The sequence below is a fragment of the Tinamus guttatus genome, unplaced genomic scaffold (genome assembly GCF_059628265.1).
Source record: "Tinamus guttatus ecotype Peru unplaced genomic scaffold, ASM5962826v1 Tinamus_guttatus_pri_ptg000308l, whole genome shotgun sequence".
NCBI lineage: Eukaryota > Metazoa > Chordata > Aves > Tinamiformes > Tinamidae > Tinamus > Tinamus guttatus.
Window position 1 is genome coordinate 5,728,702 of NW_028288842.1, and position 144,179 is coordinate 5,872,880.

Here is a 144,179-nt window from a genome sequence, read left to right on the forward strand (position 1 = left end):
CAGTCTTGCTCCTGTTGAATTTACCTAGTCCAGTGAAGCCGCTGATGCAAGACAAAACACAGGCTAGCCTAAATGATGATTGCAACTTATTCCACACTAGATCCATGCACCACTTCTTAAATTATAGGGCCACGCCAGCAAACAGAACCAAAAGGCGCTGCCTTTGGGGAGCGGCTGAGTACGCCCTGCTCGGAGTGTAGGAGTCTTCCTGCTTTTCCACTCGTCCTTTCCACAACGCACTTGCTCCACCTGTTGTCTACTTGCATTTCTGCAAGTCTGTGACCACAGTCTTTGTCAAGAGTATCTGCTTTGACCTTAAAGACACTTGGAGGGTATGGGGATACTGCCCGCTCCTACTTCAGCTGTTACCTGCTACTTTCTGCACAGTCCCTGGGACCCATAAGCGGTGGCATTCAGGAGCAGCTGCAGAACCGCGGAGCTGCACTGGGGCAGCAGCTCAGCTTTGTCTGCAGCGTCGCACAAACTGCTGCAGCAGCTTGGAGAGCCTCTCCAGCACCTGCCAGGCAAGGGGAATTTACTATGTAACGCCCCAGCAAGGCAGCCCTGATTTGGAGGATGGCATTAATAGCAAATGTACCCCCCCCTTCCCTCCTGCTGCTTCTGTGAGGTAAGCCACCAGAGCAGAAAGGGGAAACATTTTTAATCTTCAACTGAAAAAAAAGCCCAAGACTTCCACTTACAGCTCTGGGAGTTATCAGGGCCCTCAGGAGATTACATTGTGCTGCTTGCCCCAAATGCCTCAAAATGGCTGACTAGGAAGGTGGCAGCAAAACTCTGCTGGCTCCGCAACTGGCAACTGCCTCACTGGACTTCTGAGGCCCAAAACAACCCAAAGCGTCCACTTAAGCTATTGCTCTCACTGGGGTTTTCAGGTTTTCACAGCTTCTCTAGGAAAAGAAAAGAATTTCTCTTGCCCAGTCGCTATGCAGTACTTTTAAGCAAGAGGCAGGCAGATTGCAGAGAAATAACCTGAGTTTATAGTGAGAAAGAGAAGCTGAAGCAGGTTGAGAGAAAACACTGGTATGTTAAGGAAACATATTCTGGCAGACACAGCATTTCTAAGGCTAGTGACCAGTCCATGGGTCCCATTAGGGACACTAATGCTATGCAGAGCCTGACATTGTGGTTGCACTATCTGTGCCACCATGCCCAAACTGTTATTCCAACTCTCCTTACAAAAAAAAGTCAGCATTCAAACATGGTTCTGGGCCCACTTTATCGCCCTGAGCTCGACTTTACAGCAATGTTTACAGCCTGATACTCCCTGCCCTCCTCCATTTTGCCAGCATAATTTAAGAGCAAGATTCCATGCTCCCTTCCACCTCTCCCTTCTTACTATATAGTAGTGGCAACACCTCTGCTAAAACATGCTGCAACAGCCCCAAGAAGGCTTGGGAGGTTACTTGTAAGCTACAAGCTAGGAGACACATTTCCGTAGCTTCCATATAGAAGAATGAAGTTCTCTCCTCTACCTGGTGATAGAAGTCAAGCTCTTCCTCATACTGGCCAACACCAGAACCTTTGGTCACCATAACAGAAGGAAAAGGCAGCAATACCTGGTTGAGCAGGTTTCAAGTGGGAGGTTTCCTTCTCTCCAAGCCTTTTCGTAGTAGACTTGAATCTCTGCAATCTGTCCATACCCTAGCGTAGCTCAGAGCTTTCCTGAGCAGGAATGCTATCCTCATACCAGCTTTGCTACTCAGGGGAGAGGTGGTGGCTTGCACAGAAGACAAGCAAGGCACTTACCAAGTGTCATTTATGACTCGTCAGGCTGTGCAGCCTCTGAGCTGATTGCAACAACACCCCCCCTTGCAGCTGAACCTTTCCTGCACAAAGAATAAGCAGGGCTCAGCCAAGCCACCATTTATATGATCTTTTCCTGGCACAGGGAATATTGGACATGACTCAGGAAGAGCCAGAGACACTTACACAACTAAGAATTTAGCTAAGACACAGCAAAGTATATGAGGTGACTTGTGGTCAGAATGGCTCCTTAGAACCACCACCCCGCCAGCACCCAAATGTGCAGTACCAGTGTGCAAATGGCCATCAAACAGCTGCCTTGCGAAAAACGTCAAGTTTCCACAGGGTGTTTTTCTTCTGAGCCACATTTTGCTTCCTCCTTTGTTGACATGAACGTCCTGCCTTTTTCGGGTCTATGTTCTGCCTCTCTTCATTCTACCATCCAATACCTGCTGCATTAAGGTCAAAAGCAGAGTGCCCAGCAGACTGGGGAAAATACTTATCACTGGAACCAGAACTCTTCTTGACACCAGAGTATATTGTGGAGTGGAGGGGTAACCTTGAGCTATATACGAGTTTTAAGACAGACCATCATACAATAACATCTCTTATTTGGTAGGTGGAAACAACACCAAACACAGTGAGCATTTATTTAGTTCTACAGTTCTGGATCTAAACACAGAACATGTTCAATGTGTTGTTCCTGACTACATGCCCTTGGAGTTTTGGACAGGACAGGTTATGTGTTTCCTTCCAGTCCAGCTTCTTCGCGTGAGTGGGACAGTGTTTGCTCTGACATCTGAACAAGGACAGCTTGATAGTAGCTCTGGGACCCCAAACGTCAGTTTTATTTACCAGTCAGTCATGGAAAGGAAATACAAGGCGGAAGGGAGTAGAAGGAAGACAGACTGACACCAAATGAAATTCTATTTCAAGTGACTTTATTGATTTGAAAAGAACCTGCAGCTCCACCATATTTACAAAGGGTTTTCAAAAGGATTGCAGAACTATTATTGCTAATACAACTTACAAATACAAAAACAAACCAAATCAACCGCATCCATGACGTCAACCGTAGAGATGCTGTTAGCTTATAAGACTTTGAGGCAAACTTGCAACCATGAAGAAAAGTGTTTTCCAACTGCTGATTTACAAAGCCACTCACAAGCTTCTCATTTGCCCCCCCACCTGCAATGCAACTTACCCTGAAGATCAGGTCCTTATGCCACCACTGATGAACCCTGGCTGCTATTCTCCAGGACAGATCCATCTTTTAATTGTAGTGCTGTTTAGAAGCCAGTATTAAAGTAACCCTATTAAAGGGCACAGTGAAATCCCTAGCTGGTTCCAACTGATACTTGTGAGGTGATACTGCTGTCAGACACAGGTATAAAATCCTGTACAAACTCTTCTGTCATCACTTTGGAGTTACAACCAAAGCAATCGAAGTCTGGCTTACCGGGACACTATCAGCACTCCTACCTCAAGAAAAACTGCAGGAACAGTGCCACCTGAGAATGTCACACTGCTATTCTTTCCTTCCCTCCTGTCTCTGCTCCTGTTGAAAGGCTATTTCCAATCAATGCTATCTATCCAGTTGCAGGAAGATATATTAACAGGTTTTTACACTTGCTCACCTTTCCATTTTCCCTGAAGGGCTCAGGCATCAAGGTTCTCGCCTCCCTTTCTGTTTGGAAGTATCTCTCAGCTCCGCTATGTTTGTTTCCAAGTATTCTCCAGCTGCATCTTAAGCCCTTAGCCATGAAGCTGTCCTACACTGCAATACCATAATGGCAAAGAGATATGAACACTGATAGCCAATGCCTGTAAAAGCTTATAAGCCAACACATTCTGATACACACCATTCCCACTGATTTTTCTACAAATTTTTACTTAGTACTAAATGTCACACATTATTCAATGATGGGGTGGGAAAGAAACTAACCACCTGAGTAACAGTGGTCCTCCTTATGGCCCAGGCAGGTAGACATTTGCTAATAAGAAAACTAACTCTGAGGTATAGAATATCAACTAAGATTCAAAGTTACTCTATGCACAGAAAATAGTGGAAAAAGAACAGAAAGCAGTAAGCTGATCAGTGTCACATTACAGTAGCTGGGATGGGAATGCTGACAATTTCTTTAGAAATAAAAATTTGATTTATCCTTGCTTGTACAAGGCAAGGGGAAACCTATCAGCTTTTATGTTTTAAAAGAGAAACATATCTTTGTTCCTACTAGAGAGGCTACAAAAACCATACCAAGAAAAGCCCAGGCATTGCTCATGCAAGGGAAACTACCAAGCAGCAAAAGGTCTGTTAGGGAGTATATATTACTCTAATGTGAGCTGGCATCAGACCTAGAAAGGATCCCTCCACATAGCAGGGAGATTGTTGGACACACAACATGCTGTCAAAACAGAAGCCATCCTGTTGTACTCTGAGAGCTACAGAGCTGCTCCCTGCAAAGATGTAGGGGAGAGGAAAAAAAAGAAAAAAAAGAAAAAAAAAAAACACACTCTGCTATACTAATGGAATTCTCATTAACTTCTCATGGGATCTGTAGCTGGGCCATGCTGAGAGCACATTCAGCTCTGAAATACTGCATAAGCAAGTGCCAGCCATGCTTGCGACTGAGGTCAGAATTCTGATGCTCCCATGTTTGGGTACTGGGTCAGATTCCACATTTAGGTTACAATAGCTATACATTTGCAAGTGAAATTAGACCAAGTCTTCAAAAGTGGGAAGTGCCTGATGTTTGTGCATGTAAACAAAGAGGAAAGCAAGCCACAATACACACTACATTCCACAACAGTGCACGCTGCTCAAGCTTAGTGCCTAAGTTGCAAGTAAGGCTGCCCTTGGCTGGAATCTGCTGCAGTGGCAAGGAGACCTTCATAGGACAACACTTTTGAGTGGAATATTCTTTGCTGCCAGCATGATGGCTGTCGGAGCTGCAGCCAGTAACACCTTACAGGCATTACATATGTCTACTACTGCCCTCCAAAGAAACTGATACAGAGACCACCATAGTAGTGCTACTCAGGAACAGATTCCTCTGTTCTGAACAGATTTCAGTGAACTCTTGTTCATTGTAACAGGAATTGTGTGTGTGTGTGTATGTGTGTGTGTTGGGAGTTTGTATGTCCAGTTTTAGTGAGGTTAATGGGAATGCTTTCAACAGCTTTATTAAGAGATGATCAAGCCTGTAGCACATGTTATTTTACCATCTGAAAGCTATTTAGGTCAGTCATTAAAGGCTAAGTGATAGTTTACACATTGAGCAGGAAGCCTCTTTGTTCTCAGTCTGTGAAGTCTGAGTGAAATCCCATTATCACAAGCCAGCAAAATGCAGTCATGCTATGTTTCACAGAGACAGCAAAGAAAGAAGAGTACCTTCTAGAAAACTAGAGTAGGAGCACAGCATATTAAAAGACAACTAAGTTGTCTTTGACCACCACAGACAGCTACAATGGTCTGAATATCTCTTCAAAGTTCTCAGGTGAACCATGAGCAAGCCTTGAAAGATTGAAAAATAAAGTGGAGAGGGGAAGTTTTACAGCTGAAAGTATTCTGAAAGGCAGAAAACACTGTCAATAACACAAACTGTCATGGCCAATACAAGAATCATTGCAGTAACTCCTACCTGATGTCACATTGTCAGTGAAAAAGTTTAGTGCCTTTAACATTAGGACTGAATTAGTCCAGTGAGCTGGTGTTGTGCAGTACAAGCATTTCCCCTCAACAGGTCAGGACTGATTATGGGTAGACGCCTTGAACACATCCCTTTATTCCTTTCGCGCCTCCCTCCAGCCTAGGTTTGGGACAAACTTCCCTGCAAGCTTCCATTACCTGAACTGCTCTCTTTTTACCCCCCCATCCCCTCAACATTCATATCTCACACTGAGATTTGAATTCCGGTTCTGAAAGGAAGGGGGTTTATCTACCAATCAAGACTCAACAACTGTCCCTTCCACTTATTTAGTGCTTGAAATTTAGACTTCTGCACAGTGCAACCTAGCACTCACACACAAAGCATCACTTAACTACCACACACTTTAGAGAGGAGGACTTTGTCAGTCAGTGGGATTTTACTTCTCAGTTGATTTAACTTTCCCTTGATCTTCCACTTTTTTGATGGCAGCTTGGATAGCCTCTTGATCACCAAGAAAGCGATGAGGGCCCAGAGGGTGTAGATTCTCATCAAATTCAAGAAGTACGGGCACTCCAGTGGGGAGAGTAACATTCATGATGTCCTCATCAGATATACCTGCCAAAGACAAAAGCCCACAGAGTTACACCTAGTGCAAGGTCTCTTCTCATTGCCCATCTGGCTCAGCGTTATTTCTGAGGTTATCCCGTTTTCATACCGACAAGAACCTGCTGACAGAGGCTGCAGCAACAGCAACTACTCCCAATGGTCCATTCCTGTCAATACCACAGCTTTGGAAGAATGGTTTAGTAAAAGCTACAGGAAGAAGTTCCCAGCAAAGTGAAAATTCTCTTCCTTCTTCACTTCACATGTATGGACCAAAAAGTGAAGAAACACTCTGCCCTAGAGAGTATATATTTTCTTCATTAGAAGATTTAGGACCGTAAGGTATCTTCTACATCTTCATATTCATGCTGTTCATGCTCACATAACACAAAGCTCTGGGGGTTCAGGCCTAGAGATGCTATTCCAACTTGAAAAGAACCTCTGCTAAGTAACCAATACAAACAAATTCTTTGAGGACTCAAGATACCAGGGTTAATCTTCTAGTCAAGTTTTCTCTGCATCTGGGTTTCATACAAACTGCATCTTAAAAGCAGCATTTAAGTGCTTAGTATGAGAATCAGTGTCTGCTCACATTTGTTTAGAGGTAAGTTTTAGTACATCTATGTCACTACTCCAGAATTACTGGCTACAAGACTACTTATTTCTGCTTTTAAATGGCGGGGCGAGAGGGGGGAGAAGAAAGGGAGGAAGAAGCTTCAGTTTCCTCAACTTGTATCAGTTTCCTGTATTTTTCCATTTCACCAAATAAGATGCACCCAAGGATGAAAATTAACTATTTAATCAACATTCCAGAGAAACTACTGGTCATGCTTACATCTAAAAACACAAGCTTCCAAGCATCTAAGCAACTTTCAAGATGGTCTCTAAGTAAGGTTTTCACACAAGGCCTGAAGAGATGCATTAAGAGGCAAAGTAACTACTCCCTCAGAAGTCTGGGCTAATGTCATGGGAATAGTTTACCCCTCTGCTTCCTCTTTGGGAGCACTGAGGTCTGATGACAGCCTCTTGTTTTCTAGCAGGACAACTTCAAGTAATCCAAATTGAAAAAAAAAGGCAATCAAGCTTCCAAACAGATAAGCTAGACCAAGGGGCAAGAGAAAAAGCATCTTCTGGAGCAGCTGACAAAACAGAGGGATCTGAACAGGTGTAAATTTTCCAGCTATTTTGACATTAGGTAGAACAGCAGAGCCAATACATGAACAGGAAAAAAAGAAAACCACCCCTCTGCCTAATCATGACTCATTATCAGGACTTAGCTTGTAAGCATCAAAACCTTTAAGCTAACTCTGTGGTCTGAAACTGGGAAGACTCCATTCCCCTGCTCCAGGACCACACAAGTGAGCAATTTCTGCAGAGACTTATTTGTGTCTTGGTATAAGCCAAGTATTTATTTTGAGATTAGCCCTAAGTTTCAGAAGGCCACAGAGCAGGAAAGACAGACAAATTCTTGCAGGAGGTTTATACCTCATCTTACATTAAGCCTGTCCATCTAAAACAAAAACAAACAAGCTTAAAAAAAAAAAAAAAAAAGGTAAAAGCCATCTCTTCTTACAAGGGATACATAATTCAGCTCCTCTAGTCGGGAAGATTAAAGACCCACAGAAAAGCTTTCAAGAAGTTCCTGAAATATTAAAATCACATAGATGTCAACAGGAAAGATACCAAGCCAGAAAAAAATACCAGAAAAAGCACTGTGCGCAAGCACTTCGGTTTGCAAAATTAATAGGAAAGCTGACTGAACTCTTATTTCAAGAATTCTTAAAATTTTATTTTATAACAGCAATTCATATCTGTGTCCTCATGCAACACCACTAGTAACTTGGCCATCTCAGAATGACCACACCAATGTCAGTAATCAGTACTAGAGTACAGATTTATAAGGCTAGAGCAGCCGGTATGCTTGCTGCAACTTGCTTTTCCTCCTTAGGATTTTTTGTGCATTGCCTCACAGCCAGAAGGCTGGAACTGCAAGTTGAAGACAGAAGAAAATCCCGAGGAGACACATTAATGTCCTGTTGGTTTATTTCAGCGCTGTTGCAGCATTTGCATAGGGAAATCTATTTTTCAGCAAGATGCTTATCAGGCTTGACACACAAGCTCTTCATCTGCAAGCTAAATGCACAGGGAACGCTCCCAGCAGTGCTAGAAGGGAACTACAGAGAGCACATCTTCCACTCTGACCACTGCAAGAGTGAGCAAAACCTGCTATCCAATTACTTCACATGCTGTAACTAGAGCCAAATGACCTTTTCTTGCACTTCAGCACCAAAGCTGACCTGTCTCAATCTCATCCTGTCTCTTAAGAGAAGAAAGGTGAAACCAGGGCAACAATTCAATGTTGGAGTGCAAGGTGCAATGAGAAATAGGAAGGACTGTTGCAGAAGCGACTCTTCCCTCCAAGCAAGGGTCTCAGAACTGCTGTACTGTGCTGTTGGGTAGTAGCTTTTCCCCAAGGAGGTTTAAAATTAAGATCTTGCCTACTTATAACCATGATATCTCATAGCATTTAGTGAGGCACTGGATGTCTTCCTCAGGACCTGAGATAAAAGGTTGACCGGGCAACTGCATTTCACCTCGTTAAAATTCCTTCCCGCAAAAATCTCAGTTGCTCATTTTATCTCATGAACACTTATTAAACATTGATCCTCAACAGCAGCTGTATGAATGGATCAGGCTTTTAAAGTGGTCATGACCAAAGACCTGTATAGCACAGTACTAAATGAAAAAATATATATATATATATATTTCAGAGTCACAGTCAGTATTCCTTCCCACTTAACCTATGCTTCTATTAACTGAACTGGATGCAGCTAAAACAATGCAACTTGGTACTTCTTTATGGCACAGACTTTTGGTTTGTTTAATGGTTATGGTGTAGTCTTTGCAGATATATTGCATAAAGAATACATCTCTGTGGATGCATAAGCATTCACCTTTATCTGAAGGGCTGTGAAATGCTTTGAAACATTTCTATTCTAGAAAGCCCTATGAATGCAAAACCCATTGCACTTGATTTTGACCATCTAAAGCCTACTTCTAAAAGCTGGTTAAGCTTCTTCCTCTCTCCTATCTATTCGTAACAGGCTCTTTCCATGTATCCTTACAAACAAGACAATCTCAAAACATTTAAGAAAAAAAACCACACACAACAATTATTGAAACTAACTACACTCCACCTCCCTTGGACATCAACTACGCCTGAGGCCAGGTGATTCATCTAACAAAACATAAGATCACATGCATAAATCTAAGTATGATGGGCTTGTTCTGTAATTGTTGCTTTGTAATAGAGATCTAGATAGCACCTTGCATCTTTCTTGCAAGGGTAGTGAAAACACTGACGTTTAGTTGAATATGCTAAACACTCAGGGCCAAATTCTTTCTTCCTTAATGGGGTCGTAGCTGCATGCAGGCTGGCAGGGGGCCTAGCTTCAATAGGGAAGACAAAAGAGGGAAATGGGCACAGCACTGGAATCTGGCTATTAATCTTTACTGCATCTAATCTCACTGTGCTGATTCTAAGGGGGAGAGCAGGGATTACAGGCTACTACCATGGCTGCAGCAGATTATCTACATCTGTTCCACCCTTCAGTGCCTGCCAAGATTTTCTCCCTTCTACATCATTATGTCAGCAGCTTCTGATTGTTGCCCGAATTTGACAATGAACATTACTGAGGCCCTCCCATCATGGGCTAGTTTAAGAAAACATTAAATCATTGTGTCTCTCCTACTCCCACGCAACAGGGAATTGCAGTCTATCTTGAACTCCTCTGCAAGTCCAAGAGTAAACACGCCAAAGGACACAAAGTGTGCTGCTGCCTTTAGGCATTAGCTAGGGCATTGGGTGAAAAAGGCCCAGGACAATCTGGAGCAGAGACCACGCTGTAATTACCATAGCGAGGAATTCAGTGACAATTCAGGACAAATGAGGAGTTCTCTGATCATGCAGCCACAGGAGCTACCAACATACACCTCACCTGGGCTCTGAGCTCTGGCACAGCACCTCTCACAGGCTCAAGTCTTCAGCATGGGGCCAGAGGTGCTTACTCTGTTATTTTCTCTCAGGTAGGGCACCATGACACACTTACCTCTATGTTAGCCTTCCTAGGGATAGAGAGGGTGGAGGGGGAAGAAAAACCATTAAAACTTTTTCATGCAAGTATGCCTGAAATCAGCCTGCCTTAAAGTTATTGGGAGGGGACTCTAACAAACATCACCTTCAGTGAAACCTTGGAAGTACCCAACAGCTTGTCCCTGAAGCCTTGCTGTTGCAGCTCCAACCCTTTTGCACTGCCTCACAACCTGCCACCTCCTTCCCCAAGTTCCACAATTCCACTATCCAACCTGATGGATGGAAAGCAACCCACTTTCTTGCTGTTTACTATCAGTTTCAAGACCAAGCACATTTGTAGAAGGTTCAGCAAGCTTAAGAAAAGTAAGGACAGAGCAGGAAGGGGGCAGATGTTGGTCAAGGGAGAGTGCAAAGCCATTTCAATCCAAAAGCAGTAAGATGTTAGATCATGAAGCCAAATTCCGCAACTACCATTAGACAACACGATTACCTAAGTGGCATTTTCTTAAGGAGGCCAAGCTACAAACGTCAGCAAAATAAACTCATTAGGCAGTCATCAAAACACAGCTCCCACCAGGCCTTGTTATGTGTGGAGCCAGCCTGCAGACTATGGGGCACCATGACTGTACCAACATCATACAAGGCAAAGAAACAGAAGTCATGAGGGCAACTGCTCTCCTTGCTCACCAGCTAGAGAGAACAGTATCAAATCCTCCCCAGGCACCACCTTCTCCCTGGGAGAGCAGCTCAGGGGCTCTGGCCCAGCTCTGTGACCACAGGCAGCCAAGTCCCATAGATAGCAAGCCTGCATCTTTCTTCAGAGACCAATTCCTCCACTCCCAGTTTTACTGGGCCTTGTTATCCAATTGCTCAGAAACCACCACTCATGCTCGTAAGGCAGCATTTCAGGAAGGAAACATACAGGGAGGAAGGAATAAAATCAGGTCTCTGCAAAGGTCAGGGATGCTGCTCCTGAGGCATTTAATGGCAGTCCCCAGGAAGAAATGGTAGGGAAGGAAGAAATATGCTGGGCCAGATGGCAACACAGGATTCCTTCAGCCACTCACATGGGAAAAAAGGTGTGTACTAGATCACTAGAAGGAATCCAGTAACTCCTTTCAAGAGAAGGAAGACAAGCTAGTCACAGCTCTTATGCTAATGGTATCAGACAATAAACTGTTCCTACTTTCAAGGATTTGAGATAATCGCCTGTAAAGAGACCCTATGCGTTTAGGATGATTATTTAGCAGATTTTAAGAACTGATGTTTCCATAATTGGTTAAGTTTCATTCTGGATGCTAACAGATTTCAATTGTTTTGATGCCTTCCTCATCTTTTGATGTCACTGCTCCTTCCGTGCAAAGACACACAATATCATAAAAGAAAAAAAATGTCCTGTGTGAAGACCTGAGTTACATGACATACTCCATTCCAGTTGGTGTGGCACAGCACAGAACAGTTGCCAAGTCATGACAAGAAGCATCCTTCAGCAAATAAAACTACTGCCATAGGAGGAAGAGTCTCATACTTTCAAAGAGCCTTCCCATCCCTACCAACACTGAATGAAAACTCTTGCTTTACCAGTTTCAGTGGCGCCAGTGATTCCTAGCATCACCACATGTATTCTTTGCATCACCTTCAGGTGATAAAAACCTTGGCAAGCCTAGTCGCTAAACTTAAATTTGATGCCAGAGTTGCATCTTACTTGCACTGAATGCACTTTTTGTGCAGCCTGCTGTCATGCTTGTCATTCCCTCAGCTCCTAAGAAGTCGGCCAGGCATGCCCACTGGAAGCCCAAAGCTTGCAGTTTCAAGATCTTCAACAGCATACTCCGAGGAAGGGTTATTCAAATCCACAAGGACAGAAGAGCAAGCTCTCAGAGCAGCTACGGTTTCTGATCTTTAAGTCCATAGACAAGGATGGCCAGGACTGTGTTAAACTCTTTTGAGCAAAATTACTGGGGTGTTGCCTTTTTTCATAATAAAGTCATCTCTCATGGAAATTGTGATAATTCTTGGAGACGTTTTCATAGACCCTAGTGAGGTCTGAGCACTGAAAAAACAAAAACAAAATCCAAACCCACAATCAAAGCCTTGTTAGCCTGACATTATGCTGCCCTGATGATTTTTTTTGTGTGCAAGTGGAAAATAAGGCCACAGCATTTCAAATTCTTTACCAATTAATCCTAACAAGGAAAACATTCAGAGAACTGCAAGCCCATTTTCAAAAAACTACCTCTTTGAAATAGCAGCTTTAAGGGTAACTTGTGAAGGCTCTCAGAAAAGACATTCTTTGAGCTAAGTTTCACCCTGGAATGTCTGCTGAATGGAAATTGATCTGCCATTTAAAATTTCCCAGCAATACCCTCAAAGATTACAAGTTACAACTAGAAGGTATGAGAACAATCACATATGCTTACATTTCTTAAGGCTCACAACCTTTCAGGAGAGAAAGGGAGACATGATCAGTAATACAGACAAAGAACCTTTTATATCCTAATAGATGGAAGTGGGCTTTCTGAGGAAAAAAAAAATGCAGGTTGCAGTATCAAGTCTTAAAGCTTTCTGGTCGTGCAACCTTCCAGGTCAATTCTGCAGCAATTCAGATGATCTACACCACTTCGGAGGCAAAAAGAGCCATCATCTACCTGGCAAGTGCTCCCATGTGGGAGCTGGGGCAGCTGGTAGATAATCCTTGTTCAATAGAACTAGACCTTCTGCCAGGCCCTTCCTCAGATTTTGTTATATGCACTATGAGGGATGAGGTCTAGTGTAGTACAGACACATGATACAGCTATAGGCCACCTTGCTTTATGATTAACAGTTGTAGTGCAAGCAATCCCTGAAGAGTCACACCTAGCTAGCAGCTTGTCTCAAAGAGCTTTGCAGCTCCTCTAACTCACACTGTGGATGAAGTTACTGCAGCTTGAGCCTCAGCTGTAATTAATCCCAAATTGCACCAATGCAAGAGGGAATCTGGCCATACTATCTTTAAAATAACCTTTACCAGTTGCTGATGCTGTCACCTTTGCCTTGGCTTCTTCCTGCACGCAACATGGCTCAGGGTTTCATATAGAAACCCTGGTCAGCTCACAGTGTACCACCCCAGGAGGTTTTGTTAGCATGGCTTTCTATATTAGTTCAGCACTTCTGGCAGGAAGGGGAAGGTGTTGGGGCTTCTCCACACCTTTTTCCCCCCCCCCTTTAATTTTTAATCATCTCATATAACTTGGAAAAGCCACCCTGCCTACATTGGGTTAACTGGCTCAAACCAGTCTTCCTCCTGCACCTAAGCAGTGACCTGTAGCCCAGAACTCACTGCCTTTGTAGTTCTGGAGGCCATTTGTATGTGCTTATGCCCAGGGCATTTGACTCCTGTGAGAGAATCAGCTGTCCTGAGAGTTCCAGCATGTCCTGATGAAAAAAAGTGGGCAAAATACAGTCTGCGCATACTTGCAATTATAGCTGTAGCGGTCTGCATTCAAGTATAGTCACTAATACTACCCACAGACACAAGGAAATTAGTATAGTTTGTCTTCCAGCTCTGGAGGGCTGAAACTAGAAGCCCTGCCATTAATACAGGCGGAGGGAACAGCAATGACTTAAGGCACACTTGCTTCCTTTTTAGGTCTCAAATGAATTAACAACCCTATGCTAAGCTACAACATTTAACTGTTCACTGACAGGCATTTTCTATATTGTAAAATGACAGTGCACATGAATAAACTTCAGCAAGTACTCTCTACAAAGGCTTCCCATCACATCATCTTTTATAAAGAAAGAATGATCAAAAATAGTCTCAAAAGAAATAATCCACCACAGTACCAGTCACTTTCTTCATAACTTCAAGACAAGCACTATATTTTGTTGGAGCTATGCTTGTTTAATGAACAGATTATGTCTTCAACCCTCCTGACAAAACAACTGAACAAGTGAAGGGGAAGCAGAAAGAGTCAGAGTCAAAACTGTCCATTGAGAATAACTCTGGAGTTAGTTTGGATACACTAGTTTAAAACAGGTATATAAAGAAATAAGAGGAGAAAATATATATATATATATATATATATGGTTCTTCAACGGAGGAACTATATTAATCCATTTAACGCTTCCTTATCTCTCACATTACCCAGTTAGATTCTTCTTTCAGTAGGTCAGCCTTTCTCTTTGGAAAGAGCAAAAGCATTGCATGCTAGAGTGCAAACAACATTTAACACACTTCAGTTAGAAAGGTGTAAAGCTGCAAGCGGGTAAGGAGAACAGGGAAAGCTAAGAGGACCCTTACCTTCCACGTGTTTGAGTAGTGCCCTGCTGCTGTTGCCATGGGCAGATATGAGGATCATTTTGCCACTTTTCAGCTCGGGCACTATCTTTTCATTCCAGTAGGGAAGAAGTCTATCAAGCACATCTTTTAAGCTTTCAGCCTTTGGAAGATGATCCTGAGGGACGTCACTGCATTTATACCTGCGATCATTGCAAATCTCATCATAGTATGGATGAGATTCAGTTATGGGAGGTGGGGTAACATCGTAGCTTCTCCTCCATATTTTCACTTGCTCTTCTCCATGATTCAGAGCCATTTCTGCTCTGTTGAGACCTATCAATGCACCATAGTGACGTTCATTCAGTCGCCAGGAACTCTGCATGGGGACCCACTCTTGGCCCATCTCTTCCAGGATCAGCCATGCAGTCTGGATGGAACGGCTCAGGACAGAGGTAAAGACAAGGTCAAACTCAAAACCTAATGCTTTAAGGTGTTTGCCACAGTTCTTAGCTTCCTTTATCCCATCGCTACTCAACTTCTGGTCCACCCAGCTGCAGAAGCGATTCTCCTTGTTCCAGGCTCCTTCTCCATGTCTTAAGAGAACAAGCTTGTACTTTGCCATTTTGGTTGCAGCTTAACCCAGATGACTGTTGGTATGGCATCTAGTAATGATGCATCTGAAGAGAGACAGGAGACAGCTACATCTATGACATCCCATATAAAATGGGTTACAAGTAGTAATAAGGCAGTAAGAAAGCACACAATTACCAGGATTAATACAATCATAGAAACAGGTGTTTACAGAGTAAGATTTTACCTTTGAGGTCTCCCAGCTTCTCACCCTCAAAGGAGAAGGAAAAGCACTTACTACAGATTTCCCTCAAGTCTTTACACAGGGCTCATAAGTCAATATCAGTGGTGTCCAGCAAAGCAGACCCCAACAGTGACTCATAGCCTCCTTAGAGGCGAGATGCAGAACCCAGGCTTCTAACATCTGCCAGACCTACATGGGCTCTGCAGGAGTGCCAGCATAGAGAACAGCAGTGATCCTGGGCCACAGCAATGGGAGAGAAGGACCACAGAATCCAAGGTGGTGCTATACAGAACTTCATTAGTTCTCAAATAGTATTTCACCACAGCTATGCTCTGCATAACTTGTTTCCTCACATTCCCCCACCCTAACCTGCTAATTACGCCAATCTCTCTGTTTCATTTTTCCCCCAGGCTTCTTCCTCCTCCGCTAGATACCTCTCCCCTCCCCACACTCATGGCAAATTCTACTGCTATATCACAATTACTAGTTGTGTGTTGCCTCCTAGATTAAGTCCCCTTTTCATACAATCCAGAAGTGATCTTATGGAGTACTCCATTCTCTTCCTGACTTTCAAGTACATTTTCTCTGTCTCTCCAAATTGCAATGTCAGATTCTGACATACGGGATTAATGTTTTTGCTTTTTGCTGTAGACACAAACAGCGTATTTTCTGTCCTTAGCAAGTAATGGACAGCTACACATTCTAAAGATCAAAAAGCACTGTGTTTCCTCTGCTCCTGTTGTCTAAGTAACAGGAGCCTCCAATTTTTCTTTAGTGGAAGTTGGACTGTGTCCTCCCACCCATGTTTATCTAGTGCGGCCAAAAATATTCTAGCTATTAGCAGGAGGCCTGAAGAGTTAATCGAACAGAGCGCTATGACTCTCTCTCGAGACACCCGATGACTCCAAACTGATGGAGACGGGGATGGAGTGAGCAAGAAGGAAGCTGTAACACTGCCCAGCACCAAAGGTGTTGCCATATGCACAGAGGAGCATTAGCAAGCAACACCACTCCACCTCAGCTTAGCATAGAAAACTTTTTTCTCGACTCAGGACAAACCATCAACTGGCCCTTCCTTCCGCATATGGCCCCAAAAAATCACAGGCACCAGAAGGCTGAAGAATCTGAGGACCAATTTCTGCACATCCACTTTAAAAATGAATTTCCAGAAGAGATGTGCTTATGAGAGCTCCCATCACCTCAAATCAGTTGGAGCTGCTTGGAATCACACTCACAAATCATGCCCAAAATCATGGTCCACTGTGACCTTAAATTACATCAGTAGCATGAATGAGGCATGAAACTGGTTCCAGGAAGCAGCAAGGACAACATCAGCATTCATTTTTACCAAACAAGCTTTTAACAGCTATATATGGAAGCTTAAATAGTTTACAATTTCAGTAGTTTGATGTTCTTTGATTGAACAGTAACTTAATTTTACTTTAGTGCCACGGAAGACAGCCTGCATCACACACAGATGCAATTCGACTCTGTAGTGCTAGGATGGTCCCCAGCTCTGTAACTTCTTCTGATTATTGGTACAGCTTACATCACCTGCTGATATCCTGTAAAATCCGTCACTCCTTAAAAGCTCTATTTTCTAACATACAGCAGACGATCAGCAAATAGAAATGATAGCAGCAAGTCTTTGGTCATGTCATTAAATAAATAAAAGTAGGACAGAGAGGTTTGGACCAGAAATTCCTCTCTCTGTGCTCTTTTTTTTTTCATGAAGATCATTTATATTCATGAAGATCAGCCACATGTTACAGAAAGACTTCAGTTCTGTTAGGACACAAGTTTGTGTTCCTACTAGTCACATCAGATGTATAACTAAACTGTACCCTTTAAGACCTCATTCTTACAACAAAAGAATATCAGGTGGCTTTCAGCCTGATGCCGAACTACGCTCTCCCCCTCCCTCCCTCATGTTCCATGGAGACCATTAAAAATTGCATAGTGTATTCACAGCATGAACAGCTACACAAGATTCTTAACTCTATAAAAAGCTCCATCTCTTCAGATATTTCAATATTCAGACTAATAATCTGTTCTTGCGGATAATACAGTCTAAGTGATTTACTTACCAAATTAAGGTATCCCCCACCCAAATCCAAATATAAAAACACAGAAGATGCACCTGCTCACATCTACTCTTATTTGGGTACTCTCAGCCTGAAACAATAGGTAGCTAAAGGAATACACCAGAAGAGACTTATACAATTCATCTGAGGTTCATAAAACTTCAGTTCATATCAGATTAGGCAAAAGTTACCATTTTCAAACAAATCCCTAGAAAGGGTTAGAAATGAGAGGATTCTTTAAATATCACTCCATTTATGAAAGCCAAATGCTACAAAGTCTCAGAGAAACACATGAATATAATCCTACTCACCTCTCCTAAGACAACGAACAGCCTACGGAAATCCCAGCATAGACTCAAGAGTTGGTGTATACAGAGGCCGCTGCAAGCTCTTGGCTAGTTACCTGCAGAAAGGAAATAAACACCCAGTGCTCTCACAGAAAGAAACCACGGGTGCAATTGAGTATGTCTACTATCATATGGTCTCATGGCTGGGAGAGAAAGCAAGCATAAGCACTCTCCTGTACAGACTTGGAAAGCCAGGAGTTTCCTCCACACAAAAAGATGCAAAAATACAGCTCCCAAATTTCCAGTAAGGGAAAGTTTCTTGTCTCCCAGATGCCCCAGGCCTTTATTTGCTTTTCACATCTTTAGACTGCAATTATCTTGGTCCTTATGCAGAGAAGTCTCCCTGAAGCCTTTAGAACTTCACAGAGGCTACAGATCTGGACAGCTCAACATAAGGCAGCAACACTAGAGAGCCCTGGCTCGATGCAGCACAGCAAAGGCAGCTGCTCACAGCCACCTCTCATACTGACAAACTTCTCAGTCAGCGCTTTAAGGCCCGACTCCAGAAGATGGTAATTCCCTACTCCACCTGCCCAGCCCTTTCCCAAGCAGCCTTGTGCATCCGTTTCTCTCGGCCTTCCTGGAGCAGGCAGAGAGCCATGGAGAAGCCCGGCAGCACCGCGGCGCTCCCCGACAGCCGGGGGATGCCCTCCCTCACAACCACACAGTCTCTCTCCGGGAAACCCCTGCCCCTTTAAGGGAGCCTCTCCTCTGCCCCTCTCCCCTCGGCATCTTCCCCCGTCCTCTCGGGGAGCCCCCTGCGGCCTCCCTCTCCCCCAGCACGACCGTTAACCGCCCGCCGCCCCCCGGGGTGAACCCCCCCGGCTCACGAAAGCGGCGGATTAAAGCAAAGCCGCCTTACCCGGGGAGGGCGGCGCGCTGCAGCCGGCCTAGGAGGCGCTGGAGCGGCAGCCGCGCTGCGCGGAGCCCGGCGCGGACGAGCCCCCCGCGCCGCTGCCCTCGCCCGGGACGCGCTGCACAGACCCGGCCCCAGGAGCCCTCGGCGCCCCGCGACGCTGGGGCAGCAAAGCAGACGCCCCCCATTGGCTGGCCCGGCAGACGAGCACGGCCCCGAGCCAATGAGACCGCGCCTGGGGGCGGTGCCACGAGGGGGCGGCCGTTGGCCGACGCGCGCGGCGGGAGCGGGGAGGGGGAGGGGAGCCGGGGGCGGAGGGGGTCGCCCCGCCATGGGCAGCCGGGCCGGGTCGGGCCGGGACGGGCTGTAGCGGGCGGCGCCGCTCCCCGCTCCCCGCTCCGCTCTGCCCCGCTCTGCCCGCGGGCTGGGGGCGCTCGTGGGGCGTTGGGAGGGAGCGCGGGGGTGACTGGGGGCTCCCCGACGAGTGGGACGGCACGTTTGCCTCGAGCCCCCGGCGATGGCCCAACGGGAAAAGGCAGCGGTCATGGAGGGAGGGCGTGGGGCCCTGCCGTCCCCTCGCCCTAGAGCTGCCTCCCGCGGGCAGCTCGGCTCCCTGCTCAGCCTGGGTGCTGTTGACAGCCCTCTGCGCCTAGCAGTGCCCAGTTACAAATTCAGCCTTGAAGAGCACTTGTTTTTTCCTCTTAAGGGGTCAAAGTGAGGATGCCGCTTGGCCCCGTGCTGACGTGTGGCACTGCCGCTTGGCCAAAACAAAGGCCACAGCGATGGGCTCCTCCTGCCGCCAGGGCTCGCCAGGTCGCAGCAATGCGTCGGGGACACCAGGAGGCACCGCGGAGCCTGCAGCTCCTGCCAGAAACATCCCTGTCCCTCCACGGGCAGCAGGTGGGCCCTGCGCCAGCAAACCCACCTCTGCCTTGGACCGCCAGCCGCCTCCGTGCCACCGGCACCTCCAGAGCATCCTCCCCGCTCCCGCCGCGTTGCGGAAACAAGGGCCCTTCCTGCACCCTCCTTGCCTGTCCAGAATCCAGAACCTTCTCCAGGAAAAGGAAGGTGGGAAATGGCCCCTGGTCACATCTCAGGGTGCCTCGCTCCTTCCCAGGGGGAGAGGAAATAGGGCACAGACAGACGGGGTTTTCCCCAGGCACAGATGAAATTTTCCTTTGGTTTTAGGGCCTTCTGGTTTTGGTAAGGCTGGCTCCACCAAAGGTCCACAAGCTTATTACTCACGATGAAATCACTAGATTTGTCTGGGAGCTTACAAATAATCGTAGGTATTCTCATGCCCACAAGCTGTAATTCTGATTCAAAATAATCAAAAACAAGCAGACTGGGCAGCTCTGGCAAGAAATGGACAAAAGTGGTGTGTATGGGAAGGTGATGTCTTTTATTGCGTCTGTTGCAATAGATCTGATTTCATTTTAAAATAGCACACCACATTTTCCATGAATAACCAGATACATACTCTCTAAATATTTGCCCTTGGAACAGCCGTAATTTAAAGTGACAAGTGCCACGAGTTGAAGGCATACCGCATTCTCTTATCACCTTCTTTACAAATGAAAGAGGAGATCCTGCATTTTTTAATATGCTATAACTGCAGGACAAGAAAATAGATGTCAAGGGATTCAGATTATGATAAGAAAAAACAGACAAGAAGCTGTAAGAAAATTTGAGGCAAACAGTCGTTAAAAGATTTTAAGTTCTATCAGCCCTTGACCTTAAGTGTACTCCAAGGAAAAAAACTACTGCTTTTGCAAAATATTTCCACTAGATGTGAGTTGCACTTACACACATAACTCACACAACCCATAACCACACATAACACCCACAAACATTGACTACTACCTTTCACCTCCATCAACTTTGTTTAGGCCAAAGCCTACGTTAGAGAGCGGTTCATCTACATAATCAAAGCAGTTCACTGAGTTCACCATATCGGTACAGTTTTATTTCCCCACCCATCAGCTGCTGATGGTAAACAGAAATGCTCCAACACCACATTGCGTGAGTATACACCTGCAATCACCCTTTCCCTGGCTAGCCTGTCCCTTCCTGTATGAACTTAATAGTGATAACAATTTTTTATTTATGGAGGCATCACAGGGAGACTGATGAATTGCTTTTGGAAGGAAGAAGACCAAACATACTAGAGATGGAAAGAAAAATAGATATTCAGGAGCCGGAACACTATGTGTGGGCTGTACTTAGTCACTAAGAACACCAATAACAGAAAGATAAATTATATGCCCTTGTGCAGTCATAACCACAAATCACTAGACAGCAACCTGCGCCACAAGCCAGGACTTCCATGGCCATTACATACAGATTTCTTGACACCGTTAGTCTTATAAGAATATGATTTCATTAACATTGGCAAAAACAACCAAATGACTGTGATTCAAGTTTCAGGCTGCACAAGGACCAAACAGTCCAAGCCACATCACTGTTTGTTACTCTTCTTCCAGATGGCTATACTCGTTCAGCAGCGTTCATCTTTTACAACAGCTGGGCTATGTTTTTCAGGGCCTCCAACCTGGAACCTTTCCAGGCTGTAACAGATGCTTTTAGCTGGAACGTTCATGGCAGAAGCAGTTCAGGAAGCTTTTCCTTGATACATAAGCTTCCGCTGGAGCTCTGGCTCAACTGCAGCAAAACAAAGCAAGGTCTGGAGCAAGGCAGGAACAGAAGACAACAGATCTAGATGGAAGAGAAGCAGAAAAATGATTGATGAAAACTGTGGCAAATAGGGCATTCTCCAGTGATTATGCTCTGTGCCCATGGTATCTGTTTTCCAAATAGCTGCTTTGCTCACAGCTGTATCAGGTGTTTGCCATAATGCACTGCAGACCTTTCCAGAGTAATTTCCAGAACACGCTGAGCTCATTAGTTAACATTGTTTCATATATGAACTGTCTTCTTAATTTCAACTTCAAAAGAGGCTCTGTGATCAAATCCTCGTATTTTTCAGTAACTCTGAAACCTTCAAATTCTCGCTGCTCTTGACTACTGTAAAACTTCCACATTCAGTTGCTGCCAGCAGCAGACCCGTGCTCTCTGCTGCCCAGAAGGAATCCTCCCTCCTTTTCGATGCTAGCACTTCCAGGCCATTTTCAACACTTCACAGTTTTCTCTCCACAGACATTTTAGATCCTGTCTTTTCCCTTTTATCCCTGCCACTGTCACTTCCCACTTCCAGGATGAATCACTTCTGCACAGCTTTCCTGATGGCCCACTTCCATTCAAGGCTAATTTGCACCGAGAGAGATCTGTGACTATAAAACATTGTATGCAGAGAGCTAAACAGACCCATATTTCTTAGACAGCTTCTCTATATCCAGAACTGTTACATCATAAAATCACTCCGACTAAATTCATCTCCCTGGCCATCAGCCTCCCAAAACGCTGGTTGTCTCCTCTTGCAAGAAGTAAATGCAAGCTTCCTATCTCGCAAGAGATCGGCCACACTGTGGAAGGGGCATGGAAAGCTCACAGCGTGTGTTAACTTTCCTGTTAGCAGGACAGTGCTGCCAGCATGGGACACCACACCTGTGCTGTCCACACTTTCACCCTCCTTGCCTATTATTTTATATACCTCTGCTCACTCAGTTATTTTGGTTTAAATTACTCCTTTATTCATTCTTTTCCCAGTGACTTTCATTTTTTTTTCCATCCTCGAAAAACTGCAGTTCCCAATATACCAAAATATTGCCTTTTCACACAGGTTTACATGCTAAACCCACTTGTTTAGCCTAGTGCCACAGCAACTTGGATGAATTCACTTACAGGAAGCCGTTTCTCTTGTCCTTGAGGCCACACAACTTGTCTCTGAGTCCCGTTGGCCCAAAGTCCTTCACGTAGCTCTAACTTCTGCTTCCTCAGCAGGTCTCAGGCTCCACTTCTGTCTTTTTTGTGGAAGCCACTCTCTGCGTCTCACGCTAATCAGACAAGTGAATCTCAGCATTTTCTTGGCTCATGCCTGTCTATGCATCAGCAACTTTTCATTACGCACCTAACCCTATTTGCCAACATACCCCACAACCATGTCTTAAAACACACCTACTATTGCCTAAATTCAGGGATGCACCTGCCAGACATACCTAGCACACCAATCAGTCACCGAATCCAAATTTAGGCTCCTTAGCACGGGATCTCTCGTCTTTTGTTTGAATAGTGCCTGAGCTCTATTGCTGTGGGAAATGGGGCTTTAAGGTGTATACACAGCGAGGCTTTCATCCTGTTTGGGTATGGAGGCAGTACATAACTCCAGGCACCTGAGTGTGTTCTCCTTACGTGAAAATATTTTACTTTTTTTTTTTTTTCAACTCTGATTACATGACTTGGCAGAAAACCTTGTTCAAACAAAAGAAAAGTGAGCATGTAACTACTTAGACTAACCTTGCACTTGTCACCAGAATAATAGCTCTAGACTTAAAAGTAGTGAAGTAAGGTGTGTTTTTTTTTTTTTTTAATCCAGAGTAAGTGACAGATTGAGAAGGAAGAAAAATACATAGAAACATTCATTTAATTATATGCAAAACAGATGGAAGGCAGCTTTTATGTGGGGCATCACATTTCAAAACCAAGTCTGGGAACTGAATTTCTTATCTGCTCCCTGTTGTTAGGTACTGGTAACATTATTCTGAAGTGTTAATTGGTTTTGCTTTGAGGAATGAAGAAAGTCCCAGGATACATCCTGATTTTTTTTTTCTGAATTAAAACATGTGACGCCTGTGTATTCATTTAAAATCTTAGTTTAAAAATATTTCTGCATATCTCAAGCAGAAAGCATACAAAGTGGGATAAATATACAAACCGGGACAAAACCTGCATTCTCCATGCCCTCAAAAACATTGCGAAAGGAAGACAGTCCTAAGACATCTTAAAATAGACTCCTTACTGCAACAGGTACCTCGATACTACAGTGAGGTGTGTTGAACACAGCGCTGCAAAGGAAAGAATTTAATGACACTTAATGACATTTAATGAATTTAATGATAAATTTAAACACTTTTCAACAAAGTTGGTTTTGTCCAAAACACATCCTATACACTTAGATAAATTGCATGTTTTTTTCTCAAACAAAGGTCAGATTATTCAAACGGATTCAGAGAGCCAAGGGACCAGAGCAAAACCTCGTTGGCTCCATGCTGGCCTGGCATTTGGCTTTTGCGTCCCAAAGCAGGGATGTGCTGGCACCCACCCTGCAATAACAGGGCCCTCAAAAAGCTCTAAAAGATGCCAACAGCTATCCCACTTCTAGGGCAAGAAAGACATTTAAAACATCTGCAAGGTGTGCTTTAAAATATTTGGTTTAGGGTATTTTACAGTTTTCTAGTCATAACACTGTACAAGCTAACTTAGTGCGGCAGTGTCAAAAGCAAGGAAAATCATACAATGAATCTGCTTTTAAATTTTGTTTCCATATGAGCAGATTGCCTCAGATGTCAGACATCAGTCAGAAACTATCGGGGAGTGAGAGTCTAAAAGGTGCCCCTCTGAAAAAAGAAAGCAGCAGGGCCAAGTCTAGTCCGGACGTGATAGCTTAGTTAAAACCTGGTAGTAGTTTAAACCATCAGCCTGGGTAGTGCTGATGTGAGAGCATATTAACAGCCTAAGAATCTGAGCAAATATAACCAAGAGGGAAAAAAAAAAAAAAAAGGAACTTCAGAGTTACTGGACAGAATGGTGAGAAGAAGTAACACACAAAAGATGTGTCTGTTTCCTTGCACTGGTATCTATCACAAATTAATGCTTCACCCTGAAAAAAGCTGCTCAGAAGTTTTTTTACCTTAGTGTTGCTATGAAAAGGGAATGCTGAGTTAACCACAAAATCAGTGTGTGCAGTGGTGGTTATGTGTTAGGCTTCTTGTCTCCCACACTAAAAATCACAATAATCCTGCTGGTTTCTTTCCATGATACGTTGCTTTCCTGCCCCATGCCAGTTTACAAAACAAGCCTGACTGATGTTTAGTCTGGTCTTGAAAACAGCAAAAAAAAAGAGTTTCCTGTATAAAAATTCTGTCCTGTGTGTCACAACCGGATAATAACAGTGGGCCTGAGTCACAGCGTTCTGCCTTACTGCAACTGCTCGCAGTGCTGCGGGGTTACTCCTGCCTTGGAAAAGCAACAAAATCAAACCTCCCTTTGATACGGGTCTTTCCTAGGCAACTTTAGAAGTAAAGGCCCTACATAAATAGATATATGTCACAAGTGAATTCAGTTTTTTCCCCTCTATTCCTTTAATGAGAAAGGAGCGTGAGTGAGATCCAGTCAAGAGTAATAAATGATGCATTTGTATGGGGAGCCAGCATACCCAACTTCCCAGAACTAATTTTCATTTCATGACTGTTTTGCTCGCATGAAAATCTAGTCATTTAAATCTCCCTGAGCCTGATTTCCGTTGCTTTTATGATTAAGAATTAGCCTATTCCTGCGGGCTATTAGACCTAGTTGCCCACAGGAAAAAAGAAAAAAAAAGTGTTTTGCCTATAATTCAGGATCTCCTACATACTGGGAAAAATGACGCTCAAACTTTTATACCTTCCCAGAGACATTACGCACTATCCAGTATTTGGCACTCTGAATTAGTCAAGTATTTAAGTACTGCTGTCATTATTTTTTCTCTTTGCAAGTGCCTCTATCTGCAATCTCCCAAGTAAGTTATTGAGCCGAAATCAACTCAGTAGATCTGGATGAGAACAAAATCTGGGCATATTGGCCCTGCCTCTCTTAAGACGGCATTTGCAGAAATAGCATATATCTGATAAACTACGTCTTGGAGAGGAAATACGTTTCTTTTTTGCTACAATACTTAGAGGAAGACACTGTAAAATGCAGCCAGTGTTACCTGACCAAGGCATCTTGTCTTTCTAAGGATGTAAGCTTCACGTAAACCTTAGATGTAGAGAAGCCGCTTGCCGGGGCCTGGTTGGTTGGACTAGTGTACCGGGGGCAGTTGGGAAGGTGCCGTGGCCAAGCCAACGGTCCTGGCGCCTGCAGCAACCCACACGGAGCCACCAGCTCCCCCCGGCCCTCGGGGCACGCAGCCAAAGAGCCGTGCGCATCCACGGATCCGTGCAGGACGGCGCGTCGGGCCTTTCCAGGGAGCCCCGGACCTGCCTCCCGCCCCTAAACACCCGTGTGGGCCGAGGGTCCTGCTGTGGGGCAGGAGGAGGGCGGCACCACGTTCTGCCCTCGCCTCCACGTGGCCCCGGCTGCCCCACTGCGTGTGAGTCCAGCTCATAAAGCAGTCTGCGCTCGGCTCTCGTTCTCCACAACTTCCACGGTGGTATTTTTGTGATGTTCCTTATCAAAACGATCTCACTGGCTTTAGTGTGCGCTTTTTTTTTTTTTTTTTTGTGCATGTGTGTATGTGTTTTAAGCACGAGAAGAATATTTTCAGCGCTTTTGTGTTTTGCAAATGGAAAGCATCTACCACCCTTTACTCTGATGGCATAAAAGTCCCAGACTTTTCTTTTCCTCAAAACTAGACACAACTGATAGCTGAAACTTGAACCAGGACATAAAAATATTTTTTGACCAGGACAAGAGCCTCTGCTTATTATGAAACAGAGCAGATTTTTTTTTTTTTTAAGTGATGAGCTCTGGGGAGCCTACAGTCTGCATACACAAGAGAAAAACCGTGTGCCTTTGATAACCATGCCTACCAACAGACTCTAAACAGGAATGCATGTCTGGCATGAGCAATTTTTCCATTTGTAGACCAGCTGTGTTTGGAGGCTGCCCACAGTGACCTTCCTAATTAAGCCCTCATTACAAAGTCCACTCTTCTACAGAAACAACTGAAAAAGATATGTTTTTTGCTGGTGCTTAGGTACTCTGGTGCTGGTGCTCATTTCACAGGGCAGGATTTTAGTCTGGAGAAAATTAAGCAAAGGTATTTGTCAGTCTCACATTAGCCCACTGCTCCTGTCTGTTATCGAAGGTTTTCTTTTTATGGCTTTTTGAGAAGACACAAGAAGATACTGACATGCTTCTGCTTCCACAAGAACCAGCCCTGGCTTGTGCAAGGAAGTTGCAGTTTAATTAAACCGATTCAAAAACTAACGCTGTTAAATAGCTGTTAAATGCTAACTCTGTGGGAGGATACATGTTATTTTGCTGCAGTGTGCTTTCTACTGTTTAACTGAAGCGGGTAAGGAACAGATGTAAGCTAAATCAAAATAGAACGTACTTCAACTGATATGTTTCCAAGAATGGCATTTGCATTGACAAAATGAAACCTTTTCTAAACAGCATGATTTTTTTTTGCACAGACAAGCCTCGGGAGAAAATGCAGCCGAAGTCTGGCACTGCCGTGGCCGTGCCTTGCTCTGCCTGTATCTGCTGCCAGCACCTCCTCCGGAGCCTGCCGGGGGCTGCTCCCTGCTCCTTGGCACGCTTCTCCTAACTCTCCCTTTCCTGCCTCGCATGCCCTCCAGTACCCACTTGTTGGCAAGTTACACCTCTTTTTTAATCACCAAACCACCCCATTTGATGTAGCTCTCACTATCTTAACCTGCTCTGGTTCTGCTAAGCCAAAAGCTCCCTCCTCAGCACAGGGCCAGGCTCATGCTGGGGGGATGTCCCAGCAATTCCCTGCTGGGCAATAGCAGTAGTTACTGCAGCCTCGAAGCCAGGCTGGCTGCAGCTCCCTTGGGGGCTGTCATGGGCAAAACAGTCTCCACTGGGGGAATTTCACTTAATTTGTTGACAATTAGCACAGACTTTTAATTACTGAATCCTGATTCAGTATTGAGACACAGCGTGTAGGGAAACACCCTTCCTGCCCTTTCCCAGGCTCAGTGTTGATTCCAGACTCCTCTCCATCTCCCTCCTTGGTCTCAGCTCCCCAGGTTTTTGCCATGTGTCCCCAGCACAGGCCCTTCGTGGCCTCCCGCGATAGCCCAGGGCACCCTGCCAGCCATGCCCAACGCAGGAGCCTGAAATAAATCCCTCGGATTTATTTGCTTGCCCAGTGCTGTGGCAATGTGAGGCTGTGACTATCATCTCTCCCCAGAGGGTCACGCACAGGGACTGAGCAAGAGTATAAGCAATGCCAGAAAGCATTTTAACCAGCGCTGCTTTCTTAGCCTGGAATGATATCCAGCACCTGTTCAGTCAGCTTCAGCCCCACGGTCTAAACTTCGCAGAGCAAAAAGTGCTCAGGAAAAGGTTATTTCTTACTTTTCTTGCTTTTTTTTTTTTTTTGCTTCTTGTTGCCCTTGGTTCTTTCCCCCAAATACCAGCAGCTCGAGCCAAGGCTGTGATGCAGCTGCTGTGGCATTTCATGTCTCCTTCCGTGCCAGCGCCACCGGCACGGCCGCACCGCGATCCGCAGCCGGCTCTCCGGGGATGAGCGCTGGAAAACGCACACGCTGCTGAGCTCACGACATCCGGCTGCTCTGAGGACACCGGGCTGATACCCCAAGTAGGTCAGACAGAGTTTGGCTTTGGACCTGCTGCACCAAGAGAAATCCGGCACTGCTGGCCGATGTTTCACGGCTTGCTGATGGCAGACGCGCCAGGGAAGCCACCTCTGTTTGCAAATGTGAACTCAGCAGCCCAGTCCTGCGCGGGGCTTAGTGCTCTCTGCGAGCTGCAGGCAGCCCATGGCGCCCGCCGATGCTGCAGCCAAAAAGGCTGGTGCTGCACATTAGAGGGCTGCTGGCCATCATAAATGCACTGCTCGGAATCTTAGCCTTTCTGCTTCCCCTGGGATAGAAGTCACTGGGTAAGTAAGTGCCCGGTTAACAGGAGGTAGAAAAGGGACTTGATTTCCCCCATACACACAGAGTTCATAAAAGCGCCAGTTATGATAGGGTGGTGAGCTCAGGCAGGAAGGGTAATCTCATATATTTCAGTTAAAAAGGCAGCAGAGAAAATTCTTTTTTCCTTCTTCTTTTTTTTTTTCTCTGCATTCAATCCAAAGACTACTCATCAGGCAGATAATTGCTAATTTTCTCTTCAAACCTCAGACTGTGCCTTTGAGTCCCTGATAGAACAACCTAATACCTATTTTTATTTTACTAAGCCTTAGTCACTTCTTTTTTTACTGATCCCTTTCTCTGAAAAGAGGCAAAGGAAGAGAGGTTTTTAGCTTCTCATTGTTATAAAATCTAAGAATACAATATGCAATACAATAAGAGATAAGTTGAGGAAATTCAAAAGCAGTTGTCCCACACAAGCTTCATTCTGCCCCCGTGTGTGCAAACATTAAAGTACAGCCTCCCATGCTCCTGTCTACATCCTGTGCTATTCCTCTGCAAAATAATGTATTAATGACACTAATTTTTCGTGACAACCATCATGATCATGTAGCTAAAGGACATCATCTCTCTTTTCACATGCCCTCCTCTGCATTATTAGCTCTGCAGAGAAAGACCTGGGTGTCATGGTGGACACAAGTTGACCATGAGACAGCAGTGTGCCCTCGTGGCCAAGAAGGCCAATGGGATCCTGGGGTGCATTAAGAAGAGCGTCTCCAGCAGGCCGAGGGAGGTGATCCTGCCCCTCTACTCAGCCCTGGTGAGGCCACATCTGGAGTATTGTGTCCAGTTCTGGGCTCCACAGTACAAGAGGGATGTGGAGCTGCTGGAGAGAGTCCAGCGCAGGGCCACAAGGATGATCAGGGGCCTGGAACATCTGCCCTATGAGGAGAGGCTGAGGGAGCTGGGCCTGTTCAGCCTGGAGAAGAGAAGGCTGAGAGGGGATCTAATCAGTGTCTATAAGTACCTCAAGGGAGGGAGTGTAGAGGATGGTGCTGGCTTCTTTTCAGTGATGGCCACTGACAGAACTAGAGGTAATGGCCACAAACTCAAGCACCAAAAGTTCTGCCTGAACTTAAGGAAAAATTTCTTAACAGTGAGGGTGACAGAGCACTGGAATAGACTGCCCAGAGAGGTTGTGGAGTCTCCTTCTCTGGAGATCTTCAAAACCCGCTTGGACGCAGTCCTGTGCCACGTGCTCTAGGTGTCCCTACTGGAGCAGGGGGGCTGGACTAGATGGTCTCTAGAGGTCCCTTCCAACCTCGACCATTTTGTGACTCCTCATGCTCAGCTCGGCCCAGGCTGCGCCCAAGCAGCCCACAGCAACAGAGCAGCAAGCGAGAGACCTCAGTGCAACCCGGCCGCTGTCTCATGCCTCACGCTCCTGCTTAGTGACTCATTTCATGGCACCTGTGGCTTTACTAAGGCAAAGTCTCAAGGCCAAAGTGCTCCTGACTCCAACGTGCTCCCCACACGCTAAGCAGTACAATGAACTTTGAAAGGTGTTGTAAGAGCCTAGCGCTTATCCAAAGCAAGATACACGAACACCAACTGGTGGCATGCGGACGAGGCGTTACAGATCCAAACCCTGCAGAAACACACACAGGGAAGGGCCAGCAACGCTCCATTCTCACGCACCCTGTGATAAAGTGCCTCGCTGGGGAGCGAAGGGCCACAGGCTGCACCGCTGCACGTGCCAGGGAGGTGATCAGCTCCACAGGTGACATAGGGTCTTCAGTGAAAAGCATCGGCACAAAGCACACATCCTCCTGATCCCGCTCTGGAAAACTGTCCCGGTGTCTGCGGCTTCTGCTCTACCTGGCCTTTAGAATGCAGCCTGCACAGATGTGGGATTGCAGAGGAATGGCTGGAAGCAAGTTTTAAGCCCAGGAGACAGTTTTTATGAGATTAATAAAGCCTCCGCTGAATGGAACACACTTCTTGTTAAAAAAAAAAAAAAAAAAGGGTGGGAGGGAGGCAATGATCTGGATGGGGTAGTTTTTCTCTCTTTTTTGTAGGAAACAGGTACTAAGTATATACTGATTTCAAATTCTTATACATATTTATTCTTTCCTAGTCTGCACCAGCGAATGTAAAAGCTGTGATGTAAAACTGATGACTGCTATCGATGTTGGATACTGCTACTTGGACTGTGCCGATGCCAGAATGAGAATTAAATTCCCGACACGAGATTACAAGGCACCTGCCACTTATTTCCACACTCCTGTTTTGGTTTTTTTTTTTAATTCTGAAATGCCGTGTTGCACTTGGCTACAGGCAAGGGGACAGTGCAATCCCAGTGGCGCCCGTCAAAAGGCAGGTTTGTTGTTGTTGTTGTTGTCCCCTGCCATTTTACACGTCCAGAACAGCTTTTTTCCCAACTCGCCCTCACACCGCCTGCCCTTTCCTGCTGGCTGCAGCGCACCCCCGCATCGCTCAAGCGACGCGAGGCGCGGCCCGCCCACACCCCCCTGCGCCGGTGGCTCCTTCCACCGCAGCTCTCCCATGGCAACCGCGCGGGCCTTGTGGCTTTCCCGGTGGCCGCCATGATTGGGTCGCGCCCCGAGAGGGGCAGGCCCGGCGCGGTGATTGGCCGCTTGCAGCCATGCGGGGACGACGGGGCGGGTGCTACCACTCTGCGGGGCCGGGGGGCGGTCCCCTCCGGCCGCGGCGGCGGCCATGTCCACATCCACGGCCATGTCCACATCCACATCCATGTCCACATCCACGTCCATGTCCCTGTCGAGCTGCGTGCGGCTGGGCGGCGCGGCGCGGATGCCGCTGCTGGGGCTGGGCACCTGGAAGGTAGCGGTGGGAGGTCCCGCGGAGGCCGCAGCCGAGCGGGGCGGCGCGGGGGGCGCCCGCAGTGCGGAGGTCGATAGGGGTAGCGGGCAGCGCTCCCCGCCCCCACCGCGTGTGTGCGTCCAGCCGCGCTGCGTTGGCCGTGTCGTTTGTTGTTATTATTGGAAAAATATATATTATTCTACTATAAACCATATATACATATTTAATTTCAGTCTCCCCCGGGGAAGGTGGCGGCGGCGGTGATGGCCGCTATCGACGCCGGCTACCGCCACTTCGACTGCGCGTACGTGTACCAGAACGAGCGCGAGGTGGGCGAAGGGATCCGGCGCAAGATCGCCGAGGGCGCCGTGGCGCGGCCGGACCTCTTCGTGGTCAGCAAGGTGGGCACCGGGCACCCGCGGGAGCCTCCCACCCGGGGCAGCGTGGAGCGGGGGCAGCCCCCACCACCCCGTGGCTCTCGGCATCCTGCCCAAAGCAGGGGCTCAGTACGTGTCCCAGGAAAGCTGTGGATTTTCTTTATCTTGCTTATTAAACTCTACATTAAGCTGGGTTCTGAAGTTACTTCTTGCGTTGCTAAACACCTGCTTCAGATTTTCTGTGTGGTTTGTATCGTGTGCTTACAGATTTACCTGCTAAATACATTGCAAGAAACTTATGAAGTTAGGTCTGACAGAAGACTGTCCTCTTCTACCCAAAATCTGACCTTGCAGTCAGTGTCTTTAAGTGATGAGTGAACAAACGGAAGCGAATTGCTGCTGCGTTCAAATGTGTGCATTGCTATGGCACATACTGCGCTTACTATCATGGTCTAACTGCTGGTAGAGCAGGCACCATTAGAAGACCTAAGTCCATGTTGACAGCCAAAGAAGCTAGAAAGCTTTTCTGCTGTTCAGGAGAGCATCTGAGAGCTTTAACTTAGCGAGAGGTCATTATGGGCCTTGGCTTTCTGTCTCCAGCTTTGGTGCACATTCCACGAGAAGACTCTGGTGAAGGGAGCCTGCCAGAAGACTCTTGATGCCCTGAAACTGGATTACTTGGATCTCTACCTCATGCACTGGCCCATGGGGTTGAAGGTATGGTGTAAACAATATTGTCTTAGAACTGCTGTCTCTTACAGCTGGCACTTTGCAAGTGCTTTACAGTTCAGCTGTTGCTCCAGCCAAAAAAGATCAGTATTTCTTGTGTGTATCAGCATTGGATCTGCACTTCCACACAAGTGGCATGTTTTGTCTCCCCAAAGTACAAAACGTATTTTGGTGACCCATCACATTGTTGACTGTGATGGAACTAACTGTCTTCATTGGTTAGTTGCTGGAAAAAAAAGTGCCATAACTCATTTCTTCTTCATGTGGAGTAACCAAAGAATGTAGACAAAAATAAGTATACATATGTTCTGCACTAGACTTTTTCTTTTTTTGTCATAGGCATAAGCCGTCACAACATTAAGCTAGCTTCCAAACAGATTGTTTCAAGCAGTTTTCTCTTGTACTACCAGTCAGGAGAGCAGCTGCTTCCTACAGATGACAAAGGCATGGCAATACCCAGCAACACTGATATTCTGCATACATGGGAGGTAAGTTGAACCACCGTGGGAGAAGGATGTTTTCTGTCCTTCAGTCTTTCCCATGTTCTCATTACTTTCAGCAGTTGAAGAATTGTCTCATGGATGCAGAATTACCGGAAAGATTCAATGGAACAAAAGTTCGTTATTGTTTTCCACATGATATTTTGTAAGTTCTGCAGCCTCAGAGAATGAGACTTAAGTCTTGGGTGAGCCTTGAGGGAGGCTTAGCTTGTATGCACCAGTGTTCCTATTTTTCTCAGAGAATCAAGGGCAGCCTTTGCTTGTCCAAATAATCATTTAGGTCCTTCTCATGAACTGAAGTAAGCCATATCAAGAGGAATCTCTTCTTCAGGCCTCGTCTGGTACTTCTGATGACGACTTTGCTGCCCTTTCTGTGTTAGGCCATGGAAGAGCTGGTGGATGCTGGTCTGGTCAAAGCCATTGGAATCTCCAACTTCAACCATGAGCAGGTTGAGAGACTCTTGAACAAGCCGGGGCTGAAGCACAAGCCTGTAAATAACCAGGTAGGCTGCTATACTACAGCAGGTGAATGCTCCTCAAGGATTATGAGTGAATGCGCATCAAGGATTATCAAGATCTGATTACAGTCAAATGAGGATTTAGAAAAAGAGAGAATGGAGTGGATGCAGTAGTTTCTCTAAATCCCACCGTAGGCAATACAAGCTCCCAGGATGTTTCCTTGTTTTTTTTGGATTTGAATTTGCTGAACCACTGTTGTCATATGCTGGAACAGTTGTATAGGTTTTCTTTCTTATTTTCTTTTTCTCTGTTTTTTTAAAGAATAACGAATACAGAGACAAGCCCTGATCCTGTGGTTGTATTCAACCATTTTTTTAATCCGTTCAGCAAAATTATGCTAAATCCTTATGTACTTTAAACTTGGCACCCTGCAGCATTATAGCTTTGTGTTATTGCACAAGCTATGATGAAGGCAGTGTGTAATTGGAGTAGAGCAGCACGGCAATTTTTCAGCCACTACCAGTCTCTGCTCTTGTGTTGGCAGATTGAATGCCATCCATACCTTACCCAGGAGAAGCTGATCAACTATTGCCAGTCCAAAGGGATTGCTGTGACAGCATATTGTCCCCTTGGACGCCCTGACAGGTAACTTCCAATCTACAAGTGAGTTAGTACTTATTAAGCTTGAGGCCTTCAGACAAACTGAATAAGCACTGGTGTGGATGTGTGCATGCAATTCTAACTCTTTTGGGTAGAATCTTTGTGCAGAGGCCTGCCCTTTCTTTTTTTTCCTCAGTAGAAGTGAAGGCTCCTCTGACGTACTTCTCGATGACCCCAAGATTAAAGAGATTTCAGCCAAGCACAACAAAACCCCAGCCCAGGTAGGCAAGAGCAGTAAAGTGGGTACTGGTTCCTGAGGCACAGCTGTAAGGAAACTGTGCTCGAGGGAATGGTGTGTGTTAAACTCTACCATGTGAAACATGGCTCTCTTCTGTGATGTTTTGTAGCAATGCAGGTTGGATGGGAGAAGAGAACGGAGACCTTGCGCGTACTACCATCTCCCTCTTTGCTCTTCTGGCAATACGATCTAAGCCTCTAATACATCAGAGACATCTGCTGTCTGACTCAATGGTCTGTTCTTGCAGGTTCTCCTTCGATTTCAGATCCAGAGAAATGTGGCTGTAATTCCCAAGTCTGTCACACCACAGCGTATTGTGGAGAACTCCCAGGTGGGTTATTACAAGCAACCTGGGCGCTGCTCTTTAGGAATGGCAGCCCCTGCCCCTGCAGAGAAAGTAGTGATCCTTTCTTACCCTTCCCAAATCCTCTTCACCCAGGAGGAGCTGGCTTTTTCTCTCTGCAACTTTACCTGAGGTTTAGTGAGGGCTAAACTAGCAGCTGCAGTTCACAGAGCAGAAATGAGCAGAGCTGCTGGAAACAGTGTGGGTAACCTTAGCAGTCACCTTACATGATGCTCCTTTGTGAGTTCAAATATCCCTGATTGACACTGGACATCAGGATTTCAGACGTAACCTATCTGGATTAACAGGTTACAAAAACTCTTCCAGTATTCCTTTGGAGTAGGACAGGTCAAAGCCTTCACAAATGAAGGTGTGCTGCAACACTAACCGCCATCACAGCTTCTTAGAACAGCAGACATTGCCTGTAACTTGGGCAGGGGGAAAGGAAGTGATCTCCCTCTGCCAGTGGAGTCTTGGAAATGCCTATAGACTTAGTTTCACTTTCCTTTTTGCATGAGGCCATCACTTCTGACCACCACCCCTCCAGTGTGGACTTGCTTTTTAATCTTGTGAATCTCAAATCTTTGAGTTTCTCCAAGAGATGACCTCTAGCTGTTTCTCCTGTTAGGTGTTTGACTTTGAACTGACTAAAGAGGAGATGGCAGCCATTTTCAGCTTAAACAGAAACTGGAGAATCTGTGAAATGATCATGTGAGTGACAGCTTGTTTTTCAACTCTTCTGAGTTGAATTCTGAGTATTCTTTACAGGAAACTTTGTGCTTAAACTCCCAGGTATGATTTTGAAGCTACTTTGACTATTTTGAAGCTTTGAGGCATAGTTTGAAGTCCTTAGCTCAAATTACAGATGGTTAACCTTAAAACATAATACAATGGGATTTTTTTTGTATTTTCACTTTATTGACAAAATGATGAGCATAAGTCTTGCTATATATTCACTTGACTTCTCCAGGAAACTTTCTGTAACTGGAATTCCAACAGAAAAATTGTAATTGATTATTTTGGCTATGTCATATTAGCCATGAGTGTATGGCAGGCTTGAATTTACTGTCACTTTCCTTTTTATCAAATTTGTTATAAAAACTGAAGGCAGTTTTTTCATAGGTTGTGGGAGGGAATGACTGCCTGAAGTGCAATATGAGGAACAAATGCTTGCAGATAGACACCTTGGAGGGCTGTATCCAAATATGGATACAGAATCCATATTTGCCCCAGAAAGGCCATGGAAACTGTATTTCAGGCAGTAAACAGTGAACTGATACTTTTATTTATAAAGGAACTTGGTCATACCACCTTTGAATAGCTAGTGTCTGAATAACAGAAAAGGACTTGGGAATTCACTGGTAACACGCACTATTTTCACACCAAAAGTAAATTAGTTATATGGTTATATAGTGTGGTTCCTCTAAGCATCCAGTACATCTCTGCATAGAATTTATTTCAGGCATGTGAATAATCTCTCCTCTCTGATACCCTTCAGGTGCAAAACTCACAAGGAATACCCATTCAACGCGGAATACTGAGGACAGCTTTATCCTGATCTCCTCCAGCCCCCTGGGGTCTAACATGCCTTTACTGTGGCCTAGAGCTGTCCACTCCACAGCTTGCCTGCTGTATCAGTCCTGCTGCTGCTAGCAAAGACACAGCACCTGTACCTAGTGACTGTTTTGTCTTCCTTCTTTGGCAGAAGGGTATAATAAAATTGTTCTAAAGAAGAAAATGCGGGCTATTAAAATTCTCTGCTCATTCAATAAATGTCTTTGCCTGGCTAGAAACACTAAGCGGAAAACATGGAAATGCTCCAAACTGCTGGTTGGTGTTTAGCATTTGTCTTGCATTACCACTACTTAAGGTTGCAGGGTCAGGATATGTAAGAACAGGAGAAAGATCCATCTGGAAGAATAATTTGAACTACATCATCACTGTCTGAAAGTGAAACAACTGCATACTTCAGTATAGGCACAACCCGAAACGTGTTTTTGAGGAAAAGTAAGTGGGAAAGGCGTTAGGACCTGCAATTCACACAGACTCAATATATTAAGTCCTTATTTTAACCAAACTTCAATTTACATATCAAAACTGAACAGAGAATGGTGTTTGCATTCTCTCCAAACCAAAAATGGTCAGATTACCAACGGTATAGAAGTTGTGTGCTTCTGGGGATGTGAGTATTGACAAATCAGAGTGCAAAGCTTGTGTTAACCATTTACTCAGGTGAATAACGCAGTGCAAAAACATTTGGCTGACATTACATTGCCAAGTGTCACTTGGATGGGGTGACCTTTGATACAGGCAACAGGAGCGCAATACTGAAAACTGATAGAAATCATACTGTGATATTATTGTAGACTGATCTGATTAGTGGCCTGGGCTGACAGTTGTTTAGAATAAAGCCAACAGTAAAGGAGCTGGGGGAAACACTGCAGTGAATATGTCTGATACAGTGGAGAAGCAAAGGGTACAGTGTGGAACTGTGAAGCATTGGTGCAAAGCTGTTGGCCAGAGCCAGATCCAGAGGGATTGGAGCAAGTGATGTTCCCTCTATGCTAGGCTGCGTGGACTCTCTGAAGTGGTAAGTGGGATACGTTTCAGCTCACTATAATTCTGCATGTGTAAAGCTTCCCCTGATAAAGCTTATCCTTCATGTGATCCACTTAATGACTTCAGCTTAGCAGTGTTGTTTCAGCTACTCCTTTTTCCTCCAGGATGCAGGTAAGCCTCGTAAGGCTACAGTGGCTTTTGGGGCCTGAGATGTGTTTGAGTGAATGAGACTATAGTAACAGCATAGTCGTTTAGAAGAAAATTGCCTTATAGGAACCTCAGCCCAATCTACTGGGATGGTCAGACCCAAAGGTACCTGTGGTTAAATTTCTGGCCACACTGCATGTTCCCCTAATGTGCTTGGCTGAGTACAAAGCAACCCAGTGGCAACCAACGCAACGAGTACAAGCGTAAAGGCTTGTTCATAGAGTCATTATGGTTGGAAAAGACCTTCAAGATCACTGTGTCTAACCATAAGCCCTTCAACACCATGCCTGCTAAACCATGTCCCTAAGTGTGTCATCTACATGTTTCTTGAACATGCCCAGGAATGGTGACTCCACCACCTCCCCTGGGCAGCCTGTTCCGATTCTACTCTCCGTGTAGAATATTTTCCTAATGTCTAACCTGAACATCCTCTGGCACAACTTGGGGCTGAGAGTTTCCTAGCCTGTTCAGCCTGGAAAAGGCTGAGAGGTGACCTGATCAATGTATATCAATACCTCAAGGGAATGAGGAGGATGGGGGTGGCCTCTTTTCAGTGGTGGCCACCAACAGGACTAGAGGTAATGGCCACAAAGTGAAGCACCAGAAGTTCCACAGGAACTTAAGGAAAAATTTCTTACCAGTGAGGGTGACAGAGCACTGAAACAGGTTGCTAAGAGAGGTTGTGGAGTCTCTTTCTGTGGAGATCTTCAAAACCCACTTGGACGCAGTCCTGTGCCACGTGCTCATGTGCAAGGGGGTTGGACTAGATAATTTCTAAAGATCCCTTCCAACGTTAAGGATTCTATGATTCTATGATCTCCTCCTGTCCTATTTATGGTGGTTATTTCAGAGAAGAGATCCTTTCAGGTAGTTGTAGAGAGCGATAAGGTCTCCCCTGAGCCTCATCTTCTCCAGACCAAATAACCCAGTTCCCTCAGCCACTCCTCATAAAGTCTGTGCTCCAGCCCCTTCATGAGCATTGTTGCCCTTCTTTGGACATGCTCCAGCACCTCGATGTCTTGTACTGAGGGGCCCAAATTTGAGCTGGGGCCTCACTAGTGCCAAGCACGGGGGAATGATCACTTCCCTGGTCCTGTTGGCTACACTGTTCCTGATACAAGCCAGGAGGCTGTTAGCCTTCTTGGTCATCTGGGGACATTGCTGGCTCATGTTCAGCCAGCTGTTGACCAACCCTCCCAGATCCTTTTCTGCCGTGCAGCTCTCCAACCACTCTGCCCCAAGCCTGTAGTGCTGCATGGGGTTGTTGCAACCAAAGTGCAGCACCTGGCACTTGGCCTTGTTGAACCTCATTTGGCTTATCACCTGCATCAAGAAGTTATCTGCAATGTTCTGCAGGAATCTCCTGAACTGTTTGTTCCTAGCTGTGTAGTCTTCCCTGCAGACAACAGCCACACAGGCCTGTGGTTGTGAGGCTTCTTGCAGCTGCCCGTAGAAGCCTCGTCCACTTTTTCTTCCTGGTCAGGAGGCCTGTAGTAAACACCCACAACAGTGTCCCCCCTGTTGGCCTGCCCTTTAATCCTCACGCACAGGCTCTTGAGTCACACTTGAGTCTGTCCTAGGCAGAGCTCCATACATTCCAGTTGCTCTCTCACATAAGGAACAACTCTGCCACCTCGCCTTCCTGGCCTATCCTTCCTGCTGTCCCACCATGTCTCAATAACTGGGATGAGATCATGGCCCTGCAATCACACATGCATTTCCAATTCCCCTTGTCTATTCCCCATGCTGCGTACGTTTACACAGAGGTATTTGAGTCGGGCTCCCAGTGTGCCCCTCTTTCTAGCTGGGACAGCTGTAACTGTAACTCAACTATACGACCTTCAGCAACTCTCCTGTTTTGCTGTGTTCCCTTTCTAGGCTTCAGGCATCCTTTCCTGGCTCTGGTGTTAAGCTGGAATGAATGGTACGGTATGCCACCCCCTAACTTATCACCAGCATCCCTGATGATACTCCCCGTTCCTGCTGAATCTAGTTTAAAGCCTTATTAATGAGCCCTGCTAGCTTATGACCAAGGAACCTCTTCCCGCTTTGGGAAAGATGAATCCCATCTGATGCCAGCATCCCTGGTGACATACAAGGCTTCCTGTTGCTGAAAAACCCAAAGTTTAGGTGATGATACCACCAAGGAGCCATGTGTTAGCAGACTGTATCCTCCTGTTCCTTTTCATATTGCTGTCAAGACCGGGGAGAACAGAAGAAAAGATGACCTGCATGCCCAAGTTCCTGATCATCTGACCCAATTCCCTAAAGTCCCTTTTGATTGCCTTCAGACTACACATTGCCACTTCCTCTCCCTCCACATGAAGGGCAAGCAAGGGGTAATAGTCCATGGGTCAAACCAGGCTGGGAAGTTTCCTGGCGATGTCCTTAACCCGGGCCCCAGGAAGGCAGCAGACTTCCCTCTGAGAAGGGTCCCTTCTGTGTATCAGACCTTCTGTCCCCTTTATTGTGGAATCCCCCATGACTATAACCCGCCTTTTTTTTTCCTCCTGCAGGTGGTCACAGTGCAGGAGGTTGGCCTTTCTGAAGGTACCAATGTTTTTGGAGGAAAGGCATTCTTACCTTCACCATCCATTGATTGCCCTTCATCCTCCAGAGCTTTGTACCTGTTGCATCAGGGGACCTGGTAGGGTGAGATGGGGGAAGAAGGATTTCTCCTGCCACCTGAAGTCTGGACTTTTTTCCATTCATTTTTGTCCTGGTATCTTCTGCCTTGTGTTGGCTGGTGGATGGATTCTGTATTCCTTTGCTGTTGTTCGGGACTTCCTGGTCCTTGCTCATGTTCTTCAGAGGCCAGAGCCTGGCACCACCAGTCTATCTCCCTCTATGACCCCCAGCTGCTTCTCAGCTCTTCCACCTCCTCTCGTAGCTCTGCCCCCATGCAGCGCAGATCTTCCACCTGCTCCCATTTCACACAATTGTCATCCTTACAGCTGTCCAGAGGAGGTGTCAAGCTTTGGCGCTCCCTGCATCCTGACACCGGCACGGCTGCATGCTTTTCTGGAAGGTCAGTCTGAGTCCCCACCTCCTTTTTGGCAAGTGTTGACACGTCCCTCCAATGAGTATTTGCCACAGTGCAGTTCTCTCAGGAACTCTCTGCCGGACGCTGATTGCGTTTCCTACCTGCGCCACCCGCCGCGGCACGTCCCGTTTGCCCGCCGTTCGCCGCGCTCCTGGGGGCGGCCGTTGGGCGGCCGTTGGGCGGCCGTTGGGCGCGGCCGTTGGGCCGGCGTCCCTGCTGGCGCCGCCCGCGCTGCCTGAGCGCCGCCTGGCGCTGGCGGCGCGTCCTGCCTTTGGTCTGCCTGCTTTCATGGATGCTCGTACAGTAACTGGAATACCCTAGTGGAGCTGTCACTATAGCCAGCACTGTGCTATTGATCATACCTGGCTTCCTGGTAGCCTGTGCTGACCTCTGGCCATAGAAAAGCATAATAACGGGGACTGGGGGAAACAGTATTACACAGAAATCCAAAGGAAGGAAGCAGAGGAGATAAGGTGGAACTGCTTCGTGTTTATGCTGAGTCACTACCGACATGGAGATGGGTCTGAACGAGTGCTGAGTTTCCTCCGGGCTGGGCTCGGGCTAGGAATTGCAGTTAACTGTAATGCTGTGTGAATGCAAATGTGAAACTTGCCGCGATACAGCCTATCCATTCCCTGGTCCACAGAATAAATTTTGCTTACCAGGTTAATGTTGCCTCAAAATCCCTTTACCCTGTGACAAATGTAAAAGAATGTAGGTTAGAAGTCTTCTGTCTGAAACAAAAGAACAAAAAAGCTCCTTTGCTTTAAAGTAATCCTTGAACAAAATCTGACCTGCAGTCTCCTGTGGTTATGAGGCAGATATGACACATGCAGCCACCCTGCATCTTGAGGCTTCTTGTCATTAATGGACCACAGGAAAAAAAAGAAACATACAAATACTTTGTTCTTTGCTTCATCACACTGCTGTGTTATGCATAATATTCTTAGATATCTACAACTCAAATACATAATATTTTCAGAGATAATGTCATGTAGGTATTTCTACAAAAGCTTCAGAAAGAATAGAACATGCAACCCCAGGGCTTGGCAGAACACACAGTAGAGGGATTGAGGCGGAGGCATTTTTCATGCTTCTGCAGAGAACTGCTAAATATTACCTATCATGTACAAGCAGCAAAAATAACAAAGGCAGTGCTTGCTGTTCTTTTGATTGGTCGTCTTAGATTAAAGTTCCTGACAGTTGCTTTCCTCTTGCCTGAGCAAACAGCACAGCAAAATGTGAATCTTCTGCCTGACATCTTATGAAAGCATGTAGAAACATCTCTCAGACAAGAAATCATCAGGGAAAACTATACACACTTTGGGAGGAGAACATGAGCAGGCCGCAGGGCCCAAGACCACTCAAGTATCTGAGGAGAAGGAAGCCAAATTACTTTCCTCAACTGGGTTCTCCAGCAAGCCTCATTTTTGGTCTTCACACACTCTGACCAGCTCCTTACCGCAGGATCACAAAACCTTCAAAACCTCTCCCTGCAAAAAACAGACTCAGGAGAAAACAGACACAGGCTCCTCTCAGTGACAGAAAATCGTCTCTTCCTGGCCATGCAGCAGGGCTTGGCGACCTTTCACACCTCTCATGATGCCGCGCTGCTTTTGAATCACTGCTGTACAAAGTCTGACCATTTCTGGTGCTGCCTCCTGCCACCATGGGCAATACCTAGGGGGAACCATGTCACATCCCTCTATACCACAGCCCACACTGGGAAGCTTCCCTGCAGCACTGCACCACCTGCCTCCCAGGACAGATGATTGCAGGGCATCTGTTATTCGTTTTTAAATACCTCACATCTCTGTGTAACGCCCTCCATGGGACTTGGCCCGAGAGGGCGGTCCCAACCCGACCTATCCCATCCCGGCAGCTATTAAAGGGCTGTGCAGGAGGCGCCTGCCGCACTCCGGGGAGATGGCAACCTACATACAGCTGAGTGGTGGGACGCGGATGCCCCTCCTGGGCCTGGGCACCTGGAAGGTAACAGCAGCCTCCTGGGGCCCCTTGCTCTTGGCGGGAATGGCGGCAGCCCTGGGAGGGGAAAGCAGCCCTATGTGTGGTGCCGATTCTGTCCTGCAGCCCTCACTGTGGTTGCCCTGTCTCTTTCCGCCGCTCCGATGAGTTTAGCTCATCTGTGGTGTGAGTGCAGGCTCGGTGCTGTATAACCTAAAACCCCAGGATGAGGTTACTTTGAATTGCCCAGTAATTAGATACTGCCTCAAAGGCCAATTCACACGTGTCAAGGAGGTTCTGCTGAAGGGATTTGCTTTGTTGATGTGAACTGCAAAATCAGTGATCCATGCAGCGTCTGAAAGCAGGTGTTGGAACACGGTGTTCTTGCAGTTCTTCTGTGAGAGGCTCTTGGAGCTCTCTGAAAGCAGCAGCCAAGGTGGTGTTTGGCTTAGAGGTGGGGTGCACGGAGGGGAGGAGCGGAGATGCACTTTGCTATGCTCTGCACAGTGACCGAGGCCACACAAAGATCCTCCCAGCTGCACAGCTGCCACCTGCTTCTCCTGCTGGGAAGCAGAGCGCTAGCAGAGAGGCAGCGCAGAGCTCCGATGCAAAACTCATTTCTTCCTGATCCAGCTCTGGAGAACTGTCCAGATGTTTGGGGCCTCTGCTCTACCTGGCCTCTGGGCTGAGCCCTGCATGGGAACGGGACTTTGTTTCATATGAATATAGTATGAGAACAGTGCATGCAAGAATTCCTCTTAAATCCCCATTGTTTGTATTTCTTTTAGGAAGGAAAAAGCCTGTATGTTTTGTCTTAGGATATCAACTTTTCCTTTCCTTTTCTATTTTTTTTTTCTCCAGTCCCCACCTGGGGAAGTATCAGCTGCAGTGATGGCTGCTATCGATGCTGGATATCGCCACTTTGACTGTGCCTATGTGTACCAAAATGAGCAGGAGGTTGGGGAAGGGATCCAGCAGAAAATCAAAGATGGTGTTGTGAAGCGAGAGGATCTCTTTATCGTCAGCAAGGTAGGGATTTCGTGCCATAGGATCTACAGAAGGGAGACCTGCTTTGCACAGAGCCTGTCTGTAGGAGGAAACTAAAGAATGAGAGAGAAACTGTGATAACGCATGGAGCAAAATAGAACAAAGTTCAGGTCAATACTCATGAAAGCTTCTGGCTTTATCTCATCCTATATAGAGATATATAGTTTATGCTCCACATTCTGAGTTTGCATGTGACAAAGCTCAAATGTCCCAGAAAAGGTATGCTTTCTCTTATGGAGGAAATGCAGTATTAACCTCATCACTGAAACTGATTGTTACCTTGAAGAGAACCCTTTAACGAATGTCTGCATTGCAAAGTTGTATCTTAAAGGCTTTAACAAATGGAAAAAGGTTAGTGTTTGGGTTTATTACAAACTCAGTCCATGTGCTGCCACCAAATATAACAATTTTGATGTCATGGGACATTTCTGCTCACAGAACAGCTCCACTTGAAGCGCAATAGGAAGACCTAATTCCACACTGGCAGCCAAAGAAGCTAGAAAGCTTGTCTCCTGTTCAGGAGATCACCTGAGAGCTTTCACTTAGCAGGAGGTCACTGTGGGCCTTGGCTTTCTGTCTCTAGCTGTGGTGTACGTTCCACGAGAAGACTCTGGTGAAGGGAGCCTGCCAGAAGACTCTTGATGCCCTGAAACTGGATTACTTGGATCTCTACCTCATGCACTGGCCCATGGGGTTGAAGGTACATACCAGAAAGCCCCGGGCTTTCCCTCTGGGAGAGCTCTTCAAGCCACTTTATGTTTGTAGCTCTTTCAATCAATGGTTATCAGGTGTCCGCGTGTGCTCTAGTGTTGCTCATTCAGAAGCAGATATTGATCGCTGCCTCCAAGTGTGCTGCTTATACAATGTTCTCTGCCCTTCTGATCCAGGGAGAGGCAGACCTAAAAGCAGGGGCAGATCTCTCAGCTGCAAGTACTGCTTGCGTTTTCTTTGCAAACCCTAGGTATGCTCCTCTGGCAAGGCCTTAGCTCCCTCATGGTGGTGGGACAGAGGCCTGTATTTCACTCCCTGGCAGAAAATCTTTCTTCTGAATGTTACAGAATCACAGAACAGGAGAAAATGTTTCTGATTTCCACTTCTCTCTTTTTATCACTGAGTACTCAATACAGTGCAGCTGACCTTTGCTGTCAGACTTTACTGTTGTTCTGCAGATTGTGCAATTCAAAAGGTGGGGCTTTTTGCTATCAGACTTTGTCAGATTGCATGTACTTCAAATTAGCTACTGTCTCAGTTTAACTGTTTCTGCTCTTAGCCTTTTCTTTCTGCTACAGCCTGATTCAAATTTCCATCCTACCTTTTCCTTAGGAGATCCTCAACTGCTTTTTGCACTTTCAGACTTGTAGTTAACTTCAGGTGGATGAAGCCATCAAGTGAAACTGTAATTGCATATTACTATCTCTACTGGGAATAGTAACTAGCAAAAATTTCATAACCCTGCATGAATGAAAAAAGAAATGACTGAAGAACATAGGCAAGAAAATGTATTAGTCTCCTTTTCTGGACAATATATGTAAGCTATCAATGTTCTCATCTGTCAAAGCCTTTAGCTAGCATCCAACAGAGTATTTCAACAATTTTCTGTCACTGACAGGCAGGAGAGGAGCTGTTTCCAAGAGATGACCAAGGCGTGCCTATACCCAGCAACACAGATATTCTACATACGTGGGAGGTAAGCTCTGCCACTGTGGGAGAATGATCTTTTCTGTCCTCAGTCTTTTCCACGTTTTCATTACATTCAGAAGTCGCACAATTGTCTCATGGGTGCAAAGTCAGTTGGAAAGAACTTATAGTAGTATAAGGTAGCTTTCCAAAATGTATGTGCTCAAGTTGAGCTGACCACTTACCATGAGCTGTGTTATTGCTTTCAGATGAGCCATAGCCCAGACTAAAGCTAAATAAAGTTCTTTGTTTGACCTTAAGAACCAGACAGTTGTCTTCAGTGCAGCTGTAACACAGTTCTTGGGCAATGTCCAAACATACTTTGCAGGAATAAAGACATTTTAAGATGTGATCCTGCCTACAGTTGGGGCACTCTACCCTCCAGTTCTGGAACAATAGCAGGTTATCAAATAACCATATTTTCCACATGGAATTTCTGGGTAAGTTTCCACAGTCTCAAGGAAATCTTGAGGCTTTGGCCTGGGGTGAGATGGGAATTAAGGCACAAATATACCGGGGCCCCTTTACCCTCTGAGAGTCAAGAACTCTGTGCATCATGAGGCCGTTATTTTGATCCTTCTCATGAAGGAAGTAAGCTCTCTCAGAAAGAATGTCTTCTTAAGGCCTTTTCTGGCATTGCTGATAATGACTTTTTGTGTTAGGCCATGGAAGAGCTGGTGGATGCTGGCCTAGTCAAAGCCATTGGAGTCTCCAACTTCAACCATGAGCAGATTGAAAGAATCTTGAACAAGCCAGGACTGAAATACAAGCCTGCAAATAACCAGGTAGGCTGCTATGTTACAGCAGGTGAATGGTCTTTGAGGATTCACCTCTACTCAGCTCTGGTGAGGCTGCACTGGAGTACTGGGTGCATTTCTGGGCTCCCCAGTACAAGAGGGATTTGGAGCTTCTAGAGAGGATCCTTCATAGAGTGATGATTAAGGGACTGGAGCCTCTACTGTATGAGCAAAGATTAAGTGAGCTGGTCCTGTTTAGCCTGGAGAAGATTGAGAGGGGATCTTATCAATATGTACAAATACCTGAGGGGAGAATGTAAAGAGGATGGGGCCAAACTCTTCTTGGTTGTGACCAGTGACAGGACAAGGGGTAATAGGTACAAATTAAAACACAGGCAGTTCCATCTCCATGTGAGGAAGAACAACTTTGCTGTGAGGGTGGCAGAGCCCTGGCACAGGCTGCTTCTCTGGAGATCTTCCAAACCTGTCTGGATGTCACCCTGTGCCACATGTTCTAGGTGTCCCTGCTGGAGCAGGGGGGTTGGACTAGATGATCTCTAGAGGTCCCTTCCAACCTTAACCATTCTATGATTCTGTGATTCTGTGATTATTGATATCTGATGGGTTAAATGAGGATGCTGTAAATTTTCTGTATCCTGATAGGGGATGAAGTTGTGGAACACAGTAATTGTAAACATAACTTGTTAAAACACTTGCAGCTGTTCATCTGTTATTAGTAATAAATTGCCTGATTCTATTATTGATGGCAGATAACTGCTCACATGCATTTATTCTCTCATGCATGCACATAATTCTGTGCATGATTCATGTATAGCTACCCAGTTGGAGTAAATTAGTAAACTTAAATCCTTTATGCAGAAGGCATGCATGTAATGGGGCACTAGTTACTTCCTGGTGGCTGTTCAGAAAATCCCTCAGTTGGAGCCTTGTGTCATGGTATGGAGGGGGATGTATTCATAGTTCTGTAGTCTTGACCTCTTGGATGCAGTTTTAAACTGTTGTCAGTATTTATTCATCCAAGAGGCTTTCTACAGATACAACAATCTTTTAGAGCTCTGAGTTCAGTAGTTCTTAATGATTCACTAAGACTGCTAGCCTCTAGAGTTTATCATTTCTAAGGAAACTTTCACACACTTTCTCTGCAAATGGAGTTGCCAAAAGTAGCAGGCTGAAGAGAAACATATCTACATCCAAACTTATAAATATCTATAGAACCCTTTCACACAGCCTTGGAAGGGGGTTTTATGACAAGGGCAGAGGAAAAAAGGGAAAATGGAATAGATGAAACATATTGTCTTCATCTCAGCCTACATTAAATATTGTATATGAAAGTACATAAAAAGCTGATCTTTTCTGAATATTTACTGAATGGCCCGGAAGTCTTAGAGGAATTTCGGAATGTTTTCTGAAGTGATAAAGAACCCAGGAATGGGCTGTATGGAACTCTTTTATTCCCTCACAGTAAATACCAAGGTGCAGGAAGACTTATTCTGAAAATAGATGCCATAAACAACTAAGGCTGCATAATACAATAGAGACTGACAAATTAGGACAAAGTAATTGGATTGGGAGATAATCCATGAAGCAAATTACAGCATTTTTGTCACTGTTGATCGCTGTGCTTTTATGTTGACAGGTTGAATGTAACCCATACTTTACCCAGGAGAAGCTGATCAAGTACTGCTCTTCCAAAGGAATTGCTGTGACAGCATACAGTCCTCTGGGCTCTCCAGACAGGCCTTGGTAAGACTCCCTTGGAATCGGTAAGGCAGATTGCATGACTTACTTACACTCAAAGCATTGACACTACAATTGCACAATTTCACCCATTCAGCTAGACATGGTCTTCTGCTGCTAGGTTGGGGTTGCTTACTACGAGAGTCTCTCACCACTGGCCTTCTGTTCTCCATGCAGGGCTAAGCCAGAGGATCCTTCCATTCTGGATGACCCCAAGATTAAAGTGATTGCAGACAAGTACAGCAAAACCCCAGCACAGGTAAGTAGAGGTAGAACAGGGAATAGGGTATTGGCTCCTGGAACACAGCTGTGTGAAAGCTACAGGCTGTGGATACAAGGCTAAATCTTCATTCCCTGTGAGCTCTGGCCCTCCTCTGGTGTACAGTAGCAAAGCAGGTGTGTCCTCTGTGGCCTGCAGTGCATCCTTAAAGGGACTCTCTTACTTTCCTAGAAGTGGATGAGAGAGGAGAAAGGAGACCTTTCTGCAGGCTTTACTACTCCTCTTTGCTCTTCTAGAAGTGCTTCCTAGGCCTTGGGTACAGGAATGATTTGAAATGCGTCTCTGCAGAAATGGGTTAGTTCTACTTTAGAGCAAGATGCTATTGGAACAGACTCTGCTTCTTACAGAACAGAAGACCTCTTCTCTGATCCATCAATATGTTCTTGCAGATTCTCCTTCGGTTTCAGATCCAGAGAAATGTGGTTGTGATTCCCAAGTCTGTCACACCACAGCGTATTGTGGAGAACTCCAAGGTGAGTGATTACAGGCAACCTGGGTGATGCACTTCTGGGATGGCAGTCCTTGCCCCTGCAGAGCAAACAGTGATCCTTTCTTACCTTTCCCAAATCCTCTTCATACAAGACTGGGCTTTTTCTCTCTGTATGTCTAGTGAGGGCTAATCTAGCAGCTGCAGTTCACAGAGCAGAACTGTACTCAGCTCTCAGAAGTAAAGCATTGGTAACCTTAATAATCACCTTACATGATGCTTTATGTTCTGGTGCTTGTGCATGAATCAGCAGGCAGGACTCACATGGAGGCCACGTACATTATCTTGGGGAGAAAAAAAGTCTGATATAGGGCAAACCAACACTAAGAAAATAGTTTTGGTGTCTAAATGCCAAGTTGCTTCTCTGAATTCAGCTGTCCTTGGTTGACAATGAATGTCAGAAGTAACATATTTGGATTAATGGGTTACAGGAATTCTTCTAGATGTTCTTTTGGAGTAGGACAGCTATATGTCACCTCTGCAGATGTAGGCGTGCTGCAACACTAACTGCTCACCCAACTTCTTACAACAGCTGACACATTATGTGCAGCAGGGTTGCGTGTGGGTGCATTTCCCTCTCACCGCCAGTGGAGACTTGGAAATGCCTGCAGACTTCTACCTTTCTCTCTTGCATGAGGCTATGGCTTCTAATCAGCACCACTCCAGCGTGGACTTGCTCTTGAATCTTGTAAATCTCACAATCTTTGGTTTTGCTCTAAGAGATGACCTCTAGCTGTTTCTCCCCTTAGGTATTTGACTTTGAATTGACTAAAGAGGATATGGAAACTATTCTCAGCTTCAACAGAAACTGGAGAGCCTTTGCAATGCACATGTAAGGGCTGTTATTTTTTTTCCCTAAACCCTTAAGTTTGTAGTAATCTAAGCACAGTGCTTCTACACATGCACCCTGTGTAGAATGGTGAATGTCTAAATGACAGAAGAGGGTTTTCCTTAGTGTGCAAATGGCACATATGGCCCAAGAAAACACATCTGAAACACGCTCATTCTGTAATTACAGTATCTATAACCTCCAAGGGAAGGTTCTGTAGGCACCCAGTGCAGCATTTATTTCAAGCATGAGTAATATATTTTTTTTCCTTATTTTCTTCAGGTGCAAAACTCTCAAGGAGTACCCTTTCAACCTGGAATATTGAGAATGGTCGTATCCTTCTCTATATCCTCAAGTCTGTTCTAGCTCTGAACCTCTCCATTTATCTAGCTTTCTTACTTTAACTGTCCTCCTCCTGCCAGTGAAGACAGGATTTGATGGTCCTTTTTTTTTTCTTTTGAAGAAGGAAATGGTGAAATCATTCTAAATAGAAAAATGTAGACTGTAAAAATTCTGCACCAAGATAGGGTTGGAAGTAAGTAGTAAGGAGTAAACATGAAGATTATAAACTACCAGTTCATACTTGCCCCCTCCCCACCACAATCTTGCATTAACACAATAGACTAAAGAGGATGTCCAGCGAGAGGCTGTGAAGTCTCTTTCTCTGGAGATCTTCAAACACGCCTGGATGCCACCCTGTGCCAACTGCTCTGGGTGTCCCTGCTGGAGCAGGGGGGCTGGACTAGATGATCTCTAGAGGTCCCTTCCAACCTCAGCCATTCTGTGATTCTGGGATTTGTCAGCAATGCAGAAGAACAAAAATCTGAAGAGGAGGAATATGAATTGAAGATTTAATTCCCAAGAAGGAGGGAGACAGCCAGTAGCTTCACAGCTCTAAATAGGAAAAACTTATGTTTACTTTTGTTTTGTTCTTAATTAAAATAATGCTGTATATTTTGTGGTTCAGAGCACTCTTTAGACAAGATTACTGCTGTGTGTGAAAATACAGAGAAAAGGGCTTCTGTTTTTTTTTTTTTTTTCAATAAATATATTTTAGATTTGTGCATTGGATTCCTACTAGTTATGAAGTTCTGTCCTTATGGGGAGAAGTGTTGACACAACAAAACGGCTTGTATCCACAGTTCCATTAAAAGTGACTTAAAAAAATCAAAAACAAGCAAAACTAACTTTTAAATGCAGAAACATCTTCAATCATCTTCAGTCATTTCCTATCTGATCTTTTGCTTTGAAAAAGTACAAGTGTTCAGTTCCTAGCCTGGAAATTATATGTAGGAGTAAGATAGGTTGCTGCACCTCAAATAAATATCATTTGGCTTTAGGAAGTAACATTTACAAGAGTCCAACAGAAAGGATGGTTCATAGCAATATTCTGCTTAAAGCCAGTTATTGAACTATTGCAAACAAAACAAAAGTGATGCATAACTCAAGAGGCTGGGCAAACATTGTGCTGCAGAGCATGGAGTAGAAGTATTTTTAGAGCTTGCACAAAGAACAACTAGATATTACTTTTGAAATGAAAAAATCAGAATTTACTTGCCATTTTTCCATTTTAAGTTGTTTTGTTCTGTCATGGCCACATTTGTCCTTCGCTCCCAGGAAACATGCATCTGCTAGGGTCACTTGGTGTGGGAAACTCACCTTGTATAACTTCAGGCATCCACAACGTAAGCACAGACACCTAGCTCAGAGAAAGCCTCTAAGCTCCAGCGGCAGCCAAGGGAGATCTAGGCAGCGCAAGCATGGGAAGGGGGGCGTGGGCAGCTCTAAGCTTGCGCTCAGCTCGCTCTTTAAGCAACCTGGACTCTGAATTCTCCTGCAAACAGAAGCAGCACAGAGATGGCTTGGCTATGGCCACCCATACTTAAGGGACACGAATTGCCTGCCAGGGCAGCAAAACCACTCAGGACTTTTCCCTGTCAATAGGCCCCAAATCTGCTCCTTCTTTGCAGGGATACATCCCTTTGGTTCTGAGGCCCATGTGGCTCAGGGAAGCGCCGCAGACTATCAACATTGACTGGTTTTCACACCGACGGGCCTTGAGGACTAGTAGCTGCCTAACATCACTAGGCCAACACACCCAGAGCTATTGATCCCTCTCATACGTGGTGATGTCTTGCCATGTTTACACACTCAGGGGCTGTGTTATTTTCATACCCACTTACAGGGATCCACACGCTATGTGCCACGAGTTCTCAGGCACAGACCAGAGCCCTCCAGACCTCTGACTCAACAGCGGTACCGGGGCCTTTCACTCTTGCGCCCCTTCTGCTCTTGCAAGCCACCAAAGCGCATCGACAGGGAGTGCTTGCTCTCAGGATTGGGCCCAATCGATGCCTGTCCAATTCTGCACCTCGATAGGCTTCGGTATCGCGATATCAAAGCCTATTGACAGGCCCCAAATCCGCTCCTGCTCAACAGGGATGCACCCCTTTGGCTCTGTGGCCCATGTGGCCCATGCAGACTGTCAACATTGACCATTTTTCAGACCAACAGGCTATGAGACTCACTGTCCATGCCCTTTGATGGCTTGCAAGAATAGAAGGGGGGTGTGTAGGTATGTAAGAAAGAGGAGGCTGCTAATTTTCTTAAACGTTCTGACTGGGTTTTGGATAATGGGTGGAGCAACTACTACTTTCTACATTCCTCATTGGTGTTTTAAATTTGCATGAAGCTTTTAGCAAGCATTTATTTTGAGATCAGTCTAATCTGTGTTGGAATTACTGCCCTGTGAATTCCAAGCTCAAGACAAAAGTAGGGTAAAGGTAGATTCAAACTAGAAGTCAAAAGAAGTATAGCAAAGAGAGAAAGAAGTATAGCAAAGAGAGAAAATCTGAATAGAGCAGGCGATAAGTTTTAAGTTGTTTTAAAGAAGAATACTTGTAGGTTTGTGTGCATTGAACTATAATTTTTTTTGTATTAATCTTTTTCTAGCAGAAAAGAAATCTGTATTTGAGGCATTCAGACTACGAAAAAGAAGGAAAGCAACACCAGAAAATACTGGAAGCCGCTATAGGAATATTCGACCTTGTTTATGAATACAGGAACTACATTACTGCAAATCAGACAATGGAAGAGAAAAATCTCCAAAAACATGGGGATAAGAAGCAAGCACTACTACACTTGTGATTCTGAATCTAAAATAAATATTGTCCAGAGATCACTATGCTCCAGCTTGAAAACTTCTGCATGTTATGTTGTGATAATCATTTGGATGAGCTGGTAAGCCCTACCTAAACTGAATGTCTTTTTAATAGAAAAATAATTAAATCTTGGTTTTAAAATATCAAATTGAAGAAAAAAAATAAGAAAGCCCTTTTACGTGACTAGTTGGGCAAAAGTGAAGGAGAACTTGGAGTAGAAACTGGAGTATCTGACGAAGAAGAAATCAACTCAAGCAAAGGAGTATGGCAATGGTGAAGCAAATTCTCAGATCCAGAAATCTCTTGCTGGTTTTTCTCATTCCACTTTTGCTGCTTCCTTTGCCACTCATATATCCCAGCAGTGTAAGTACTTTTTCATTTTGCTTTTAACAAAGTCTCAGAGTGCAGTAGATAGTCATGCTGAGTAAGTCTGGAGTGGGTAAAAAGAAAGGTGAGGACCTAAGTAAACACTGTTCTTAGAAGTATCAGGGACTCAGATCTGAAGAACTATGAAATAAAAGTCATAGAATATTCATAACTGTCATCTTGAGTCATGGCACAAGCAAAGTTGAAGAACCATGAGTGAAGCAAAGCAAGGCTCTATTTTAAGGCATAGATTTATTATTTTTATTTTTTGCAAGAGTATGCTTGTGTGATGGGAAACAGAACAAACATGACAAAATTTCAGCAGAGGTATTGAAAAGTATTTTTTTTTAAGTATTTTTTATTTTTAAGTGTGTGTGGAGGGATTTTCAATTTCGGATGGGTATAAAGGACAGCAATTCAGAAGCGCACAGCAGGGAGCTAGGTCTTAGTAAGAGGCACATAGGACCGTTCACAGACTCCACTAGGTTAGATCAAGTGTAGACACCTTAACCACAACATTGCAGCTCTGGCAGTGGCTAGTATATGATGGCTCAGAGACATAGCCGATTACACAAAGGGAGAGACCAGGGAATAGGAATGAATTTGTTTGTATTTCTGACACTGTTTAGGAGTTGCTGCATATCCTTAACCGTTCCTTATGCCTGTGTCTGGAGTTGCAAAGCATAAGATAATACTGTTTTTCTATCTCTTAGAGATGGCGATGTTTTACTTGTCAGTATTTGCAAGGTATTAAAAATCCTTCAGCTGTGGATTCCATAGAGCTAGCAATAAACCTGGCCAAATGGTGCAGTGATTTCCATTTCTTTCTGTAACCTGCTAAAGGTTAATTCTTCTTTCCAGTACCAGAAGATTTATGAATAGTACTGCTCTATCAAACAGAAGTGTAAGGGAATAGAAAATGTGCACGATTTTTCAAAAACAAAACTGTACAGTTTTGTTTGGAAAGAGAAGCAAGATTCATGGAAAGGAAATGTGCCAACATTAGGGAATTGTATGTTGCACTTTAGGGTGAATTTGCCTGCTCTAAACCTCAGTGTGTATCTCTTGGCTATGCTGTTACTGTGGTTTTCCATTTCTTTTTCATGGAGAGGGCTCAACTGACTGTAACACCAGAGCCTGAGGCTCCTCTGCAATCTTGCCTGACTTCCATTCTTCCAGCTGTTGCAGATAGTCACACTTGTCTCCAGAGAACGGCAAGTCTCACCTCTTTATGGAAGCCTTTTTAAAAAGTCTTTCATCTCCCCATCTCACTGGAAGGATGACATAAGAATAGATTCTCTCTGATATGCCCATATGGCATTGTAACTATTTCATGATCTATATCCTCTGTGATCCTTACTAAAATACATTATTCATGTTGGCTCAGTACTGGATTCAGAGGCGCAGGAAACAATAAGGAATCCCTTCAATAACCATGGGAACTATAATATCATCATATGTATTTTGAAACAGAAGCTCAGTGACAGTTTTGCTGCAAGAACTGCTGTTGTACATAAGAGGTTCTTGTGTATTATAACTCTGCAGTTCATGTTGCTCTTCTGCAAAGAGATATAAAAAGCTATCAGATGGTATTTTATATCCAGTTTTCATAAGTGTGAATGATCACAAATGGTCAAAAATAACTATGAAATTGATCCAGAAGTATTAGTAATGCCATTAAGAACATATCCAAACCTTAAAAACTCACTTGACAGGATACTATTCAAGTGTTCTAGTGTAGTATTTACTTTGTTATAACCCATTGACTATGATTACTTCATAAATCTGAAGACTAAATTCCTCAACTGCCAAATCACTGAAATTTTCATTTATCAGACAATTGTATTAGTTTCCTGTCTTTTCGGGATGAGGATGATCAGGTGGTTAATATGTGTATTTCTGCAGGAAACCAGCTTACGGCTTCTTTGATGATACCAGCACAACTCTGGAAATGGCAAAGGACCATGACATGTGTAGTGACAAGAAACATTAAATGGAGGATCAGGACTCAGTACTGCTTGTAGACAGGCCTTATATGAATAATGCCCATGGCTGCCTTTCTACTAGTTTATGAAAAGTAATGGTTGGGTTGAAAAATAAATCAAAGAGCTTTTGCCGGCTTTCCTCATCCCTTTCTGATCCACAGCTTGTACAGAAAGTTTGGGACACACATAATTACCTTGTGTACCCTGGCACACACAGAAAAAAAAAAAAGTGCTTCCCAAATTCTGTGTCTTTTTTTTGTTCTAATTCTGCTCTTATTTCTTCATTGTTAGCAGTGATGTAGGAGCATTTCTACCCTGTTTTCATCTTTATCCTTCCTCTTTTTTCATAAAGATTGCCTAGATAGGAACAGGTTGTCTAGAGACATTGTGGAGTCTCCTTCTCTGGAGATATTCCATACCCACTTGGATGCAATCCTGTGCAATGTGCTCTAGGTGAACTGCTTGTGCATGCACAACATATGCAAAACTGCATGCAAGATATGCAAAATGCATCTATAATCTGACAAATATTCAACCCAGAATTTATTCTTCTTTTGAACCACCCTGAGATCTTCAGATGCTTTAGTGACAGAAGTAATATAGGAATATTTTAGCCATGGCTTACTTTCAGCTTCTCTTTTCTTTTCCTCTGAATGACTAAATGAAGATAGGTTGTAGGTCTTCCAATCATCTTATCCTAGCTCACTCCACTGTGTTTTCCTATAACCTGCTTTGAGCCCTTAGGTTGGGTTAACAGACATTTTCAACTGTACAAGAAAGGAGAAGGGTAAAAATAATTCGTATTATGCAATTAATGCTTCAATCCAATACTTAGCAGATCTGGTAACTATTAATTAAATATACATATAAATACATTATGGAGTTTGAAACTGTAGAGAAATATCATTTCATAAAATGCTTGCTCTGTAATACATTAATATGAAAAAGAATCTCCAAAACTCTGATTTCATCCATGCAAACCTACTGATTTTTCCTTGGTAGCAATGAAGCTCCAACTCTAATATACTCTTTTACTGCATTTTATTAAAGGACTTGATTACAGAGCACTAGTGAAGCATGTAGCTGTGAGTTTAAAACATAAACAGCTCTTTCATAAATAGTAAGGAAGAGAAACAAATATGTACATATTTCTGCATGGTCTGAAATTTCAAATATGCTTTTCTAATCATGAAGGAGCAATTCAGACCTTAGTTTGTCTCCTGTCTAGTAGCGCTTCAGACACTCCTTACAGTCTCTAAAGTCATTGGAGATTATTTGATTTAATAAAGTTATTTTTCCTGATATTCTGATTTTACTTATTTTTGTGAGGATAGTTACTGGAATCAGAAGTGTTTAGGGTTACATATTTCTGAAACATGGGTCAGACCAGAGCCTGGCAGCTAATCTGAACCCAGGCTTCTGAATGAGTCTGGCTATAGTTTTCAAGCAAGTAGAGGAAATGACTCTGAAATCTGTCCTATCCTTTTCTCAGACTGTGTTTGCATTGTTATTACTATGAGCTCTAATAAGAAACAGAAATGGCATAACATGGCCTTTCATCACATAATATACCATTTATTAACATGGGTTTAAGTAAAAGCTACTAGTTCATTCCAAGAAATTTAGACCACTGTAGAGTCTTAGACTTTGCCACCTTCTTTGCAAAGCTGATTGCAACAAATGGATAGTCACACAGGCTCACTGGTTTGCATAAGGACTTGTTGAAATTGCTCATGCCATCTTGAAAGCTGCTTGATTTGGGAGTCATCCAATCAAACAAAAATCAATTATATTTGACCACAGTTCAAATAGTCATCTACGAAGAGTGAATTCTCTAAACACTAGCCATTATGAGTTAAGAATCGATAGATTTGCTGTGTTCACATGAAACATCCACTGAACGATGAAGAATAGATAGATTTTTAGCTGATATAAATCAGTATTTAATTCCATAAACCTGCCAATTTACCCCAATGGATAGAGGAAATCTTAGAATTCTAAGCATAACAAACTGAGCCTAAAGAGAGTTCTACTGGATGCCACAAAGAAAGACACATCTATCTATCTATCTGAAAAAAAATGAGTCTTTTGTGGACTAGCTGGATTTTTGTTTGTTTGTTTGCTTCTGTAACATATGAAGCTGATACCATTTTTCTCCTTCACAAACAATGAATGCTCAGCATGATGCTGTCAAGACTTTCCATCCCAGAACCTTCGACAGAAGCAAATTTATTTGATTAACTTGGTGTTTTTTAGCCTGTGCCCTTTGGGTCTCCGAGCTTCTTCAAATGTATTTAGAAACTAATTAAGAAAATAAAGCCCATGAACGAACATTTTAGATTTGTATACTGTCTAAAAAGAACAGCCTTTCAGAGTATTTCTTGAAGCAGCCACTGTATAACTTTAGACATGCTATGGTGAATGACAATGTTGCAGCTGATCCTGAAAACTCCATGTTCCTGCGCTTGTCCAGAATTGAACAGAACTCTGGGTAGCAGTAACAGATCCACAAGCTCAATTCGAGCACTCACAGTTGAATGTCTGGTAAATCCTAGATTATGGAAACCAACCAAATTGGACAATGAACGCAAAATCAGTATTTTCCTTACAAATTTTCCAATGTTTTTACCTAGCTCATGTGCAAAACCTTTCATTAATGTCGTCTTCTGTAATTGGCCTTCAGGTTGGCAGTCTGCATTTCAGGTCTGGATAAAAGCACCCCATCAGGTCCTCATCTGGTCCTACTGAAGCACTTTTGGTCCTTAGCAGGATCAGTTTTCTTTACATATTTACAAAATCTTCTACAACAGGTTATGGTAATAATTTATAACCACAATGATTTCTCCCTACAGGAAGCCTCATGTGCCTATGTGCTGATCGTGACAGCTGTGTACTGGGTATCTGAAGCAGTGCCTCTTGGTGCAGCGGCCTTAGTTCCTGCTTTCCTATACCCACTTTTTGGAGTCATGAAGTCCAGTGAGGTCAGACAAGAGTAAACTTTTTTATCATTTTCTTTTTTAATTTCAGTCAATTATTCGAATAGAACAAATCTTAGTGGACTATCAGGACTAGGGAATCTGAGAGAAATGTACTTCTTACAGTGTGTAACTTGGGCAAACATTTCTTCTACCAAAGAAAGATAGACATAGGAATGGCCAAGAGGGGTGTCCATCCTGTCAGCTAGTACATCACCAACGTTTCTCAATACCTATTTTATGAAAAGATTCTGCTTTCCTACTCCTCCAAAACCATGTATACAGCAATTATAGTTTCCTTCCAACTATATTATTACAGATGAAATATAAAGCAAAAGGTTATGTATCTTGAAGTCAATATTAGCATTTACTACATAACACTAGCTATATAATTTCATTATCTCGGTGAAAGTCTAATCCTTTTTTTGCACCTTAACCTTAGCACTGCCTTACAGCTATGAGTTCTAAGGTGAAAGGAATATTTGCACAGATAAGTTCTAGATTTGATTACTTGAGTTTTTTGAATGTCTTTTTCACTCATAGTAAGTGAAGAAACATTTTTGATTCTGTCCAGAGATTTTTTTTTTCCTGTCTTTTTCCCTTCTTTTTTGGGAGGGGGTTGTCAGAGTTTTTTTGTAGGGACTGGAAATGCAGATGGGAACACAGAATGATATATAACAACCATAAAGTTGTTTTAACACAGTCTAGCTCAGGGCATATCCATAAATGAACAGAGTCAAGCATGAACCAAGAATTTTATGGCCTATTTCATTCCTTCCAAAAGTATAACAGCTATGTAATATAACTAGGTTCATTTCCAGAACAACACAGTTAAATATTTTCAGAATTTTTTTCCCTTAACATAAAGGTAAAGTACTTATTCATTACAAAACACTACAGTATACTGAAGATGCAAAATTTAGGGGCAGTCTGAGAGAAATTTAATGTAGAGTTATATTAAATGACAGTGGAACTGCAACAGAGAATGTACTATTTGATTTAGGAACAACAGAAAAAACTTATATTTTAAAACAAGCAAGTTTGTTGATGCTGCAATATTTCCAGTTTGCTGCTCTGGAGTGCCATAGAAACCCATGGTTCTTGCCTTGCAGTTTAAACCTAACATAACTCACAGAGGCTTAAGCACATGAGTCTGTATGCTCCCTGTGTGTGTGTACGTGAATGTTTATAAGAGCATTAGTATTCACTTGTTTCTCCAAATTGACTGTGAAGGGGATAAAGAGAAACAACAGATTCTTTGTGCTGCTGGCTCAAAAGATTCCTTTCATTCAGTTCAAGACCTTTTTTATGACAACATAGCAGGAAAATAAAGAAAGTTAATGAAACAGAAACTAGTGGAAGAAAGCCAGAAAACTGATATTTAAAAGTTCTGGCACACAAACATGACAGACAAGTCTATTTAGGTCACCATGGGGATTTCTTAAATAAATACAAATAAATGTACTTACTGCAGTACTGTTAAGCATTCACAAAACACCATTAATGTAATTCTTGCACTTCTGTGGAGATGTTGAAGAATGACTTAGGACAGTGGAAGATATGTTGCTCCTACTGAACTTAATTGTATTTATTTGCTGGAGCTTACGTTTGGTTAGAATAATAGTTTTAATTTGAAGAACCAATGTTTTTGGAAAAATATGCCAGAAGCAGCTGTGAAGGAATTCATTAGAACCAAATAGAAAACTCGGCTAGTGTCTGAATTTTCATTTATTGCTTTTAATTTTCCCATTTAGTTTGCTTGCACATGAAAGTGTACTCGTGCATGCATGTGTGTATGTCTGTGTGTGTGTGTTTTCATTTGTTTCTTTTGTTACTTTTGTAGTATCTTAGTACCTTCACAGAACATCTGCTGATGTCACTGCAAGTCTCATGTTCAAGAACGCTGCCTTGGAGGACCATGCATGGTCTCTGTTTTTCTTCCCCATGTCAGTTGTTGATCTTTTCTCATCCCTTTTAAATTAAAGTTTGCCCTCTTTGCCTATTACAATGCAAATGGATTTTCACTGTGAAAACAACTGGCACTTGGATTGGGTGTGCCAAAGCCTTTTTTTTTTTTTTTAAACTGTAAATTCTAGAATAGCCACAATTTGTCCAACTGTTGAGCAAGACATAAAACACGTAAGTAATATAATCAATTACATTTCCAGAATGAAAAAGCATGTGATTAGATGACCTCAGTGCAATTTCTTTGTGACTCTTAGAGTTTGGACCTAGTTAGACATGATTAACTCCATGTAAGAACATCCCACTCAAAGAAATAGGAGGTCTCAGTCTTTTCAAAGCTGAGAAACACACTAACAAGTGGATAAAAAGCATTGTTATTTTTAAGTATCAAATTAAATAGATTAAAAAGAGCATTTTGACTGATAAATTCTTCAGTTTCCCCAGCTCCCTGATATTCTTTCCGTATCATTCTTTCCAGAAAGAAAAAAACCCACATCTACTCATACAGCAAAATTGTGTTCATTACCTTCTCTACAGGGTAAATACTGCTGTTCTAATTGATTGTTTCCTACTTGCCCTGAATGCAGGTGGCTGCTGAATATTTCAAGAACACAACTTTGCTTCTCATGGGTGTGATTTGTCTGGCAGCTTCTGTAGAAAAATGGAATCTCCACAAGAGAATTGCCCTACGCATGGTCATGATGTCTGGAGCAAAGCCAGGCATGTGAGTGTCTTTGAATTCAGTGTAATTTGCTATTGTCAGCAGCAGCTTAAAACAGAAAATAATACCTCAAATTTCCCCCCCAATAAGGAAAAGTTGGCTTTGTTTTGGGCAACTGTTTCAACCCAACTGGCTATCAAAGTTTGAAAGCTTGCACATTTTCTCTTTCTTCCACCTCTAACTCATCAGTTCCCATTGCTTTCCATTTTCTGCTGATTCTCCTATTAGTCTTTGCTGTCTTGTTGCCTGTTATTTAACAAAATGAAAATATTCTTAAAATAACTCTGAATGTCCTGAAAATCACCAGTTCTCACCTCACACAACAACTTCCAAATGGGAACAATGGTTTTCCAATGATCCATTATCTTGTGCTTGTTCTCAGTACAGGCAGCATTTTATCTGTACACAGAAAAATATTTTGGCATCCATAGAGAAATAAAGATCCAATATAAATATTAACTGGCTAAAGGAAATGTTGGACAAGGAGGCCCCATAAAATTTATGAAAGTGCCTCAAGAAGGTTTAATTGCATTGTATTCTAGGTTGCTTCTTTGCTTTATGTGCTGTACCATGGTGATATCCATGTGGCTTTCCAACACATCTACCACAGCCATGGTGATGCCAATTGTGGAGGCAGTGCTCCAGGAGCTAGTGAATGCTGAAGAGGAGCATGAGGTCATCAGTACTGCAGGCAGCACCATTATTGAAGAAAACAAAACAATAGGTATTTCCCAATACTGCCCATTCCTTTCTATCTTCCTTCATTAACCAATTACTAGAATTGTTGGGAGATATTATTTAAGTTCTACTGAGGTCAGAGCAATCTGATTGTGCTGTAAAAGATGTTGGCTTGTGCTGTTTCTTTTTGCATGGTGATTTCTTTCACAGTTTCAAGATGTGATGAGAGGGATGGAGTTAGGGGGACTACTTAGATTGAATTGGGATGCGTACTGGAGTTCATATGTCATAATCTCTTGTGTTATAGAATTTCTATGGGATCTGAAGGCAAGGATGTGATCTCCTCCTTCTCCTTCTCTTTCTCCTTCCTCTTCTCCTTCCGATATATATGTGTCAGATCATATAAGCATGATAGTTTATGATGATTGATAGTGATGATTGATTATGACAGATCACATACATAGGCATGGTAGTCAGAAGAACGTAAATAGTCAATACAGCACAGTAAAATGCTGAATGAGGTTATCTGAGAAAGTGCTTCCCAAATTTCGTTTGCAGTAACTCCTCCATGTTCAATGGTGTGTCTCTAGATTGAGGCCCAGGAACTCAGTTCAGTTCTCACCTCAAAAGCTGCTTCTCTTCTCTCAATGCAGGTCTCAGCGAAAAGCATGGTCAAGCTTCACTGGAGCTTATCTTCATCAATGAGGAGTAAGAATGAGTCCTGTACATCACGACTGGAGATTTGAGCCCTACACAGGTTGCAATGAGATGGACACAGGACTAGAGCCAGGAAGGGCAAACAGAAGCATGCAAATTAATATTTTAGATGTGATTGACAACAAAGGCTTGTATGAGAAATGGGATTAATGTAATGGTTTGGATCTCACTCAAGCTTACCGGTATTAATTTATTTTTAACACTATGGTCATTTTAGAGGGAAGGGAAATGTTTCTCAGGTTTTGAGTGACACTTTTTTTTTTTAAAGTGTCTGTGTCTGTGCTGTGTGAAAGAGTGCTGTCAGCAGATTTTCATTTGTGTCTCCTGAATAAACAATGATGAAAAGGATCCAAACACAGTGTGGAGTGCCCATAGGTCGTGTCTCAGGGAAGACACTTACAGAGGATCCCATAGGAAAGCCTCAAGTGGCAAGAGCTTTCAAGAGAGCTGTGAAAGCAAGTTAGCTTGGAAGCCCTGAGTAGTTTTCTTATTATCTGGAGACTAATGCATTATCCTGTAGTCCTTCTGCTGTTTTCTGTCTTTATCCCAGACATATTTTCTGTGCATTATAGAACCAAACTCTTAGTCAGGCATTTTGCCATTAATCTCTTTAAGCCCTACTGAAAAGTATGTAAGGGATATTTCATAATAGGTCTATTATTAAGATGGTATTGCTTGAAAGAAAAAAAAAAGCTAATTCCATTTTCTGGAATTAAATATGATTTCAACATCATAGTAAAAGTTCAATGAATTGTTTGCTTGGTCCACAAACCTCACAGGATAGATTTTAGTGAAAGCTTTAATGCAACATGGGAAGGCACTCAGAAAACACTAAAGAGGCTGTTGTAGGAAGAATGAGAGTAGAACAAGAGACAGATGGTGTTGCATTTTCCAGGTGTTCAGTATACTGTGAATGGAGCCCATTCTTAGAATGGAGCATACTATCAGCAATGTGGAGGAGGTAGAATCCCCATAGCTACCCAGTTAGAGCTAAAACTATGTAATATAATCACTCTTTTTATGTATCTAGTCAAAATACAACATAAGAGGCACTAAAAAAACGGTAGTCGTTGCCGTTTCAACAGATACTAGTTCTTTCACAGATGTTGCATTTCCCACTCAGGCTGTGTGTGCCTTTTGAGGGAGAAAAAAGGAGGGAGGTTTTATTAAAGTATGTTTTCCTTTCTTTGCTTTTAGTGCTTCTACCACTGACTTCAGTTCCTTGATGCACACTAAGGTATTGTCATAGGTAATATCTGTATCTTCCAAGCTACACTATCTTGTAAAGCAAGAGCCATCAAAACACCACAATCGGCAATGCATATTGTGGTTCCTTTATTTCCAACTGGAAGAAGTAACTGCTGGCAGAGAGTATATATTACAGATTGTCCTACTTTGTGTTTATCCTATCAGTCTGGTTTCATAGATCAAGATGGGGGACAATGGTCTGTAAAGTTTGTTTTATATTTTAACAGAATGTCTGAGATCCAGCCAGCAGACCAGCAAATTGCACACAGGCTCTGTGTTTCTTGCAAGTTCGGATATTATATTTTACTGTCAAATATTACCAGCTTCTGCAACTGTGGCTCATCAGTCAGACACATCTAAAAAAATCATGGCTTCTAGCAAAGGGTCTGTGGGATTTTAGTATATGGTGGAGTATCAATATTTACCATAACCTAAATTTTAATATAATTTTAAAATATAAAGGCCTATACCTTTAAATCTCTTTTTTAAATTTTTTTTTCTCAAAATAAAGTTTGCAACTAAAATTATAGTGGATCTCTAGAAAAGCCACTATCCGTGAGATTTATAAAAGCTAGTCAGTTGCAATTTAAGTGTCCCTTGGGACAGAATAAAGACTAAACTAAAGACATTTTCTTCCCCATAGAATATGAATGGTGTGCACATGATAACCAACCCTATTGCAACGGTAAAGTCCAAAAACGGGCAGCATCTACCTCAGGTAAGGAGATGTTAACCAGGACAGGTGAGGGAAAGGACAGAGATGAACATCACCTGCTTATCATAGCTTCATACTTTTTTCCTTGAAACTTGCTGTACAAAGAATCATTGTCCATCACCTTAGAATGGCCAAGGCTTGGTCCTATGCCAGTTCTTGTCCACATTTAGACTCCACCATCATGAGTATTTTCAGTATCTCAGTAAGATATCTCCCAATGGCTAGCATAATATTCATTTACATTCAACTATGTGTTCATAAGTTTAGCCTTCTATTTGACTGTTCTACCCACTTGCTTCTGCAAAGCTTCTCCAGCAAATAGGTCAATGCAAAACTAACAATCATCTCTGGTGCTCAACACCCTACTGAGAACTAAACCAGGCTTACACCCTTCAGTTTTTCAAGATGGATTTGGTAGTCTTAGTATCCAGCTCCTTCTTGTCTTGTTCAATATCCATTAAAATCTTCCAGTACATCAGTTCATCATAATATTTCCTCTTCTATTTTTGAGTATATCCAAGGAGAGATTGTGGTCTGGACTGCAATTACAGGATATCTTAGTGTTATAAGCTGATGATCAGAAAAGCCTAGGCTAAAATCGACACACAAATTTGCATTGATAGTTAAAAAGAATCTAACTTTATAAATCCAAAAAAGACTAATGCTCTGCTCCTGGTATCTAATTTCCTCTTATACCTAACCCATTTCCCATACACACCCAGTGATTATTTTGCAGATTATAAGCTCGCTTCACTTTTAATGTCTGCAGATTTCAGCAGGAATACTATAATGAGGATGACGAACCTACCGCACAAACCCAAATCTAAATTAAGAAATTGAAAAAAAAAAAAAAGCCTGACTAACTTGCTGTCTGATCCTAAATTAGAGCCTTGGGTTGCATGTGATATTGGCCTGAAATATTGTATCTTTATTTCCAATATAACAGGTTGATTAACCAACATGGACCCTTCCCAGTCACTGCTAGAGAAGCTTCTTTAGGAGCAACATTTTCTGGCAGCTTTTTCTCCCATCTTGCCATCTCCCAGACTGTTACCACAAATTCTCCCCAATCCAAACACTCCTTTCCTAACTAAAGACTCTTAGAGTATATAAAGTTCACCAAGCATTTGTTTGGTGGCTGCTCATAAGCCTCAAGGATTATAGATTCCTACTCTGCATCTCACAAAGGCCATCGTATCCAGCTGAGATTCCAGTGGAGCAAGGCCAAACTGTGAACAGAAGTCTGCTTACAATTTGTCCTACATTCCTGCCACACACCAAACAATTTCAGGCCCCTGTGCAGGTTTCTAGTTCTGATCCCAGATAATCCCCATGAAGAAAAAGAAAAACTTTCTCCCTCTTACGCAAATCTCTTGTTTCTCTGGAAACAGAAGTGTCTTGCCATTAGAGTGGGCTGGGCTGTCGTTATAATCTACTGTTTTTTGGTGAATGTATCTATTTACAGGCTCAGATATTGGTTCTGCCCCCTAAGCCCACAGAACTGGACTTGAGCACTAAATACCAGTATCAATCCAGACATGACCACATGGTCTGTAAATGCCTCTCACTGAGTATCTCCTATGCTGCAACCATTGGAGGACTGACAACCATCATAGGAACATCCACTAGCCTCATATTCTTAGAGCACTTCAACAAGTAAGTGACACTGCAAATGTGTGAGGATGGCAATTGCATCATTACATCTTCCGAGGCTTTCTAAGTGGGTTATTATCCTAGGAAACTCATTTAAGATAGCCTATCTTAAGGGAAATTTTCTTCTTTCTCTTATCTACAGTTATAAATAAAGGCCAATGTCCTAATGATAGAAACTGGGAGATTTGGTTAATGGATAACTGTTCCTCAAGATGCGGTAACATTTTAGTTTCTTCAGCAACTACTTGAGATATTGCTAATTAATTGCCACAGAGATAGCAAGCACTCCAGAAAGTTAAACACTAACTAAAATCACGCAAAGATAACAAAGAAGACAAAAGTAAATGTATGTTAAGGAAGAAATGTCACAAAAATCTATCTCAGGAAGCTCTAGGCATTCTTAGAAAGTCTAGAAAGTTCTGATGGTGAACTTAGGACACAATTAGTGGTATTTGCACTGCTTTGACAGGTAGTGTAAAAATAAATAAATTTAGAAACATGACCTTACACCTTTGCCTCAGAAAAGATGGGAAGCAACTATGTGAACAGCTAAATATTTTATCATATATGCCCAACACTCCCGAAGACAGGAGTTCTGTCCTCTTCAGGACAGCAAAGAGGTGGGAATCTTGGTATATCTCCTCATGCGCTAAGCTCAGATCTCATTCTCATCTTTTGTTGCTGCCACTGCTGCCATGATATCCTCCATTTTTCTCTCCCTGAAATGGTGGTAGCAAAGGAAATTAAATATGGAACCCATCCTTAGCAAAACGGATTGGGTTTCACAGCATTTCCAAAGAAAGCCTTGCTTATTATTATGAGACTGATGAAATGCACATCAGATATCTTTGTCAGACCCCAGCAGACTATTGTCATTTGTGCAGTACATGATAAGATACACAGAAATTCTGGGCAAAATAATTCTTATCTCTACTGACAATAAAAAGAGTTTTCATGATAAGCTCAGATGGGTCAGGATTTCATTTCTGGTAACTAAGGACTTTTTAAGCTGTTTATACAACCCAGGCCATCTGCTCTAAAAGGTGTGAGGTACTAAATTGCTCATCTCTTTTTCACACATGGTCAGATGATTGACATTCTTTGGAAAGGGGATTCAGTACGTGTGTCACGTGCAGTCACAAATGCATCCTGATACAACCTTTCTACTGTACCATGACAGATTTATATATGTATATAAGTAAGTGTGTGTGTGCATGTGTGTGTGTGTTCATACATGTTAGAGATATCTGTTTTTTTACCCTTTCAGTTTCTTATGCAACTTTTTTCCTTTACAGTCACTATCCAAATGCTAAAGTGGTGAATTTTGGCACCTGGTTTTTATTCAGTTTCCCCATCTCACTCATCATGTTGGTACTTACTTGGTTTTGGATGCACTGGCTCTTCTTGGGATGCAAGTGAGTTCAGGTTACTAGAAATGTATGGATTACAAAAGCAGAACAAATGTTCTTTTGATCTCAAATTACAAAAAAGAAATCAATATAGCACCATTACAGAAGACCGTCTTGATCCTTGATCAGAGCTGTATAGGCAACAGAATATGGTATTGCATCTTGTGAGTGGAGTACCTAGATATTGCTGATGGAAATCCTTACTATATATTTCACCGATTTTTGACTCATATAACAGTGGTCCTCTGCGGATCAAAAATCTTTTAAAAAGGCTTTTTGAAAAAATGCAGCTGAGAAGATCAATAGTAAAAATAAGTGCAAGAGAAGAAATTACATCTCAGATTTCTCCCTAACTCTGTGACGTTAATAATAATAATAAACAGTTAAAATAAAGGTAAATATACTTCATATATATTTTCCATTAAAGTGGAAAGGACTCACGGCCAGAGACAAATACCCAAATATCCAATCACTTGGATATCCTCAAGTGATGAAATAAGATAAAGGCTCTGTCTTCTAATCCATTTATACCGTGTCTTCTCTTTGTAAAGACACTCAGCAAAATTGACTAAATGTGTGCATCTGGAGTGGATTAGTTAATGTGCATTAAACTATGGTGCAGACACACTCTGAATTAAAGTAATCTTAATGCAATTTAGTTTGCTCTAAAAACGTAAGCTTATCATCTGACATCACTAATTTATACCACATAGGACAATATATAAGATGATAATGATTTCTGCTTGTTGCTGACCTTGACTAGATTTGAAGAGGTAATTTAGAGGTCAATATGTGTGTCATTCTCTCATTCAGTCCCCTAAGCCTTGTAGTTCCGAATCAGGCTTTGGCTTTTTTTTTTTTTTTTTCCTAATCTTAAGAGAAAACAGGTTCTAACATGATCCTCATTTTTAAAAAATTATAATCGTTGAAATTCCTCATTGCATCCAAGACCTCATGCTGATTAACGTTTTTCCAAAGATTACCAGAGACTGAAGCATTGTTGACTTATTGAGAAGTGCTGCTTGATTCCAAGGCTCTTTAATCTCTGAGTCTGGTTCAATGCAGTTCATTAAAGAACATATTTTGTGAGGAGCTTGACTACAATGGTCTGCCTTCAAATATTCTTAAGCATGGCAACCCATATAAAATGTTGAAACAGCAACTTAATTCCTATATATAATGTTTATTGAATTCCAGTAATGTGATTGGTGCATGTCCTTTCCCTAGAAAGTACAGTCTCATCACCCTACGGTTACTTGGCCCACTGGAACGACATGTCAGACTTGCTTTTTGCCTCGAAAACCCTGTGTCAGACTCTAGATTAGATCAAGGGAAAATGACCATAGGCCTACCAAATAATTTATTCCAGAAAAGCAAAGTGAAGGCTAGAGTCACCACCTTAAAACTGCCCCAATCACATCTTCTGCCAATAGCATTTAATTACTAAAATTTTCATTTTGCTGCTTAGATTTTTTTTTTTACATTTTCTTTTAATTTGAGTATCTTCTCTAATCTTACTGTGCTATCTATTTCAGTTTTAAAGAGACATGTTCTGTGAGCAAGAAGAAGAAGACCAAACGGGAAGAAATGTCAGAGAGAAGAATTCAGGAGGAATATGAGAAACTGGGAAATATTAGGTAAAATATCTTTCTTCTGCAGGAATTTTTCTCTCCGAGTTTCATTTTGTCCTCTGCATTGCTTTTCATTTATGCAGATTATATTTAACCTGTCAGCACTGTGTCAAATCATCACATACTTATTTTGATGGACAGAAATTCACTATTAGCAAAGACTAATCTCCCATCCTAAGAATTCCTTTCTTCGCAAAGAGTGATTATCCTTATTGGTGGTAGCATGCAATCTTTGTTGAAAAGTTCTTTTTGCAAGAATTACATTTTACAAAAGGAAGATACTTCAAAACATCAGCCCTGTTCAAAAGATTTTGGTGCCGTTTAGCTGAATTTTTTAAGTCATTGAATTTTAGCATGATCAAATCTGAATTATCATCTCTAAGTATGAAACAATAAAGCCAAATTTCATTTAAATCTATCATATATTAAAACCTTCTAGCCACCTTTAATCTTGTATATTCCACTAATTCAAAATATTTGTGCTGATTTAATTGTCACCTGCTGTTATGCTTTCTACAGGCTTCGAAAAATGCACTAGAATATGCTTGCAATGCAACAGTAACAAGAGCTTTACCTTGTTACAATATTTCATCTGATAGTGATGCTATCCCTATCTGATGATAGTTTACATATCTCATGATAGTTTACACAAAAAGAATATATAAATATTTTTCTTTAGAAATCTGCCATGATTCAGTGAAATGTAAATACAGATAATGATATATTTAGCTTTATTCTTTATTGGGTGTAGTTGCTTATCAGCTGGGACCTAAACAGAGAATTACTTAGTTCAAAGTAATCTTCAAAGTAATCATCTCTTCTATTTTACTTAAGACATTTTTCCCCTTTTATTGGAAACCAGTTTCCAATTCCTTACTTCTGTAATTTGCTCTTGGTTTTTCAAACTGATATTGAGTTTGATTCCTAACTTTGTTATTGTTGTTTTCATTTTGTTTCTAGCTATCCTGAGATGGTGACTGGGTTTTTCTTCATTCTGATGACCTTGCTTTGGTTCACTCGTGAACCTGGCTTTGTACCAGGATGGTCCTCTTTTTTTGAGAAGTAAGTGAAGTTCCCTAAGCAAAAGAATATGGTCTTGGTTGTGCTGACTTTCTGCAATAACTTTTGGCTGCCAAATGTCATTAGCTACTTTTTAACCAGGGGGTTAAGCCCCAAAATTTCATTCAAAATTAAGGGGTTTTGTTCTTAAAACCACTTCTGTTCACACAGCAGTAAACTGCTATTCTTTCTTATCAAGATAGGGTGAATTAATTATAAAAGGTAAATAAATAAAATTCTAAGATAATAAAAGGACCATATTCTGAAGCTGAAAACATTTTAATGCATTCATAGAGAAGCTGTCACTAGAATACTTTTGGAATAGATTATATTATAATTCAAATTAAAACCTTGTTTTTTTTTAGCTTTATTTTGAAGGAACAATTTTTGATAGAAAATGTATTTTTTTGTAAAGGTAAGTTTTATCAGAAACATTTCCATTTCAATTAAATATAAGACAGAAGAGTGACATAAAATTATATCTTTTTTGTTTCAAATAATGTTCAGGCAACTTGTATTGAAAGTAATTGTAATGAACAATGGCTATCAAAGGCCAAATGAAGTGAAATTTTCTTTCAGTTTCTACTGTATAAAATTATTTTAACTTTTTGTTCTAATTCAGATAGAGAAATAATTTCTACTATTGGGATTTTCTGATGTTCTTTAGAGTTCAGCACACCTCATACACCTCAAAATACTGCATTTTGAATATAACTATTTAAAGTTAATATTCAGAATCAGTTTACAATTCAGGATTATTGAGCTTTTACCCAGAATGTGTTTGCTGTTACTTGCTTCTAATAAATATAATATTTTCTATATCTCTCAGATAATAGTTTCATAAACCAAAATAGATCTCATTTTTTTTGGTTGGTTTGTTGGTTGTTTTTCTTTTCACTGTAATGTTAATAATTGCTGAATGGAGACAGCTTTATAATGGGGGAAAAAAAGGTGTCCTTGATATGGAAGGATAGCTTTCTTAAGGATTGTTACTAGGACTTCAGATGTGCAAATACATCTTTGCCTATTAGGATTTGCTTGGAGCCATATCCCTTGTTGGGGAATGTCTCTGTTAGCACATTTTTATGACAACCTAATGTTTCTTTCCTAGAAAAGGCTACCGGACGGATGCCACCGTCTCTGTATTTCTCGGTTTTTTCCTTTTCCTGATTCCAGCAAAGAAGCCACAATTTGGAAAAAGGGAAAAAGGTGAGAGGGATGTGGCCATAACAAGATATGACACATTTTTTCACCACCTTTAGGGATATTTTTCTTCTCTCTGTTAAGTGGCCCAAGAAGAGACTTTTCCGTCTTGTGGAAGGTCAGGTTTCCCTTTTTATCCTCCAATGCCATCCCTTCCTACAACAAATCCCATTTCCTCCAATACCATCCTTTCCTACATCAAATCCCCTTTTGGTGCCCTAAATCATGTATTCTCATCTAGAAGACAAAAAACAGAGCTTGCATTTATCTCTTCCATGACCACCATCTCTTCTGGGTCTGTACTGAGTTACCAAAACCTAGGACAGAGGTTTGTTAAAGGCTGAAATGCAGTTCCATATTGAAAACTGTAACAGACAGATTTTGAAAACTGCCTGAAGATAAACTTTAGTAAATATTTTGTTCATTACCTGTATAGAAGAACTCATTGGTAATCTCATCAAGTAGATGTCAAAGAGGGTAGACATGAATAGACTAAAAAGTTCAAATTTTTGCCAATATAGCTCTCATTGTCTTGTTGGTAATAATAATTACTGTCATTTCACATTCACATTTTCATAGTGCTCCGAGGTATCAATCAGTTTCCTGTGTTAGGCTTTCAGCAGCTATGTATGAAAATACAGCTTCCTTCCATTAGTCTTATTTAGAGATTACAACTGTATATGGTGGTGATGGGTTTACAGTTGGACTCGATGATCTTGAAGGTCTTTTCCAACCATAATGATTCTGTGATTCTACAATTCTATGTTTATTTCTTATACAGAGACGCATGTAGCAGTTAAGGGAAAAAAAATCTAAAATCTACTTCAAAAAAATCTAAGGTATCTAAAAATAATACTCTCATAAAACCTGGCCACATAAATTAGCCTTTTTTATGGGTTACTGAAGAGAGAAAATACCTTTATTTGGGAAAATAATTCCACTGTAGTTCCATCTTTCTAGTCTATAGATAGTTGGAACAAAAATATACGTAAAGGAAGAATTTCTGTCAAATACCTATACTATAAAACGTAAGGCTTTGTTCAAATCATCGGAGCTGCCAATGGAAAGTTAGAGCTTTTGGAATCAGAATGTTGTAGTTCCTCAGGCTCAGAGAAATAGGCTACTATCCTCTCTCTCATCTATGTCACAGATATTTCTCGAGATAAATTCCATGTTTTTTTTTGCATTATTATTATTGCTGTGAAGTATGCAGAGATCTCTGTAAAAATGACAGTGTAATATATGTTACACACTTGTTTTATTTTGGTATAGGAGAAGGTGAAAGGTCAGCAGACATTAATACATTTGATCCAATCATTACCTGGAAGGACTTCCAGAAGACCATGCCCTGGGAGATTGTAGTGTTGGTTGGAGGTGGATATGCCTTAGCAGCTGGATGCAAGGTATAGAATCAGATTTTATGCCACACTATTTAAAAAAAAAAAAAGAAAAAAAAAAAGAAAAAAAAAGGTGATGATGAAAAGAAGAAACCTGGACTTTTCAGTACTCTAGATCACATGCTGAAGTAAAAGAAAGGATCAGGCTTTGTGCCTATTCAATTCTGATTTTCTGCCTATAGATTGTGTCTGTAGGCAGGATCCTTGTGCTGTTTATCACCAAACTTGTGTCTTTTATATTATGGACAACATTATATTAGGCACTGGACTTAAATCTAGTTTCCTCAAAAAAAAAAGAAAAAAAAAGGGAATGTATTTAATAAAAGGTAATGTATTTAATAATGCTTCCATTTCTGTCCTTTCTCCAGACTTCTGGCCTCTCCACATGGATTGGACGTCAGATGTTGTCCTTGAGCAGCCTTCCGTCCTGGGCTGTAACACTGCTAGCCTGCATTTTGGTGTCCCTGGTGACAGAATTTGTTAGTAATCCAGCCACTATAACTATCTTTCTGCCTATTTTATGCAGCATGGTGAGTAAAAACAATGATGCCATTTCTAGTCTGTTGTTGCCTGACAGGTTCCCAGGAATGCTTCAGGGGGCTAAGTATGGGCTGAGAGCACGGAGCCCAGCATCAGTCCCCAAGCTACTGCTCTGTTGTCTGGGGTTTAGGAGAATTAATCAACTCTGCCAGCCAAAATGCCTGAAAGCATATGTTAGCACCAAGAAATGCATTCAGCACCTTTCAAGAGAAGTAAAAATAAAGCTCCTGCCCTAAGGGGAGTATAATCTAAATATTAGGGAAGTTAAAGATGAGGAAAGCAGCAAGATAAATATCTTGCTGCTGTATTGGTGAAACCAATACAAAGCTTGAGGGTTGGAACACTCTTCAAAATGTTATTTTAAATATGTTCTTCATTAGTTAGTGGACACCTACTAACTACTTGTAAGAAAAGGCCATAGAAGCGAAATTTATATCAGGCTGAAATTTGTTTGAAATAGACAGCCTGGTAGGCATGCTGACATCCAACACAGAAAGCAAAGAGATGCTTGTAAGGGACAGAAAGTATCAAGAGACCTTATGACAAAGGCAGAGGAAAGAGATACAAGTTACACTATAAACTGGGATAGCAGTTACAGAAACCTGTCTTAATTTCTTGTATGTAGTGAGAAGCTTTTTTTTACCAAGAATAAATCATGTTTCCTTATTAAAATAGTTGTATTGAGTTGTCCCGAAGTATGCTACATTGAACAGCTCTGGGGTAATATGAAAATATGGACAGATGAAAATAAGTAATTGCAATAGAATGGCTTATGGACTCAAATTCATCCCTGCTCAGCTTAGAAAGACTCTCCTAAACGGAAATTTAAAGCAGTAATCTACTTTCAATGGTCTTATCTGCGATCTTAAGGCAGTCTCTCTTTTTTGACTGTAAAAGAAGCCTACAGATGTTTCCCTCTCTGAAACAAAGTTAGCATTCCCTTTCATTACAGCATAGACTAAGTCCATAGCAATGAAAATGAAAATGCAAAGTTTAACCACCGCTGAAGTGGAAGAATAATTCTTTGGACTATTCTAAAGAATATTCTAACAATATTTTCTCCTTGTAATATGAGTTTGGACCACAAACACCTAATTTTCCTAACCATAGTTCCGAAGGACTGTAGACAACTATTTCAGTATCTTCAACACCTGAAGGAGTTCCTCATGTCAGGCTGTTGTGATCCCTCTTGGATGAAGACTGAAAGACCACTGAGTGATAAGAGAAACAGAAGAAACAACACAATGACATGGAGAACAAATGGGAGAAAGAGCAAGGAAGGTGTAACAATAGTAACTTACACCTTCCTCAAGTGTGAAATGGCTCAACAGAAGTCTGTGGAGAGTTACCCTCTTCAAAACTTACCACTACCCAATAGTAAAATACAAGAAAAAGACTGAATCTGCCCTTAGGTTTAGAAGCTAGGAAATGGAGATTTGCAGAATCTTATCATCATCACATAAAGCAGAGAGGGTCCTTTCATCCTAATTACAGGCAGTGGCCTTTAATGGTTAAGTGAAACTTTTCTTCCCTGTCTCTATTTCCAGTCAGAAACCCTGCAAATCAACCCTTTATATACCCTGATTCCTGTCACCATGTGTATATCCTTTGCGGTGATGCTGCCAGTGGGTAATCCTCCAAATGCCATTGTCTTCAGTTATGGACACTGCCAGGTTAAAGATATGGTGAGTCTTGAAATTAGGTATATCCTCCCATGCTTTTTTTTTTTTTAATCAATATATTGTTCTACAGACCGGAGTGCTGGGAGAAGGAGGAAGCTGGGAGATTACAAGAAATGAGATCTGTCACAGAGTTCCGTACTTACCCTCCTTTGTGTGGTATAAATCCCCATTCTGACTGTGCGAGTGAGATGTCCAAGTGTGAAACTGAGAAGGCTCCTGATGAGCTGCATATATGTCTGATTATCACTCTTGAAGTCTCCCACAATATACATTCTGATACATAATACTCTTTGGGATTTTTATGGCTCTAGAAATCAATATACATTATCACTGCACATAGGAATAGATATACTAACATATTTTATGTAAAGCATATTTTACGAAAGCCAAAATGGGCTCATTCATGCCCTTTCTTCACCATGCATCCTTCTGCCTTCTTCTTTCCACATTGACTATTTCTGGTCAAGTCATCATTCGTCGTGCTCTGTTACATTTCCTTTTTTCTTGCAGGTGAAAGCTGGCCTGGGTGTAAATCTCATCGGTCTAGCTGTTGTCATGGTGGCAATCAACACATGGGGAATTAGACTTTTCCAGCTCAATACATTTCCAGAATGGGCAGCAGTCAGTAACATCACTAGCCAAACATAATTTGTAATGAAAAAGAAAACAAATAAACAAACCTACCAAAAACATGCAGACCAAAGTGAGTTGGGACAAAATATTTAGTCTAAATTGTACATCTGGAAGAAAAGAGAAAACTTGTATATATAAGAAACCTGGAGTCAAGGTGAAACCATGAAGAAAATCCACAAGGGGATCATCTGCATAACCTTTCAGGTCTGAAAATAGACACGAGTTTAAAACAGAGATTAGCTTTGACATATTGTTGCCCTCTTCTGCCATAGTTCTGAACAAAATCTCTCCTCCAGATTCTCAGTCTATAGTTTTTTAGGTTTTGTTGTTGTTGTTTTCAAGCGCTGGAACAACTGCATAAACTTAGAAAATGGGGGACATAAGATTCCAGTGACAGAAGACAAGGATACACACACCAGTGTGCTCAGTAAAAGGATATTCATTCCCACCATTGACTCCTGCAGTAAATGAAGGGTTACTTATTGCCAACCTCCCAGTTTTCTAAGCCTATTTAGAAAAGCAAATTCTTCTTAATCTGAAGTGAGTCATCATCAAATTTCCAAGCTAATCCACGTGGCCTGGCAAAAGAAATAGTTACCACGCCGGCTACAACAGTTGAAAATGACAGTAGACACCACCAAACGGATCAGAAGGACAACTCTTCTGAGAAGCTGTTTTCCACAACACTAGTAGAAAGCTTCCCATATATCAGTATTTGCATTCACCGCTTTGGAAAGAACAGAAAGTTCTGTTTAGTACCTTCTTTCCCTGTTATTGCACTGATATAGGAGTTTTTCTTTTTCAGCAGATGAAACTGTGACCAACAAAACCCTACATGGCCTATGGGCTTATGGTTCTCCTCTCCCTTTGACTACTGACTAGATACAGATTTCTCATTCCTCTGACAGAGAACGTATGATCCCTTGCAAGGCAGTATTCATTGCTGCTCCATGAGAAAGAAGGGAGAGGGCCGAAATGGAGTGGCACTGGCATTTCTCCTCACAGTGCAAACTCAGCTTAACGCTGCACCCACCTGCTCTCCAGCAGCTGAGAGAACGGGAACTAGAAATACAGCAGGCCATGAAATAAGGCGTATAAATAAAACACAAAAGGCCAATCTCTTTATCATCTTAATCATTTGCAAAGTGAGCATCCTGCTTTTCTGACTGGATTCCTGTGTTGCACAGATAGTCTTGTTTTATATTATCTATTAGTTTTAATTTTTTTAATGTATTTGAGTTGTATATTAGGATAATCAGACCCATGTTATCATACTCTTGAAATATACACTTTAATGAATTCTTACGCCTTTTATAATCAACAATCTCTAAATGTTAGTGTGAATATGTGTTAGCAAAATAAATTATTCGCTACCGCATATTCTTGTGTTCTGTGTGAGTATAAACCCGATACTTTTCATCTAATAACCGCCAAGCCCTTGGTGAGGCAGTGCTAAGACAGCAGGAGGCATTGGTTTTCTGCTTTCAAAAGACAGGGATCCCACAGACTTGCTTTGTAAATAAACAGATACAGGAAGAGTCCATAGGTTGGTACAGGAGGAGCACAACAGGGGAAAATCACACAAACATTTCTTTACCCTTGTACCAAAACCTGGAGGGAGCATCTTTCGGCAAAGCAATTTCTTTTTCAAATATGCACTCTTTTTTTTCCTGAAAAAAGTGTTTCTGTATATCAGTGCCTCAATGTATCAACATACCCCACTATTTCACAAAACAAGAGCCCAGCCCACCTTTTCAACCCCCTCAGGTCCTAGATTCCTGTGTTTCTTCATGCTAAGCCTATTCCTTTCCCGCTCTCCAATATGCAAACGTGGTGCTAGGCATCCAGATCCTTCCCACAGCTTAGATATTCAGACATATCTAGCCGGCCGCCTGCTGCCCCGCAAACAGCTGCAGCAAGGCCCGGAGTCCCACACGGTGCTGGGAGCTCGGACACCTTGGCCTCCCTCCCCACGAGCTGCACGCAGCGCTGGGGCCACTAGAGCAGGAGACAGGGCTGCAATGGGTATCCATCAGCATGGCCTGTGGGTGGATGGAGGCTACACAATGAAGAGGCCTGTCCCTACAGGCAACAAACAGGACACTTCCTTTGTTCACCATCTCCCAAAGGCACTTTTCAACATTCCTCTCTGCCAAAAAGCTTTCTCCTTTTTTTTTTTTTCCTAGGCTTTAGTCACACTGAGTCTTTTTTTACTGTGCACTCCTAGTTCAATCCCTTTCACTTCATGTTTTATCCACCACCATCACCAAACTGCCCTGTTTTGGCTACAAACTACTCTCCTAATACCTATTTCTTGGCTCAGCTTCAGCTTCCATCAGGCCTTGCTATTCTTGTCCCACATGGTATCCAGGGGACATGAACATTGGATATTCTTAATTGTGAGACAGGTAGCTGATGAGCCAGCAGCTTTGGGAAAACCAAGCACTGTTTGCAAATCAAATTCAATAGTCACCAACAGTCTTTGGTACAGCAGCAGGTAAACGGAAATCACTTGGTGCTGTGTTGCATATCCAAAGTAAAAAACCTTTTCTGCGGTAATATTTCTACAAGTTTTTCATAGACTAGTATAGAGACATCTGGAGCAAATTCCAGCAAGGAGTTTCCCCAGCTACCTTCCCTCCTGTATCAGTGCTCTCAGCACATTTGGATGTCCACAGATGTTGGTGCTCGTCACTGCCATGTTCCACCAGAAGTCCACAATAGGCTGATGTGCTGTACCAGCCCTTTTTCCTTATGATTTTCCGTATTCCCAGTACAGATTAGGGGTTGACCTGTTGGAAAGCAGTTCCGTGGAGAGTGATTTGGGAGTCCTGGTTGACAAGTTAACCATGAGGCAGCAATATGCCCTTGTGGCCAAGAAGGCCAATGGGATCCTGGCCTGTATCAGGAGGAGCGCTGCCAGCAGGTCAAGGAGGGGATCCTGCCCCTCTACTCAGCTCTGGTGTGACCGCACCTGGAGTATTGGGTGCAGTTCTGGGCTCCCCAGTACAAGAGGGACATGGAGCTTCTAGAGAGGGTGCTCTAGAAAGCAACAAAGATTATTAAGGGACTGGAGCATCTATTGTATGAGGAAAGACTAAGAGATGGGCCTGTTTAGCCTGGAGAAGATAAGTCTGAGAGGAGATCTATCAATATGTATAAGCAGGAGGGTTGGACTAGATGACCCCTAGAGGTCCCTTCCAATCTCAACCGTTCTGTGATTCTGTGATTCTTATTAGCTCAGTGCATGCACAACAGCCAAATTTTGCCCTTAGATAGACACATATGATCCCTTTCATCAAAGACACAAGAAAGGACATGAAGAAGTATTTAACAGCAGAATTTGGGTTTCAAAAAGAAAGATAAAAACCTATTAACTGCAAGCTTAGAGACAGGCAAACTGCACAGGTCACTGTGCACCAGCAATGGATGCTGATTTTTTTTTTTAATGAGAATAAACGTCAAGGAGACAAAGAAGTGGGAAACTTTCACTGGTAATTTGTAACATGCTATCTTCAAATTTCAGATATATCTCTATTAATAACCAAATGACTAAGGACCAAAACTTAAGTATTTTCTTCAGAGGGGAAATAAATTAAAGCATTTTGTAAATACTTGAAACATTCAGCATACAAATCAAGTCCTTAAAGCAAAAATTCTCATTTAATATTTTAGTTTTCAGCCTAAGGCTTGATCTTTAGGGCTCCTAACCAAAAAGAACTATTACATTAACTAGCAGCAGTTTACTATCTTATCCTACAGTTTTATTTTACCTTTTACTAGAATCCTGTTATGATTACTTTTTTTTTTCATAATTATATGAAACCAGGATGATTTATACTGAGCAATTTTTCACTCTGTAGCTGATGGAGTAATATTTTATTCCTCTGGGGGGAAAAAAAATCAGAGAATGGTAGCTTTTTTTAATATTTGCATAGGTAATTTTTGATTCTGTCTGACTTGCAAAAAATGTGAATAATAGAATTTAAAACAGTCCCTCTTATTTTTTTTTTGACACACTGATCAGTATTTTACTTCTTGTGCTGCACCTTCAGACTCTCAGTTTCCACAGAAAGCCTCTAATCCGCTCGAGGCAAGGTTGAATAATTCCTGTTTTACACAGAATAGGCTTCACTTTAGCATTTGGGCTCAGAGGGAGGCAATTCTGGGGAAGGGGTAGGCCAGAATAACAAACTTCCTTCAGCTTAAGGCAATTTGTAAAGTAAAAAGGAACATATGTAGCATCTCATGCTTAGAAATTACTCTCAGGCCAAATGATCTTGTTATTTTTCACAACGATCATTTCCGTATTAGAAGTTTGTCAAAATTCTCAGGGAACAGAAAATAGCACTGTGACAAATATGTCATCTGTCAGGAAAATAGCAAGAAGGTTACTGACAAAGTTATGGTTTCAGTCACTGATCTACAGGGAAGGGGTATTTAGGACTTATTCTTCTGGTGTAGTAAAGACTAAAGCAAAAGTTGAGTTTGTTATCTGCTTTATTTTTCAAGAAAGGAAATTTGACTCTCTGTGATTAATGCATTATTTCAGGTAAAAAAGCAAATAACATCTACGGCTATTTTATCCCAGTCTTCAAATTCAGTAACAAGGGCCTTGTGTTGGGTCCTTGTGGATAGGAGATACCACTAAGAAGTGTAACAAATACAATAAAATATCTACCTTCTGTCCCTGTGAGGCAAAAATAAAAAGAGCTAAACTGGAAATTTGTCTCTGTAGCATAATAATACTGTCTACATTGTAACATACACTATCACTTCCTAATATTCAGAAGTGTCTCGCATACAGTAGATAATAAATTTTACATATAAATACTAATTCCAAGCCATCTTTTTGGAACACAAATATAATCTAGGCTCGTAAAATCAATTATGTTAATTTTGAAAACAGATTTCTTTCTCTCATACGAGGAGAGGTAGAGAGCTGGTACGGTTTAGCCTTCTGAAGAAAAGGCTCGTGTGTTTGGGTGGTTATCGCTATATATAAATACCTGATTGGTGGGGAAGAGTAAAGACGATGGAGGCAAGTGCATTTCAGTGGCACCCAGTGAAAGGATCAGACACAAATGGCACAAATCAAAACACAGGAAATTCCATTTGAACATATTAAAACTTTTTACAGTGAGGATGATTGGACACTGTTATATGTTGTTCACAGAGGCTGCAAAGAGGCTCCAATCTTGGAGATAACCAAAGCGTGACAGGACATGGCCCCGAGCAACCTGCTCTAGCTGAATCTGCCTGAACATGGTGGCTGGACCAGAGACATGTGGTGGCCCCCTCCAACGCCGGTGGTTCTGTGATGTAAAGTGCCACTATTGAGTATTTATTTTAGCAAAGTCCTCCAAGTGCCAAAACTTCTCTCTAGGACTGTCTTCCTTATTTGAGCTCTGTAGCCTGGCAAGCTAATAATTAGCTTTGCTATCTAGCATTTTGTGTATTTTCCGTATTGGCAGTACTTGACAAACCCTTGACCCTTGACAAAATTTAATTAAAGATTGTCCACAAGGCCCTTAGGATAGGATGAATTGTGTTTTCCATTACAAGGTAACCATTTCGACCCAGTTTAAATATTTTAACACTGTTAGTAATTCAGATATTTCTTTTCTCCCCTTCTTCCTCGAACCTTCAGCTTCTAGGACACAGCATGAAAGAAGCAACACTAGAAAAAGTATGCAAGTGCATTTATCCTAAGAGCTTTTGGCAAAGAAAGGTAGATTACACCCAGCTGGTGATTCCATCTATCTCCATGGTAATTTTTATATGGGCACAAATCACCAGTACTCATGATAAGTGGGAAATTAGAGTAAAGGACAGTGAAGCTGTTCAAGAAATGACAAGAAACCCCTGAAAGTTACCTCTTGATGCATTTAATTTATTTTGCCATGTTCTACGGTACTACTCTGAGGTATGGATAGTTACAGGAACACTGTTCTCCAGTTGGATCAAGTAAAAATGATTTACAAAATATTAGGAAAAACAATAACAAAAAATATAAACAATTTTTTTTCCAGTTGCATACAATCTGCAAATCCAAAATACTGAAGCCTCTTAAAATCAGTCCTAGGAAAAGTTCATGATTGCTCTTTCAAAACAAGGATATTCCAGTTCTAGGACACTAATGTGGAGGAACCTCCCATGCCAAACTGCTACTTGACCTTTGCTGCCTGAAGGGTAAACTGCATCCATAATGCTTGCACAGAGGTGAGCTGGGTAACACTCTTACGACTTGTCACTGGGAGGTTTCTTCTTAGCTTCCACATCCTTCTTAAAGTCTTCAAGCTTCTTAGCAATGTTAGGAATCTTTAAAGAGAAAATGAAAATAAAAAAACAAGCAAGCAACTTGGCAACTGATGAGCTTCAGCGTGCAAGATGCTTCCTTCCAGGATCCATTCCTTGCACAAATGTTAAAAAACAAGTAAAACTAAGAGAACAGCAGAGGAAAGAACCTCACAGGAGGTTTCAGGAAATACTTTGGACTAGGCAGATGTTGAAGACTAAGTCAAGTTGCTGCAGCCAGGATCACAAGGGAGGAAAACTCATGACTCCCAAATAAAACTGGGAAGTGGCAGCATTGGATTTTAGAAGCTACCTGATTAAATGAGGGGGAAAAAAATTCTCAGGTTCTCATTCGTGTTTGTGAATAAAATCATGCAATTCTTATGGCTAGGTGCACTCCTAGAGCAAAAGGAGAGTAAATCCAAAAGACTGAAGTCCTCTGACTAGATGGTTTGATATTGATAGTACAGGAAGTATCAGAAGTTTCTTCTGATCCCTTCCCAAGGAAAGCTTCTTTCAAGAAAGTGAAATTAAGAATCTAGTCTATGACATACCTCACACTTAAATTAAACCAAGAGAAGTCCACTGCTGTGAGCAGAATTCTTCATGTACTTATAGTTAAGCCTATAGTTGAAGAATTAGGACCAAACTATGATAAGTCATCTTAAATATTATTTAAGAGAGATCATCTTAGATACCAACAATAAAAACACCAGGTTCGTACTGCAGGCCAGTGCTACAAGAGAAACATTTCCTCCAAATCAAAGACAGAAGTCCCCCTCTTGTGGCAATACATTATTAGTGCGACTACTATGCACGTATTGATACTCCCAAACAGGATTCTACAACTACATTTTCATGACTTTTACACTCTTAGAAACAAGCAATAGGACTACTATTAGTCCTGTTAGTGGAGTGACTAGACAAGAAGCATCACAAAAGTTCACCAATGTGCAAGGAGGAAAAATAAGAAACCTGCTAGCAACATGACCTTAATGCCCATGGTAAAAGGTGAGGATAACAAAAATAGTATCTGAGATAATCTCTCAGTTGTCCCATCGACATTTTTTTAAAAAAATTAGGGTAATATAAATAAAATAAAAGAAATAAGTGTATGCTATGTTTCACTAATTTCCCAAGCCTGTAAACATGTGTCATTGCTCTGGGATTTGGCTTGACGCTACAGAACTTAAAAACTTGCACAGAAGACAGCTTCGAATCATCATATTCGACTCTAGCTCTCACTAGAAACAAGTCTCAGTCCAAAAAGAAAAAAAGATTGCACATTGAAATAATGTTCCCAGTAGGCAGCAGAGACTGAGTTCTCCCAAATAGGTGGCGAAACTCATTTTTATCACTGGTAGACAGAAGCCTTGAAAGGTTTTTAACTAACAAATGGATGTTCTTACCAGCCATCTGGTAACACTGTAAGCAGAGAGGTTATGGGAATTAACAAATCAGTATTTTAATGATGGTACAGTCCACGGGCAACTGCCAGACCAACTCTACCTTTCCTGTATCTCTCTCTGTAACTTTTTTACTGATGGACAGCACTATGTAGAAGCTTGGTTACAATATTGCCCTCTAGGGCTGCAGTATAAGTTGAAGACCTAAGTTGAAGACCATTACAGCACAAGCAAGTACAGTAAATTTAAAAAGTCAAACTGGTAAAGGTTTGGGCTTTCAACTTTAACTACAGTTAGTACAATCAGCATTTTAACCAAATAAAAAAGAAATTCAAAATAAAGACTAACTCAATTCTGACTAAGGAAAAACAGCCTTGCATTTTCATTCAGATTAGGTTCAGCTCCCAAAATACAAAGATACTTACATCATAATTCTGAGCTAGATACATTCCAACCACATTGCCAAGAGTAAAGCCAACCTAAAAAGGAAGAAAAAAATAGTTAACATATTTTCACCAAAAGTATTCTGATTACAACTGAATAAATAAGGAGCAAGTCATGGGAAAAAATAAGGAGTTTCAACTCTAGTTATACTTAATTTTGCACCTTCCCTCCTAAAGAGGGATACATTTTCCTTTACGTCATGAAGAAGACCTTACCATCATTTCCAAAATACAGCACTGTTGTGTTTTAAGTATATATCTCCAAAAATATTTAGATGAGGCCACGATCATCTTTGCCTGCTTGCAGGACAGAGAAATTTTTCAAGTGTCACACTCCTCTAGGAGGGAAAGCAATTCCTCTCTTCAAGGACAAGTGATGTGATTTTCACTCAGCAGTTCCCCAAAACCCTAAATCTTATTTTTACCATTATGTTTGTAAGTATATGATGAAACTACAAGCTAACAAGCAAATGAGCTATGCAAAATCCTTTGACTGTTTTGGAAGGGGAGATTAAGAACACTATGGCTTCATTCCTCTTCCTGGATAAATCACTCCATATGGCAGCCGAGGCCAATTCTAAGAAAACTGTGGCCACTTATGGCAGAGTAAGAATATTTCATTTAAAAATGTTCACTGTCCACAAGGAGAACTTTGTCACTAGATATCTTTTCCATGCCCAAAGCAGAATAGCTCATCTTTTCAGTGACTCAGACTCCATGAACACCACTGTTTTAAAAAAAATGCATTAGTCTGATAATTACAGAAAACTAAAATTGGTTGAACTCTGCCATATGAACCACAATTGCAAACAGTGGAGAACTCGCTTGGAAAGACAGATCAGCTCCTTGTTTACCAGTGGTTTTCTAGGCTTTTTTTTTTTTTTTTTCCCAGGATAAATTCTATTTCCAAAGACAGGACAAATTCTTACATAGCAACTTCATAAACCTTAGTGTGTACAGCGAGAGTACTAATTCTAGCGCTCCCTTTGAGTATACCCCTTTATGAGGAAGTCTAGCATTCCATTTAAGATCAGTCAGTTGACAATTCAGGGAGACAGAAAAATCTCACTGTTCAGACCTCAATTACTCAGCGAGCAGAAAACATAGCCAATTAAAATGTGCATGTTAATTATGGAAAAGAAGGGCTGATGGGAGTTCAGGCTTTCCCAATTGCAACCCAGCATTTCAAGATCCATGTTAAGCATGTGTTCATGTTTAACTCTGGATAGCAAAAAAAATACAAGGTTTGCAAGATTATCCCTTTATCTCTCTGCTACAGCCCAAACAAGGGAGAGCAGGAGTCAAAAAAACCTCCCTACACCCAAAGGCAAAGAAAACCCACACACAATAAGCCCTTCTACAACTTTTAGACACTAAACAAGTAGTCTTAATTAAGAAGTGATTTCAGGTAGTAATTGCAACCAAATTCCATTTCGGTGCAAGCCACTGAGTGGAGAAACATGGAAACTTTGACAGTGACTAAGTGTTTTCAGTGGCACAGAAAGTGATTATAAAAGACAGCTACAGAAATGACGGAGACTTTGACATTCATTTATTATTGCATTTTAAGTTGGGATAAGAGAGTGGGATTTAATTGCTAACTTTACAAAAACATGCAAGTCTCCTCCAACTTACAATAGTTGATCTCATCCAGCTCCTTGCCAACATTTAATATGAAATGTTATCTCGCTAAATTATTTCCCCCCTCCACCTCAACAAAAAAATGAAGATTATAGGAGAGCACTTATTGCTTGTAGGTATAAGCAGAAGGAAAAATGGGAGACTGACACTATGCTTTGCTAGAACACAAAATAGGATCATTTCCGTTAGGTAATTTACTTCACACATCTGGTAGTAAAAATACCCACACTGATAAATTATTTAATTAGAGTAGCCAGGCATCTAACTTCAAAAATCCAGACGAGTGAGTTTATGGGAAAATACAAAAAAGAAAGTAAAAATGAGAAAAGTATACAAACCTTTCACCTACTGATTTTCAACACAACAGTTGGCAAAGAGGTTTTGAGGGGATTAAAGGCAGTAATGAAACATTACTTGCCTTAATTTTTACACACATACATATATACATACTTATATACAGACGTGTGTGTATATGTGTGTATATATATATATATATGTACATATTCTGATCTCTGGTGAAAAAATTTTTAGAGGTGTGGAAAATGTATAAAGGCTGAAGCCATGACTCTTACAAAAGGAGGCAGGCACGCTGAATTTATATTTATTAGACAAGGTGAAGAGGACGTTAGCCTGAGCAGCTAAGATACACTAAGTCTTAGACACATTAAGGGCACAATCTGGAAAGGAAAAAAAAAATAGGAGGGGGGTAGAACCTTCACATTTCAGAATACTCAAAAGATGACCTGTTCTGCCACAAGCAGAACCACATAACAAGGTAGCTACTGAGGACAGACGAGACCTCAAAAGGAAAAATAGATAAATAAATAAAGCTGAAAGAAGACCCAGGACGGCAACGCGCAGGGCAGAAGGAAGGACCTGGCGCGGGGCGCCCATGGCGGGTGCGGCCACCCTCTCGACGCCACCTCGGCACCGGCCTCCCATGGCTTCGCCGACCGGGATGCTCCGTGCACTTGGCCGGCTGCATTTGCCCAGCGGCAGAGGGGAAGGCAGAGCGGTGAGTCACGGCACAGCAGGCGGCCAAGGGCGAGCCCCGAGCAGGGACGGGGGCGCGGCAGCCGCCGTGCCTGGAAGCGCCAGGGGCGGCCGGGGCTCGCGTCGCACGGCGCAGCGCGCTGGGCAGCGCCCGGCTCGCAACCTCCTCGCCGGGGCCCAGCCGGGGCGCGGCGGGCGGAGGCGGCCGTTCCAGGAGGGCTGGCGGCCGTTCCAGGAGGGCTGGCGGCCGCGGAGTGCCAGGGCACAAAGCGCGGGGTCGCCCGCGCGGGGAGCCGCCATGACGCCGCCACGGCCCCGCCTCAGCCCGCCGCGAAATGGCGGCGCTGCCGCCCGCCGCGCGGAGCCTTACCAAGAACTGCAGCATGGCGCCTGCCTGCCTGCCTGCCTGCCTGCTTCCCTGTCTCACGGGGAAGGCGGGCGGGCGGCGGCGGCTCCTCTTCCGGATCGCGGTCCGCCCTCGCCGCCGCGGCGCTGGATGGATGGCGGCCAGGACGGCCCTCCCCTAGCGCCGCCCGCCCGAGGCAGCCGCGCGGGGGCCGCTGCTCGGCGCTGGCTGTGGAGGCTGCTAGCAAAGGGCTGTGGTTGGGGAGGGAGCAAAATAAATAAATAATAATAATAAAGGGTGAGGAGGGCCTGCGTGTGTAGAAGCATAGCTGGGAGAGCCATGGAGGTGATGCTCTGGCAGCGCGCAGCACCCACTGGACTGTGTCTAGGATAAGGTGCCCAGTTTTGGCCCCCTGGTACAGGAAGGAGCAGGGCAAAGGGGAGCAGGCACAGCGGAGGGCCGCAGGCAAGGTGGGAGCTGGAGCAGCTTCCCTTCGGAGCAAGGAGAGGCCGGGGAAGAGGAGGCTGTAGGGGCACCAGTATCATAGAATCATCATGGCTGGAAAAGACCTTCAAGATCATTGAGTCCAACAGCAAACCCATCACCACCATGTCCCTGATGCCTGCTAAGCCATTTCCCTGAGGGCCTCATCTGCACATTTCTTCAACACTGCCAGTGATGGTGACTCCGCCACTTCTCTGGGCAGCCTATTCCAGTGCTTCATTACTCTTCCCATGCAGACATTCTTCCTAATGTCTAATCTGAACCTCCCCTGGTGCAACTTGAGGCCATTTCTTCTTCTCCTATTTTCAGTAGTTATTCTGGAGAAGAGATTGACTCACACCTCACCACATCGTCCCTTCAGGTAGGTGTAGAGAGCGATAAGGTCTCCGCTGAGCCTCCTCCAGACCAAATAACCCAGTTCCCTCAGCCGCTCCTCGTAAGGTCTGTGCTCCAGCCCCTTCACCAGCTTCGTTGCCCTTCTTTGGACACGCTCCAGCACCTCCGTGTCTTTCTGGTAGCCCCAAACTGAACACAATATTTGAGGTGAGGCCTCAGCAGCGCCAAGTATGGAGGGAGTCCCCTGCAAGGGGGTCACTGTAAGTGTGTAGCCAGCCCCACAATTGTATGCAGTGAGAGGATGAGAGACGATGGGCAGGAGTCAAAACAAGAGATGTGCGGGATAGATTTAAGGACAAGCTTTCAGGAGAGCTTCAGGCAATGTCACAGGTTGCCCAGAGAGTTTGGAAGTCTTGGAGGTTGGAGGTTTTCAAGCCCCAGCTGAGTAAAACTCCATGGACTGTGGGTCTGAGCTCAGAGCTGAACCTGTCTTGAACAGCATGTTGGACCAGTGATGTCCTGAGCCCTTTCCAACCCAAATTATCCAGTGATCCTATGACAGCTTTCAATGAGCCCATTTTCTTTTTTTTTTTTCTTTTTTTAACCAATGCAATTAGAAAAATGAAGAGCAGCTGTCCTTTATGAAACACTCTGTTTGGGTTTAATTTCTTGTAACGACTGCAGTCAATTAAGAGATTTGGGTACTAAATGTCAGTTAGAGACCTTGTTCCTACTGCAAGTCAATAAAATCTCCAACCTCTTATTGCAATATTTTAGAAATCTCGTTTTCACATCCCATTTCAAGATGAAAAAGCCATGGTTATTATGGACTGCTAGGCAACTCTGCCCTGAAACCAAGTTTAACACAAATGTGAGCATCCATTCCCAGATAGTACAAAAACTACATCTAATCAGAATATATACAGAAGGGGCTTCTTGCCCCTTCCAGGGCTGCTTGGTGATATAAAGGAAAATCTTCTACTCATCCTATGAAAGGTTGTAGAGAGAGATACTGAGTGACTTTCTTTTATAGTTATGGTGATGCTGTAGCAAGGAGCTGGAAGTAGAACTGCATTTTCCTGCATTTCAGGTTGGCACTGTTCTTCTTTGGCTCCCTGAGCCAAACCTAGTGTTCAGAAATTTCAAACAGGGCTCATTGATATGACACAAGAGTCAGGGTTGAGATTTCCTACTTTGAAGTACTTCTTGCCTACTTTCTAGAATGGTGCTCCCCAAAACATTAAAAAATACTTCGTTCAGGAAACCGAAGGAATCATGTGGTACTAAGTATTTTCCTAATGCTGAGGCCTTCTATATACATACACAAGATCAGAGTCCCGAGGAAATTATGGACTCTAGCCTGAGCATATGACAGGAAACAGAAGGAGAAGACAGATCCCCTTTTAATAACAGTAATGCCCTCACAGTATTGCCACCAGGAGATAGGATCTTCCTGTTTTCTGCTCAATAAAATATGTTCTTATTACACTCAGACTATATTGAGCATCTTTTAGACAGCCTTGGCTCAAGAGTGCTGCACACAGTTTTCCTACGTGCTGTGAATTTCCTCTGTGACATTTAATGAGCAGCCAAAAATCATTTTTTCTTATAAAATGAATCCATTGCATTTACATCAACTAATGCTGAATTTGAGTTAGAGACTATAGAGGGTGGTTATGGTAGATGGTGTATGTTACTGGAAGAAGCTCAGTCTGGTTTTCACAGCTATAAATGTAAGAGGCATCTCTAGCTAAAAATAAAGAAAAAAAGAAGAAAAAAAATGTGTCAAGGACAACCTTCCTTTTTTGAGCGATCCCCCAAATTTGCCTTTACCTCCGACTGTAGAGTCTGGCAGACAGGCAGGACTCACTGCCATCTTGGCACTGACTGTAACTTGGGCGGAGCGTATTTATTTAATCTTGGAGAAGGGAAGGAATCAGAAGGAGACATGTTGAGACCATTTCCCCAACATCACTGATGTCATTTTGGTCAGCTTTCCTGTAGAGGGTGGAAGGTGCCCCTCATGTCCTGTGACACCGGTGTTGTTTCCCCTGCTCATCGATGGGTCAGTTACGTGGCCTTCTTTTCATTTGCTTCTCATGTTTCATTCCCTGCCTCTCCACGCAGAGGATGACACAAGTCACAGTCCTCCTCAGGCTTAAGGCTGTCTCAGTCATCTTGCTTTTTTTAGGCTGCTGCTGTAGAGCTGTCCTGTAGAGGACTCTTGTAGCTGCCAGCAGTTTCCATAGAGACTGGTAATAGTGATGTGGAGAATTAAGAGGGGATGAGGAGCAGCAGTCAGAATAGAAGTGCACTGAGCTGCTGTGGCATAGCTGACTCCACACGGCTGACTACTGCAGGGAAATCGGGATCAGTGAGACCCACAGTTGATTTGCAGCATCTTTCTTTTATCTCCTTCTACCTTGCCATCATGTACATACACTGTATGAAATGGAGTCTTGTATGTAGGAAGGTAGTTGGCCCAAATCCATAGGTGGCAACATCTGCAGTGTAAACAAGCGTGTGAGAGTCATGGAGCAGAAGTGAGATCCCGGGAACTATTGCAGGTGTTCCAAAAAAAAAAAAAAATCTGAAATGCTGAATTTTGTGTGAGTTCTTCAATCAACTGCAGAAAAGACATGCTGACAGTCTGATAATTTTGCATGATGTATGTGCACTGACAAATTATAATGACCATACTCATGCATGTAGAGAGCAATATCTGACTTTTAGAAAAGCACCTCGTAACTGAGAGTCGTAAGGAGCAAACTGCTTAAAACGAGAAGGTTGGAAAACTCATCTTTTAAAGTGAGATGCACATAAGTACATCATTTGAAATACATTTGCTACTGGGTAAGACATTCTCTTTTACTTTACTCAGGTGCTCTATGGGTATAGTCAAATGCACAAGATATCCAGAAACCTTGTTTGTCAGGAATTACTGGCCACTCTACTGTATTTTCAATTGCTAAATTATATTTAAAAGTGCATTTGTGTGTATTTGGTATAGTGTTTTACATGCATGTGCTTGCATATATAACCCACGCTATGTGGGAATGTGTTTGAGAATCCCTTTCCTAAAAGGACAGTAGTTAATTTACCATTTGAAAAAATAGGTTTGCTAACTTAGCACATGACAGGACAAGACAATTTTGTATGCTAGGCCCAGAAGAAAAAGTAGGGTATGCCATGACATTATGAGAAATTCTAATAAGAGTTTGTGTTCAGTGATTTATGTTCCAGACTGTATGGGTGCTTTTTCCATGAATATCTGAGCCAATCTGTGGTCAAACAGTGGTCTTGTGACTCTGCCTATCGATTTGTTTTTGCTGTACAGTCAGTAAATATGATCCTATCTTAGCTGAAACAGTCACATGAAAGATTTGGTGTGAATACCTGTGCTAAATGTATTTCAAGTCTTTAGGCATTCATTTGAATAAAGCATCAGTATTGATGATTTAGCCACAGAGAGGATATAAGTGAGACAAGTTTGATGAAGATGAGTAGTATTTTCACAGTCTAACTGATATTTGTGAGGGAAAGTGATAAGTTATTGGCCACAGAAGTCCTTTGTCAGATGTGAATATGATTTAGGTATTAGGATGTAAAGACTGATTAAAAAAAAAAAAAGTGTTCTTTATGTACTTTCACTGTAGCTTGTATTGTGTATTTTGTAACTGCAAAACCTTAGGATAAAGAAATCTGAAAGTCTAAATGACCATTCTTTACTTCCAATATACCGCTGAAAAAAGAGTGGAAATCAGATTTCCTTGTACTAGAAAATCTGTGAAATAAACACCAGATGGAGCCAGACAACCATATGTTAAGTTTTCTGTTTACATTTTGTTATGTTTAATTCTTAGATTTTATATTCAGTTCTGCCAGATTTCACTACTTCGGAAAAGTATCTTTAATATGATCTGTGATGTGATTAAGTGGTCCTGAGGAATTCTACTTATACAGAGATTGTCTGGAAGTGTTGGAACATCTACTTTACATCAAAAACAATATTTTTTAGGAAAAAAAAATAAAAAGAAATTTACCTCATAACAGATGTGCTGAAGCCCAATTTGTGTTAAGAGCCTCCCCCAACCTGAGTGAATGAATTCTCATGGACAGAAAATTAAGTTTAGCTCTAAGGAGTCCACACAAGACCTGTGAGTGTTTGCTTGCAAACACTTTGCAAGACACTTGCACACTTGCACACAAAACACTTGCAGACACATCGCCAGACATCACCTACCGGGGGATCTCTAGAGAGAACTCCAGAGCTTGACCTTAGGGTCCTCTTTATTGAAAAGAAAGGTGGCTTTAGAGCATGAGGAGAGTGAGCCCCAAAGGGAAGCAAAGAGGATATAAGCCTTCAAAGGAAGATCAGCTGGGGCAGAAGCACAGCATGACTCCGAGGTGGGGCTGAGGGACCTATCTCAGTCCAAGGGGTGATTCAGCTACCAAGCAGGTAGCTTTGTAGAATTGTTTCGGCATTTTCCTTTAAAATAAAAATTGCTCCTTAGTCTGGTAGCATGATCTGGTTGTTGGATGTCCTATTTCACTCTGTGAACCTATAAGCCTAAGACTTGGCCCTCTTTAGAGCAACTCCAAGTTGCTCATCGCTGAAATAGGTGAAGAAACATAGAAGGACTTGAGAAGTAGCTTGACTAAACCAAGACAAAGACCATCTCTTCTTTATACTGAGCTAGTAATAATCAGATGCTTCTAAAACTAACACATAAATTTTAAAGAAATACTTTGAGTGGAGAAAAATAAAAGAGTTTTTTTCCCCCTGTGGATACATCAAGATGCATTTCCTGATCAGTTCTGCCATTCTACCCTACTGTTGTCATTTAATTCTGCCTTCTCATAGCAATAAGAAAACAATCTGCAAGCTCTGTCTACTGATTTATTGTATATCCTCAAATTACATTATACAGTAATATGTCCTTAGCCCAGCCTCCAGATTATTCTAGCTCAGCTGGCTTATATCTGACTTTGCACCTCACTGTTTTTGTCTTTTTCTGTATAATGGACTTTGCCATATCCCTTTCTTCCCATTACTTCTACACATGTATATATGTATAGGTAACTTATATACTGACTGGGACTCACTCAGCTTTCAAGTGTTTCACTGGATGGGTAGTCATGCACTGTCACAAGTTGCCAAGAGAGGTTGTGCTGTTTCCATTCTTGAAAGTTTTCAAGGCCCGACTGGATAAAGCCCAGAGCAACCTAATCTGAGCTCAGAGCTGCTGCTTTGAACCAGAGGTTGGGCAAGAGGCCTCTTGAGGTCCATTCCAGACAGAGTTACCCTATCCTATCCTGTGATTCAGTTATGTATTTAGCTTTCTGTTTAGATCCAGCTACTTTTTCATTTTAAGAGAGGAAGAGATTTTTCAATCTCACCAAAGCTTTTCTCTAAAAATCACTAAGTAACCTTCTATCTTTCTAGTCAAAGTAGAAACTTCTCATCCCAATAAAATATCCAATATGTTAAGAAAGAACACCCTCCCTACCCCCAAAATTGAAGACTGACAATGTTGTGATGTGCTCCCAGGATCTGGAATTCAGGAAGAGCTTTAGAGGCTGAGTCAAGCTGAACACTAAAACCCTTTAGCTCTGCCTGTTGGGCTATGAGCTGAGAAAGAGCTCAGTTCCTCTCTGGTCAGAGAAGATTAATTGTATGGGCAGATGATAAATGTGTGTCATGATTTCCAGTCTGTGATGTACCTGCAGAAGGCAGGAGTACCATTGAGATTTAGGTCTTCAGTTTCAAGCAGTATCTGCTCAGCAGCAGTGGGAGCTCCTGGTTCAGCTGGTTTAGAGACAATTGTCAGAATTGCATCAGTTGCGAGACAGTGCAAAAACAATCCCGTAGCTCATAGGGATGTAGTAGTAATCACCAATACACCAATTTTCTGAAATTGTTTTTCAGAATAGCACTTTTTAACAATTGAAGTTCTACAGAATGCACAGGAAATTAAAAACAAAACATTATTTACAACTATGTTTGTTTGCTACTCTCTGCACCCTGAGGACACCCATAGGCTGTGCAATCTCTGCTGCCATTTCCCCAGCCCCTGAAGTTTGTCTGCCTGTGATCAAGGTCAACTCTCACGGGTTGCGTTTGTGACCTTGGGTTAGACTGCTGTGGAGAAAGCCAACCAGAGCTGGGGGACTTTGTGCCTTCGCTCAGGCACTACCCTAGCTCTCCATCACTCATTCCCTTCGGGAGCAGTCTGGAATTGTGCCAGCATCCAGCCTCCCACCTTGCAGGACTGCGGCCGAGCCAGCTCCCTGTCACAAACCAGGACCTGCCCTGCGAGGTCACTGCTCTGTGACCACCAAGCTGGCACCCACAGTGTCCAAGGTGCACCCTGCTCCCCCAGGAAGATATCCCTCTGTGGTAGTTACCTTGTTCTGACTGTCCAGAATGCAATAACTTCTCCTTAAGACTAAAATAAAATATATTCTTTTTAAAAAAAGCTTGCCTGAGCAACTTTTGTCAAAGAAAAGTCAGTGAATTCAGAGCAGCTATTAAAAGCAGACGTATGTGATACAATTAAAAGAGTATAATTAGAATGTGCCTGGCACGATAGCTGACTAACTGCCTGTGATTTGAATACAGCTATGTCTTCTGGGTGTAACTTGGGAGGATGTTTATGGCATTGCATGAATGTTGCTCTCACAGGTGAATGCTTCTGAATGGCATGTTCTTTATCACATCTGGTTCTCTGTCAGCAAAGAAAATTTAAAATAGCTTTGGAGGTGAACTCAAGAACTTGCTGTTCTCTTTAGTGTAGAAGTGCTGCACCTTTTAAGACCATATTAAAAGGATATTTTAATTTGACATAAATCTATGCTCAGCCAGGAAAAGGCAGTCCCATCCTGTCTCACTTGGACCAGGTAAAAAACAGGTCCTGTTTAAAGGCAATCTTCTTCCTTCCTAAGTTAGCTCTTCACATGGCTGAACAGTTGGTTGTGCCGGCAAGAGGCAGGAAAATGTGACCGTCACTTTGGTGGCTGGCAGCGTGGGCTTATCAATATAATTTCTGAAGTTCTTAAACATGCTTTCTGCTGCTAAGGTGTTGCTGGTTTTCTTAAGTTAAACATCATGGTCATGTTATGTGGTAGCTTTAGAGATGTAATCCTTCTTACATGTGTGTCCAGAGTTGTCCAAAGCAGTGTTCTGAAATGAAGGTTATGGTGCTCTGTATAAGTAAAATCCTAACAAATGAGTAGGTTACATTTACATTGAGATTTTACAGTGATGATCAGTAGATGGTGCTGTTTCCCCGAGTAAGAACTAAAGTATTTTCAAAGTATCAAAAATACTATCAGCCTCTTTCAATCTTTTTATCCTACAGTAAGATAATATATATTTAAAAAAATAAGCAAGCAAAAAAAAAACACAGTTGATTTCTCACACTTTTTAACTTTCCAAAAGCCTGGATTTTCACTATATTTCATAGCAGACAGAAAAAACCTGGCTTAACTCTGCAATTTAATTAAACTTGGTGGAATAATCTAATTATGGTTTGAACTTTGCCAAGGAGCTTTTTGAAAAGAATGTGATTTTTTTTAGTCCAGCCTTTAATTAGCTCTCCACTTTCCAAGGTTGTTTGTTTCTCCTTTTACTGAAAAAAAAGGGAAAGCAAACACACAAACAAAAGTATTACCTTGTATTATCTGGTGTTATTTTCCTAGCCATTTCTTCATTTGTTAAAATCATCTGAATGAAAGGAGAGAGCAATCGTAGGGTCAGAACACTGCTATTGCAAGGAGAACTAGCTGTTGTCCTTATAGCAATAATATCACAAGGAAGAGTTTTTTAAAGTGCTCTCAAAGTCCAAAAGTCTGGATTGCAAACTCCTGCCCTGGAAAGACTTCTATGTTTGCAATGGGAAAGGTTCAGGTGGTTTCGCAGGATGAGGTACAGAACTCAGACCTGTTGCCCTAGATGTTTAAGACATCTCTGATGCAAGAATACCAACAGTTAGATTTTTCCTGAGCCTGTTTGTGTCTCCTTTTACTCTTCAGTGGAAAAGAAAAACTTGCACACATCACTTACTTGATTACAGTTATCTGATATTCACTTTTTATGATGACTATAATACCCACTGGCATGCAATTCGAGTTCAAATGCTTCCAGTTACCAAGTTGCCAACAATTTTTTGTGCTAGTGCTTCCTGAATTCCCCTTGATGAATAGGACAACCCAGATGCCCTACTCTAGGAAACACAACTTCTCAGAGCCCTCTTTGTGAGCTGACCCTCTCCTGCTGCTGCTGGGGGCAGGATGCAGAGTCCCGAAGCCCTCCAACTCAGAGAGTCCAGCCCCACAGAAGCTCAGACCTTCCCTTGGCTGCAGGATTTGGGCTAAGTATTTTAAAGGAGCCTAAGGAGGATTTTTGCTAGTAAAACAAAAATTACCTCAAATGCCTGTCTCAGGTCCTGGTCTTTGTTGTAGAAAGGCTTGGGTGTTTATTATAGCAGCTAATCTCATCACTAGAGTATCAGAGACACACTGTCTGAAGCTGGGAAAAAAAAAAAAAAGAGAGAAAGAAAAACTTCTCCAAATATAAAACTTGGACATTTCTTAAATCCCACTGTAGGAAATAGTTTTTCCTTTCAGATTATAATGTTTGATTGATCATCCTTATTTTTATCCCTTGGGATCTTCAAAAGCAACCTAACTATAAGGAAAACTTGACCTCTTTTCTGTAACTTTCCATTGTGTGTCAGGTCCATTGTGACAGCTACTCTTACAGCATTAAAGATTTATGAAATTCATGAAAATGATATAAGAAATCTGAAAGAGATTTCATGCAGAATTTATCCTGCAATGATTTTTAAAAATCCTTTCAATGATTCTTCTGATTAGCCCAACGAAAGGTTTCAGGGAGTATATAAATGACTATGATTTCAGACAGGTAAATTCAAGAATACAGTAGGATAGAAGATTCTAGCTTAAACAAAAATATCTTTGTTCTTTTATTTGACAGATGGATCAATGGAAGATCAATTCAGTGCTCTACATTGATCTGAAATATGTCATTTGTAACAGGCATTTTAATCCTGTTTTGGTAACTGAGTACTCCCAGCCCCAATTAAATGTGAAGAGTGAGATCCTTCATTTCTGCAGCATGATTTTTTAAGATGGTCTGATGAATATGTCTCTGTTGTGTTTGAGAGCATTGAGGCTACATATATTGTAGACTCTGAGGGCAAGGAAATGCAATAGAACTGCCAAATTATGAAGTGTCTTAAAAGCCTAATTCCAAATCATTATAAACATGGAGCATTTAGAGCCAATTTTACAAATGCAGTGGCTGACTCTAACTTCTCCCTGGTAAGGTTTCAAGGAATGGCAGGGGAGCTCATACTTCCCATGAACATATTTTGTTAGGCAGACTGTCATATAGGTACAGTATTAAAATTACATGCCACATTCTTACAGGATTATCATGTAAGTCTTATACAATATTGTGTATATTTTAACATTGCATAAAAGTCTAAGCGAAATGAAATAACATGTCTTGATGATTCTGAATGTGACGATTTTGGAATTTTCCAAGGAAACATTTTAAATATTTTTGCTTGTTTGTTTCGATTTGATCATCTGTTGATATTTAAATTCAGAAAGGCAAAGGAATGAATAAACTAAGCGATGAATTCCTTTGCATATTTGAGGATATGTTTTTGTGGGAGGCTAGATGTAGTTGTCCTAAGAGCTTTGTGAAGTGCTATTATATTGTACAGTGTGTGCTGGTTCTTACAAATGCTTATCATAATGTGCCTGACCTCTGCAAACTACTGTAGGCCAACCCTGTACTGTATATTTTCTGAACCTATTATTCTCATTCATCACTGAAGGAAAAAAAAAAAAAAAAAGAGAGACAAAAGTATCCCGGCTTCACTTAAAGAAAACTAGACTTGGTCTTCAACAGCATGTCAGATACTCTTAGTATCCTGCATGGCAATTCTTACATATTGTTTAATCCTAGCTTTTTGTTGATTACATGCTACTGCTTTCAGTAGAATTTGTGACCCCCATCATGATAAGCCCTGCTGTTTTCTTTGTGAAGTTCCCTTCAAAATTCTGTTTACAAATGCTTTTTAGATATTTTATTACATGGAAGCAAAGGTTGTTCCTGTGACACAAAGACTTGTGCTTCTTAAGAAGCTTTTTAATAGGGCTGGTAGTCGTGAGCACTTTTACATTAATTCATGTCTTCCTACCTAGGTCAAAGCAAAGAGGTTCTGGCAACATCCATCTTAGAGTGAATATTAATAAACAATGTGATAGCTAATGAGGATGAGGGTATAGGCTTGAACACCAGGTATTGAATTCATACTCCTGTTGCCTTAGTAACCAATCACTCCCCACCGAGGGTTTAACTTAACCCAACAGTCAATGTAAATTTAACCCTCAACTATTCGGCTGCTTCCTTATATTACAGCAAATAGAAACATTCCTTAGAGTCTGAATAAAACTGCTGCAAGAAATGGTGCCTAATTTGCACCATTCTATCAGATCTTTGGCTCAGTTTGCTGTTCACTTGTTAAATACCCTAGGGACGGGACACTTTCCTCTATCCTTTCTGTTTAAGAACCCTGTACACAACCTTGTACACTGAAAATCAGTTTATATCTTCTGTGAGAGCTTACAGGTAAACAAATATTTTTATAAGACTACTGAAACATTCTAGCAAAAACTAGCAAAAATGTTTAGCAAAAGCAAAGGCAAGATTCTTCTGTGTCTGTCCCTTAATTACACTGAGTGGCTGACTTGCACATAAAATCAACTTACTTGTCCTGAAGAAGGATGGCTACATATAACCCTTTTCCACTTTTTAGGATCTTTCTTCAGTGCAGCCTTCAGCAAATACCAGCTATCCGCAGCAGAACAGAAAACTGCAGGTGACAACTGGCAAAAAGCAAAGGCATTCCTAGTGTTAGGGAAGACCTAGGGTTAGAAAGTAATGCCTGGATCCCCTTCTTCTTTCAACATTTCTGTATTGCAGTTGCAAAACCTGCAATATTTTTTAGTTTATACAATAGTCTTTCTACTCTCTCTCCTCTCAACAATCTGATTTCCAGGGAAGGACAATCCTATGATGCAACCCAGAGAGAATTGTGCCGGGTCTCTGAGTCTGCTGGCCCAGGGCTGTGATAAACACCATAGAACATCCTGTCCCTCAGAGCTGACAGATTAAGACAACTTAATGGTCCTCACTCCACACATAGGGTGCCCAGGAAATTATCCCTGCGACTCACTCCAAAAGCTTACTCTTACTGCTAGGGTTCACATCAGCTGAAAAGTGAAGAGAATTAAATCGAAGTAAGAAATCACAATAAAAAAAGCAGCAGAAGTGTTAAGCTGGAGCCTTCTGTGCCTCAGGATTTTTTTCATACTATAACCTAAGTCATATTTTAAAGATGCAGTGGTATAGATGACATTACAATCCTTTTCGTTCACATGTCTTCTTGCACCAGCCCCTAAAGACTTGACATCAGGGCAAATCACTGATGAGTTTCACAGTAGCCAAATTTACACTACAAATTGTTGTCTGTATTGCCCAGAGGCATGAAGAGGGGTGATGTCTAAGTGACATAGCTGTGCTGGCAGAAATCCCTAGAACAAAAGCAGCCCAAGTGGTTGTGTACACAGTTTTATAGTACGAAGCGCATCTGGTGAAGCTCTATTCTCAATCAGAGCGTTTTGGATTATTGTATCCCTGCATCAGTGAAGCCTCGCTGAACATACTGTCCTTTTACTTAAGTTATATCATATCTGCTTTTTTTTTTGTTTGTTTGTTTTTATTCTGGAATCCTATTTTGGTGTTTCAAGAGTTTCGTTTTCCTTCTGTCTAAAACACTGGGAAGAGCCCAGCTGTGCAGTCCCATATGGCCCTGCTAAGTCCGTTGATGTGCAGCAACATATAAAGCAAGTTCATTTTGAATGGTCTGTTGAGCTGATAGGCTGAACTCCAGGCAGGAACACTTAAGCACAGTCTTCAGAGGGCCTTGAGCCATCTTTGTAGGAGAAAAGGTGCCTGCTGAGAAAAACAGTATGCAAGCATGAAATCAACACTAATGTGACTATGCAGAAGCAGCATTACACCAAGGAAAAAAGTAAGGTTAAAAGGGCCTCTATAACTCTAGTAATACCTAATTTTTCAATGTAAGATGTAATTATTTTGCATTCAGTATATTATGCATGATATGAAAGCTTCAGGAGAAGCTAAGTGATTTGGAGACATCATCCCACTCCACCTAAAATGAAAAGGCCCACAGACACAGAAGAAAAAGAAGAAAAAGTCTTACTTGCAGAAACTTTTTTTGTTGTTGCTGTTATTGATAAATTACCTCTAACTCCCATTCCAGTGAAGCACTGCTCTTCTGTCATTATCCCCATCCCCTCTGCCTGAGAACCCTGGAGAAATTCCCTTAAATTTTTCACTTCCATGTTTCCATCTCCCTTGCTACCTGGCACGGGTTAAGGCCTAAAATAAAACTCAAAAATCCTGAGAGGAGTCTTTTCTGAAAAATCGCTGTTGAAGACTATGCAAAACAAGCTCTTATCTCCCAAGTATTTTTATAAATGTCTTCGAATGAAGACAGCAAACTAAATGCAGGCAAAGTGCCTTTGCAATGCTTTCTTCTCTCACATGGTGGCAATAGCTGTGATTTTTTTGTTCTTTTTATGGTCCTTCAATTCCTTTTTTTTCAAGCAGGCCATGTGTCATTACTCAAAGAGAAAACAAAACAAAACAAAAAACTTCTGAGTATCCCACAGAGTTGAAGTCATTAACACTGCAGTCTGGCAAAACCCTTCAATACACACTTTAAGATGTGAGCTCAAAAGCTTGTTGCAATTAGGGGTCACTTCCCAGTAACCTATGAATTACTGGGGACATAAAAGCAAGAAGATTGAATAGTTTCCTTTAGAAGGAGTGCTTTTGTGTGTTTTCCTCTAGGATACTAAAGGAAACAGGAACATCTTAGGCATGCTATGCCTTATCTCAGCCTCAGGTTTGCACCCTCTTCTTTGCATTGGTCTTACCTTCCGTTTGGTCCTGCAGTGAAATGGCTCAGGAACCAAACAAACCTAGCTTTCTTTTTGGGTTTAGTTTTCATGCCCTGAACTAGATCAGAAAGGTGGGAGTGTGCGGCAAGGAGAAAGACAGAGATGGTGCCACATGATGAAGGTTTAAACTACTACAGAACTTCACTGTTAGCTACAGCTGTTCTCACCTTTAACAATAAGTGGCACAATAAGTGTGATTCTTTGACAACACAGACTGCTAGGTTCTTGCACAATTGCAAAGTTTAACTGATTGCTGGAAATAAAAGGCTTTCCATTTCTGGGGAAATTTGAGTATTGAAAAGAAGTTCCATTTCATGCATATATTCTTGCACTGCTCCGTTTTCATACTGCGCAGCAAAGAGGAGTTGTGATGTTGGGTGTTAGGTAGTTGTTGGTGCTAGAATTTCAAAATGGCTTTGTGGGAACAGTCTGCACAACTGCTGGCTGCCAGGTATTATTCAGATTCATTTGTGTTTTGAGAGAGAAAGATGGCAAAATTAAAAAAAAAAAAAAAAAGGAAAAAAATAAAAGCCAGAAAACCATCCAGCCATGAGTTTATGATAAGCATGACCATCACCAGGCCAGGTGGGCACTGAGCTGTTCAAGGAGCATGAAGAGGTGTCAGTGAATAGACCCTTACTAGAGGGAAATCTTTTCTTTTTTTCTTTTCCTTTCCCCTTGTAACTCTGAGCCTCACAGAAAAAAAAATTAGCAGTGTGAAAGTTAGCAGTCCTGTGAATGTTGCAGAGAAAGCAATGCTGAAGGGTACAAATGCAGTTGACAGAAATGTATTGAAAACTCCCGTTATAGATTCTCGAGTTCTTTGGGGCAATGAAACCTTTCTGTGTGATGTGCGCGAGTGCTGTGACCTGATAAGACTTCTAAATTGTAACACAATGGCAGTGGAAAGAAAAGATAACAACTGCAGTGAAAAGCAGCATGCTGACTAGGAGGTAAAAACATTGCCATTGACACACACTTTCTTTTGAAACTAAGCTCCTGGCTATAATTTTAACTGACTCATTTTAATGAGAAATAGCTGGAAATGATTTTTAGTTTATTTGCCTACAATGTTTTTCATCAGTAGATGTCAATGTACTTTATGAGGAGAGATAAGTATGATTAGTATCATTTTGCAAATGGGGAAACTGAGGCCTGGAGAAGTAACGAAATTTGACTCAAGGTCATTCATCTGTCTGGCAGAACAACAGCAGATGCAATGCAGAAAACTGAACATTCAAGGCAACTTTTTCTGTACCATTATCTCATATAAGAGTATGTGTCTGGGGAAGTGCATGTATGCACGAAGGATAATTTCATGCCATTCGCACAGCGCTTCTCACCGCCTTTTCAAGAACACATCAAATAGCACAGCTTATCAAAGAGGATTCAGAATGATCTTGTCTCTAATCACTTTCACCTTTGTCATGCATTAGAAAACACATCTTTGTTGCACCTTCCATCTCTTTTTTTTTTCCAAGAGACCCTACTGATCTGACAATTATTGATCTGAGCCTGTCTTCCAAGTTGCTACTTTGTTTATACTCTCCTAAATAGCTCTACCGGGTTTCTGTCAGGATTCTTGAAGAATCTGAAATAGGGTTTTTTTTGATAAATGAACGCGCAACTTGTATATTTTTTATAATAATATTTGATTGTTGACCATCATGCTTTTACAAAATGCTTTAATATAGCAAAGAACAACACTAGTCTGTAGGTGCACTGGCTACTTTTGTAAATGTAGCTTATCCTTTCAGTAAATCCATTTAGGTAAGTTAAAGGTTAGCTTGGCTAAAATTATCCCAAAAGGAAAATGTAATCTGTTTTTTGTTTGTTCGTTTGTTTTATTTTTTTCTTATTATTATGACTCTTATTTAAAGGTTCATTTCCATTAACCTCCAATTTGGAGACTAATAAATCAGATTTGTTCTAGTTTTCCTGTTGTACTTAGGAGCTACTTAAGTTGTTGTCATGCTGTTCTGATCCTCTGCTGTTTCAAGAGGCAGAACTGTTTAGAAATTTACTAGCAGTACTTCCATTGGAAATCACTTTTTTATACACTTTTTGAGGATGAATGTTTAAGATTTCATTTTAAATGGCATCATAATGGTTCCATCCTACTGTGGAAAGTAGTTGGGCACAGCATGCCCTGTTTGGCCTGGGGAGGTCACTTTTTTATCTCTAAGGCACTTCTCTAGATGACCTATTGCAAAAAAAGATGTACTGAAATGAAATGTTCATAGAATCCCAACATCTAATGGTGATAGTGAAAAGTTAACCCATCAGAAACTCTCATTGTTAAAGACACCACTGGGCTATGAGGGACAGACTGAAGACTTTCAGCCAATTTGAATCCATAGGCATGTGGAGGCTTTGCAGGTGATATTCTCCATCCTGCATCAATTATCTGAGTCAGTCTAGGGTAGGAGATGGATTTTGACCTGGCAATCAGAGGCTGAGCCCATCTGAAGCCATTCAGTTTTGTCCTCTTTGGCAGGATGTCATACTAAGGGCTCTGCTAATTCCTTTCTTGGTTCATTGCAGGTGCTTGTCTATAATCCCAAAACAAAAATACCCGCTTTCATTTCCCTTCTGAATCTTTTGTATGCTCACAGGCTGACTGTCTACGACCCATTTCAGTGTCCTTATTATCATCTAGTAAATCATCTGGTAAATGCAATAGAGTTTGTGCCTAAGTGAGAAGTATCCATACTTATAATTTAGAAAACCTATGGAAAAAAAAAGTTAGTTCCACTGAAAAAGATGAGTGCTTTACCAGCAACATAAAGGGATGAGAACTGCAGCTGATAGCCATGCCACTTTTGCATCTGATTTATCATTTCTCCATTTTATCTCTTTGTAACACCCTGTGTTGTTACTCCCTGGAGTATGTCCTGGATGCTTCAAAGGCAAAGAGGGAGAGACAAAAACTTGTTAACCATATTAGTGAAATTCTCCTCTTACAAAGAGAGTAGCACACTAGTCACTTGAGCAGTGAAAAGACCCATGAGCAGAAATGTTCTCCTTTTTTTCCTACATGCAATAGGAGCTGCATACCTGAGATCTGCCAAGGAAAGAAAGTCTCTGCAGCACCCGGGCACAGCAGAAAATGTTCACAGGCTTCTACATCCTACAGCACTGACTTTATAAAATAATTTACACAATGTTAGATCATATATGAGGTATTTCATAACATTCATGAAATTATTATATTTATGAAATCTTTTTTTTAAAAAAAGCAACTGTAGTGTATCATATAGTTATTGATTATGAGCTAGAAAATAAATTATGTAAGTCTTGAACAGAAAAGTCGTAAACAGCAAAGGAAAAATGGGGATACAACCATAAAGCTGCTTCTCGTTTGCCAGCAACTCAGTACTTCTCAGTTTCAGGAAAACAGAGAACATAAATGTATCACTTCCAAAGTATGCAGAAATGTATGCTTATTAACCAACAGCGTGTGACAGACTGATGCTTTACTGATTTTGCTACAGTCAAAAATGATCTTGCCGATGCTTCATTTCTGCTTATTACAGATAATCTTAGTATCCACTGAGGCTCCTGGATGTCCAATTGAGTGCACATGTGCTTGCTTATATCCTGCTAATAATATTTCATCTGTAAAACACCCACCACTAGCAAAAGGATAAAAGCAGCCAGAGCCGAGAGCTTTGACCACACAAGAATTTTCCTCATTACAACTAAACTGGCTGAAGCCTCATCCATTACAAGTCTCCCTGGTGCAGGCAGACCTTAACTTTATTTTATCAACCTTTGTGATCCAGTCAGCAGAAGAGCTCAAAAGAACTGTGGAGTGGTAGCTGTCTTGTACTCTTCATTTAGAGTGTTTTTTTTCTTTCATGTTTTTCCTCCAGGTTTTCTCTTAAGGCATAGTTAAAAGGCACATTTCCATCAACTGGGCTGATGTTTTCAGGCTCATGCACTAAATTCCCGTGGGGTGAAGAAAGAACAAAACTTTCTACTGAAAGTGAAAGACAAAACTCTCCACTCCAATTATGTTAATCAGGAATCTATCTGGAGGATGGGAGTAAAGGGCTCTGTAGAATCCATGGAGGAAAAAAAAAATTCAATTATTTATATTTGAGTCAAAACATTAAAAAACATCTGACATCTTGGGCTCCAGGGGCCTTGCTGTCAATAAAAGTCTAACTCCAAATACTGTTAAAGAAAGGGTACAGCAACATTTCCTCTTCATATATAGAACTAGAAGGCAGCAAATATGTTTTTAAAAAATCAGAACTATACAGTCATAGATAATAGGCCTGGAAGGGACCTCAGTTAATTATCAGGATCATGTTGTCACTTCGTATCCAAAATATTCCTGACAGATACCTGGAAGACCTGCAGCAATGGTCCCACAGCCTTTTGGGCTCTCTATTCATTGTACCTGTTAATAATATATCTCTGATGTGAAAGCACACACTTTTTACCTAAAGCCCTGACCCAGGTTTACTCAAATAGACATTTCAGTGTAGCTAGAAACTGCTGTGGACCATGATATGCCAAAAAAAATCTGGAGCTAGTCATCTCATTACTCTCTCTCCTTCATATGTGATATAAAGCTAGTGATACATGCCAGCTGAGAGCTGCCTGGCAGTGTGGCCTAAAGATATTTCTCAGATATTTGTTTCTGCTGGATCTAGAGATTGTCCATTCAGAAGTGTGAGTGAGAAAGGAAGGAACAGAAAACAAGGCTGAAATAGGAGGAAATCTGGCATCTGCAAGACACTAGCTTGGCCTTGTATTTGCTTCATAAGCTCTGCCGTTTTTTTTGCTGGGTTCTATGGCAAGGCAGATGACAAGCACTCAGAAGTGGCATGAGGATAAATATATTGGATTGAGGGTCACAGGGCAGGAAGCCCCGTTAAACCAGAAAGTAGGTTAAATGCCTGTTTTCCCCTCCTTCACAACAGAGAAGCAGTCACCACCATGTGCCCTCACTCCCAGGAACAGAGAGACAGACATAGGACTGGATCAGCTGTTAAGTCTGATTTTCCAGTGTGTCTAGAGCTGTGATTGCACTCTGAGCAATTTGTTTTCAGACACATTCAGCTATAGGTGGATATGTTTTTTTCTTTAACTATGCTTTCCAATATCTACAGAGCACCCAGTCAAGTCATAGAACATACTTCATACCAAACTGGTTACTCCATGTCATCTGGTGCCTAGACCTTCCTAGTCCTATGCTGTGCAAATCCAGACCATCCCTTTGGAATCTGAGTTTCATATCATCTTGAAAAAATTGTGCTGGTATTAAAAAGCTTGCAGCCTCCAGCATGTAAGAGTGATTTTCTGAAACAGTGGAATCACTTTCCTAATTTTGTTCTTGCAAGTGTATCTATCTGACATGTATTTTTAACACAAATTTATTTTCATCAAAGAGCAGATTAAAATCTATTACTGCTGAATTAAGATAGTGACATGGTAGATTTCCACTGAAAATAAACCTGTATGTATTTTAAATGTTGTACGTTTTCAGAGATCACTTTTCTCTTTTCCTAATAAATAAATAATCCTGGGAAAACCTACCATGAAACTGAAAATTCAGCCACAACTGCTATGGATTGGTAAAATAATTAATAATTCTATTTCTGGATACTGTGTAGCAAGAAACGATCACCTCCAGTCAGTCTGCTTGTTTGCCTAACTAGGCAATGTTAAAATGACATTGGCTTCTGTGAGCACAGAATCACATCCACATCCAATGCACTACCGCTCACAACCTCATCTCAGCAAACGTGCCCTGTGATGAAGACCCATCTCATATCAAAACCACCAGGCGAGTCAGAGTACAACACTAGCATCATGATAAGGATGCCTTGAAGAGTATCCACGGCTCTCACCTTGTCCTCAGCCAGCTTGAAAACATCTCCCCTCCTGCTCCAGTCTACTTTTACGCACAGTGTATCAGTCAGAGGGAGTTTGGCCTCTGCAAGCGACAGAATGGGCAGAGAAGTGTCAATTTCTGAACCAGTTTTTCACTGTTGGAGAGTGCAGGTTGTGGTCTGAGTCAAGCTGGAGAGGGAAGAGGATTTTAGACAGCACAGTCACTGGGGTAATATATTTATATATTTATTATTTATGTTAGACCTTGCTGATAAACAAACATTCTGGCTATGTATGTAAATATTTTAAATGCTTGTGTTGGTGGTTGGCATGGGAAAGGGACCCAAACAGGGATTCTAGGCATTTTCTTTTCTATTCCTTCTGACATGTCAGTTCAGAGCAGTTGGTAACATAGCGACGGGCTGCAGCACTTCATTATCATCACAATCTGCTACCTTTTTAATATAGTATCTGACATTTCAGTCAGACAGAGCTTTGTCCTTAAGCTGGCGGGGACTTTATGCCTTGCACTCAAGAACAACACAGTGCTGGGTGTATGGAGCAGACAGGGCACACAGTATCTTTGTTTATGGAGATATGTCAAACCATGACATTCGGGCAGAAGGCAAAAATATATACATACAAATGTATGACTTAATTTGCAAGCAAGAATGAAGCCATCCTTTTGGGGTCTGGCCAAATCGCTTCTTCTTATGCAGTTTCCAGCAAGGGATCGTCCAAGTATCTGATTGGAAAGAAGAAAATTCAGAGCTCACCTGAACGTTTTACCAGAGCTAAGGTTTCCCCTTCAGCCAGGCGCTTGCACTACCCAAGCTGTGAGGCAGCAGGGAAGGTGCTGGCACCGAAAGCCACAGAGCGGCACGAGCTGCGCAGGCTGCATCGCTGCGACTGCGCGATTGCGGCAGGAGGCACAGGCAGGAGAGCACTTGGGGGCTGCCGTGTAGGGAAAAAGAGCTTGGGAAAATTTGACTTAAAGCAAGTATCTCCATGCCTCAGTCTTTTCCTTAAGTAAATTAGAAATTTATGATGACAGGGTCCTGTCCTCTTTGTGTAGCCTGAAGAAGAGTAGCTGGTTCATTTTTCTGTTCTGTTTGCTCTGCCTGCAACTAGAACTAGAAATTGTGAGCCAGAAGTTAGACAACTTAGCTGAATGGCAGAAATAGAAAAGTTTAATGATATCTCATTTTTATTTAAATTTGTTTATTTGAATCTTTGCTTCTCAAGATCTCTAAGTCTGATGAAAATTTTAATATAATCAGAACTGAGATGCAATTATTACTGCTATTACTTTTCCACATGGTTAGACTTTCCTACTTCCTCGAGTAGCAGTGTTTTGGGTAGTTTTCCAAGAAGTTTATGAAATATGTGGCATGCTCCACATGCACAAGAGGGATAGGATAGGATTTAGATCCAAACAAACAGTCTAATCTTTAGATCAAAAAGGTCTGATTTTGTTGGACTTCTTTGTTTTTCCCCTTTAACATCTCTGCCATGTTTCCTGCTGGAGTTAACTGAGATTTCAATCTGGGGGACCAGCATGACTAAGAAGAAATCTAGCCTGTCGTATGTGGGACGTTGGCTGGCAGAAAGAGTGACATTCTAACCCCAGAAGTAGCTGCACAGCAGTGATGTGTGGAAACCTCCTTGCATGCGATGCCTTCTGCTTTATCTAGCTTGAAAAGCTAGGTGTGGTTTTGTTAATATTTCAGAAAAAATATCTTAGAAGAAACAAATCTTTGATCAAAGCCTAAAATCACCTTATTTGATCTGAGCTGACTTAACAGATAGAAGTAGAATAAGAGGATAATTTCCAGTACTTCTCTGATTTATCTTGGCTGGAATATTTTCCCTTAATAATTCATGTACTATAAGGTCTATAATCTTTCTTTTATAAAAGCTGGACTATTTGCTTTAATGCTAGGCTTAAAATGCTACATAGGACAGCTGCAGGAGGTCTGTGAACTGAATTATTGACAACATTTTCTCGTTTTTAAGTCACTTAAACTACAGCTTGACTGTGAGGATAAAAATATAAGCCAATAAGTTACAATGAGACATGATTTTTATAGCAGTGAAGAAACAAACGTAAAATCTTATTCTTATCAAAGAGAAGCAAACATTTAAAATTTTATTGATCTAATATGTGTGCAATTTTCTAAGAAGGTGATTTAAGAAAACTTTTCCAAAGGTTCTCCAGCATTTTGGGAACGTAAGTCTTAATTTTTAGAAACTGCCTTCACCATTCTGCATGGCTATGAGCTCTCTTCTGATGAGCTAATGAAGGGCCGGATGAGCTAACTGCATGCCAGGCCGCAGTGCTACGCAGCTACTGTTACTGTTTTATTTTTTCATATCTTTTGCACAATGCAGGTCTTCTAAGTCCTCTAGGTGTGGCAGAACCACTGAGAAGTCACAAAGAAGTCTCAAGGCAGCCCAGAACAGTGAGGCAGGGAGTTAATCCCTTCTCTTTCCTCTTTCCAGTCCCGTCTATTCTGGAACAGAATAGATGACAAAATGGATTGCTGAGAGAGGGTACCTGGCTAAGCAATCAGTCATCTTTTAAAAGCCTAAACTGAGAGCTTTATGAGGAGATGATATATCCCTAAACAAAATAATGCCCTAATCCCTCAAAGCATCTCATTAAGGCCTAAGAGTCCCAACTTTTGAACCACAATTTAAGTAAAGCCTCTGGTAGTGAGTATCAAGCTTGTTTTCGCTTCTCTGAGGAATACCCAGCATTAAAGGTGTGTAGATATGCATATTAATCGCAACCTAACTGAACACTGTAGTATTGTAAAGCAGCGCTACATAGGCTAATCGCATGCGATTCTATGAGCTTTAAGGTTTTCTTTTAACATTACAAAGTAGTTCACCTGGCTTCGTAAACAGTAACAACTTATTGCAGCTGTGATCTCATGCTAGTCTGGTTGCTAAAGAGGGTCACTGTGCATCCTATGGATAGGGGCTAACTTATTAACTTGGGTTCTTTGTTAGACAATGAATGATGGAGCAAGGAGATGCTCAAAAAGAGCAAGTGGCCATGCATTAATAAAGCTATCATGCCTCTTGTCCAGTGGAGGACTAGCAAATGCCTATGGACAGGCCTTGTAGTCTAATGACAGTTGAGGAAAAAGCATCACACTATGAGAATGTGCCTGGGAATCATCCTAACACTGCTTACAGATGTGCTGAACATGCTTCTCATAATGATTAGGAATTAGTGTGTGTTGATGTGTTGATAAAGTTAGCAGCCAGTTAGGAAATGTGCAGGAGATTAGAGATTTATAGCTCAAGGTCACTGGTCACTCAAGACAGCTATATAAATACAGTGGGTTTTTTCTATTTATTAGTAAAAATTTATAAAGAAACTTGGTTGACAAATGCCACTGAAGGATATGAAACAAACACTCTGTGCTTAAGAAGCTGAGCAACTTCAGTGATAAAACTTATAGTCCTTATAACAAATCACTGTTCTCTCTTCTTCTCCCAAACCAATTTGTTCATAATCACTACCTTTGAAAAAGAGTATATTTGAAGATTCCCTTCTATTTTGAGTTTCTAGGCCTGCTCTTTAAAGTAGGGAGGCAGAACAAATGAGCACATAAGCTCACAAGTTCTGCTGCTTTTTAAGAAAAAAAATAGAACTGAAATCACAGAATAGGCCAGTGGTCCATGGAGTCTAGAAACTACCTTGACAATTGCGTTCACTGAGGGATGCAAAAACAACCAGAAGCTTCCCATCAGGAATCTGCCTAATTGTACTAACGCATTAAAGAACTGCTGTCTAGCTCCAAGTACTGATAATTTGTATTCCAAAGGGCAAATGAAAGTCCGTGTATCTCATAATTTACTACCTTAGAAAATACAGCTTGTCAGTTAAAGCAAAGAAACTGCTGTAGGTCAATTCAGGTCTATTGCTAAGTCTATCATTGATTCACAGCACAATATTCAGTAAGGCACTTGATCCCTTTGCTGTTCAGTTTGTATAACTATTTAAAAGATATAATGATTTTTGCCTCAGAAGGATTTTTTAGGCCTTGTGGTTTATAACATACCAGTACAGGACTGACCATTGAAGGGTCTCAAAATACCACTGGCATCCTAGGAGTACTAAACAGCTTTGTGTTTAGGAGTAACTTAAGCAATTAACTCTGTAGGTTGCTTCCAAGTGCTAAGTTCCCAAATTCCAATCTAACAAACTGCTGAGCAGTCACAAGCCATGGTTGCACATAAAATAAGCAAATATAAATGCAAATGCCAATACAGATATGAATACCAAACAAACTCCTTTGTAATTTAGCATTACAAGCTATCCAGGACAACGTAGAAAATAAGTACTCTCCTTTCAGGGTAAAGGACCAATGAAGTATTTGGGTAGGCAGGGAGGCGTGCAGACCCACTCTGAAGGGAGGTGCTGGGCAGCCATCCTATATGACTGAAGACAGCACATGCCAAAGCAGCTGTTACAAATGGGCCTGGGGACCCAAAACTCATCCAGCCCTGTGTAAATTTGCATTTGGTGGTTCAGCTGGTGCAACAGAGTCTGCTGGCAGAAGCACTGGGAAGCATAAGGCTGAGCAGAAGGTGAACAATATAGATGAGCAGGTCTTTGGAGCTGGTAGCCCAGACCCGGGATGGAGTAGCAATGGATTATGGAAGGTTGTTTGCATGTTTGTGCATGGCTAAAATAGGAGCAACAAATGTTAGTGTCACTTTGAGAGAAAGCCAAAGGAGAGTTTTCTCTACTCTAGGAAAGATGCTATTTCCTATTTGTTTTGAAGAAGATTGGATTTCAGTCGTGTTGTAGGTGATAAATAATAAACTCATTTTAACCCGTTTCTCCTTCTATCAGTGATATGATCTCAAGTTTAAAAGCTGTGTAGCTGTTACTTGATACAAGAGTTTCTTGCCCTCCCTGGAAAGACTTATTTTAAGAATTTTTCATTGGACCAAGATTATGCTAATATTTACATGAGTAAGAAACTAAGCATTTCTCCCTCCCTGCCACTTTTTTTTTCAGTTCAAGAATTTAGTGATGAATTAGATCTTCTGAATAAAATAAAACATGCCTCATTACATTGACATCATGCTGAAGAATAAATGCCAGATTGTTGTGAAAATCTTGATTTTTTAAAAAGTACAAAGCTTATGCTTTCTACAGTTCAGATTGTCTTAGTGTTCAGGTATTTTCTTAAAACATACCCACAGAGAGGTTTCCAAATGAAACTCATGGAGCAGGTAGGATGTTTGCTAGGATCACCACTGAGACACATGCTATTTATTCTTACAACTCTCACAGAGAGAGCTAAGGGCAGAGGAACTGTGCAGTGATTTGGCAGGAGCAATACAACAATTATACCTACACACCAGAAAACTGTAATACACTGAACAATTAGATGCAATGCAGCTTTTTCAAAGAAGTTATCCTATGCATGAGCTCTTGTGTAATGCTCTGGAGTATTAGTAAATGATTGAAACCAAAAGGCTAGATCTGTTACCACATATCTTAGGGTATCTTTCTAAACCCATGGCCTTTTTTTTTCCTTTGCTTATTTGTCTAAAAAACAAAACAAAACAAACAAAACCCCTCTCCCTCTTGTTATATCATATTTAGTAATTTATGCTAGTATTTATGTTGTACAAAATAAACCCATTTCAGTGTAAGTTTAATTCTGCTCTATTAGAATGATAGTTTATATTTCCATGTTGTCTGACAACTATCTAGGATCGCAACATCTCTTGTGCTTATGCTCTTCAGATTTCTAATTGGGCTTTTTATCATTTTCTTCCTACAGGATCTAAATCTAATTTCCTTTGCATTTTAACAGAAGTTCTTCAGTATCTGTATCACATGGATCACCTTCGGTACTTCTAAAGGATAAAGTTGCTGGAAGTACCTTTCCTCCAGCACATTCTCTCTCTCTCTTTTTCTTTTCTCCATTCAGATTCAACAATGAATAATCTATATACAAGGTCATTGTTTTTCCAGTAGCAAATGAACAGTTTTAAGTCTTCAGACGTCCACTATTTGTTTAGTATTTAGGGCAGCCAACCATGTTAACAAAGGGCCAGTATTACACAAGATAGGGAAACATGGAAAAGAAATGTGTGTTATAAATTTTGCATTTATATGAAACATTGCAACTTTACAATGCACGGTATCCCTAAATACAATCCCCTTGCTGCAATCATATGAATGGGTCCCTGTAGAAAAGCAAACAGTTGTACTGTTTCCCACAGAGGCATCTACAGAAGGAAGTTTCTTTGCCTGCCAAAATAAAATGCATCAGAGGGTCATCAGAATGCAGCAGGTCTCCTTTGAAGGATCCAAATCTGTCAGCATATCCAATCAACTGCAGCTCAGTTTGCAAAACTTTTTCAGATATTCCTTTAAATAAAAGAGACCTATTACTTGAAAATGGACTTGTCAGATTTTGTAGAAAGGGTCAGAGCACATAGGTGTTATCAGAACCATGGCTGGTGATCTTATTATTCTCCCTCTCACTGGAACTGCAATTTCTTGATCATGTTAGGCAGCAGAATTAAGCTTAATCAGGGTCAGTCTAAAATTCCTCCCTGAGCTCTTTAGCTATATCCTGTGTCAGCTCTTCAGCTTTCACTAAATTTCCTGTGTTTTTTTTTTTTTTCCATTCAACATTACTCTCAAGTAGTAGATGGGCCCAGAAAATAATGCTTTCACTGCCTTGGCATGTGGTTTCTGAACTGTATGTAGCCACTAAAGTGACATGTAATCTCTTTCATGTATGTACTTGTCACCAGGATACTGTTTTAGTGACTGTATAGCCCTTTTTGCTTCTCATCATTCTCTCTTCTGGTTTCATTTAGCTTGTCATCATGAATGGGATGGGAAAGGAGAAGCCAGCTCTCCAGAAAAGTGACCAGTTGCTACTCTCTGAAAGATCTGAAGTTTATTATTCAAATTCACAGCTCTGACATCTCTAGTAGAGGGAAAAGCCTCTTCAGAAATACATCCTCTATAGGATACTATAAGCAATGCTATGTAGAGTGTCTCTTAGAAAGTCCAGATGTTTTAATAGAAACTTCTGTCAAATCCTTTCTCTTTTGCTTGGCTTCCCATGTGTGGTCGAAAGGGGAAAATGTATAGCAAAATGCATAATGAATTGTGTGTGACAACTGGAAAGGAGGGTCTTGCCTTTCTTTACTATTGTGTTAGTTTTAACCCAAAGCAGCAACCATCCTTGGCCATTTTCTGTGGTGTATCTGAGATAATGGTGTATTCATCAGCTGGTAGAATATTTGATCAAGTTAACAGTGAGATCTGCGTTTTGCAGTGATTACAGAACAGGCATCAGTCTCTGCAGGTGCCATTTCTAGTCTTCATCATAGACTGCCTGTATCATCTAAGCAGGCAGCGTTGTATTGAGTGCAAATCTCAGGAGGTAACCCATCAGCCTCTAAAATGTGGCCACGACCCCATAGGCTGTGATTTTCATTACCCTGAGATAATGAGGATATGGAGATGGAAATTCAGTTCTTTGTTGCATGGACTGTTTTTATGCATCTGCTCAGCAAATTCTGTTGAAAAAGCAGTGAGAGGATCATGAATTTATGAGAGCGTATACTTGAAGAGTTCTGTATAATTTGGGGGAGAAAAATGTGCATGGTTATTTTATGGCTTTCAAATGAGGAAATACCTACTGTATACAAAATAATATTCACCAAATGATCTAAAATATTAAGTGCTTTGATTTCTATCAATTTGTGTTACTTCAAAAAGCAAGATGAATCAGGTACAGAAATGCCTCTTTGAAATTTGATCAGTACAAGAAATTTGAGAAATCTGTCATGGTGAGTTGGTTAGGTTAATTGCACAGATTGTGGTAGAAGAAGACAAAGCAGAAATGGCACTGTGGGCAATTGCACAATTTAAAGCTTGTTCCTAATGGGTTTTAAATCCCTATCAATGTGACTGTGAAAGCTAAATCATTCAATTGGTGTAAGGCACAAAAGCCTACCTTTCTGAAGCAAAGAGTAGCATCATTAACACAAGCTATTGTAGAACTTTATGAGATCAAGCCATAGTTTTTACTCCTGAGCAGAGGTTTCCTATTCTTGTGGCAGAGTTGACAACCAGTAGTTTGACAGCAACATTGCAGAGCTGCTTCGAGTCTTTTTAAGAAACACTTTTTTTCCCTCTTGGGATGATCAAGACGGAATGCTTGATTAAAATGAAGGAGAAAGAACTATTGTAGATTAAAATTCCTAGAATACCAAGGGACTCACCAGAAACACGGAATATGTATGCTCAAATCTCAAGACAAGTCTCTCATATCTTTCGCAAATGTTATATTCTTGTCACCATGGTCTCTTGCTTGCTTGTTTACCATGGAATTGTTGTAAAGATCTTGGTTTTATCCTCATGCATTGTAGGGGAAACTTCTGTAATTACTAAAGTTTCTTGGGTTTGGGTAACATTTTTCCACAAAAAAACAAGTAAGAACATATTTTGCAACTTGAGTAAAGTGTTTGGAAAAGAATGCGCTTTTCAAGAATATGAAGCACTATTCTGCACATTTTATTGAATATGGATGACACTGAAAGCCTAGAAAATAGTAATTTCATCCAGCTCTGGAGGTATAAGGTAGGATTAATTTCTCACCTAACTAGGGTCTCTGATCCTGGTAATTGTGGATTAGTATTGTGGATAAGGATTAAGAAAGGTAAGAGCAGTGAAACTGTAAAGGAGAAGATTCAGCAACTAAAGTAAATTGAAAAGATTGTGCCTGTATTGCATAGAAGCCATATAGTGTACACTGTGATAGGTCCAAGGAGTGATGAGCAACCTATCTTTTCCTCCAAGATAAGTCTTTAGTTTCTGATGACACTGTGTCCAGATGAAGTAATTTTTGGCAGTGACTCCCACCACCAGTAACAAATGCGAGTGACAGTTTGATGGGGAGCTTTCTGTGCTCTCTTTAAGAATTCAATTGTAATGCAAGAGTTTTAGAATGTGACATTTTAGGCAAATGTCACTCAGCAGCTAATATTTCATGCAGTATTTAATATCTCTACTCAAAGGTTAAACCTACTGTTTAGAATAAACTATATTTCCAAATACATTGCAGTGCTGGGAGTTTTGTGGAGATCAGCTTTTCCAGAGGTAACAGTTGACTCCTGGAGAAACTACTTTTGCCTCAAAGAAACACAGTGTCTCGAGCCTTCCTTCCTCTTCTATGAAGAGATTTCTTCTGAGAGGACAAAGTATTCCCCTTGCTGCACTGCCAGACAGCAGTTCCTACTGACAGTTACATCAAAGGAAAAGTAAGTATTTATGCTTCCTTTATTGTCTAAGTGGAGAAAACAGAAAAGAACTATCAATCACGTGAAACATAGAATGGCAATGAGGTAGAGGTAGGTTCTGTAGATGTCTTCCTTGACGAGAAACTTACAAAGACAAAAAAAACTCTTAATTTTTTTTTCAAATGCACCAACAGCAGAAATTCTACCAGAGAGTCAGTCAGGATAGAAAATTATCAATGTGTAAAAGGAAAAAAAAAAGCTAACAAAAGGTTAAATTTTGTTGTTATGCACAGACTTTCACTGTTGAGAAGTTTAAAAAGTTTCCCATGTTCATAAGACAAAGCTAAAAACCTTTTACAATGTGAAAGATCAGGAGAAGAGATACTTAGAACAAACTTATAAAATTACAAATAATTGTCTAAATTGCTTATTAAGGCATACATCTAATTTCTTAAGTAAGTCGGGCTTTGTACCAGAAGACAGAGAATGCTAGGCCAATTTTTAAGAGTTTCCAATAAGCACACCTCAGTATATCTGATTTCTCTAGTATGAAAACTAGCAGAAATTGTAGCAGAATAGAATGAGTTTCTTATGTGTGAATATAAAATATTGGTGAAGGTTCTGCATGACTTTCACAGAAGAAGCTGTGCCCATTAGAGGCTTTGGAACAGTCAAAAACCAAGGGGATGAAAGGGATTTGGTAAATATTGCCTTGTTTGAATTTCAAAAAGTTATTGTAAAGCCTCCTAACTATTTCTTCTGGTGTAAAATGGCATTAACAAGAATGAAAATCCATTCTTTACATTGGGAAGTGGTTTAGCAGTGGTATTTTCATCCAATACTATTTTTCTGGAACCTGTACTAGTCAACGTATTTATAAATGCGCTGAAAGCAAGAGAAATTACTGAAGTGGTGAAATTTACTGTTAACACAAAATTAGCTATAATAATAAAAGTTAAATCTGTTTAGAGATTTTCAGAATCATCTAAGATGCTGAGCTACAGAGATATAAAATAGGAAATGAGATTCGGTGTTGACAAGCACAAAGTAATATACATGAACGTAGAAAGAAATATATAAATATGGTCTTAGAAACAAAAATACACACACAGCTATAAACTCAGAAAAAAAAATGGTGTGACCAAACAGAAAGTTGGATTTATTGGAAAGGAAGAAACTTTCACAATACCACTGAATAAAAGAAGAAACCCAGAAAAATCTATGAAATTAGAATCCTTCTATCTTTGTTTTGCTGATACAGTTTACGCAATACATCTTTCCAACTGCATTAGAAGAGCTAGGCCTGGCTCTCACTCTTATTCCTCCCTTCCCTGAGTCTTTTTATACTCTCCTTGTGAAGATTTCTGAGGTGACTATGCAACTTCTGTAGTATTTCTGCCTCCTCTCTACTTAGGGGTTGTAATTCAGGATAGCCTTCCTATATCTTGTGAAAGACATGGGGAATAACAGTCCTTTCCTGCTGCTGCATGACAATGTAAAGGAGGTCTTAATGAAGATCTGGGAAGATTTTTCTAGTCATTGGTTGCTTCTTGTTCAACACAGCAAAATACTGTAAAAGACATGCTTGGAAATACAAACTTCTTTCCTATTCTATACAAAGCAAAGAAGAATTTTCTTATTAATGATAAGTTAAGGAGAAAGTGATAAGTGGAAATGATTATTTTTTTTGTTGCAAAGCCCTAGGAATTGTGCAGGAGTGAAAGCTTATTTCTTAGTTAAGCAGCTCTGTGTTATTTATGAAAACAGTTTCCTGGCTAGGACTGGAGCACACCTTCTAAAAAATTTGAATGAAATGAAACCAAGACAAGCTTGGTTTCACAACCCGACACCTTTGGAAGCTTACAAGGATACCAAAGGCCTCCAATAACTCACCCCAAATCTCATTTCTCTTTTTCACCTTTGTGCCCTTGATCCTATCTTGTTTCAGCTATTCATAATTAAATCTGTCAGTCAGACAAATATCTTGACATGTTCTAAGTGAGAGAAAAGGTAGCAGACAAAGTGCTGAAACGTTGCTAATGTTAGAACTGTGGGCAACAAGTTCAGGCAGTGAATTTGTGACAAGGAGAAGAAAAAGGATACTGAACTATTAAGGGACTGGTTAGCTGACAAGACTGACTAGAGCTGGAAGCAGCCTTTTACATTATTGTTTTTAATGAGTGTCAATAAAGGATTACTATTGTTGACATTAAGTCAATTTTTTCACTGAGCGTTTGAGGACTGCATCAGAAGGAAAAGGAACTTTAGACATATGGGGGCAGGGGATATGAGGCAAGATAAGAACACTTGGAGAAGCTTGCCTTGCCCTTTGCTGTGACTTATCTTCTGTACATGACAGCCTTCACTGATTTCATGCTAGCATCTTTTTATTAGTGCTAAATTTGCTTTCTAAAATCAGGCACTAGAACCAGGAATGTTGTACTTGATGAGAGGAATTTTAAGGCTGAGATCATCCGTAAGTACCTTGCTGAATCAATGCTGAAATTTTCAGCTCCTATTCTTGGCCCTCAAATTATGTAGAACTAACTGCTCTGTTAACTTAATAAGCTGAAGAGAGCTACATCTTTTCGGTGTTTGAGTTTACAGATCACAGATCGCAGAATGGTTGGGATTGGGAGGGACCTCTAGAGATCATCTAGTCCAACCTCCCTGCTCCAGGGGCTCCCAAGGAAGTGTGTGTTTCCCACTTTCTCTTCTAATGATAAAATAAATAACTTCATGTTACAAATGTAGATAGATTAATTTTATTCCTTTTAAGCAGTTGAATAGATTTTAAGCCATAAGCATTATCTATTCTGACTTCCCACTTCATCTGACTCACTGAATTTCACCCAGTGATTTCTCTTTTGAGCCTAATAGCCTGTAAATGAACTAGAGCTTTTCTCCTGGGTAGATATGCCATCAAGGAAAGCAGTGTATTGTTTTCAAAAGTGTTTTCTCTGTACATATCTGTTTAAAAATATGACAACAAAGCATCTTAAAATAATATTAGGATATGCACTGTTTACAAAAAGAAAATTCTACAAAATACTCATCTGACTATGAATGAGTGATGTAGAGTATTATAACAGTGAAATAACTGCATCCTTGTATTCCATTTTTCCTTCACATCTTTAGAATAATTTCCAAGGAAGACAAACATCTTATTCTATGTTTACTTTAAATCTCATAGTTACATTATCACATGTTATTTGCAAATGATAAGAGAATGCTGTTGTGCTGATATCTTTAAGTTCATGAGACAGTTTTAATTGTCTTTCTTGACATGTAAGGGAAATTTTTCTCTTGTAAATATCTTTTCAACAGTTGTTTATGTGGAGGAATAGAAGGGCGCAAATCCAGAATGGAAATAAATTACACTTCTGCCAAAAAGGCTTTTACTTTAAAAATGCCTATGTTTAAGAGTGTAAGATTTACAGGGCTGTAGTCATGCAGAAAGGGCAATCTCTGTAGGACTTGATTACTGATTATCACTGAGCAGCACACTATACCTGTCAGGAAAACTTTGTAAAGCTGTTCTGTTCCTGGGATGCTGTCTGGAAGGTTAGGTCACCCTGACCGGTAACAGACCTAATGCACTGGAAATGCTTCTGGGAATCAACTGAGCATAAAGAGACACCCTTAATTCTAGTCACATTCTAGGCACTGGCAGGAAAGTTATGTTAAAACCAGGGCTACCATGTCATCTCCAAGCTGGTACTGGCGAGAAGAGAAGCGTTGCTGAGGGGAGCTATGAGACCTGTTATCAGAGGTGGATGTATCATAACCAGGCTTGGAGTACCAGAGATGTTAAAACTGAAGGCATAAGCGCATTGTTTTTGGTGTGAAAGACGAAAGAAAGGAGAGGGCAGTGTACTTCCAAATTGTTTCAAGGAAGCCTGCATGGTGTCAGCATCCTCTGTGTCTGGTCTCTAGAGGAATCTTAGGAAAGGTCTCTGTTTCATGCCAGAAATATTAAGAAGATTGTCCTGACAGCTCAGCTCTACAGGAGAGCAGTTGTTAGCGTATCGCCTAGTGCTGTGCAGCTGCTTCCTGCTAGCCGGGCTGCAACGTCAGGCTGCATAAGGGTCTGAGAAGAAAACAACCGCGGACAGCTTGTCTCTCGCTTGACTTTTCAATAAAGACCTCACTGCATTTCAATATTTCCATTGGTATTGCCCACACTCAAGGAAGATAATGTGCCATTTTAATCCCTCTGTCATATTTTCTACTGCACTAGACTGAGCTCCATGTGGTATGTTTTATATTTTACACCTGAAGCAACGTTTTTGTTTCCTTCTATAATTAAGCTGAGGAAGTTTTAAAGGTTTAGCCAAAGAGTAGGACCTTTTCTCTCTCTCCCACCTTCTCCTCCCTTCGTCCTCTTTACTTTTTTCTGAGCAAATAAATAAATAACAAGTCTTTATAAAAAAATCTGAATGTTAAATAAGTTCCTCAGACATTAGCTGTTGTCTTTCTAAAGGTCTTCTGATGGTTAAATAGGACTGGGCTTTATTTCTGTCACAAATTCTTTAGAGATATAAAGACAGAAATTATGTTTCAAATATCTTTATTTTCTTTTGAATTTTTGACTTTTCTTGACTTTTCAGAAGTCAACTTTTGTTGACTTTTCAAAAACATTCAGCAAGACCAAGTAATAAGCATAATTCCAGGCTGGAAAAGGAGAATTTTGTATGTATAATTTCATTCATATTTCCTCTATTTCTGCATAGAATATGCACTTCCACTTTAGAATGTTTGTTCGTATCTGCGAAGTCTGCACCAAATTTAAGAGTTGTGATAAGGTACAGATAATGACAATGAAAACTATGTCAGAAATACAGGAAGCTGCAAGTATGGTGAGGAGGAGAGTGCTGCTGGAAACAGCACAAAATAAAAAACTATAGTGAAGTCTTTTAGTTGAAAAGGTAGATTCTTTCTCTAATTTTCCTGCTTCCATATATCCAGTCAGAGGTCAGTACAGAATACAAAAGCTGATAGTGATCTCCCAAATTCTTGCATGACTTTATGCACTTTCTCACAGCTTTTTCTCACAACCCAGCAGTTTGCTCAGACTTTTAGGCCAAGATCATACTTACTGAGGTGAGCAGGGTGGTTCATCCCATGCAGGGCCATTTTTTTTCCAAGCCCTTTTTAGACATAAGAAGGTATTATGTTGGTTTATATCTGGTTCACATTGCCTACCTGCTTACCAACTTACTCATCTGATTTAATTTAGTCTGTACCCGTACAGCATATGAGTTTTCCATCAAAACAGCAGGAATACACATGGAGACTGTATGCACACCTTCATGTCCCTTTTGTTGGTTCAAGGGTGAACTTTCTGCTCTACAGGGAATTCTGGATAACTCATTGCCAAAACAACTATCAGAAGCTTCGAAGCCTTGCATGAATAATTATATTTACCACACTGAATGCTTTAAAACAAAGCACAAAACCACAAGACAGTAGGTGGTTCAGGATGATGCCAGATGATGCTGAAGACTTCCACAAAAGAAAAAAGCCAGAAGTACTCTATTCTGTAGAAATCATTATTATTATTATTATTATTATTTTGCTTCATACCAGTTGTTTTTCCTTCTTCTCTTTTTGCTTGCATTGAAATTATTGATGTGAAGTAAATGAGAAGCAGAATCAGTAAAACTAGGAGGGAAGAACACTGTATAGAAAAAAGTATTCCAGCATCTTCTAAAAAGCTACTGTGCTTTGAAGATCCTGAATATAGCAAAAGGGAGCCTGTATGTCATAAATTATATTGGCCAGTGATTTGGAACAGAAAGCATGCTTAATCCTGCGACAGACAGTGCATCATCTTGCATGATATAGAAGTGCCTGAGAGGCAGAAATTACTACTACCATTTGTATAATACAATGACTCTATCTGTGTAAAGAGCTCATTACTGTATAATACCTAATCTGGATTGAAAAATTAAATCTTATAACGATAGAAGCACAATAGTTCCCTTGACAATGGAGCTACACAGCTGTTAAACTGGAACTGGTCTCTGCAAGTACATTTAAAGCCATCCAAAATTCCATGTATCTTGCCCCCACTAGTGTGTAGAATTTGCTACTTGTTCTCTCCATGTCTGTGAAATTATTTTTTTCTCATTCAAACTGTTGAAGCCTTTCTTACATATGCTTCCATTAGAAATCCATTTTGTTTCAAAAATCTCTAGCTTTTTGAGAAATGTGGTTGCCAAACGGTTCGCAAAAATTTAGAGGGATGATGAACTAATCTTGGATTTACTTAATAAAGCAAGAGCATGTGAGAATGACTGTCTTTGGTCACTTCAGGATCTTTGAGAGAGTCTTGAGGAAGCTTTGTGAAGCTATGCTGCCTCTTTCACAAACTAAGCCCATAAGCCATATTCTATTGGCTAAAGATTTTTTCCCAATTTTCAGATGTCTTTGGCCACATTACAAGGAATCTGAGAAGAGTTTATAGAGAATTAGAGGTTCTTATTCTGGAGTCATCTCCAGCTTACCTGTTGGCTATTATTTTGTTCTGCTGATTCTTCTAAGGTCATTTTCAGTGCTTTCCATTTCAGAAAAGAAACATTTTGACAGCACTTTAGGGGAGAGAATTTTACATGGAGCTGTTTGGAGGCTACTGACTCGCTAAAAAAAAGTTAGGTCCAGACCATCTATTTTTCTAGAACTTTTTGAGGGTTATTGTTTGTTTTCTTCCTCCCCCACTATTTTTTTAAGAAAAGGAAAAACAAATAAAAGTGGATATTATTTTTGACTGAGGAGAACCACTTATCTTTCTCTAAGGAGCTTAAGAATTCTTGTTATTCAGAGTTTCCTAAGAGTGAAAATCTACCACAATACCGCTGCTGTATGGCTCATTTTCCTTTGGTTTATCCCACTGAAGAGCAGGAGAATGACGGCAGCAAATCAGCCTTTCATTCACTAGACCTTATAATTATATCAGCCATTGAATCCTGTTGAAATATAAAGATCTAGAAAGTGAGAAATGTGGGAACTACTTGAAGTAATACAAGACTTGAAAATGCCAATAAGATCAACTGAGATCACTCTTTGTTTCATAATGCCCTTCCTTTCACCGTACTGAGTCCCAGTATTTGTGCCAAGACATATTTCTTTGCAGTAGAAGTTCAAAATACAATAAAAATATTGAATCTTTATGTGTTTTATTTTAATCAGACGATAATTATGTTCAAAAGCTGACTATAGACCAGCCACTTCCACATGTTTATTTAAGACTCAAAAGGTTATGAATAGAATAGCTAAAATAAATTTTATGTAAAAAGAACATAGACAAATCAAATTTTATACTGAGTAGTTTTGAGACATAATATTTAAAATTATGTTAATTCCAGACTATATCTTTTTCCCAAATTATTTCTCAGCTAATTTTTTTCCAAAATTTCTATGTTTAAGATTAAGCACAGAATCTATCAGTCTAGTGAGATGCTCATTTATAATCAATGGAAAGAGAATGACACCTGTAAAATATTGGTTCAGTCAGCCTAGGCCATAAGCCTATGGATGGCTTTGGAGGGGACTCTTATTAAAGAAGGATCTTTGTTTAAATGTCTAAAGTTATATGGGGCTAAACCAAGCCTTTTTTGTTCATTTAGACTATACCGTCTAACTAGTACCGTGCAAATTGCTTTCCAAGTTTTAAGCTCATTTAAGGTAAAGTAAGGAGAGCAGAGCATAGCCTCATAAAACTTAAGTATCAAAGCTGCACAAACATAGCAGATAGAGTCAGCACAGTAATAAATTTCTTGTTAAGAAAGAAGGTCCACATTAGGACAGAAAAATCAAAGTTTCTCTCAGCCATGAAAGTCTGTAGAACTAGAAGTACAGCCTGAGAGTAAGAAATCAGGCAGAGGAAAGGACTGTAAAATTTGGATGGGAATAGAACTCTTTCATGTGAAAATTTCAGGTTAAAAACATTATGTAAATATATATATATTTAGAGTCATATTCCTATGCTGGAAGGTGCTAATGGCTGCTATTACTCAAGGACTTGGTGAAAAGTTAAGAGGAAATATCTAAATCTAAAAATCTAATCTCTAAATCTATCAATCAGCTGCAGTTTTGCTTTGTATCTTTACAGTTTCTGTTCCACTAAACATATTAAGTGTATCTCTTTGGTCCCCATTTTTTTTCTCCTGAAAATGGGCTTTGGAAATGAAGAGGTTTCTCTTGTATCTCAAAAAGCAGAAGGAAGAAAAATGTGGTGAAAATAATCCTTATTATTTCCTTCTGCTCCCACGTCAGCTTAGGGAATACCACTCTAGAAAACAGTAGCAGCCATTTCTCCTACTAGGGTAGGGTCCTATTTCATAGAATCATAGAATCATAGAATCGTAGAATGCTTAAGGTTGGAGGTCATCTAGTCCAACCTCCCTGCACACGCAGGGTCACCTAGAGCACGTGGCACAAGACTGCATCCAAGCGGGTTTTGAAGATCCCCAGAGAAGGAGACTCCACAACCTCTCTGGGCAGCCTGTTCCGGTGCTCTGTCACCCTCACTGTTAAGAATTTTTTCCTTAAGTTCCTGTGGAACTTTTGGTGTTTCAGTTTGTGGCCATTTCCTCTAGTTCTGTCAGTGGCCACCACTGAAAAGAGGCCAGCACCATCCTCCTCACTGCCTCCCTTGAGGTACTTATAGACACTGCTCAGATCCCCTCTCAGCCTTCTCTTCTCCAGGCTGAACAGGCCCAGCTCCCTCAGCCTCTCCTCACAGGGCAGATGTTCCAGGCCCCTGATCATCTTTGTAGCCCTGTGTTGGACTCTCTCCAGCAGCTCCACATCCCTCTTGTACTGTGGAGCCCAGAACTGGACACAATACTCCAGATGTGGCCTCACCAGGGCTGAGTAGAGGGGCAGGATCACCTCCCTCAGCCTGCTGGAGATGCTCTTCTTAATGCACCCAGGATCCCATTAGCCTTCTTGGCCACGAAGGCACCCTGCTGCCTCAAGGTCAACTTGTCATCCACCATGACACCCAGGTCTTTCTCTGTAGAGCTGTGCGCCAGAAGGTTGGTCCCAAGCCTGTACTGGTGTCTGGGGTTGTTTCTCCCCACTCTGTGGAGATCTTCAAAACACGCTTGCCGCAGTCCTGTGCCATGTGCTCTAGGTGACCATGCGTGCGCAGGGGGAATGGACTAGATGACCTCTAGAGCTCCCTTCAAATCTTAAGCAATCTATGGTTCTATGATTCTGTGTAGCCCATTGTGATGTAGCCCATTGTGGTGTAGCAATGGATCCATTGTGATGCAACAATGGATCCATTGTGATGTAGCCCATTGTGATGTAGCCCATTGTGATGCAACAAGGGATCCGTTATGATTTAGCCCACTGTGATGCAGCCCATGGTGATGTAGCAATGGATTCATTGTGATGTAGCAATAGATCCACTGTGATGTAGCCCATTGTGATGTAGCTATGGATCCACTGTGATGTGGCCCATTGTGATGTAGCCCATGGTGATGTAGCAATGGATTCATTGTGATGTAGCCCATTGTGATGTAGCAATGGATCCATTGTGATGTAGATTATTCTGATGTAGCCCCTTGTGATGTAGCTATGGATCCATTGTGATATAGCCCATTGTGATGCAGCCCATGGTGATGTAGCAATGGATTCATTGTGATGTAGCAATGGATCCATTGTGATGTAGCACATTGTAATGTAGCCCATTGTGCTGTAGCAATGGATTCGTTGTGATGTAGACTATTGTGATGTAGCAGTGGATCCATTATGATGTAGCTGATTGTGATGCAGCCATGTAGCCCATTGTGATGTAGCCCACTGTGATGTAGCAATGGATCCATTGTGATGTAGACTATTGTGATGTAGCCCATTGTGATGTAGCAATGGATCTATTGTGTGGTAGCCCATTGTGATGTAGCCATGGATCCATTGTGTAGCCCATTGTGATTTAGCCCATTGTGATGTAGCAATGGATCCATTGTGATGCATCCCATTATGATATAGCAATGGATCCACTGTGTAGCCCATTGTGATGTAGCCCATTGTGGTGTAGCGATGGATCCATTGTGATGCAGCCCATGGTGATGTAGGAATGGATCCATTGTGATGTAGCCCATTACTGATTATAGCCCATTTTGATGTAGCCGATTGTGATGTAGCAATGGATCCACTGTGATGTGGCCCATTGTGATTTAGTCCATTGTGATGTAGCAATGGATTCATTGGGATGTAGGAATGGATCCATTGTGATGTAGCACATTGTAATGTAGCCCATTGTGCTGTAGCAATGGATTCATTGTGATGTAGCCCCTTGTGATGTAGCCATGGATCCATTGTGATGTAGCCCATTGTGATGTAGCAATGGATCCATAGTAATGCAAGAATGGATCCATTGTGATGTAGCCCATTGTGATGTAGCAATGGATCCATAGTAATGCAAGAATGGATCCATTGTGATGTAGCCCATTGTGATGTAGCCCACTGTGGTGTAGCCCATTCTGATTTAGTCCATTGTGATGTAGCAATGGATTCATTGTGATGTAGCCCATTGTGATGTAGCCCATTGTGATGTAGCAATGGATCCATTGTGTAGTCCATTGTGATGTAGCAATGCATCCATAGAGATGCTACAATGGATCCATTGTGATGTAGCACATTGTAATGTAGCCCACTGTGATGTAGCAATGGATTCATTGTGATGTAGCCCATTGTGATGTAGCCATGGATCCATTTTGATGTAGCTTATTTTGATGTAGCCCATTGTGATGTAGCAATGGATCCATTATGATGTAGCCCATTGTGATGCAGCCATGTAGCCTACTGTGATGTAGCAATGGATCCATTGTGATGTAGCCCATTGTAATGTATCCCATTGTGATGTAGCAATGGATCCATTGTGATGAGGCAATTGATCCACTGTGATGTAGCCATTGGTGATGTAGCCCATTGTGATGCAGCACTGGATCCTTTGTGATGTGTCACATTGTGATGTAGCCCATTGTGATGTAGCAATGTATTCATTGTGACATATGAATGGATCCATTGTGATATGGTCCTCAACTGATTCCTATCTCGCAGAATCATAGAAGAGCTTTATTTGAAAGAGACCTCTGCAGATCATCTAGTCCTATCTCCTGCTTAAAGTTGGCCTGACTTCAGACTGGATCAGATTGTTTGAAACCTTTAGCAGTAAGGGTGGAGATTCCACACCTCTCTGGTCTCCTGTTTCAAGTGTTGTAACACTTCCACAATTAGGGACTATTTCCTTATGTATCACTGAAATATCTTGTGTTCAAACTTACATCTATTGTCTCTTGTCCTTTTGTTCTGTACTCTGAGAAGACCGCAGCTCACTTTCTTTTGACTGAAATTAGATTTTTGTTTATTCTTATCCATACTAAACAAACTTAACCCTGTCAGCCTGTCTTTGCTAACTATATGATCCAGGCTCCTTGCCATCTTGGCCACCGTCTTTTCTACTGTCTCTATTTGTTGATATCCCTCTGATATTGCAAGGAAAGGAGGAAGGAAAAGGCTGAAACTGGACACATTTGGTCTTTGAGATCAGATATGGTCACATACATGCCAGAGGTAAAGAAATATTCTCTTTCCTCCAGCCAGGTGGCTACTGTCTTGTTATTACCACCCAGTTTGCAGTTAGCTTCCTTTGGCATAAGAATGTGTTTGTGATTGCTGTCCAGCTTGTTGTCTACCAGGACTCCCAGTCCCTTTTCTGCAGAGCTCTCACTAAGTCAGTCAGGATCCAATCTATCCTATATGAGTTTATTATCCTCCTGGTGCAGGACTAAGATTAGTCTTTGTTGAAATTCGTGAGTTTCCTGCTGACCCATCTCCAGTATGTCAAGGTCCCCTGAATGGTAGACCACCTCTTCAGCACATCAGTTGCTCTTCCCAATTTGTCATTGTTTGCAAAGCTGTTGGATGGGTATTCCATGTTGTCATTCCTCTCTTTGATGAAGAATTTAAGAAGTTTTAGTTCCAGCATCAGTTAGCATAGAGTGGTACTAGCAATCAGCTGCCAGTCTTACCCTGGACCTCTGCTATTAGTTTTTCAGGCTAGTGATGCAGAAGTTTTCTTGTCACACCTTCTCTCCAAATTATCTTTTTTTCAGTTTAGAATATAGGATACCATGCTGAGAACCTTGTTAAAGTCAAGATCAACATTCACTGCTCTCTTTTCTTGCCTGTAGAGTTAATCATCGAATCATAGCGACCAATCAAGTTGGTCAGATACAGTTTTCCACTCATAAATCCATTCTTGTTCCCACTCGTTTTCTTGTTCTTCATGTGCTTTCAGAAGGTTTTACTGCAGTGACTTTCCAGGGACTGATTTAGACTGACTACATCCTCCTTGATTTTTTCCCTCTTGTCTGTTTTCCTGTCAAAGTGAGGTAGATACCTTTCCTCTTCCAAGAGTCAAACCCTTCTCTTTTCCTTTTTAACCCCTTCAAAAGTAGAATCACTCACTCTTCATTCCTCAGGTCCATATCTTATGGTGAGAAAAAGAATCATTCACATGGGTTGCAATGAGCCTGTGACATGCTGAAGAAGAATAAAGTGATGAACAAGAGGGTTAGTTTGGGATTTAGCCACCTCCTATTCACTTTAGTAAATCCCATTGCAGATACTATTTTAGGGTCTCAGCTGGCTTCCCTGGCTGTGAGATTTCTTTCTATTACCACACATGTAATTTTGTAGGATATGAGAAATCTTTGCTTCAGATGCAGTAAAATCCTTTCCTTCCTTTCACTTTTATAAAAGGATTACCTTAAATTTCCATATAGGCAAAATTAATTCTGTAATATTTTTCAGATTTCAACGCGTTAGGTATTATTTTGAGCACAGATGCTCCTACTAAACATGTTTTCACATACAGGTGATCTTCGTAGTCTGTGAAATGTCTTGATACATAATAGATTAGTTAAGGAGACTGTCTCCTGTAAATTTGGTTAGGACTAATCATTTTTATCCTTAGAAAGGAGTTTACTTGTCTTGTCAATAGAAGAAACAACATATGTAATATTTAAAACTTGTCCTTATTAAGAAGAGGTTTAATCTTCCTATTCCCTTAGGTGTACCCTAAATATTTTGTTTTTTCACATCCTATCTGACGGTAAGATAGGATTTCCATTTCATGTATATGCTCCTAGTTTCTAATAATTTGCTCTGCAGTAAAGGAAACAACAACAAGGCAAGATATCTTTAGATATGTCTCAGGTTATACTTCATCTTTCAGAGTTTTCAGAAACAGGCTTTGTTAGCTGTCCTTCCATTTCATATCTGACAGTCTTCACCCAAATTGTTCAGACCATGCTCTTTTCAAAACAGGATCTTTCTTGCGGCTTTTTGAAGAATATTTGGCACTTGATCAGAAACTTTAGCAGCTGCTGGTTCCGAAGGTCTTTCTGTGAGAATTGCAGAGCTGGTTGTGTTGTACCAGCACTTGCTAAACTTGTTGGGGCAGCAGCTACTGTTTCTTTCCCATCCGTCCTGGGAGTGCATTCATTCAGATGCTGGCCACTGGGTCCCCCCTGTAGGCAGATTGGTCTCCAAGCATCGAAGGTAGCAAATCTGAATTCTGCCAAAATCTCGGTCTGTCAGAACTGTCCCCTCTTCCTAATTATAAAGTACCCATCCTCCATAGGTCACCATACGGTGAAGATACAGTGAAGAAGGTTTCATGATTGTGTGATTCTGTGCTCCCTTTTCCAAGAAAGCTAAAGTGAGAAAGTGCAGTGGTATATTCCTATCCCAGCTCACCTCTGCCTCAGGTGACTGCTGATAGGTTCCCAAGAACTGTCTCTCAGATACCATTAAAATATTGGGCGTGGCTTTCCTTGCAGTCAGCACTTATATATGTATCTTCCAGCTAATTGGTGGGATTCTTTAAAATGTAACAAATAAAATGGAAACATGGGACCACAGGTGAAATAAATAAATAAATAAATAAGCAAACAAGCCCTTTAAAAGTTAAAGAAATGTCAGTACTATTTGTGATAATCACTTAAGGATAAATGGAAGAGCACATTAAAAAGCCTCACATCATTACTATGTAGAAATGAAATATTTCTCCGGGAAGGAAATTACAGTTGTTTTCTATCCAATGTCAGTACAGGTTATTGAAAACACATTGATGCTTCATTTACATTTTGAGAGCTTGAAGTGTCAGGATGTTCTTTGTCTATTTGATTCACCTTTGAAAAGAAGAGAGGAGGAGAGAGTAGTGTTAAATGTCTGGCATTTTCACAGATAAAATTATACTTTTCTCCAGTGAAAATCCAAACCATAAATTACAATTGACCAAATTGATTCCTGTGACTTAGTGAGGCCAGGCAGAAAAAAAAGGAGGCTTCTTGCAAATCAGAGCCATATGAAAAAAAAACCTAGTCAAAACAGCCTGTCATTCCTCTTACAAAAGGCACCCATGCAAGAAATGAGGGCATGATTATTTGTCTTCATGATGAGAAATAAATAATGTGCCCACCCACCACTCATCCTAAACTCAATGAGCTACTGCAGTTGTTCCACTACAGAACGGGTCCTGTAATGACAGTATTCAAGCAGGAGTATCAGAAGAAAGAATATTGACCCTTGCATTTAATATGTGCTCATAGCCTATGAAGAGAAGATTGAAGAACCCACTCACAGCTGCTGTTTCTCCCGAAAAATGACTGCACAGTGGTGTGAGTTCTTTGGCACTAAATTCTTCGGAAACACTGTAGAAGCATATTCATGGAGGCCCTCCCGGCTGTAAAATTAGTATCTACATTTGCATATTATAAACCTTTCTTTTTTTCTAGATGTTACATCCTGCCTATAAAAATTTCCATTGTTTTGAAACATATTAAAGATTGCAAGAGTCCATTTGGACTCCTGAATCCTAATACCACTTATAATTTAAGTTATAAGTTACATATTGTAAAACACAGTTCATGACTTTGAGATAATTTTGTTCTACAAAAGATTGAAAAAAAACAAAGATGGCAATGGAGAATATTTTTAAATTAAATGATGAATAACTTTTCGTTTAAACATGGATTTACCCCATTTAAGACATTTAATTGAGATGTCTAAATTTAGAGATCAGTTTCTCTGTGCTCCCTGGAATGATAGAGGCATTTTCAGACAGTACATCCTGCCTGGACTGATATTTAAAGATGCTTTTGCTACTGTTGAGAGAGCATAGCATTACTAAGTTCCTATCATAGGTCTCTCAGGTAAATACAATTGGGGCAGAGGAATTCAGACTGATTATTTTATCTTCACTTCTATTAATTGATAGGTCTGTTTCTCAAATAAATGAATTGATATAATGGAAGCAATTTATTGCAAATAAAATATATAATGCAATATGAACTAGCAGCTGTAAAGACACTCTGTAATGAACAGAACTATTTAAGTTCCTGTTCTATGAAGGGCTTCAAGGCATTTGAGCTACTAACTAGTAGAAGGAACTTCAGTGTTGAACAGCCATGGAAAAAACAGGCATGGACACTTCTGCCATAGAAATTAACTGTTTCAAATCCAGGGAATAGATACACAAGTCTCAAGTTCTTCTAATATTGCCCATATACCGTGTACATAGCTAAGAAGTTGACTTTCTCTTCTTCTCCTTTGCAGCTGCTAAATTTCTTTGAAAAAAAAAAACTGAAGAAAAAAATGCTTTCCTAATAGCAATTGCTATGAATCAGAAGAATCATTCATAGTGATGTTCAATGGCTCTGAATGAAAATGTAATCTTTCCTTTTACAATCATACAGGAGATGAAAAAGAAACTGTTTGTATTGTAGAATGGGGCACACTACGGAAAAGTTTGACAATACTCTATAACCAGCCATTTCTTAGTAAAAGCTCTCCTGTCTCCAATGGCACTGCTAGTGGTGCTCACATATTTAAATACGATCTATTTGTCCTTGATTTCTTTTAAATTATGAAGTAAGCAAATTTTTATAGTAGCTTATCAGTAGAAGTCTGACTATCTTACATTTCATGCTGGGAGTAATTCAGAATTGCATTGAAATTCAATTGATGGACTTGTAATGGAATTATTTCTGGAGCTGCTTCTGAATAGACTAATATTCTTATTTGCTTTCTCTTCTCATTCTAAAAATGTGCCAACTAATCAGAAAATATTGTGTTCTGTGCAAACTCTGGATGTTTTATTAAGTCATACTTTATTTAAAGAGTTCCAGTAATGGCCACAAGCTTCTCTGTGAACTTCTAATTATAATTACCCATCCACCAAAGAATTCAGGTTCATACAAATTTCCAGATCCAAACATTAGTCTAAGTACATAACTAGGAGGCTAAATCAGCCTCGAAGGAGTTTATGTAGTGTAGAAAACAAATTATACCTTCAACTTTACATGCTTATCCTATTGGAAAATACAAATATATTAAAACATGGCCGAAATCTGGAACAGTTGCACTTACTGATAGCCATGAGTAGCAGCATAGTTTAAGTCTAAATTCATATATTTACCTGCACAGTATCAGCACCCAGTTGTACCAGGGAAAGATCAATGCTTTATTCTACCAACACAAGGGAAAGGAAGGCCTTTGCTAGAGAGAACTTACAATGCAATTCTGTACATAATAAGTGGGAACCGTAGTATCTAGGTCAAGAGAAAAAGCAATAATACATAATACATGTAAAACTGTGGAAAACTGTGCAGGGAGAATTATGTGCAGAAACAGAGGTTTTGTCCCTGGATAAACAAGATAAATATTCCCATTGAAAAGAAATTAAAAGTATCTATCTTTAAACAGTTCATCACAGAGCCACTTCCAACTCTTTACTCCCGAATGGTAGAAGTGAGCCAGCATAATAATTAAAAAGACCTGGAAGGAGAAGAGAGAAAGGAACTTCTCCCAGATTCCTTCTGCAGCCCAGTATATCCCATTTTAATTGAATGAGCGCAACCATGTTTTCTGATGTTCATTAAAAGAATAAAATCCCCTAGTTTTAGTTGGTGTCCTTATAGTTCCTCAAGATTACTGGGAAATTATGCAGAATTTGTAGGGAATTATCTTAAGTACAGTCAGTGACAAACAGCCTTAGGCTCAGCCATTGGTACTCAAAAAGAGGATTCAGGTTGAAGTCAGATTTCACTACAGTTTAGGATTAAAATATCCCCAGGGGATCCAGCTTGTTTGTTTGTTTGTTTGTTTTCTGACAGCCGGCAAAGGACTCGCCAAAACACAGAACAATTTTGTGAGCTATGCTGTAATGGAGAGCAATTTTGGTGAAAGCATTGCATCCTTCATGCTGTCCTTGCACCTTTTAGTTCTACCAACATTTAAGGTTGCAGCTGAACTACATTTTTTGCTATGCTTTGGGATTAATCATATAATTCTTCCACCAATTGGATTCAACACCTTCCTTACTGTAATTTCACTGACATCTGTAGTACAAGGAAAGGAATATGATCACTACATTTTATATGATTTATAAAAATATTTCTCTCATGCAATTACTCTTTATTCTTTGAAATGTTAGCATCCATTTTTACCATTAGAGGGCTGTATTGTTTATTATTTTTTCGTCTGCTGCTTATTACATACTTGTTTATGTCTGTCAAAAATTGCCTGTAATAACATAAACATGGCATAGTCCTGCCTTTCATCTAATAAGTCTGTCTTATCCATTAACAGTATCAGGGCTGCAATAGAAACATGTAAAGCAGAGAGTTTTCCATAAAACTCCTTGGATGACCCTAGAGGTGATTTCTGCTACTGCTGATGGTTCAAGAGATGTTTGCCCTACTTTATCACGGGAAACCGAGCAGACTTCTTCTAAATGCAGATTTGAGAGAGAGGTCTCAGACAGTAAATCTGTCCTCATTGAGGTTAAAGGGTAATTATGATATTGAATTCTTTTAGATCAAGATTTCTCTTGCTTGTATCCCACTGAATTAGAAATCATAAAGGAAAACCCCTGTTACTAACTAAAGACATTAAGCTGAAACTTTATGCATAAGTGAATTAATCTGTAAGTATCCAATTCGGGATATATTGCACTTTTCTGTGATGCCTTTGAACACTGACTGCCAGTGTTAGGCATAGGGGTAGTTCGGATGGGAAATAGAGGAAGAAAGGGAGTCATAACAATTCCAATATTCTATCTACTGAAAATCATACTTGCTGCTTAGAAATTCTCACTGCCCAAAGAGCCTTGCAATGAATTTGTACAGTAAGATAGTTACTTTTACATATTAGAGTTTTTTAATGCAAACAAGAAGAGTTCTGGCTGAGTACTTATATTGGGTTTTGTTAAGGCAGTGGTTTAGGCCAATTAACCAATACTAAGGTATATTTTCTGACCATTAGGAAGTGTAAATGCTTAAACATTGTGATTAAATTAGAACCGTTTCCTAGACAGAGGGATTATTTTTTGCACAGTGGAGTAATCAGGGATGTTGATTAGAGTTAGAAATGCTATAAATATAAATAAATATATCACAGAATCACACACACAATCACAGAATGGTTGAAGTTGGAAGGGGCCTCTAGAGATCATCTAGTCCAACCCCTCTGCTCAAGCAGAGACATCTATATTTACATATGTATATTTAAAATTAGGCTGAAGAAACTGTTTTCTGTAGTTACCTGAATGATGCAGTACAAAATCCAACTCTGTATAACACCTGCTTATACCAAAAGACAATTTTTTTGATATTTGTCATTATAGTGAATTTGCTGGGCTTTGTTAACTGATTTATCATCTCATGCATCCAGATTAGAAGATGTCATATCATTGCCTGACTGCTTTTCTAAGTCAAATGCTCTTCTGAGCAATCAGCATCAAACAGCCCTCCATTATGTGGCTGGTCTTCAGGGGGCAATCTCAAAGGCATAAATGGCATGCAGACCCTTGCCTCCCACTGATTTTCATTAACTTTAATACTATTTTTTTCAAAGGTTAGGGACATTAGGGGCTCTGATGCTATATATCAGGAGAAAATTCTATCAAAAAAACCTCTTAACCAGGAAACACACATGAAAGATTATGATAACTCTTCATGAATAAAGCTATGTTCACATTATAGCAAATGGTTTAAACACATGATTACGTTCCTCTGTGTTCAGTAATGCTTTTTAGGAGAACTCAGTAGCCTTCTAGAGAGTCACAAATGTTGGAAAACCTGGACGTTCGAAATTGATACTCCTCATCAAACTAAAAGAAGAAGAAGAAAAAAGTTACTGAAAACACCGATATGCCCAGTATAACCAAAAGGAAAGTGTGTTCCTTAAATGTTCTGTTTTACTGCTTTCACATTCTAGACACATCTCTGCCCCTCACATTGCAAGGAGAAGGTAGGTGTGCACAGGAATGGCATAGTAGGCATATGGATCTCCTAGGAGGGCTTTGAGAAACTGGCAGAAGAAAGAACGCCAAACCACCTTCTGTCCTGTCTGCTTTATGTTCCTAGTAAGAACAACTTCCAGAATAGTAAAAAAAAAAATTCCAGAAAAAGAGATATGAATGCATTTCCCCTTCCTGAGATGAAGGCCACAACATATTTGCCAAGAGTCACAGTATTTATTCTTATGTACTCTTGCCACCCAAAGCCATGGGGAAGAAAAACATCCAAATAAAAAATCAAGGAATATTCCATTTATTTTTTGACTAAAGACAAATCTATTTTTTAGCTTGCATTTAACTGACAGCATATCAACATATGGATTAACTCCCTCTTGTCATCATTGGCAAGAATACTAATGTGTCCTTTTAACATGTGTTGTGTCACCACATTACAGACTGTTTGGAGAAAATGTTCATGAACAGTTGATGGAAAAATTCTGCCAGAATTCACGTACACAAATTAATGTTGATTAGTTTGTTGTGGCAAAAAGCAACACACACTTCTAAACTAAAAAGAAAAAAAAAAGAAGAAAATAAAAGATCAATACCATAATCAGGAAAATGAAAGAAAAAAAGTAAAATATTAGGAAACCTCTTGTTATAATTACATCTACTTTTCTTTAACTACTTTGTATGCATTACGCTATGGACTTCAGCTTTGATTTTTAGCCACAGATTTGGGTCCCATTGCATAAAGTGATATTTTTAATAGTGCTGTGATATATAGGTCCACATATAGACCTGCTTTCTGCTCAGAGATCTTAGCTTTAAACTATATGACAAAACAGATGGACAGAGACAGATGGGAGGAGTAAAGGAAAACAATGAGGTAATATTTGTGGGTGTGCTTGGATTCTGTTCTCAGTACACCAAAAGCCCAGCAATACTCATTTTTTTGTGAATGCCACATCAAAGCAGAATGTTAAGTGGTGGTTTGAAAGAGAGTAATGAGTAGTTTTGTGGAAGACTGTAGGAAGTAAAAGATGGGTAATGTTGTCACTCAGTCATGTGACTCAGTCGTGCCTGAATTTACGCAACTGAGAATTTAATTCGTGCGGAATGAAAATTGGCTTCATTGATCAACTGGGTGTGGGGAGTGACAACGTGATGCTGCAATAAGATATGAAGGGTTTGGAAAACTAAAAAAGTAGTTTATGTTTGATGTGACAAAGAGGGACGCCTAGAAAAAAGACCTTAGCAGCAGCCTTTTACATGCACACAAGTGGAGCAAAACCACCTTTCACAGGAACAGAAAAACATGATGGCATGGTGCTTTAGAAATTTCAGTGGAAAGTAAAACTGCATTTTTGCAGTGCTATTCAAATCCAACACCACCAGTACAAAAACCAGCCAACCAAACAACCAAACAAATCTTGCACTGAAAATTTTGCCTGTCAGTGTTAAAAAAATTCTCTAAATTAAAGATTAAATCGAGATTATCATCATAGATGGTGAATCATTTGCAACCACAATGATCCAGAAAAAGAATATCTCAGAATAAAGGACAAGATGCATTTGTGAGAAGAAACAGACCAGAAAGTACTACTATTCAGTGAAAACAGTAAAAGAAGGGGTAGAAAGGGCTTGAGAAAGACAGGAAATGCAGTGAGGTTATTGGGACAAATAAGGCAGTTTGGGAAAAGACATTTAAGAAACATCTCTGCCTTTAACAGGTGAGTTTAGAAGAGAAAGATGAAAGGAATGCAAAGGCATGCTGTTTGTTCCTACTCCACTTGAGAGAGGTCGAGAGTATTATTTGTGGAACAAGTGAAATGGTGGCTGCATTGGGGTCAGTCTTGAAGATGATGACAATGGGATTGATGACTGGGGTGAGAAAATACATTAAATGGGAGAAGAGTTATTAACTGGGGAAACAAAGGCAGGCAGAATGTAACAAAAGTTTTGCAGAATTTGCTCTGAGTATAGAAACAAGAACAAGAGGAAAAGCCTGGGCTTAACTATTAGCATAGATTTACAAAGGAGGAGAAAATAAAAGATCTAAGTCTGAAAGAGAGAAAAATACCAATCATTAAATTAACACATGAAGGAGATAGGGAGGGAAGAGAGAAAGAAGAGCAAACTTATAGAAGGATAAACTGTAAAGAGCGGGAGGAAAGACGAATCATGGTAAGAGACCAGTAGGTACCTACCTGAGCTTAGATGAGCTATATGCCATAGTAGACATTTGCTAAAAAAGAAACAAAGAAGAAATATTCCTAGTGATTGCCCCTAATAAATGTCAAGGGATCACTGAATAGAAGACGTATACCTTCTAAACTAGAGTCCTTATGTACAAGACTGTGTCTGACAGGATAGAAGGCAAACATCGCATGCCATAATTTGCCTACAGGAGAAGAGAGGGACTTGTTTGGGTATAAAAGCCATGAGCCCAGCTATAAGACCTGCAAAGGTCAAATGTAAGTTTAGAAAAAAACAATGCATGATTTGTCAAGATGCCAGTATTAAGAGAAACGTGCACCGAGGAAAAGGATAAAAGATAGTTTAGAAAAATATAATTCTATTCAGTGATATTGCAGACCCAATGCAACGTAATGAAAAGGAATATTTTAAGATGAAATTTCCAAGACTAATCTAGATTGTATCAGCAAGAGTTTGTCATCTAAGTATTTCTGGATCTCACATTCATTGCACTAGAGCTTATATTTAGAATAAAATGTGACTCAGAAGAATTAATAGAATACAAAGTAGGTAGAAAAGTGACTCAAAAAGGAAAAGTTGTGGAAGAAAACAGTTGTATTGAAACTACCGTGTGTAATGAACAGAATTATCAGAAGCAAGCCCTGAGTCTTTTTAAACTCCTCTAATTTGGCCACTCTGCTGCACTGTCTAGATGTTTTCAGAACCAACAAGTGTACATGCTTATTTCAAATAATTCCGTCCAATATTATTTTTCATTGGTACTTGCCTGCATGCAGGGTAACCTGCCATTATTATCCCTAGTCATTTTCTCTTTAGTCTTGCATAATTTACATCACTTTTCAAGTCATTTTCTTGAGGCACTGTGTGGAATTTTTGTTTAATTTACAAATACTAGAAGTGAGAAGAAAATCAATGAGGAAGTAAGGTTAAGAGACTTCAGTCTGACAATACTTGACAATTAAACATTTTCTTAGAAGAGTTTTAGACAGTAGTCTTAAAGACTAAACCTTTAATTTTTGAACATTTCCTAAAGAAACAAAAAAGAAAGGCTTCTTCCTTCTACCACTTATTGAGTCCTTTGGTTAAGACTCCTATAGCATAAATTAATAGCAAAATAAATTCTTTTTATTGCAGCATTTGAAAAAATGTTGTTCTCAATACCTGTTATAGAGCCACACTTTGCAGCCAATCATATAAGAAAGATCTAATTTTAACCATGTATATAACCTTGTTTTAGAGTTATCCTGATTAGGAAAAACAAACAGACAAACAATCAAACAAACCCCAAAACATATTTCTATTGTTGTAGTCCTCTTCAGATTAGCAAATATGTATATGGATATGTGTACATGCATACAAACATATATATACACACCCACACATATATATAGCAATTGTTCTAAAAGTCACTGGATGAACACTCACAAAAGTTGAACTCTGGTTTGGCCTTTCTGTAAGTTCTGTAGAAAGTAGTTCAGTCACTCTTATCAGGAAAAATTACTGTAAGAAGAAATTAATGAGTGTTTATGAGTCAGTTGTATTTGAAAACCATAAACAATAGCAAGCACATTTCATTGCAGATAATGGAATGTTTTCTGTGCAACCAACCGAAAAAAAAAAAGACAAAAGAGAAATTTAATTTCTTTCAATAAAAAGCTCTAAGCCTTTAAAAAATTGCTACCAGACCCTAAAGAGGTGTTCCTCCAGTCTTACCATGTTTACATAAAGATTTGCTCTGCATGCAAACAGTAAGAAACATCCTTTCAATTTACTGTCTAGTAATGGTGGATACCAAGCCAACCAGTGCTCAAATTTGTGTCTAAAGGAAATTGTAAAACAGCATTAAAAGTGTTATATCACCATTTTGTATTGCTCTTTTCAGTAACTTTTCTCATGATAATCAAGCAAAAAAAAAATCAAAACAAAACTCTACAATCAACAGACAGAGAGAAAAAATACAAATGTATATTGATATATCAATCTGCAGATTGAAAGCATTTACTGTTAACAGCAATTGTGTTCACAAGTCATATTGCATTCTGCAAGTTTTAGCTACAAGCCTAGAGCTTAACAACTGGAAATGTAAAGGTATATTTTTGTAGTACTTACTTAGTCACATACCTCCTTGATTATCCAAAGCACTCAAAACTCAGCAGCTGCTAATGAGATTTGTGCCTACAAAAGCAATGTTTGTGTTATCTGGACATCATCTGTTCTGGTGCCAAGTTCTGATTTACATGAGGAGTAGCTTTGAAGTCCACTGAAGCTGTGAGCATTCAGAATTGTTGATAATCTCATCAATGTTTAGATATGGTCTTCAAAGTGAAAGCTGGAAGTGTGAGTTCAGATATGTGCTGTACTGCACCACAAACAGTGAAAATGCCCTTTGCCAAAGAAATATCCATTGCCTGTACTGTTTCATTATGCAGGCAATATATCAAAATGTGCAATCCCTGCTATTGGAGGCGAAAATCCTGGGTAGGGAGAAAAACTGGAGATGGAACAAGGTAATAACCAGAAAATAAAGTTATGAAGAAGAAATATTTGAGAAGGTAAACCGCAGACAACAAAAAGGAGACATTAATGTATTTTATATTTAATACCTAATAACAATCTTTTCAAGCACATAATTAGACGTTGGTAAGAAAGAGGCCTGTCAAGTGACAGAAAAAGTTATGGACTGAAGAGGAAGACATCACTGAAATATTAAATGACCACATTTGCACTTTCGCATCCAAGGAAAAGGAGTGAAACAGATACCGTTAAAAAGAGAAGAGGTGTTTTATTCATTTAATGAAAATAAAGTTAATCAAAACATTTTGTAACACAGAACCAATAGAGAATAGCAGAAAAAAATAAGAACGTTAGGTATATTTTAAATCTCTTTCGAAATTCGACACTGTAGACATAAATCCATGCCCTTAATTATGCATCCACTTTTACAAAGAAGAAGCTGTCTGCAAGAAAATATAGAAAACACAGCAGGGTATCAAAAATCAGTAGTACACAAACAAAACTGGTGCTTTAGCACACAAGCGAATCAGCCTGAACTATAATAAACTGTCTCAAGACAAAGGTCATAGCAGATTTTTTCTTTATGGATGCCAGGTAATCTTTTGCTGTGTAATATGAATTTAATATGAAATTAAATAAGGATATTCTTGAGTACCTAATAAATTAATGACTTGTACAATTAAGAATATGAGTTTCAGATCATATTTCTGAAATAGCCAAATTTATAGTCAGTAGAGCTATTCTAATTTACAGCAGGAGAGAAAATGCCTTTCATTTCAATTCTGAAATTTGATTTATAAAATTTTTACCTCTGAAAGAAGTTATGTATATGAAGTTTCAAATACTTCTAATTAAAAACTAACAATTCTTTAATACAAATTGTTTAAAGATTCAACCAGTTCTTCTAATGTGAGACACAGTATCATCTTTTATGTATTACAGGAAACTTAAAATGAAGATTAAATTCTACACTTTTGGGTCTAGAAAACTCTTTGACTCATAAAATGGACCTAAAGTAAATAAATACATACAGTTTTTTGCTTTTCTACCCTTTACAAAATGATAGGACATAAGCAATAACTGGAAAGCTCTTTATAACTACAAGAAGAGACAGAGGGCAGCTACCTACCGTATTTTGAGAATATCTATTTCCTTGTTTGAATATCTTATAATACTGCAACATTTTAAGCAATGCAAAAGATCAGTCCCATATTGATTATATTATATGATGGGGATGATCTGAATGTATTGCTTTCTCATATGCTGTGTAGAAAGAATTGATTCTGTGAAGATGAATTCTGTACTGTATTCATTCCATGCTGCTTTCTCACTTTCTACTTCAAGCAGCTTCTGGCTGCAGATGTGGCATAGATTTCTATCCATTGCTATCTGGAAAATCTGATATAAAGCTCTGTAAACCTGGAGGCAGCACACACTAAACTGGTATTAAAACCCGTATGAGGAATTACATAATACTTTGCAGAACATTTTATTTGCAGTGACCTTTTCAGCATGGGGAACTAGTTGTTTGTTTGGCAATGATTTCTGCTAGAATAAACGTTAATACTCATATGCACCTTTACATGTGATTCTGCTGGTTTTTTTTTTTTTTTTTTTTTTTTTTTTTTTTTTTTGCTGTTCATGTGTGAGGTAAGCAGTAAGAGGAAGCTAAGCCTGAGCTAGGTTGAACAGAGATTCTGAGTTAAGACATATTGTGAACTCATCTTCCACTAGTGATGACCAATGCTTATCACCAGAAGAGTCATTGCTGCTCTTTGTTCCTTTTGTTCCTTGAGACATTACAATAGTAAGGAATGTTTTATTCCTTCTGAAATGGTCTGAATGTTCCTGCCTGTGGGACTTCTTTACCTAAGGGGCCAGGAAGAATGGAAACCCCAGCTACACTCAGAGTTTAGATGAAGACCTTTCTTTTCACAAGAGACTTTTAGAAATAACAGAAGATAAAGCAGAAAGGGGAGAAAGAAGATTCCAGCTGCCATTGAACTTGGGGTATTTTTTGTCCTTAAGATCATAACAACCAAAATTACTGGTACAGTAATACAATTGCATCTGATATTGGGAAATACCCAATAACCTGGAGGTTTTCAGAGGCTGTTGTGAAGGACAACAGACATTGCAACAGTACAAAAATATTGTGTTCATATTGGGAAAGTTATTCTCTCCAAATATGCATGCTTTTTTTTTTTTTTTTTTTTTTTTAATGCATGCTGTGAAAGAGGACAGAGGTGAACCAGGAGAACACATTTTCCAAGTACTGTTTGAGTGGTTCCTAGAATGCTTTGCTCCATCAGGTGGAAATCAATGCAATGGATAGTGCCTGGTCCACAGCTGGTGTGAACAGCTTTAAATGCATTGATTTTACCAAGGCTACAATTTTAAATATATGTTGCAATTAAAGGGATCTGTATCTCAAGTAATTACAATGTCCCTCATCATAGGGACTTCTGCTCAGTTCTAATAAAGATAACTTACTTTACTGAAGCTGACCTTAGAACAGATATTGTTATTACACTACAAAACAGCATTATAATATTATCAGAACTTCATTTGAATTTTCTGTATTCATTTTGTAGCATGGGATTTGCATGATTTTTGTGTGCATGTGTGGTTTTTATTTTCTGATTTTACAACCTGTGCTTTTTCTTGCCTGAGAATTATGTTAGCATTCACATCAGAAATTCTGTTTTGTCTATTTAGGGGTAGATTCCCATTAATATCTTGTTTCCATATCAAGATTGTGCTGCACTAGAATTACAAATTCAGCTCCAATTGTTTAACATAATCTCCGAAGTTTAATGGCTTTGATAAAAGTGGGTAAATATACCTTAGTAAAGTATAATAATCAGATGAAATAATGTCTTGAAACCTGGAAGTAATTCCTAGTGGGTGTTGTGATGTAGAAATCACAACTATATCCACTACTCATAGCAATAATCTGGGAGCAGAGAGAAAAGGGAAATACGTATCATGGAATCTTCCTCTAACTGCTGAGGAGATCAAGTCAAATTTAAGCCCTTTCTTGCACTTTGCTCATTTTTTTTTAAGCCCTGCTTTTTATAAATAAACGGAAATAAACCATCAACAATACAATTTATAGGGAATGGATGTTCTGCATTTCTGGGGACTCCCAAATGCAATGGTAGCCTCCTGTTGCATTTGCTTGCTATATGCAAGTAATTCAATGGTAGGAAAGGACAGAAAGGCAGTTTCTCTCACAAGCACGAATTTTCCTCTCAACCCACCAGGCTCCCTCTCTGGACATTTTAAAGCATAACAAAGATCACTTGGCAGGGCACAAACATTAGCTGTTAGGTGTTGTTTCCCCCATGCAGTTTCAACAGAGATTTGTCTCCCCAATGTCTAGACAAGTTTAGCAGGGAAGACAAAGCTCAGACACATTTGCCAGGGGCTTGGCAATAGCAGGAGCAGTACCTGGTGGAACAGCACACCACAGCACTATTGTAGCCCAAAATGTTTGGAGAACAACCCATAAGATTGCTAAGTACTGTTTTTCTAATTACCACTCCAGTCTGTCTGATAAAGATATTTTTCCTTTACATTTAGCAATACCAAGAGTTTGTATGGGAGTTATAGGATTTGGCCTTTTTTATGGGGAAAAAAACCCCAAATGTGTGAAATATGTGATGAAGACTGGGAAGAATCAGCTGAGCCAGCAATCATATTTTAGCAGTGCAGTAATGAAACTGGAAAATATGAAGTGGAGACAAGTTCATTTTCATAAGAGAAGAATAAAAGGCATTCAAAAAGAAGTGAATCCCTTCTCATAGCAAACAATGCAGTTTGGGTATAATGTCAATTAATCACCAGAATGCCTGCTTTAACAGTAAATACATTAAATACCAAAAAAAAAGAGATGGCTTTAGAAACAAGGGAAATTCTTAGAAAATGAGTCCTCACCATTTCAGAAGTGTTTTGCACCCTGCTTGGAATAGATTATATGCAACGTCACATACATGTTCCTTTACAAGACAAAAAAAAAAAAAAAAAAAAAAAAAAACTTTTATTTCCATTACATGTTTATAAAACGTTATTTTAATTTATTCCATTCCCCTCTTACCTCTCTTTTCTAGTCTGTTTTATACTTTCTTATGCCTGCTTCCTTTTTTTCTCAATTATTTCTTTCTTCTTCAGATTTCACTTAGTCTTCCTTTCTTCCAGTTAAATAAAGCAATAAAATTTAACAGGAAAAGCACCTGAAATAATATTGGGGTATAGTTCTTTATATGTCTAAATGGAAACTACAGGAAATTAGTGAAAATGTTTTGTGTCAGCATCTGGTCTCATTCAATTCTATCTTCAGGATTTGATCCAGAAATGGAGTAACTCAGCACATCTGGAAATTGTGTTGTTTAAAAATCTACTGTCTCTAGTGTACCAGCAGAGTACACAGGGATGGGAAAGAAACTGTCAGCACCTCTTATTCCTCTCTGCTTGAACACTATATTCCTCCTGCAAACCTCTCATTTGTTTTTGCCCTTTTTAAAACTCTTGGTCTGTTTTCCCTCTTCTTTTACTGTAGTCATTCAATCAGCCATTTCCATCTATATTTTTTCTGCCATGAAACAATTTACAATGGAAGATAATGAATCTCCAGGGTTGCCTTACTATTTCAATTGGGCAGAAGTAACCTGGAGCTTTGAGCAAAGATGTAAGGGAAAAGAGGGCTATGGGAGTATCTCACAAGCATACAAAATGTTGATATTCTGTGAATTATTCTAGTCCTATTTCCAGTTTAATCATCATATGAAATTTGCAAACAGCATGTAAACAAAACTGTACCACATCAACCCCCAGGAGACTATGCTGATTGCATTTGTAGACAGTTTATACAAATTTAACCTTTTTGTTTTTTTCACACATTTCCATAAGAAGATTGTGATGAGTTGATCTTTGTTTAAAGAATATTATTTCTAGCTGCCATTCCTGCAAAACTGATCAGGGATCAGAAAAGCAAGTGGATTCTTATCAGGTTAGGCATGACCACCCTCAGTAGAGAGGATGATGTGATTCAAATTCACTTATTCATCCTGCTGCTGACATGGGAGCCCTAATAGCATGCAGCTCGCTCCCTGGGGGCATGCTGGCTCAGCAGGACCACGCAGAAGTAAATAATGCTGAAAGCTTATTTTAGTCTGTAAAATAAGCAGAAATAACTGAAATCACACAGGGGAAAAAGTCATTGAGTAACAAAGGAAACATGTCC

General features: G+C 40.9%; 5 protein-coding genes and 1 pseudogene across 7 annotated transcripts; 3 read left to right on the forward strand and 3 right to left on the reverse strand.

Moving 5' to 3' along the window:
- Nucleotides 1-5,827: 5,827 nt before the first annotated feature.
- On the reverse strand, nt 5,828-17,609 carry BPGM (bisphosphoglycerate mutase). Its single transcript, XM_010220711.2, has 3 exons — nt 17,584-17,609; nt 14,396-15,051; nt 5,828-6,032 (listed from the first exon to the last, which is right to left on the reverse strand). Exons 2-3 carry the CDS (start codon nt 14,994-14,996, stop codon nt 5,854-5,856), a joined length of 780 nt encoding a protein of 259 aa, XP_010219013.1. The 5' UTR covers nt 14,997-15,051; nt 17,584-17,609; the 3' UTR covers nt 5,828-5,853.
- A 13,393-nt stretch (nt 17,610-31,002) lies between these two features.
- LOC104570179 (aldo-keto reductase family 1 member B1) lies at nt 31,003-35,992 on the forward strand. Of its 2 annotated transcripts, none has more exons than XM_088528448.1 (10): nt 31,003-31,065; nt 31,278-31,445; nt 32,022-32,138; nt 32,561-32,638; nt 33,031-33,153; nt 33,654-33,754; nt 33,909-33,990; nt 34,255-34,338; nt 34,979-35,061; nt 35,849-35,992. In XM_088528448.1, the coding sequence occupies exons 1-10, from the start codon at nt 31,036-31,038 to the stop codon at nt 35,889-35,891; spliced, it is 909 nt and encodes a 302-aa protein (XP_088384574.1). In that variant the 5' UTR covers nt 31,003-31,035; the 3' UTR covers nt 35,892-35,992. The 2 variants fall into 2 exon arrangements, with proteins under 2 accessions (XP_088384574.1, XP_088384575.1); XM_088528449.1 differs by having other exon boundaries at nt 33,912-33,990.
- A 3,113-nt stretch (nt 35,993-39,105) lies between these two features.
- On the reverse strand, nt 39,106-39,918 carry LOC148594016 (uncharacterized; annotated as a pseudogene).
- Nucleotides 39,919-43,758: 3,840 nt separating this feature from the next.
- On the forward strand, nt 43,759-49,273 carry LOC104570176 (aldo-keto reductase family 1 member B1). Its single transcript, XM_010217174.2, has 8 exons — nt 43,759-43,871; nt 44,781-44,858; nt 45,511-45,633; nt 47,243-47,349; nt 47,521-47,602; nt 48,013-48,096; nt 48,860-48,942; nt 49,222-49,273. The coding sequence occupies exons 1-8, from the start codon at nt 43,848-43,850 to the stop codon at nt 49,262-49,264; spliced, it is 624 nt and encodes a 207-aa protein (XP_010215476.2). The 5' UTR covers nt 43,759-43,847; the 3' UTR covers nt 49,265-49,273.
- Nucleotides 49,274-52,364: 3,091 nt separating this feature from the next.
- SLC13A4 (solute carrier family 13 member 4) lies at nt 52,365-74,716 on the forward strand. 2 transcript variants are annotated; one of them, XM_010217175.2, is made up of 16 exons: nt 52,365-52,463; nt 57,304-57,432; nt 59,979-60,115; nt 60,655-60,836; nt 61,444-61,498; nt 62,705-62,744; nt 63,399-63,473; nt 64,936-65,126; nt 66,419-66,538; nt 68,068-68,169; nt 69,124-69,225; nt 70,334-70,431; nt 71,698-71,828; nt 72,191-72,352; nt 73,910-74,047; nt 74,555-74,716. In XM_010217175.2, the coding sequence occupies exons 1-16, from the start codon at nt 52,365-52,367 to the stop codon at nt 74,690-74,692; spliced, it is 1,899 nt and encodes a 632-aa protein (XP_010215477.2). In that variant the 3' UTR covers nt 74,693-74,716. The 2 variants fall into 2 exon arrangements, with proteins under 2 accessions (XP_010215477.2, XP_088384561.1); XM_088528435.1 differs by having other exon boundaries at nt 71,704-71,828.
- A 5,833-nt stretch (nt 74,717-80,549) lies between these two features.
- Nucleotides 80,550-85,969, reverse strand: STMP1 (short transmembrane mitochondrial protein 1). The gene is made up of 3 exons (XM_088528410.1): nt 85,828-85,969; nt 82,806-82,859; nt 80,550-80,998 (listed from the first exon to the last, which is right to left on the reverse strand). The coding sequence occupies exons 1-3, from the start codon at nt 85,840-85,842 to the stop codon at nt 80,918-80,920; spliced, it is 150 nt and encodes a 49-aa protein (XP_088384536.1). The 5' UTR covers nt 85,843-85,969; the 3' UTR covers nt 80,550-80,917.
- Nucleotides 85,970-144,179: the final 58,210 nt, after the last annotated feature.

Coding starts and splice junctions, on each gene's coding strand:
- BPGM (XM_010220711.2), bottom strand. CDS start 14,996: ATGGCAAAGTACAAGCTTGTTCTCTTAAGACATGGAGAAGGAGCCTGG. Junction 6,033..14,395: donor ACTACTCAAACACGTGGAAG/GTAAGGGTCCTC, acceptor TGTCTTTGGCAG/GTATATCTGATGAGGACATC.
- LOC104570179 (XM_088528448.1), top strand. CDS start 31,036: ATGCCGCTGCTGGGGCTGGGCACCTGGAAG. Junction 33,755..33,908: donor CCCCTTGGACGCCCTGACAG/GTAACTTCCAAT, acceptor TTTCCTCAGTAG/AAGTGAAGGCTCCTCTGACG. Junction 35,062..35,848: donor AGAATCTGTGAAATGATCAT/GTGAGTGACAGC, acceptor GATACCCTTCAG/GTGCAAAACTCACAAGGAAT.
- LOC104570176 (XM_010217174.2), top strand. CDS start 43,848: ATGCACTGGCCCATGGGGTTGAAG. Junction 45,634..47,242: donor ACAAGCCTGCAAATAACCAG/GTAGGCTGCTAT, acceptor TTATGTTGACAG/GTTGAATGTAACCCATACTT. Junction 47,350..47,520: donor GGCTCTCCAGACAGGCCTTG/GTAAGACTCCCT, acceptor TTCTCCATGCAG/GGCTAAGCCAGAGGATCCTT.
- SLC13A4 (XM_010217175.2), top strand. CDS start 52,365: ATGGCAATGGTGAAGCAAATTCTCAGATCCAGAAATCTCTTGCTGGTT. Junction 66,539..68,067: donor TGGCTCTTCTTGGGATGCAA/GTGAGTTCAGGT, acceptor TATCTATTTCAG/TTTTAAAGAGACATGTTCTG. Junction 70,432..71,697: donor ATTTGGAAAAAGGGAAAAAG/GTGAGAGGGATG, acceptor ATTTTGGTATAG/GAGAAGGTGAAAGGTCAGCA.
- STMP1 (XM_088528410.1), bottom strand. Junction 80,999..82,805: donor ATCTAGCTCAGAATTATGAT/GTAAGTATCTTT, acceptor TTCTCTTTAAAG/ATTCCTAACATTGCTAAGAA.